The sequence below is a fragment of the Mangifera indica genome, chromosome 4, assembly GCF_011075055.1.
Source record: "Mangifera indica cultivar Alphonso chromosome 4, CATAS_Mindica_2.1, whole genome shotgun sequence".
Lineage (NCBI taxonomy): Eukaryota > Viridiplantae > Streptophyta > Magnoliopsida > Sapindales > Anacardiaceae > Mangifera > Mangifera indica.
In genome coordinates, this window is record NC_058140.1 from 4,446,185 (window position 1) to 4,590,363 (window position 144,179).

A 144,179-nucleotide genomic window follows, 5' to 3' on the forward strand; every position below is an offset into this window, starting at 1 on the left:
ATATTGGATGATCCAAAAATCCATATTCCCTCAACAAAAAAAACCAAAATGACAGAACTTCACCATATCTAAATAACCCTTCACGCTAAAGATCATTTCTTGTCGTCAACTCTACCAAAAGTTAGACTAACAATGGCAATTAAAACAAAGAAACTTTAGGCTTAACTCTAGTAACAAGTCAGGTTAAGCCAATTTTGAAAGAAAACAAGGCAAAGGGATAAAAAGCTCATTGAATTAGTGAAAAACATGCATATAAGGGAATCAGGACAATGTTTGCACTTGCATTAACAAATAAAATCCAATGAACCTGAATGCCTCTTATATCTTCCTTTCATATTTAACCTTTCAAGAAACCAATAAAGGACAATGTTTCAAAAGTTTACCTGAATACTTAATGCAATTCTCATCTATTTCAAACCAAAAAAAGGAACCAAGGAAAATTAAAGAATGTTTTTCCTGCTCTATATAACGGTGACTGATACATTAGAATATTTTCAAAACCATTTTTATGATTGATAACGTAACCTCCATCAGCAAAGTATTGATACAATCACTTCAAAGCTACCTCACGAGTTAACTGTAAGGATGGGGCCACGATTTTTTATATTTAGTGACTTTCAAATTCATAAACAAGCAATGGCTCAATAACAATGATATTCCATGTCACACGTACTATGGTTTTATGGGCTGGCTCACTGAAAATTTGAACATGATAGACAACTTGAGGCTCTCAACTGCAAAGAATCATCTGTCATAAATCAAGGATGATTTTGCATTGTGGAGCGGGCTTGTTCTCCCAAGAACAATAACCCTACTAGATTTGCTATCTGTTATTATATAAGTTTTTTTTTTTTTTATATTTTTGTTTTGGAATAAGTAGCACTTTTATGGCCCCATACTTAGTCTTAAATTACATTGTAATAAATCAGATACCTATGTTAATCAATTTTTTTAATGCAAGAGTGCATTAGCTTTCTGTGATGCCATCTTATGCTCCTAATGCCAAGTGACTAACTTTTCTTAAACAAAATAGTTTCCTACTATAGCCATTAGTAATAAGCAAAAGTTACAAACGTCTGAATCAGAAAAATATACAAAATGTGAACAAATTGTTAACAAGGAAGCTTTAGGACTGATTATCTCTGTTTACTCAGGTAGCAAAGATGCATAAACACTAAAAAGGTCCTAACTAGTGTTAAAAAAAGGGTATCCATGGAAACCCCAACCAAAAGTAGATACACTACCAAAATAGAAAAGTAGGCCTTATAATTAGAAAAGATATTAAGAATAATGTCACAGCCACTTCCGTTGCGGTCAATAAAAAGAAAGACACTTCTACAAACTTCAGAGAAATTGAGGCCTAAACAGAAGCTCAAAACTTGGCTCTGCTCTATAAAAAAGGATAACACTATCCTCTATAAGCATTAAATGAATTTTGTTTATCCCAATCCAAACGACTCATTGAACAACCAAGACAGTAATATAGCATAAAATTGAAAATTCCCTGTTCCCTTAATGATGGGTAATCTTTCAACCAAATGTGAGCAAAAAGAAAATAGCAGCACCAAAATGAGGTTAAAAACCTTGAAAAATGTACAAGAGGTGTAGAGAAATAGGGCAGTTGACAAAGACACAGACAATACTCCAGTATCTCCCTAACATGTTATGCATCACTTGGGAGATCTTGGAGATTTTTCTTTGCATAATATCATCAGTATGGATTTTTCTGGGTGCAATAGATCACCTAGATTACTTCTACCTCTACATGTTTTGTGATGGCTAATAGTAGGGAGAATTGAAAAAAAAATCTATGAAGAAGTATGAGAAGGATTGAACTTAGTACTTCAATTTTCTGGACCCAAATATCTTCCACTACCTAAACAACAGAGACCCTTTCAATCATCCCAAGAAGCTTGACTCACTTATTAGCATCTTACACATTAAGATTTCTACAGAATTTTTTGTCCCAAACCCACTTAGAAGATATTGTCAATAAAGCAATAGGAGAATCATAAGTAGTTGAATGCTCATAAACCATTCAAGTTACCCAACCTATCTCTCTTACCAAAGCCTTGTTCTTGCACTATTACCTAATAATTCATATGGGAAAGAAACATTGACCTCTTGCCATCTCATTAGAATTCCAACATTACTGTAAATGTACAGAATAAAGGAAAGACAATAATAGAAACCTTGTTTTCTTGGTTTCCATTATAACAGCTATGAAGCAGAAATATCTATTGTAAATGGAAATGGGATTCGTAGTGTTAAAAAGAAAAACAGGAAAACTTAATCTAAATGAACATATCTTTAGATTTTCATAACAAAACAAAGACCTGCCATTTGAACAAGTTTAAGAGTATGGACCAACCGATTATATGAGTCACTTAATTCAACAACATCAAAATATAGCAATTTACAACATTCCTATTTATGTTCTGTATAGAATACAAAAAACCACAAAAGGATATCCACTTTGATCAAACATCATTATAATCACCCTGACACTAACTTCAGCATTAATAACTAAATAAATAACTTTAAAAACCCCAAAGAAGAGTAACTAAAATTGAAATGTGACCAGATATGTATTCAATGATTGCAAAAAGTATCAATTCCAAATCCCATTTGCCAAAATTCAAGTTACCCATGAGTAGTATTATTTTTTAATGAGTGAATTCACAATTCCATAATCATTAACGGTAGTTTCTCTGAAAACTCAATATTTCAAACTTCAATAATGTAAAACCCAAATCTTTATGAACGCCAAACATTGAAAATGAAATGTTGGATATATAAACACTAAAAACTCCCTGAACAGCCTATATACTAATTATATGAAAAAAGAAATTACAAGTAGCGTCGAGCAAAAAACACCAACCCCACATCTTGCAGAAATCCAAATAATTCTATTAGATTTAAACTGAAAAAAGAATAAAGAAAAATGAAAATACCAAAATTAAAGGGAAAAAAATCCTAAACGATGAGCATGAAACCTTAGATTTAAGCGTAGGCAAAGAATTAAGACCACATAGATTGAAAAAAAAAAAATCACAAGATCAACCATAACAAACCCTAGATAAAGCTAAATAGCAAAATAAATCAACATAAAACTCACCATCACATAAAAAAGAAAAAAGAAATAGATTAGGAAGCAGTTTTGGGAATGAGAGGGATGGGGGCGCCCTTGGAAGTCTGGGCGTTCTTCAATTTGGCCTCCTCTTCACGGATCTTTTGCATCTGGAGCATACGTTCCATGACGAGTTCGTACTCGCACTTCTCGTAGATGTGGCGTTCGTTTTCGCACTTCCACGGCAAGTACAACTCGGCCTGTCTGCATTTGTTGAGAGGGATAAGCAAGTGGGCGCATTGGTCTCTGTACGGAATTGGGACTTTCGCCTCCACCATCTCTTCTTGTGTCGCTATCATCTTCTTCGATGAACCTGGAACTTCCATGATCGAGTTCGACCCTGATTGATTGAACGTTCTGGTTTGTTTGGCTACTGTTGTTATGAGTGCCGAGTCTGGATGGTGTCACAACCCGTTCGGGTGTTTTACAAATGGCCAAAACACTTACTCCCACCAAGCTATAGTAAAATCTCAAACTCCATCCTTTAATTTTTTTTAACTCAAACATCTATTTATAATTAGATTTTAGATAAAAAATTTAATTAAGATTAGAGATAAAATCATTATTTAATAAAAAAACTAAAGTTTCATCATATTTTCTTTTTCCATATTTAAAAACTTATATTTTCCCTCAATTCAAGGTTTGAAGAATGACAAAAACCCCTCTAAGCTTTGTTCTTCTTCCTCCGACATCGATTACTCCTTCTTTGACCTTTGATCGTCCTCCCTTCCCCTTTTATCTCTTCTTCAGTCTCTCTCTAGCCTTTCTAGTCGTCTTTGGTTAGAGACGAAGACGAGTGGTTTTTGTTTGAGAGGAAGACACATCGTCTTTATCTCTCTGACGAAGACCGATCATCTTCGTCTGAGGGACAAAAATGACGCGTCTTCATCCTGACAAAGACAATTAGTCTTTCGTCTCCAGTCGAAGAAAATCGAAGAGGCTAGACAGAGAGACCGGAGAAGAGATAAGGGGAGAAGAGAAGATGGTCGACAGCCAGGGAAAAAGAAATTGGCGCCAAAGGAAGAGGAACAAACCTTATAGGGTTTTTGTCACTTTTCAAACCTTGGGTTGGGGGAAAGTGTAAGTTTTTAGATATAGGAGAGGAAAATATGATAAAACTTTAATTTTTTTGCTAAATAACGGTTTTACCTCTAATCTTAACTGAAATTTTTAATAAAAATTTAGTTATGGGTGAGTGTTTGGGTTTTTGAAAGTTAGAGGGAGAGAGCTTGGGTTTTCACTATACCTTGAATGGGAATAAGTCTTTTGGCCTTTACAAATCGCTTTGCTTTCAACGGTGACGTTTTGATATTTTCCTGCTACCAATCATTCACCCAACTTCATTTAATGATAAGAGGCTGCAACGTACAAAATTTTCTGAATATAATTGCATACACAATTAGTGAAAGATAGGATAATTTTGCATTGATATACAATCAATAATATTATGTATATATGTTTTTATCTTATTTAATTTATAATATTAAAAAATATAAAATTTTATTTTACTTATTCACTTTAGTATTAAAAACTTATAATTTCTCTTTAATTTAAATTTTAAAATATTATATTTTTTTCATAAGATTTAGGGTTTTATTCTTTCCCTTTTCTAACCATTGAAACCTGACCAATAGGATGCTTTCTTCAACCTAGTCTCTCTCTCTCTCTTTCTGATCGATTGCATCTTTTGTCTTAACGAAGCCGCTACATCTTTCCCTCTTAAACTTTTCATCTTCATTGAGAATCGATTACATCTCCACAAACACAAAGACGAAGACCTCGACACAATAAAGTCTTTAAAGATTGGTCTTCTCTGAAGATAGCTCTCCAAAGATCTCTAACATTCGTCTTTGAAGAAGACTTTGATGCTACGTGATGAAGACATAGATTGATATGACATTTGAAAAAGGTTTGTTGTGACAAAGACAACTGATCTTTAGGAGAGAAAGTGCCAAGAGGGAGAGAGATTTGGAGGGAGACGACAACCTAAGATAGAGAAGCTGGGTGGAAAAAGGAAAGAAAAAAACCTAAACCCTAGAGAAAAATATAATTTTCCAAAACTTAGGTTGGAGAGGAATTGTAAGTTTTTAAAACTAAAATGGGGAAATGAGATAAAATTTTATTTATTTTTCAATATTACAGGTTAAATGATCATTATACTCTTAAATTTAATAAATTTTGTTAACTTTAACAACTAATGAATGAATATTTAGATTTTTAAAATTTAGTCGGTATGAGTTTGACAATAAACTAAACCTTGGGTGAGAATAGATCTTTTAGCCAATTATATACACAAACAATGAGTACAAACTTATGCACAAACAATGATATATCACCATACGATGAAGTTATTTTAATTTAGAGATGAAATAACATTCAATCACAAAATAATATGTAGTTGTTTATACATAAGTTTGTGTCTATTATTTGTCACATAGTAATACTCAAAATTTTGTGGCCAACATTATAGAGTAATGTTATATGTATATATTTTATAGTATATAATTAAATATACTGATGATGAATAATTATGTGTGATTATATAATTGTGTGTTAATTTATCTTTTAATTTAAAATCATTAAATTATACAATGATAAATTATCTATATATCCACTCAAAAGTGGATCTATATCCATTTTTTTGATAAGAAAATCTATATCCAATTTTATACTCAATCCGACAATATGCAACCATACCATTAAATATCACGAGTTTTCTTTTAATTAATGGCCAAAAGACTTATTCCCACCCAAAGTTTTCTCTCTTTCCAAGTTTTTATCTATTATCTTGTTAAAAAACTCAAATATTTACTTATATGTTAAATTTTATTGTTATTATCAAAGGTAAAATCGTCATTTTGAAATTTTATTGAAAGAAATAATAATTTATTCTTATCTTCCATCTTAGTTTTGAAAACTAATAATTTCTCTATTAACTTAATTTTAAAATATTATTTTTTTATCTTTATCATTTAAGGTTTCTAGGGTTAATATATTTTAAGGTTAATGATTATTTTCTCAAAGTTCAAAACATTACACTTACATCTTAAAAAAATTTATTTCCTTTTTTTAATAACTGTTTTTCTTGGTGATTTACTTTGATGCATCCTCGACCCTACAACCGGTAGCTCCTCTCCCTCTACAGTGGTTTTTGCATTGGAAAACCATCGATGAGGGCAAAGAAGGTGAGGAGATGCTAGTTGTAGGGTTAAAGAAGCGTCGACGTGAATCATTGAGAAAAATGATTACTAGAAAAAATAATAAAATTTTTGAAGTGTAAGTGTAATATCTTAAACTTTGAAGAGATTACTATTAACTCTAAAATATGAAAATCTTATGATTCCTAAATAACAGAGGTAAACAAATAGTTTTTTAAAATTAAATTACAAAAAAATTGTTAAACTTTCAAAATTAAAGTGAAAAATAGGAATAAATTATTATTTTTTAAATAAAATTTTAAAATAATAATTTTTTCTTTAATAATAATAATAATAATAATAAATTTAATAAAGAGATAAATATTTCAGCCTCTGAAAGACAATAGATGAAAAATTGATGAAAAAGGAAACTTTGAATGGGAATAAGTTGTTGGCCTTAATTTATTTATGAAAAAACAGAAAACAAAAACATAACCGAAACAGGAGCAAAGGCGTTTCCCTTACAAATTCCGAGGTTTGTTTGAAAGGGGAATTGAATCAGATGGTTGGAATGTTTGAGAACAATTAGTTATTCTAAATCAATACAGCGGATGGAGAGACTGAAGACTTTTCCAAACAAAAAATTTAACTTTAATGATAATGATAATGTGCTGATACAATTTCCTGCTCGAAGCAGTTTTATCTGCATCGCTTGCATTTTCAGCTCCTGTATACTTCTCTACAGCATTGCCGATTCGCTCCGGTTCCTCCCTGTCTCTGTCTCCAGTTCTTCCTCTGCTTTCCCTTCCATTTTCCCATCTGCCATCGACACCGATTCTCCTCTAGTAATTTTATTTTAACTCTTACTGGGTTTTTTTTATTTGTTATTTTATTTAAGTGGGTCGGTTCAGCTTCATTTGCTTTTTGCTATTATAGAGCTTACCTAATTTAGCCCCGAAAATTAATATGACTATGATCTTGTTTAGCTGAAAGTGCTTTTGAATTGTTTGGCTAAAATTACACAAATTTGGCTTTCGGTGAGAAAAAAGGTACTAGTAGACCAATTTGAAGATGCACTTGAGTGATGCGCTTTATGACTTGAAGTTGAGAAAACAGTTCATAGTTGATCTTTTACAAAGTAGTTTTAAGTGATCAAAGCACTTCTAGATTGATTTATGGTAATGTGGTGTGCTTGAATTTTGCAGAATATAATGATTAATTGCATAGTTTTGATTATTAATCTATTTTTATTTTTCTAATTAAAATTGTTGCAGGTTAGTGAGGAATATATGCTGGAAAAAGTTCTGAAGAATGCTGCTATGGAAGACAACACTGTGATATTAACAACTTTGAACGAAGCATGGGCGGCCCCTAATTCAGTCCTTGATCTTTTCCTTGAGAGCTTTAGAATCGGATATGGAACACGAAGACTTTTGAATCACTTGGTGATTATCGCTTTTGATCTAAAAGCATTTGAACGTTGTTTGGTTGTTCATAGGCACTGCTTTGCTCTTTTAACTGATGGAGTGGATTTTCATCATGAGGCATACTTTATGAGTGATGATTATTTGAAGATGATGTGGCGAAGGATTGATTTCCTACGCACTGTTCTTGAGATGGGCTTCAATTTTGTCTTCACGGTAACATTTTTCTCTCTCTGTTTGAAATTAAGAAGTGCACAATCCTAGTTTCATCAGTTTATAGAAATAAGTAGATTAACACTGTTTTCAGTTTGGAGATGAATGTGTAATATATATGAAATATTTATTAGAGGAGGCTTCTTATAAATCAATGCCTCGATGAATAAACAATATTTCTATGCTTTTAAATTGATGAAGAGGACTTTTCTTTTTAAGGCTGGTAAGGAATAGCAGTTTCTACTATTTCTCTTGGCATGCTTTTTAGGGTTCAAAGATTGTTTTTTCTCCTTTTTGAAATATCAGATTCCATGAAATGACCTGAGGTTCATGGATCTTTTGTTATTGACAATTTTATGAACATTCTTGACTTCAGAATAATTTCTGAATCTGAACCAATGTTTGAGACTGTTTTTTGTGAAACCTTAAGAAGTGTTATCTTTAGGTGATTAGAAAGTTTAATTGGATGATTGCATAAAGCATTTTTGTTTGCATTCACAAACTTAAAATGCAGTGCAGTATTAAACTTTGATCTGTTTTATCTTGTGTACAATGTTACTTTTTCTTTCTCTTGAAAGGGAAAGGCGAAAAAAAGGGAAAAAAATGAATGAAAGGATAATATACCCAGCAGAAATATATCAAGATTATGATTGAACCTTTTCATTATAATTTAGGAGTCATCAACCATTTCTCCAGTGCTAAGATCTTTTATAGGGGCTTTTGGTAAAATTGATTTGCGAACATTTTTGTTAGCTTGGGCCACGTCCCAATTTGATAGGATTTGTAAACCTGTCCCAAATTGCTTGAGTTTCTCCCGAGAGGAATATGCTTTGTTTTGATAATGGTTTGTACAATTGTCCATGAAATTCAGATCTGGATGCCTGTTACTAATCATAAGACTTTCCAATAATCTTAATTGCTGAATATTTTATTGTATTGATTTAAATATATGTATCTGATCTCTTGTTTCAATACCCTTACATGTCTTAGCCAAATTCAGTAAGCAGATGCTACTTCTTACAAAATATTCATTTTTTTGTGGTTAATTTCCTCCAACAGGATGCTGATGTCATGTGGTTCAGAAATCCATTTCCCCGATTTTATTCAGATGCAGATTTTCAGATTGCCTGCGACCACTTTCTGGGGACATCTGATGATCTACAAAACAGACCCAATGGTGGGTTTAAGCATGTAAAGTCCAATAATCGTTCAATAGAGTTTTACAAATTCTGGTACTCTTCGAGGGAAACTTATCCTGGATCTCATGACCAGGACGTCCTAAACAATATCAAGTTTGATCCTTCAGTTACCAATATTGGACTGAAGATCAAATTCTTGGATACCTCTTATTTTGGTGGACTATGTGAACCTAGTGATGATTTTAATGTAGTTTGTACAATGCATGCAAATTGCTGCTATGGTTTGGATAGCAAACTTCAAGATCTGAGAATTATGCTTCAGGATTGGAAGAGTTATTTATCGTTACCTCCTACTTTGAAAAGATCAGTGATTTTGTCCTGGAGAGTCCCAAACAGTTGCAAGTAAGATCCTCATTTTGACTTATGTTGCTTTATTTGTAGTTACTGTTAATAAGGTCTTATCCCTGAATTGGATTCTGTTTATGTTTCCATGCCAGTCTTGATTCTCTCCCTCGTTATGATTCACCAAATACGAGTCAACCAGAAGGGAAGAAATGATCAGACTGATTTGTATTTAAACACAAAATTCAGAATCAGGCAAGCAAAAGGGTAAGGTTTCTGCTAATGGAGCATCTCAATGATGACTTGCATTTGTTTACTCTGCATGTCACCTTAACTGCTTCTTTCCTTTGTTTCTTTCTTAAACAATGGAAATATAATCTGGGCCAAAAGGTTTATTCCCACTCAAAGTTTACTCTTTTCCCAAGTTCTCACCCATTATCTTTCAAAAATTCAAATACCCACTTATAAGCTGTTAAAGTTAACAAAATTTGTAAGTTTTAATGGTAAAATTATCATTTGACCAATGATATTTAAAAAAAAAAAAAACTTTATCTTGTTTTCTCTCATAAACCCTAAAAATGAACAATTTTCTCTAAACTTAGATTTTGAAAAGTTACATTTTTCCCTTATTAGGTTTAAGGTTTCTCCAACAACAAACTCTCTCCCTTCTCCGGTGACTTCTCCCTCTAGCGATGCACTCTCTCCCTTCTCCAACAACAAATGTCTTTGTTTGAGATGAAGACGTTGTCTCTTCTTCTCAAACAAAGACATTCATCATTAGAGAAATGAGAGAGTTTATCGTCGGAAAAACTCTAAACCTAGCAAGGGGGAAATGTAACTTTTTAAAATCATATGCTTGAGGGAAATTGTTAATTTTTAAGATTTAGGAGGAAAAATGAAATAAAATTTAAAAATTAACGGATTTGATTAATTTTAACAACCCATGTATGTGTATTTGAGTTTTTTAAAAATAATGGGTGGGAACTTGGAAAAAGAGTAAACTTTAGATGGGAATAAGTCCTTCGGCCTATTATCTGAAACTGTAATATTAAGGAAGGTGGTGAATACACTAGTTGTGATATATACTTTATCTGAAAAACAATTGTTTGAATTTCTTTTGAGAATAGTTGTACTGATTTTCCTTTGTTTCAACCTTTTAGTGAATTGGATTGGTTCTATGTTGCTTGGAAGGCATTGGCTGATACAATAAATTCAGAAAATTGTAGGCAAATCTTTGCATTATCATTCTGCTGAATCATTCCCAAAGTTGAATTTGGAGTTTTCATATGGTAGGTAATTGAAGATTTTATCAGCATTAATATAAAATCAATCATTTGAATGACTGAAATTTGGTAGATAACTCAAAAGAGAATATAATTGTCTAATATGTCGAATCAGTTGCTTCATTCACTGTAAAAACGTCATGCCATGGTCTGTTATGTCCTCAGAAATCAGAATAAACTCAAATTAACAGTCGCCTTTCTATGCACATGTGGGAGGGGCCATTGAGCATTGTTTTTGAATGTACCATTTTGGAATATTGGTGTAGGATCAAGATCAAACTTTGTAAAAACATAATGTAATATGGCTGTAATACGGTAATGTCAGAATTTCGGTGTCATGTATGTTGAGAATAGAATGTTGGAATGTATAAGATTCTTTAAAATGGCTTGGACCTTGCTCGTTTCATACCTGTGAGAGTTGATTTTATGTCATTGTCACCTAGTGAAGAGTTCTATGTAATCCCTTAATACATGGGATGAAATGTCTTTTAACAGTATGAAATGACACAATTTATGTTTGGTAATACCTTAAAGCCTCGCACCCCACTTCCCCAAGTTAATACTTTTGTATGGAAAGCATACCCTTGTTGTTCTGAAATTATCTTTTGATCTTCCATGTAGTTATTGTTATTACAATCTTCTTGTAATAGAAAAGATTTGCGGTTATTGAGCAAATCTCAAGAAAGCTAGCAACACAGGAGGTCATATATAGTTCCAATACTGGGGATGTATTTAACATAAATCAGGGTAGATTCTCAACATTTTCCGTGAGATAGTGAGCTCGTTTCCTTCTGTCACAAGGCTTCTATTGAGCATTTAGCTAAATTAAGTTGTAAATAAGAGAGGAAGTATATAAATACAAATTAAAATTGAAACTAAAACAATTAGCTAAATACAGACCACATATCTTCAACAAGTCAATGGATCCCAACCTCGGGAAAAATATATTAACCCAGAAGGTTGGATTAAATCCGAGCGCAAATTATAAATTGGTTCAAATGAGTTAAGTTTAAGTTCGAGTTAAAAATTTGATTCATTTTTATATGTAAGTCAATACAAACATTCAAGTTCGAGCTTTGCTTGGATCAAGTTCAAAGCAAATTGGTTCTGAATTGAGTTTGAGTTTCAATTTATTCAATTGAACGATCTTGAATTGAATTTTTTAGATTCAAATCAATCTTAAGAAGCTCCTTGTACAAGCTCAAATTAGATCAAATCCACTCTTACTAACTCATGTTTATTTATAACGAGGAAGAAACTCACTAAGCTTGAACTCATTATAATACAACACAAGTTACACCAAATTACATTAAACAAACTATGAACATTTAGAGAGACAGTAAATCGTATATAATATATTAATATGGAAAAAAATATGAGTTTAAAGCAATAATCTTACACAAGCATGAAAAAAATTGAACTAAAAAATAATTAATATTTTAACTTACGAAATTATTCAAAAATAAATAAATTTGGAAGATTATACTAAGTTGTAAAATTTATTAAACTATAAACATTTAGAGAAATAATAAAACGTATATAATATATTATTTTATACATAAAATTATGAAGGTAATATACTATAAAAATATATATGTTTTGCAAAAATGAATTAAATGATGTGTTATTATGTGATTGAGTATTAATTTACCTTTACCAATTACATAATAACCTATCATCTGAATATTCAAAATTAGATACACATAATTTTATTGTTTTGCTAACCGTAAAACCACGGTATTCTATTCATGTGTTTCATGAGTCTAAGCAAATATTGCACTCTTCTCCCCTCCTCAAGTTTCAGGTGGAGGATCCAATATGATTTGTGGCTTCTTTTCTATCTTTCTTCCAATAAAATCATTAGGGCAATCAATTATAATTTCATGGAATAAATTTTCCTATGTCTACTCAGATATGCTTCAAGCTTATTTGAGTAGAAAGCTAGAAGCATAATTCAAAACAGTATTGTATTGACTAAGAAGGTAATAATTAGACATTAATTTGAATGTCTAAGTCTATAAATTACAACAACCGAACCCTAGGCAAATATTAAAATCTACAACAGGGAGAGGAAAAAGTGACAGCAATTTTAATTCTTGATTAATTATACAATAAAATTATATGCACCCAATTTTAAATAACCAATTAGATACTAAGATGATGTGTCATATCATGTGATTGAGTGATTTTGAATTAAAGATAAAGTAATACCCAATAACATAATAATACACCATCTAAAAGGACTCACTCAAAATTGGATGCACATAACATTGCTGCTGTTAATTACATTCCTAACCTCTTAACTCCACATTCTGAGCAAAACTTGGAGGTTTCTCTAAGATATGGAGCTCCACATTCATAACAAAACTTTGCAGGGCCGGTTGGCTGAAATGTAGACCAATTTATGCAGTAAGTAAATAAAAAACAATCTAATTCAATGTACAATTTGAGTTCATATTTGAAAACAATGTAACTTGCGCATTTAAATTTATTAACTCACGAAACAACTCAGATATAAAGTTAATAACTCACCATTACATTCAAGCCCTCTCCAACATGACCTCCTGTGAGAGGCTGTAAGCATGCCATGTGTTGGGAAATTGTTGACGACTCGTGAGGATGAGCGATTTCAGGCAAGTGTCGATGATTTTGTGAATAGTGGGGTGCAGGTTGACCTTGATGATGAAACTGAGGCTGATGAGAGAGTGACTGCATGTGATGTTTTGTAGAAGTCTGCTGTTGATTTTGTGACTGAGGAAAAAATTGTGCATAAGTCCCATTAAAATTCAATTTAACAAAATTTCTCAGTAGCACATAAGCCAGACAACAGAACTGCAATTTAAATAAGAATCCGACAGTTCTTAAACCAGAAATTTAATTACGTCTGTCCAAATTCTGATTTAATCACAAAGAAAGATTTAGATAACATTACTAAAGCAATACTCTTCACTTACAGAGCGAAATCCATGTGCATTAGCCATTGCAGAAGAATTTTCTGCACCAGGGAATGCCTGAAAAATGATATAAGAATGAAAGTTATCTCTATGGTTGAGTTACTCGGTAACGTCTTTACTTAGGGCATGCTTAAGTATTAACAGAAATTTCTGCATCATTATATTCCATTACATTAACAAATCCAACATGTGAAGGTGCCAATGTAAAATATCAAAACCACCATCATAACTTAATTAACAATGAAAGTCTAAAATAATATCATGTCATGTTAGCCTAAAGCAAGTAATATAAGTTATTGAATATTCTGTGTCTACAGGAAACATCACAACCTAGAGCATTGATGAAAATGAAGCATGCCATTCTTGTAGGAGTAAAAAGAAATAAGCTTACAGGCAAACCAGGAATATTAGATACAGAGTTTGATGTAACACGCCTATACTTGTGCCTTGGGGAATAGAATTTATAATCTTGAGCAGAGATAACTACTTCATTTCGACCTGTTAATCTTTTAAACCTGTAGACATGTGCAGTCTCATCAGCACAAAGCAGATATGCTGCATTAATCAACTTAAATTAACCTTATCACTAGTTAAGAAAGAGATTCATAATCAATGTGACAAGCTTAAGATAAAAACTATGCCATTAAAAACATGACCTGCTTCTAAACATAATAAAACTAAATTCATGTCTCCCACATCAGATTTACTGTAGAGTGGAAAATCAGGGCAGAAGATTGGTTTTACTCTTGTTTGCAAAGTTGAAATATGTAGTGGAGACTTCAAGAAATCCAACTATCTGCACAAACTCAGGGAAGGAGGGTGAGGATGACGTTATATGCTCATTCCTAAGTCCATGTGTATATATCCGTTGAATTTAACTGAACATAAGGTCCAGCAACTTTTTCTGATAAATAAAAATTTAACAAGCAAGCCAGAAATTGTTTAGATTCTGTCCTCCAAGCTAAAAGAGAAATTGGATGAAGGGATGCCCACATTCTATGTATTTTCAGTCTTCATAAATGGGCTTCCAAGGGGCCTTTTTAGTGCTTCAAGAGGATTCAACAAAGGCCCTTCTCTTTAAATTTGCTGGGTGACAGATTGTTAGAGTAGGTGCCCTATAGCCAATTGAATTTAATATTTATAGATATAATTTTATATTAATAATTAATAAAGGATTTATTGTCATTCAATTCATATGTTGTCTATTTATATGATTGTGCAAATAATATATCTTTAGAATGGTAGAATTATGACAAGGGGATCATATGATTGATCGTGAAAACCCTATGTACACTTTTAGTAGTGATTCTAGAAATGTCCATAATCCCGACATTACAATAAATAAAGGGGCACATGTAATAATGATGAGATTATCATAGTATTGAATGACCCTACCACTTTTAGTGCAATATATGAGTGCATGTTGTGGATGAATTTATCGGAGTAACCTGACCAGAAGACGTCTCTATGAATGGTTGCTTTAGTATCAATGAAATAAATCTTCTGAACACCATAGGTGCATATAATCCTTTGACACGAGGTCATTAGATCGTCTTATGTAAGGATCGATATGGGTTGATGCTATTTAACGTGCTATCGTAATTGGGATAACTATAAAGGTAATAATTGGTCATATCGTGAGATATATGGAGGCTATGATTGATCGATGAAGGATTCGTCACTCCTAAGTACAGGAGTAAATATCTCACATGAGAATACGGAATGACATCTACGATATCTTGAATCTGTGGTCACAGTGAGATGAGATTGTAACCTAATTCATGTCAGTCATTGATGTATAGCAGTTTATATCAAGAAACTATTAAAATAGACATTTTTGTATGTCTTAGCCTCAAGAGATATTGATTGACAAAAAGATTAAATTACACGTAACTGTGATGTTGTAAAAGCTTAAGAGATGTCCGCTAACGCTCTATCGTTTGAGTGATCATACTGCTTTGTTAGAGGCCAATCTTGAATTCGGTTTAAATTCAAATACTGTCGGTTTGATAGAGAGCTTATGGGTCATACATATATAGGGGTTTATTTGAACCCAGAGACGAGGATTATTTGGTGATAATCACGGTGTTTAGGGAATGAGAGAATCCAATTGACCACGCTTTAACCAAGTTAGTACTATGCAAAATTATTAAAGCATTGTCTAGTCGTGAAATGGTTGAAATCATGCCGAGTAGCACACTTTTGGTCCCACCTATGCATGGTTTGAAAACTTGTCGGGCGGCACGTTGTGTGCCACCCATGCAAGTTGTAAAACATGTCAGTTGTGCATGTGTGTTAACAATGTCAAGGTTAGATGAAATTCCTACTACACTCAAATACCTGCATATATAAAAACGTGCGTTAGAAATAAAATAAAATAATAACACATATACAACAAAAACCTTAGTCGCAAGTCTTTGTTTTCTCTCCTTCCCGTGAACATAGATAATCCAATAAAAAAGCCTTGATAGCCTTCTCCTTGGACTGCCTCTCATGTGTTTGTGCTTCGTGTGGATACCAAGGCGCCGCTATAGTGTTCAATGTCAAGTCAAATGAAGATTTGAAGGAGCCACCAATGCAGGTATAAACCTAAAACACTTTATGAGTGTTTAACATGTTTATGATTATATGTTTTAAAACAGATATCCTAGTTAGGGTTTTTAGGATTATTTGTTTTTAAAATTTTTAATTTTGTTGCACTGCCGGTTACTAGCATCTTGAAAACCCTACACAAATAAGAGTAAGCAAATATGGTCAATGGTAACAAGGTTGGAAAGGATGATGTTCATCAATCTCAAGTTCAATTCATAGGTGATGCACTCTTTTCCCAATGTGTGAAATTGGTCAAGATAGTCAATTTGCTAAGAGTCATTAATGTTTTAACATTATTTTATGACTCAAACAATTTCACTGAGAGTCCTATTTCCAAAATCATTTATTAGCAGAAGAAATTCAAACTCTTGCTTGTAAATCTCAGATTTTATTATAGGAAACTGACTTCTTAATAATGGGTCATACACTTAGAGATAACTCAAGGTCATAAAGTTTTTTGAACTGAATAGTGAAGCAACTCAAAAATGGATCATGGGGTTGAAAAAAGGTCTATCCTTTCAAAAGGAGGGGAAATGAACTCTTCATAATGGATCTTTCCATATCTAAGGATTTTATATTTTATTAAGATTAGATTTCTTAAGCCCATAAATAAAGGCTTCTATCTTTATTATTGTTAACATACTTGATTAATGGATGAATAAAAACATTAGTTCACTCCCTATTGATTGTCTCTTTCTCTCTAAATTCTTCTAGAATTTCACCCCTTTCTTGTGATTCTCCCTAAACTCTCCTCTTATTCTCCTATCTCCAACTCTTTAACTAGTCCTACATCTGGTTCTCTTTCAAAAAGTAAATTCTATCAATGTGGTCCTCCTTCAGAAGTTAAGTCTACTTGCATAAAGAAAAATAAAGCTTGGAACGAATAACTTGATGACTAAAGATAGGGCTCTTTCGTCTAAGTGGCTATTGAGTTCTCCTTTGGAAACATCAAAATGATTGGGTTCTGAAGTTGTTAGTTTCAAAGCCAACATAAGTTCTTGTAAGCTATTTCCAAGGAGTGCCACTTCTTCAATAGCCATATTGAATTAGTTGTGGGTAATTGGATAATGATCTTTGGAAGTTTGTAGAGCTAGATCTTTCATGAGTAATTTAACATAAAAATATAAGAAAGCAGATTTTTGAAGAAAGATATGAAGAAGAAACTATTTTGTGGAGAAGAATTCGCTCATTAGCTTCTGTATTAGCTCTAATAACTAAAGACTTCCAAGATATTCCAAGATAGTTCTTTGTTTTTTATTCTTCATAACCGTGGGGGAAGCTTGATTTTGATTTTGTAAGAGCTAAGGTTTTTCTATCAATAGGAGTATGTCACTTTTCTTGTTCATAATGTGCAGATTATACTACATTGTATACCTTTTTGTCCCAATTTTCAAAAGGCGGCTGTCAGTGGACAGCTAGTCCATGCTTGTAACACTGTACTCTGATATTAACACACTATTTCTGAGTTCTCAATTAAATGATAAAAAGAATCTACCACTATATTTGAAATGAGGCTAAGGAGAATTAACATTTGCTTCTTATATATTAGCTTTAAACTGACTCTAAACTTCCAAAAATTTTCATTACATAGTCCCCTATATTCAATGTAAGGCCAAACATGAATGGTTTTACATGTTCAACAAGTATCATTGTACAAAAAAAATATAAAAATCCAAAAGAACCACCCATCTGAACTAATGTCCACTTTTCTTAAACCTATATTTTCCAAAAGAGCAATACTATGTGTACCCACTTTGGGTACACAAATGTATACACACTCATATGTGTCATCATATGATTGGTTATTGTTTTATTCTCAATTCAAAATCATCCAATCACATGATGACACATATAAATGTGTATACATTTGTGTACCCAAAGTGGGTACATATAGTTTTATTGTTTCCAAAAACAAGGAAAAAGAAAATCAGAATAGATTCAAAATATCATTCATAATCTCAGGATGAGAATTTCAACATTATATATGGTAAAATAACATGTGTTCCACTATTTGAGATCAAAATATCCTGGTACAATCACCATTCCATGCAATCATGCATTCCTTTTGTTTTCACTATGAAGTGCAAAAAGCAGAAAAAAGATGCAGGAATAACACTGATCATAGAGGATCAAAACTGTAAATAATTTGACAAAGCATTTTTTAAAATTTGATAAATAGGATGCTCTATGGTGATAGAGACATGCTAACATAAACTATGAACAATGAAGTACTTACCACTCAGCATCATCAATGGGCACATTATTTGGTTTCTCAACAATATCCAGACCATTCACTACTACAAAACGAACTCGCTTCTCTTCTTGTATTACTAATTCTGGAAATCTTGTCCTTGTTTCAAGGGAAGTTGCCAACTCTCTTCGTTTGTACATACAAGAACCTGTTAATAAGAAGATATGGCAAGTAAATTTATAATGGTTCCAGATTTTATGCCCAAAACTAACAAGAATGCTCTCATTATCATTTTCAGATATTTCTTTTGGCAATTGGCATTCAAAGAATAAATTGTCTTCAATTAACTTTTATAGGCAACGATTGGGTAAAAGAAAGATACTGAGTCAAAGAAAGAAATTTAAACTCAGGAATTTATTTCTCGGGGTGTTTAAAAGCCCTCAACAGGGGTTTAGGTACTTTTCCTCCATAAAACAAAAAAGAATTGAGGAAAAAGAAAAGGTAATACCTTTCTTTGGAAATTTCTTAGCCAGACTTCTGTACAAACCACCTGCCGCTTCAAGGGCCACCCCAATGGTCTTGTCACGAATACCATTCAAGGAAGCTAGCCTTAAGTTTACATCATTAACTAAGCTTTCGTACATATTAGCAACATACATCAAAGGCAGAGCGAACCTTGGATCACCTTCATATTGGACATCTCTTGTCTTCCTCTTGTTCAATTTATCTTGCCCTGAGTTAGAAGTATAATCAGCCTCAGAATCAGCCACTTCAATCACATGGTCAGAAATAAAATGATCGACAATAATTTGCAGAAGCCTTGCCCTTGCTTGTTCAATAGGGGAAACATCTGGTTCAAACCCATTTACATGAGTGGATCCATATGAGGCATTAATCGTCCATAAGATTTAAGACAAAGAACGCTGATATTTTGATAATAAGACAATTAATGAGAAAATTTAACTTTACCCTCAATAGTCAAAATATCATAAGCACCACTTGATGGACCAGTATTCTCCAAGTTAGAGCGATCTTCTTCCACTCCAACACCGTGAAGTGGTAAAGGGTTTCTATAAGAATCATGTATACAATCCTGAAAAAAATTACAAGGGGATTAACAACTTTCTCCACAGATTTTAATAAATATGATGTGCAATTCAGTTTGTCTTTATTTTTTCCAAAAGAAGAAAGAAATTTAAACACTTTCATCTCTCATCCAGTGTTTAGAATTCATCACTAACTACAATCAACTGAAACCAAATTTTCAGACAGATGACAATCTAGGCATCTCAATTTATTGGGTTTCAAGAGCAAAGTAATCAAAAAGAGATTCATACCTGTAAAAATTTGATATGATTACAGAAACAAAGGAAAATGTAATGCATACTTCTTTAATTCCTACTAAAGGAATGACAAAAGAAATACATATTCTCATAGCTCACACTAAAAATGAAAAAATAACACAAAATATAACAAAACAAAAGCAATAACCAACCTAACAGACAAGGCATGTTAAAGATTAAGAATAAAGTTTCAATAAGCAAAGAAGTAGAAGTCAACAGCTATAAGGAAGGAGTCCTCAAGAAAGTCATCTTGCAACATAAATAGAAGACTCAACTCCCTCAAAAGCAATATTATTCCTTCTCCTCCAGACAATCACAAATCAACACAAAGGAAACACTTTCTAAGCTATGTCTCCACTCAATCATTCCTCCCCGACAGTCTAGTTAGTAAATTTAGGCATCGCTGAAACAACTCCTAACTCCTATCAAAGTAACAAACAAACCGCAACACATCTCCGTTGAAGTGAATAATTGTCCACATTTGCTAATCTCCATTTCCACTTTTTGATGACATTTTGAATGTATCCTAAACAAGCAATTCACACAAAGAAAACTATCCTAGTCAGAACACCTACTCGTAAATTTTTTTATAAGGAAATATCATCCTGAAGAATCTTATATAGCCCTATAAGACATTAACTTCAAGCTCCCTGATAGTGCTAGGCCTTAACGAGATCACATCGCCATCAACATCAACCATAAAATGACTAACAAACCTAGAGTTGCAGTGCAATTATCACCAAATCATGACTTGAAAACATCAAACGTTGATCACTTGCCACGAGAAATAGTCGAATAGAGTACAAACACTGACATAAAAGTCGTATCACTTCATTAGCTCAAACACTTGGTCTTATATAAAACTAAAATTGAAGTGAAATTAGGGAATTGGTAAGTGAAATAGAAGAATAAAAAGTAAGAGTAAGAGAAAAAGGAAGACTCACGACAGAGTTGGAATCTTGGTGATTGTGAAGAGAAACTTGGCGAGGATCAACGTCAGCAATAGTATCAATGTCAGAGGGGCGAGAATCGACGGTGTTGAGATCATGCAAAGAGGTTCCGATGAAGGAATTGGCTGATGTCAAGTTGTAGTGCTGAACAGGAACCCTAGAACCCATTCTTTATATATAGTCCTGACGTAGAAGAAGACATTCAGGTGGTTTATTTCACAAGAGCAGACAAACTTTTTTTTTCCTATTTAATTTTTTAACGGCTATACAGACTGAAAGGAAAATGAGTGTGAGGATAATCCAAACCTGAAACCATACCTCAGCCTCCTTGCCTGTTCAAACTACGTTCCCGAAATCCGAACCTCACGTCACTAACACCAGCCTCCGGTCCCAAACCTATCTCTATTATATCCAGCCCACTAAGGTTAAAAGATTCGGCCTGCCAATAGTATATAAAGAGTGAAGCCAATTGATTCTTATAAATAGGTTGAAAAAATTAAAATGTCCTAATTTTACAGCCAATATCATGGGTATCAATATCACTTACAGATGAAAAATAATATATATCTTAATATATATTAAATTAATATAATATAATAAATATATAGTACGATATAAGACATAATATAAAATATGATATATATTATCGATACAAATAATATATTTTTTTAGAGAAAATAATGATATAGTAATTATGTATATGAGAAATTTTAAATTTTTAAAGGTGTTTATGATTTTTTTTAAATAATGACGTGTCAATTATTATTTTTTTATTTTTTAAAAAGCGTATCTCATGACATAATATGATGCATGATATATGTTACAATACTCAATTTGATTCTCATACTCTATATGATATTAATTAATACTCTAAAGATTATATGAATGCCGACGTTGATTGTTAACATTATGTAAACCCTTAGTTGCACGAAAGCCTGTTCATTTATAACTTGATCTAAAATTTATTTAAAATTCTAAGAAATCCGACAAAATTTCATCTAAGCAGTTCATTATGTTGTTTCTTTTTTCTTTTTCCCCTCAAAATTGCATCCAAAATTTAGAGATTTTTTTGGGATATGCATGATTTGCTCTTAGTATGAATAACCATAATTTTAAATTTTTTTCATCAATTTTTTATCATTATTGTTTATTTTGGTTGGGAGAATTTACTATGTTTGTTTTTGCTTGAAATTTATTGAAAATTTAATAAAATTGTGGGTAAAAGTGATGGTAAAAATGATGGTTAAAAGAATCTTATCATCGCTTATACCTTTTATTTTCACGTATATCCTATTTTTTTGTTAATTCTTAATAGTTATTATTAATCTTAGTTATAACTTGGATTGTTAACTTTATTTATATAATTTATAGTTAGATTTTTTGAAAATTATATAAAAATCTTAGGTAGAATTAAAGTATGAGTGATAAAAGTGATCAGTCATATCTTATTACTTTGTTAAATTTGATTATTTATAATTAATTTTAGTTTAAAAAATGCTAATTAACCATTTTATTTACTTCAAATCTATATTAATATAAAATATTGATTTGGTTTTGAATAATAATTTATGAAAATTAGAAGAAATTGAGGATAAGAACCTTTTGAGTATGGTAGGCGAGGTAGGCGCAACAGATGGGGTTGACACAATAAGGTTGTAAAGTAATTTTTTAAACATTTGGGGGGTGATGAAATATTAAAAAGTATAGAGAATTTTTTTGATACTTTACAAATTATGTATTAATAATTTAATATATATTTTTTAACATGTGGAATTTGCCCACTATCGATTGGACTGTAAAGCTACAATAAAACTCATCCTTCATTTTCTCACCCTCTATAGATGACTCAAACTTTGAACTTCTTTATTCCATTACATTTAGAAATACACCTTAACTGTTACTTGCTCAAAAAATATATAACACATTAGAATTTAAATAATCAAAAACTCTTAAAAGTTGAATAACTTACCATCTTATAACCAGTGATAATATTTCTTTGACTAAAAAGAAGATCAGACCTTCAAAAGACATATGAAGACCCACAACAAATACAAAAAAGAAGACTTGTGAGAGACGAGAGACTTAGGCCAATGTCCTTATTCTTTTATAGCCAAAATGAGAAAACAATGTGTACCTATCCTAACTACTCAATTCTACTCTCAAACACATGCTAAAACATCCTAAGTTGCAAGAGTGTACAACCAATCATGTTCCACAAGAAAGTGGAACGATGAGATTGATACGGAACTCATAATATACAATTATTATGACGATAACTTGCACATCTTTATTGATAAAGACATAACAATCTTCACATGACAATAATTTGCTCAAGGTAAAAAGTGATCAAAGTTCTTCTTGCACTTCAAAAACTAAAGAGCAATTGTTATACGGTATTCTTCAACTCATAAAATTTCTATATGAGAAACATCTCTTCCAAAAAGTGTACTTAAGTAACTACAACTAACAATCAAACATTAGACTAGTCAAGGGAAAATCTAAACCTTCTAGTTTGAAACTCTGAGAAGACCTCCACTTAGCATGAAATTTATTCATGATCTTCTCAAGGGTTTGCACGTAATTCTCTTCAGTAGTCTTATAAATATAAAAGACCACCCAAGAAAGAGGGAGATATAGAAAAAAATATATATATATAGAGATCAAACACCTTGAAGTTAAGTGTTAATCTTAAAACACATTAAACACATTATTAATTATCTATTGATTACACAGTAGATAACACTACACCATGGACATATATTACATATATTAATCATAATTTGGCTAATGTTACCTTTTGTAGTTCCAAAATCTATATTGTTAATATTCCATTAAATATGGGCCTATGATTATCCAATTCGATGAAACAAACTGAAACAATAATACTAGATAGAATCCCAAAATTCTCATAACATATAATGTGTAATCCTTTATGGTGTTGAGATATAACTTAGCCACAATTTGGTAAATGATCCACCTATGAAAGTGGATGTTAATACTGCTTCGTATTTTATATCACAAGATCTTTTTTATCTCTATACCATCCTTAATTTATAAGGTAATTACATTGTTAAATATCTTAAGCCTTAATACAATAGAACATGAATGTGCTTTTGTGACAACAGGAAGCTTAATTTGGCAGCTTCCACTCTTCTCGTTTTATTGGGTGAAAGTATTTCTATCTGTATTTTAGTTCAGTTTGTACATAGTTGGCAGAATTGATCGCTAATTATGTATGTTGATGCTTCTTAAATATTATTTGAGTGAATGGGGTTTGATTGTATAAATATATATATACACGGACTCACTTTTGTGTAAATTAATCATATAATCAAAAGGACAAATATGACAAATTTTACTTTTAATCAAAATTTAAACAAGAATCTTAAGCATTTAATCCATGTAAATATAATGTTAACCTTCTCGTGTTTCTTTCAATCCAGGTAAGAGGTGGATTTAAGTTAAACCGACTTAGATTTGGATAAGTTTTTAGCTCAAACAATTCGAGTGAGTTGCTAACAAATTCTTTTTTTTTTTTTTGTGATTTTCTTATCAATAACTAATTTTCTTCACTAACAATTATTTTTCTTTAACAATCCTTCTTTACTATCATCTCCAGCAAGGTTTTTAAAATCGGACCGGATCGACCGATCGAACCTGCCAAACCGTGCACCGGAACAGTAAACGGTTATTGTAGAAGGCAGGACCATTTTGAGTTTAAAATCGATTTGGGCCGCGATTGAACCATCGGTTCACACCTGAACCGCAGTCCAACCTGGTTTAGGTGGTTCCGGTTCAAGGCTTTATATAAAAAAAAAGTTTTATTTTTTTTCTTCTTCCTTGCTGTGCACGCAAGACTTGCAGGAGATGGTTTTCTCCAACTTCACAAGTTAAAACCGCCGTTGATTCATGTTGCAAGCTTTCACACCGTTGATTCAAGTTTAAATCTTGCATGCAGGACATCAATTGCTGCAGTTGCTGTAGGCTCCCAAGACAGCAGTGAGTAATAATAATAATAATATATTTGGTTTAAATTAAATGATTTGTTTTATATTATGTTTGTTTAAACGCTTACTGTATAGTATTTTTTAAATTTTTTTCTTCTGATAATTTGGTTAAATAGTGCACAACAAGTCAACATTGTAATTTTTAACATTTTAATTCAACAAGGTTTTGGCATTTGATGTTTGTTAATTTGTGTTATGATTTTTGGTGTTTAATAATAGGTTAACTTATTATTGTTAATTTGTAATTGACTTAGTATTTCTGTCAATTTAATATGTTATTGTTAATTTGTAATTTTATTATGTATCTGTATTGGATATCTGGACTGAATATATTTCATTCGTAATGTGGTTAGTTTCCAAAAATTTGGAAGTTAAATATCAATCTTCTATGATACCCTATTTATATATAATAAACCAATATATGACAATTTATAATGAATATTGTTATAAATAATGGATATTGAAATATTTGCGTAAATAATTGATTTTTAGAGTGAAAGAAAATAAAATATTCAACTATATATTTTGTAGATAATGCTATTAAAGATGATGTTTTATTTTGATGTAAAGTTAATGGTTATTACTTATTAAATTTATGTTCAATAATACATATATTTTGTTAATTATGAAAAGTATGTGTAACATAAAATTTAGTATGTAAAACATATGTAATTAGACATAATTTTTTTAAATTATTACATAAAACTATAGTTCCGATCGAACTAGCCGGTCTAAACGGTTCAACCGAAACCAATATTCAAAACGGTTTTTACTCCGGTCCGGTTTTAAAAACCTTGATCTCCAGTAACCTTTCTTTTTTGACACTTTCCAACAACTTTTTGAACGATTTCATTATTAACTTTTATAAACTCATGTTAAACATTCTAAATTCCACTCAAGTTGATTCAACTCTAATCCACCAATGTTTCTGATATGGTATTACAAACTTAATCACTTGAAAATTAATTTAATTTAAAAAATAATAAAACTTACGTTATGTGGCATGTCTCAAAGTCTATTCCTTTTTGCAACTTTACTCTTCATTTTCAGTTAGTTCATCTTCATTCAATATAAAATAGTAGGAAACAGGTGTGGAAAGGTGCCAAGTGAAAGAGAAATTTTGTTATTATTTTCTACCGTCTCTGTCATGCATCAAGCAACCACCATTATCTAGTGGCTCCAGCAAACCGCCTCAAAACATTGAGAAAATTCCTTATCCAATCAGTTATAAATACAATGAAAATGTTTCAATTCATACAAAGAACAAAACTTAATATCCCTACTCTTCTATAGATAAATTTCATAACATCATCTAACCAGTTGAATAAAATCCAACATTATCAACTTCAACGGTTCTCCAAAAACCACAAATAATACTAAAAACCAGATATGTCCTCCCACATTCTTCAAGAGAACATAACTCCTATCTTCTTAGCAAAGTCATCTCCATCTTCATCATCTAAATATTCATCTTCTGCCTCTGCATTTTCACCTTCTTCATAATTATATTCTCCTTCATCAACCTGCTCATATTCATATTCCCCATCCCTCTGACCATCGGCTTCAAGCTCATGATCTTCCATTGCTTCATCGCCAATCATCCCTTCTTGAGGCTCAAGCTCACTTCCTTTATTTAACTGGGGAGGCTCATCCTGGTTGGTTTCATTTTTCCCTTCAGTCACTCCAAAAGCATCAGCTTTTGAACATTTCAATTCATCCTTATTGTTGGCTACTTCTTTGAATACAGTGGAAACAACTTGCTTTGTTCCTGATACTGCAGTATTACTGGAGCTACCAACAATATTTTCCTTGCTTTCTTTCTGGTTATTGTCATCCTCAGTGATTGATGGCATTGTTCCACTGGAAGCTGTACCTTCAGCTTTTCTTTTTCTCTTCAGAATCTCACTTAGGGGCAGTGGCCCTTTAAATGAAAGCTCACCGTCAAATTGTTGATTATTCTCAAAGCTTTTTCGCTTTCCAAGAAATTGCTGTTCCTTGCTCTCCTCATTTTTCCCGGTTTTCAGCTCTGCAAGACTTTTTGGACCAGAAAAATCAGCATTATTATCATCCATTAGTTCTCTTCTCATTCGGGGACCCCGGAGATTTCTTCCTACATTATTGTAATCCTCTTCTAGCCTCCCTTTTATTCTGTCTCGGAGCCTCCCCTGATGGAGCTTACCAGGTGACACAGGGCCCCTATTCCTTCCCCTGTCCATTTCCCTTTCTGAGTGCAAACCATTGCTACCGACTGGAGATCTACTGGGAAGCTTTATTCTACCACGAAGGCGACTGCCAAGAGAGCTCTCATGAGTGGTTGAATGGAGTGAGTCCCTTTGAGAAGAATTCCGGTGACTTCGCTCTTCAACCTTGTTGTCAGGAGAATAATCAAGATTGACAACTGATCTTAATCCATTAACCCTCCTATGCTTTGACAAACGATACCTGAGATCTGATTCATCAATTTGATCAGGGCTCTCAGCCTTAGAGTAACTCCTTTCTAGATGAGATGAACCCACTAACACTCTATCTGACAAACCTCTGTGCTGGTCCCAAGCATACTGCCCCTGTGTGCGGTCAATGTCATAGCCCCAAGCATCATGAAATGTTTCCCTGTCAATGTCGGCCATTGAATTGTAATCAATGGAGTGACTCATCTCGTATTCATTTACAGAATTCAAGTTCCTTCCTTCATGACCTCTTGTTCGGCCATATTGATCTTCATCACGGTAATAATTAGAATCTCTGAGCTCGTCATCAACAAGAACATCAAACCCAGGAGAGGACTCCCTCAGAAACTCCTCAGTGTCCTTCCCATGCTGAAAAACTTGATCATCTGATGCATGAGCCTGATGCAAACGGCTAGAACGGCTCGAAGAGTTACCATTGATGAGAGAAGGTACATTTTTTGCTTTATAGCGAGGAAACTCAACATCACCAATCAAAGGCAGTGGTACATCCCTTTCAATTCCTACAGTGGTTCTAGGTAAGGCAATTTCAGTTTTTGGAGTAGGCTTCTTACCTTCAGGAGGTACTGCAATTGCCTTTGAGACATTTGCCAGTGCAACCTTCTGCTCCTGAGTGCTCTTTTGAAGGGCACTAAAAGCCTTCTTTGATGATGGAGGTTCAGCAACAGGGGCCGCTACTGGCTGCTGCGAGACTTTATTAGTTGTAGGAGTTGTTCCATGCATAAAAGCACATCTATCACCTTTTAGGCACAGCCCCTTCTGGTAGAAAATGCATGGGACTGTTTGTTTCCCTGGATTGTGAGAAGTGTGGGTCACAGGTGTTGCAGCCGTTGCAGAAGCTGCAGTTGAGTGCGCTGAAGGGAAAGTGGATCCAGTCGAGGGTGCCGTTTGTGTTCCTAACAAGCCATCAAGAGGCTGACAAAGAAAACATCAGGATTCCACATTCATGATGCAGTAGCGATGATTGGAACTTATATAAACAATCTAACAGAACTCCCAAATTTATTGTCCACCAGATGTCAAATCAATCAAATACCCTTCACTTCAATATCTATTTAACATTAAATCAATACAAAAATGTTAGTTCAGAAGGAGGATAAACTCACCGGATGCCGGAACCCACACTTGGGATTCAAGCAATTACCATGCAACCAGAAATAACAATCCCTGGGGTTAACTCGAGCATATTCGCTGTGGCGATACTCACATTCACTCCCCTGTTGACATGTAACAAAAACGAAAGCAATTCAGTAATCACTGATGTTGGAAGCCTAACAGACATGGATACAAATAAAATGCATAAAATATGTTGAATGTGGAAAAGAACTCCAAAAAGCACATCCTGCAATCCAAATTGACATATAATATCAAGCAAAAAAAAAAAAAAAAAAGAAAGGAACAATAAACCTTTATTCACACAAAAACCCTCAATTCCCTTATGAATTATCCACGTTAGAAACAAGGGAATATTATAAGACCCATCAAGCTTGGCAACCAATAAACTTGTGGGCTTTAAAATCTAAGTAGTTACAGAGATTTGAATGACCGAACTCTTGATTAGAAATCAAAGGTCTAAACCACTTAACTAATATTTGGGGCTTTAAAAGAGAAACAATAGTAATAGAAACAGATTAATCAATAATTACACCACATTCTACAACTTGAAAAAATTTCCAACTTCCATAAAAATATTCTTAATCTTATGTTAGGAGTTTATAAGAACACATAACTTAAATTAGATTCACGAAAAAGTTACCCAAATCAGTCATCTTTTGAGAGAATTGGTTCATCATTAATTAAAGGAAAAAAAAAAACTATTAAGATACAAAAAGAGAAATATAACCCTAGAATTGTCGGAACAAAATGACCATGAAATTCCAAGATTTCATCCAAGAAATCCAACAAGATCCAAAAGAAGAAACACAATTCCCAATTTCGAGATAAAACAAGGATTATAAATCTGAAACCCTAGTTAGATCTCAAAGATCTTAAAAAAAACTAAATAAAAGCTAAAGAAAGAAAAGTAAAGATACCTTTTTGCAGGTTAAAGGAGAAGCAAGAAAGTAAACGCAATCAGTGTTTCTCTTTAAGGCTTCTTCTTCAGGCGACACTTGCAGCTGCGATTGCTGCTGTTGTTGTTGTTGAGTTGCCGCGACCATGGCGGTGTGTCGATTCGTGGTTGAAAAAATCGTGATTGAAATCTCTAAAAAGATCCAAATAAAAATTTGGAAAAACAATCAGAAAATATAAGAAAGAAGAAGGAGAAGGGGAAGAGGAGGAGCCGCCAGTAGAGAGGAGAAGAGAAAAGAGAGAAGGTATAGGGAAGTGAACTTATAGTTACATTAATTTAATTGAAGGTGGAGAGTTGAGATAATGTTTTGCGTTGCGCTGTGATTGTGTTGTTGGGTTTGGGTTGGCCTTTGCCTTCCCTGTCCTGTTTGCCTTTCTCTACTGTATATTGACCAGGATGTAACAGGACATGTCTTAGGGCCGGCCGGGCCAGATCTACAAAAGACATGGCCCATGGGGCATAGCATCAATTTTTGTGGGCCATACCAAGCCCGTGGGTTATACAAGCTATACCAAAGGTCTTTGGATTCAATTCATGGGTTGATCTGATATAAATTATACAAAAATAAATTAATTAAAAATTTAAATAAATATATTATATAACAAGTCCGCTCGATAACACATGGACTGGTCACTAAAGGCCCCCGATGGACTGGCTCATGGGACCTTGCCTCGAGCTTTCCATGTTGTGGGCCAACACAACCTACCCTTTGGAAGCTATGGTTTGATATAAGGATGTACATAATTTAGTTAAGATTGTAAAATTAAATCGAACTGGCAAAAATTATAGTTTTGTTTAGTTTAATTTAGGTTGAAAATTTTTCAAATTATTTTTTTAAGTTGGGTTATGGTTTGGACAATTTTCAAACTGAATTAAACAGTAAATCGTATTTAATATATATATATATATATATATATTATATTTGACGTAATTTTTCAATAATCAATTAAGTATACAACTTGTTATTTTCATATTTATTTTGTCATTTTCTTTGCATATATATTGTATATATATTTCATATTTATTTTAAATATTTATATTATGTTTTTAAAAAATATAATTCAATTAATTTTATTAAATGATATATATATTTAGAAATTTATGATTTTAAAAAGTTCAAATCATAGTAGTTGAATCGTATATTGAAAAACCTAGTTTTTCATATCGTGTATTGTGTATCGTATCGTATAATACTCCTTTTAAAAAATTAAAATATTAATAAAATAATAAAAATTATAATTGATAATCTATATTTTTAAAAATATCACAAATACTTTTAATATTTAAAATTTTTTTATATACACCCTTATTATACCATCTTTTTCTTTAAAAAAGTATATTGATTTGTATTGGTAATAAATGTTAAATTGTAGAATATATATCGTATCGTATTAAAAAAGTGTATCGATTTTTTCAGTTTTGTTTGAAAAAACTCTCAAACTACACTAAACTGAACCATGCATACCACTACCCTGGCACGACGGGTTATACTAGATATGATCCAACATGGCCAACAATCGTGTTTATTTTTGTTAGGGTTTAATTTAAACTAGACACCAAATATTCAAAAGTGACAAATTTACCCTCTAATTTTATTTAAAAGATTAAGCTACCCTAATTATCATTTTTTAGTTTCTTACTTGAATTTGCTATATTCTATAGGGATATGATCATTGACTTAAATTTAAGAATGGCATAAATTACAATTTCTCACAAAAAAATCTAACTCTTTCCAAGAAAATGTATATTGACGTAGTATCAAAAAATTAAATTATCATATTATCTTAAAATTTTTTATTTTCAAAAAAGACTATATCACCTTAAAATTAACAAAATTTAAAAATACCCATATAGATATTTGATTTGTACAACACCCCACTCTTTCTATCTTTCTTTCACTTTTACTCTCTTCTTTGCAATCCACGTTTTCATTGTCTCAAAGCTACGATCAAATTGTGATTGATTGAACTCCTCCCCAAGTTAAATTGTTGACTTCATCAACAAATTAATCTGCGATTTCAACCCTAAGTCGTACCATCGTCTACAAAATCTCACAATGAAAACTATCATATATTAAATATTTAAATTTGCATACGTTAAGATTCATGTTTCTGTTTGATGATTAAAATGTGATGATGGATTTTATTTAGAAATTTGTGTAATATTAAAATTGGTGAGTAGTTTATATTAACTTCAATCATGTGAGACAACAATAGAATGAATTGAGTATGTATTCATAATAGGTGAAGTGGAAAGTTGGATATGTTAGAGAAATTATCTCTAACATAAATAGCTCCGATTTTAAATCGTGCAAAGCATTGATTAGTCATATTTATATAGTCTAGTCTCTCTTGGAAAATATGTGATACTGAAATCAACATTCCATTAATGGAAAATTTTCAATTGTATTAAAAAAAATCCATTTACTAGTGAAGGTAGTTGTTGAGAGTTGAGAGGACCATATATGTTTGAAGAGAATGGTCAAGGAATGAAAGCCGAGGCAGCATTACTAGTTTATGCAGTAAAATCGTTCTGGGTCTCAAATAAACATGTTCTTGAAGTATTCATGCCTCAGAGCTTGATCAACCGTGATTCTCTCGCTTGGATTCAGACGTAGCATTCTCTGCAAATCAAAAAAATATCTCCTAAATTAATTAATAAGACCACAAATTGGCTGCTATATCATAAAACCAATTAATATACCATAAGAAGATCAAAACCAGCTGGCTCAAGGTGACTGCGGAACACTGGTGAAAGATCCTACATTGCATTGGCATGGCATCACAAGTAAGTAGGGAGTAAAGGTAAAGAAGCACAGAGACATACAGTTGAAATATGATGTGGTTTACCTTAGGTTTACTTTTTGTAAAACAATGGAGAAATTCATATTCTGCAGTCACCCCAGGCATGGTTTCTTCATTTGGCAAACCCATTAACCTTTTCATATAAGAGAATAGATTGAACATAAGTAAAGCATGTCGGCAGATAGAAAGAAAATTAGTGGGAGTGTGCTATGTTTATAAGCAGCTAGCACCTGAAAATCTTGACTGTTTCATGAAATTCATCTGCACTGCCAAATAGAGGCTTCAGGAGGACCATCTCAGCAAATATACAACCAATGGACCATACATCAGCTGGAAAGGAGTAGTTTTTGAAACCGAGCAGAATTTCAGGTGCCTTGAAAGAGGGAGTAACAGCCTATTCACAATACATATGAACAAGTTTATCATACCACTTTTTGCACTAATTTTTATTATTCAGTCAGAGATCCGTATCCAATCTATCCTTGAGTGTAATACTGATCTCAAAGCATCTGAGTAACAAACTTCCTAAATTTTTTGAGAAAAAATAAAAAATAAAAAGCTTCTTTACCATTCCAACATGAATTACTTTCAATCTAGTGCTTTTAATATCACACTGCACATGGAAAGGAGTTAAGCATCCATGGAGAAAATTGTTGGAGTGATAATAAGAGATTCCAGTGAGAATCTGATGCATAAAGCTCTGCCAAAAAAAAAAAAAAGAGAGAGAGAGAGAAAGAAAAAACCAAAGTTAGAAAATTACATCAAGCAGAGTATCATACATTTGTATCAATACACATCTTGTAGAACCTAAATTATCCAACTGTTTTAAAATAATACTTGAAATGATCAAATGAAATCGTCAGACAAAAGAACCATGAGGCTTTCATCGAATCATATTATAAATGTGGATTGTAGATTTAATCAAATGAAATGGATGGCAGCCACTCACTTTTGTCAATTGTTGATTTCTGGTGGTCGCTGGAGATTTCTTCAAGAAATCTTTTAGAGTAGGACCTGCACTCTCAAAGACTAGAAACACGCGCCTGAGACTGATGCTGAAGAAAACTTCCTGCAATCTGTGATACCCAAAAAAAAAAAAACGTTTCCCTCCAATTATAATGGACGATGCTAAAATAACAATTGACAATTGATATCTAACTTAAGTAATTAAGAAATCTAGGCATAAAGAAGCATTCTTTGTTATGTTTATATTAAAAGGCTAAGCTTGAAAATTGCTTTCTGTTGACAATGTATCAAACATGTGAATTACAATTATCCAGCAAACAATCTCAAAATGGGTAAAAACATGATACTGCAAGATTAAAGGAGGGCAATTAATGCCTGGTAATTCTGGGATGATCCATCTGTTTGAGAAGGGAAATTTGGGCGATTAATGAGATTGGAACACCAGAACCAGGATCTTTAATGCAACAGACATTCACATAAACAGGCTTGCCATTATCATCATTGTCTGTACACCTGTTAAAAACACCACAATCATCTTCTCCAATCTTCTCCAGCACACTGAACTGCAAAATGACCCAAATTAATAGAAGAATCATGAGATGACATCAGTTAAAATCTAGATAGCTTTATACCCTTCCCATTTGAATCTTGTTAAAAGTCCTGCCACAAACGCATAAATGAGATACATCATAAGAAGTCTCTATCTGAGATTCTAAAAGTGAGAGAAAGAAAGACTTACTAAACTGAAACGTGTTCAGAAGAGTGATTGAATGACTTGAATGGTAAGAATTTGATGTTCATTAGAAGGAGACTGACTGGAATCTTGATTCGGTTATAATGTTCCCGCCCAAACTCTTTGGCCCGGTTACTGTTGTTATATTGACAAGCCCAGTTAGTAAATACCCATGTTATTAGTGTATTATTCACATTTCTGTATTATTGGCGTGTTAAACATGTTTAAAAGAATTTTTAATTTAAAATGTATTAAACATGAATTATATCTCATATTTTACATTTTGCCATATTTTGAATTTTTGGCTAAACTTAAAGTATAAAATTGTCTCTTCTATTTTCAATTATTTATAAAAATGTTATTACTATTTAAAAAACCCAACAATATTTCTTTTTTAATTCTCAGTCTTAATTTTAAGTTTTCCACCCTTATGGCCTATACAAAGATTTACTCTGATATGAAGTTTGAAATCTAAGGTGATTAATTTGTTATTTTTCCTAACTGACTAGTACGTTATTTGTTATACAAAGAATTTTGACTATGTATTATATTATATTAGGTTTAATAGTTAATTAAATATTTTACATTTAAATTGTTATATCGATTTTCAATAGGAGATTCGTGAAAAGCATGGTTTTAAAAATCAGACCGGACCGGCCGGTCGAACCGGTCGGTCCGTGAACTGGCACTGTAGTCGAGTACTGTTGAAGGGTAAACCATTTTAGTGTAAAAATCAGATTGGACCGCGGTTGAACCGCCGGGTCTTTCCTGAACCGCAGTCCAACCCGGTCCTATAGAATCCGGTTCAAAGCTACATATAAAAACACTGTTTTTTTTTCCTGTTCCTTGTAGTGCACGTAGATGCAATCTCAATTGCTGCAGCCGACGAATTTCACGGTTGAATTTCCTGTTCCTTCCTATTCCTTGCCGACGATGGTGGCTGACGACGCTGCCGCCGAGGTGTGTTGGTTTGCAGGCTCACAAGGCAACCGTTTCACGACTATATTTGCAATGTTTGATGACGACTTCTCCGGCTCAGACGGTGGCTGACGACGACGATTTTTTGTTGCTGTTGTGACCGACGACTTTTCAGGCAACGACGAGAAGCTGGTGTTTTGTAACGCTTTGAAAACTTTTGGATCAATTGCTTAATTAAGGCTGGGAAAACTTATTGAAATTTTTTCAAATTCAACTGCATGACATGAATTTATGTTTGTACAGTGAATGTATTTATTGTTTTCAAATTTAAAACAAAGCAGTGATCCTTGGTTTATATGAAATCATAGGTCAATTTATATAAACAAATATGAATTCTCAATTAGAAAATATTAGTTGATTTATTATTAATTTGTAATTTTATATTACGAATTTATAATTTTATTATATATTTGTATTAAATATCCAGATTGAATGTATTTCATTCGTAATGTGGTTAATTTCTAAGAATTTGAAAGTTGAATATCAGTCTTTCTATGATACCCTATTTACATATAATGAACCAATATATGACAATTTATAACAATTATTATTGCAAATAATGAATATTGAAATTCAAATTACGAATATATGAAGATATGTATTGTGATCAAATTACGAATATTGTTATTTAGAATGAATGTATGGAATTATGTATGTTGAAATTCCATAGTTGAATTAAATAATAAAAGTGATTATGAGTTTTCGAGTATTTGACTTTCACATAACAAATATTGATGATATTAAATTTTAAAATTAAAAGTTATATTTTAGGGTTAGGGTTTATAAAAGTTTTTATTTTTAATATTAAATGAATATATATATATATATATATATATATATATATATATATATATATATATATATATATATATTAATTGGTATTTTGATTTTATTGTTATTTTATATGCGACAAATAAACAAAGTGAAAGTATGTCCTTATTTGGATTTGGAGTTTCTTCAACACCATGTTGAGTGAAAGGTGATATTACTTGGGCACATGTTTCTGAGAGTATAGATGAGAATGAAAAGAAGATGTTAAAGTGTTTATATTGTGGTAAGACAATTAGAGGAGGTGGGATATATAGAATTAAGCAACATTTGGCCGGAAAAAAAGGGGATGTTGGTCCATGCACTAAAGTTCCTCATGATGTTAGATATCAAATGGTTAATGCATTAGATGAGATTGCAACGAAAAATAAAGAAAGACAAGAATTTCGTAGGCATGCAACTCCTTTTGGTACTACTATACCTCCATTTGAGGGTGATATTGCAGTTGAAGAATTTGAAGGGTTGTCTCCTCCTATGAACATGACTGAAGGTAATACTGGTATTGAGTCTTCTGGAAAACAAATTAGACTTACAAATGATTCAAAAAGAAAAAGACTGATTGGTGTTGGGGATTTTTTTGCTCCAAGGACTACTAGTGGGGTTCAACCTTCAATAAAGAGTGTTTTGGCTGGAAAAGAAGCCAAATGGAGAGACGATATGATTGTTGTGAGGTTTTTATATAATGTTTGTATCCTTCTGAATGCATTAAATTCTATTTATTTCCAACCTATGTTAGATGCCATTACTGTAATTGGGCCTGGATATTAGCAGCCGACATATCATGAAGCACGAGTGAATTTGTTGAATGATTCAAAGAAGAAAGTGCAATTACTTATTGATAGTTACAGAAAAAATTGAGAAGAAGTTGGTTGTACACTTATGGCTGATGGTTGGACAGATATTTCTAGTAGGTCGCTGATAAATTTTTTAGTATATTGTCCAAAAGGGATTTGTTTTATCAAATTAGTAGATGCATCTGATGTTGTAAAGAAGACGGACACATTATTTAGGTTGTTTGAGGAAATAGTATTATGGGTTGGGCTTAAGAGCATTGTCCATTTTGTGACTGATAATGGAGCTAATTATAAAGCAGCTGGAGGATTATTGTCTGAAAAATATACAAATATTACTTGGTCACCTTGTGTCGCACATTGTATCAATTTGATTTTGAAAGATATTGGTGAAATGGATCACATTATTAGAATTTCCAAATGTGCATCTCTTGTGACAAAGTTCATTTATAATCATACATTATTGATAGTTGGGTTGAGGAAGAGAGAAGGATGAAGAGAAATTATACGGCCTAGTGCAACCCGATTTGCTACGACTTTCATCGCATTGCAAAGTCTTTTTGAGCATAAGCATGACTTACAAGCGATGGTCACTGACAGGTTTTTTTATTGATTCTAGATATGCAAAGAGTAATCAAGTCAAAAAGGTTGTGATCATAATTCTGAATAATGATTTTTGGAAGGAAATGGGTATAATTGTAAAAGTTGTGGAACCATTGATGCGTTTGCTTCGTATTGTAGACGCAGATGAAAGACCTTCATTAGGATATGTCTATGATGGAATGTATAGAGCTAGATTGGGGATAAAGAAGTTGTTTAAGAATAAAGAGAAATTTTACAAGCCTTATACTCAAATAATCAAGTTGAGGTGGGATAAGACATTGCGTCGAGGTATTCATGCAGTTGCGTATTACTTGAATCCTGCATTTCAGTATGATCGTGAATCTTTCTGCACAAAACCAAAGGTATTACAGGGTTTTCTAGATGTTGTTGAGAGTAAAACATATATGTTTAATGTTAGTAAGGCGAAGTTAGTAGAAGAAAGCAGAATGTTTCGTGATTGTGAGGGGAGTTTCTCGCATCAGCTTGCTATTGAAACATGCAAAACCACATGACCTAGTATGAATTTAACTTATATGTTCCTTATGTCTCGATTCTTTTTCCAATTTATAAAATTCTATCACATAATTATTTACATGTTATTTTGTATTAGATGGATGGTAGAAAACATATGGGTACAGTACTCCCAATTTACAGAAGTTTACAATTAAAATTCTTAATCAAACTTCAACATCTTCAGGCTGTGAGCGTAATTGGAGTGTTTTTGAACGCATACATACTAAGAAGAGAAATAGATTAAAGCATCAACGTGTAAATGATTTTGTTTTTATTCATTATAACTTACGGTTGCAAAATAGGTAACACAATTATCAATTATGTTTCATTACATTTATAAATATTTTGATTTACACTATTTTATCATGTTTAAGGATTATTTCCAACTTTGCATGTACCCTATTTAATGCTCTTTAATTTTTACTTTTTATCATTTTGGCTATTTAGGTTATGTTACAAGAAATTAAATTTTGATCCAATTGATTATGAAAGTATCGATAAAACAGATTTCTGGATAGTAGACGAGGAAGAGGAGTTCAATGAACTTAATGCAGATGAATTGGATCAAATGCTTTATGGAAAGAGCTCTATTCCTATCAATAATGATTCAACAAATTATGATTTGTCACATAATTTCTCAGGTAAAAATATTTTTTTAGTACTTACACAAATATTTACACACTTATATAAATGATTGATTTTTTAGGCTGAAAGAAAATAAAATATTTAATTATAAATTTTGTAGATAATACTATTGAAGAAGATGGTGTAGAAGATGAACAATTGATAGATGGTGCAACAGAAGCGATGACAAGATCTTTTATCATTAGTGATAATGAAGGATGACTAATTATTCATTTATTAAACTTTATATTAAACAAATTATATTTTTGATATGTTTTGTTAAATGTTCAATTGAATATTATTTGTTTAATAATGGTTATGTTGATTGGTTGATTTTATATTTTATTTAATGCATATATTAGATTTCTGATTTGTTTTAGTGTTCAATAATTAATAGTGCATGTGTTTGCAGAATTGTATTTGTTTTATGTATATGTTTTGTTTTGATGCAAAGTTAATTGTTATTACTTATTATATTTATGTTCAATAATGTATATATTTTGTTAATTGTGAAAATTAAAAAGTATGCACAATATAAAATTTACTGTATAAAACATATATAATTACTAATTAAACATAATTTTTTTAGGTTTTTACATAAAACCGATCTAAACGGTCCAATCAACCGGTTCAAACGGTTCAACCGGTCTGACCGAAACCAGTACTTAAAACGGTTTTTATCCCAGTCTGGTTTTGAAAACCTTAGTGAAAAGTACTAAAATTATTATGATATTGTCGTATTTTTAGAAACGTATTATTGATGATGTACCATATTAAACCTGTATATACATATTTCGTATTTTTCTCATATAAAAATTTTAGAGGCGTTTCTTTATAAATGTATTTTTTATTATTTGTCATATTATCCATATAATTTACATATTATTTTTTTCTGTTCCCGTATTTACTAACTAGAGTCACAAGTTCAAATGTTGTATTATGCACCTAGGACATTTGGTCCGAATATTTAAAGATTAATAATTTATTTTTTATTATTACATTATTTTTTTGATGAAATAAAAATTTTTGATAATTCTTTATTATATTGATTTTATTATAATTTTATCTTTATTTATTAATTTTTTAGATTAAAAATAAACTTAATTTTAATTAATATAACAATTAACATAAAAAATATTTTAAAATAATTATATCCAAACACATTTTAAGTAAAATAATACATTAATATTATTTTATTACATCTAACTAAACATATTAATTATTTGTACATATCAATTTTTATCAAATATAGTAATAATATATATAATAATCTTTTAAGTAATCTAAGTAATTTATTTTTGTGATAATATTTTATTTATAGCTATACGATATTATCCGAACCAAACGCACCATGACTTAACAAAATCTTATATAGTTGTGCCACTAATATGTAGTAATACAATCTTTAATTTTAGTAAATATTAAGCAAAAGCTAATTTAGGAGAAATAATGTTAAGGAAAGTGAACCATTATACCTAAAATTTACCCACAGTTTTTTTCATTTAACAATGACACCCAAAATAGTGCAAAGTCCCTAAAATACCTTGATCTTATAATTTAAGAACACATACTCCAACCAACTTTTCACTACAAATTATGTAGCTGTTTTGCCAAAATTGAAGCACGATAGTAGAAATCATTCGTTAAATTCATCATAATTTAAGTAAGTATAGATCTAAACCCTTATAATTTTATTTATTTTGTTAGACATTTGACAACCCTTGAATTTTAAGTAGCATATACTTTGTGATTTAGTCAGGGAAATGATGATTTCCTGATAAATATTGTTGCTTGTTAGTTAAATTAGTTAGAATTTTCATATTTCAATGTTTTTATGGTCAAACTAAGAGAGAAAACGTAACTAGCGAAAAACATGGGGTAGGTGCCCCTGGCCTAAATATCCAAGTGCACACGTATTAAATTATTCTTTAAAATTGAAATTTTACTCTAAAATTATAATAAAATTTTCATTTGACGTATTAAATTGTTGTTTTATTGTATCGTAGCTTTTTTTTTTATGTTTCAAAATGGCTCAAGCTGTGTTTATGATTTAATTTGGGACGGGTGTTCAAAAAGGTTAACCAAACTAGTTTGCCCTTTTTTTGAGCAGAACCGGATTTCTAGTTTAGAGAAAATCATAAATCGAAACTAAACTAAATTAAAAATTAACTAATTTGAAATTGAACTAAAAATACAAATTAATCAAATTGAATTTTTGGTTAACTAGTTTTGAACATAATTTCAACAAATTATCTTATTTTATTATGTTTTCCAATTTCTTTTAAAATATGTTTAATATTTTATTGATTTCTTATTCAAATTTTTTAAAACTGGTTTAGTTCAATTAACTGGTTTTGAAAAATAGATGAATAGGTAGTTAAATAAAAAATCGTTTTTCCTATATTCTTAAACTGGTATCGAACTAATTCTTCAAATAACCTATATTTCAATTTAGTTTTTTGTTCAAAAATTGATTCGATTTGGTTATTGGATAATTTTGAACAATCTACGATTTTGAGGGTAGTAGGATATTGGAGATGACACTGTTATGAGATATGTTAATAGGATGAAAGAATGATATGTGTTAATGCAAGAGTCGATTTCAAGGGATTTGTTGAGAAAATCTACTCTCATCTTAGAATCAATTGAACTCAACCAAATGTCCACATATTTATGGACAATGAAGTCTCGTTAAGTGGAAAGCCTTATGAGATTCGGGATGATACTAATACTGAGTGTACGATATTGATGGTAGGAAAAATAATACTACCTACACAACTTTATGTTACAAAGAGTCATATCGAAGCAAGAGGCAACTCTAAGAAGAGCAAGTTGATAAAGAACAAAGGAAAGATTATCTGACAAACAACTAGGCATAACCATAGAGTTTTTAAAAGGATGATATGAATGATGATGATGATAGTGATAATGAGGATAATAAATATGATGTTGAGGGTAACGATAATAATGACGATAATGATCAATTCGTGAAGTTTGTGGAAGTTGACGAGATGTATGATGTACTGATTGAAGACCTTGAGTTGGAAGCAAGAGAAGATGTTAAAAGAAGGCTAACACTAATGTTCACAATGTTAAGGTCAAGTGTAGCGCAAGATGTCATGGTTCGATTAATCATGAAGCATGCACAAGAAATATTCTTATTCCTAATCCATTTTAGTGGGTTTCACATGTCACCATGGATGTTGAAAACGTAGGTATTGGTAATCGTGAAACACGACCTGATAAAAGTATGAAATAATGGGTTATTATAATTCTCTAAGAAAGAATTGCAAGAATAATTTGAAAGACATGCTTTAGAAATAGGTTTTCAATATAAAGTATCTCAATCTAACATGAAATAGTGGGAGATTAAGTGTTTAGGGGAGCAATGCAAATGGCAAGTATAGGCAACAAAGGATGATATCTTTGATGTATAGGTATTACGTCATATGGAAAAAAAGCATACTTGTCCATGGGATTAGTTATTGCCATATCATTAACAAGCTGGTGCTCAGTCTTTGGGGAAAATCCTTAAAGTAATGTTTGTGGTTGACCACATATATCGACCAAAAGAAATTATCTCTAATATGATGAATAGGTACATGATTGACATATCATATACATGAGTATGACGAGCCAAGATTTAGACATTAAATGCATTACAAAATCACCTGAAAAGTCTTTCATACTTTTACCTGAGTATTATCATAACCTAAAACAATAACACATATTGACAATAGGGATGATGGAAAGTTGTTAGTTCGTCACTCGTGTAGGGGAAAAAATGTGGAATTGAGGGCTTACCACTTATGCAAGGGGGGATTAGTGAGCTGAGGGAACCTTCATGAAATGACTAGTGACGAGTAATCCTCATGATGTGTCTAATTAACATCCTTATCATTAGATGATACAACAGGCTCCTCATCTAATGAGGTTGTAAGTGCCTCATTTTCCATGAAATCCAATGTCTCGATGCACCACTTTGTCTCCTACTCTATTTGTGTTGGATATAAGAAAAAAGTTACAACCTCTTGGAAAAAAAATGGAAATTTGTTAAAAATAATTAAGTTATATGAGTTTATCAACTAAAAATGTATCATCTTCCTACTTACAAGAAGAGCCTCTGATATTGCTAGTACATAATCCTATGTTGACAAGTTTATGGTCCTCCATTTTAGCAAGTGGGGACCCTATCACCTACTTCAAGATTGACAAAAGCCTCTAGATTTCCTAGGGTGTCACAAATCCAATACTTCATAATAATTAAAAAAAAAAAACAAGTTAATATTTACAATCGTATATAATATACCAAATTAAATTATATGTAACATGGTTACTTGAAAAGGCTATTGGGAACCTTATGAGTAGGTAACTGAGCATAGGGGGCAGGCTTGAGAAAAGTGGGTTATCATTGGAAGCTTTCTCGCACTTGTTATTTACGCCATACTTTATGGAGTCTACTGTTGCATTCCACACCACTAAACCCTAAGGATAGTGGTTGAATGCATTAAGAATGTTAACTAAAATTAATATTTGATCTTGAATCACTCTCTTATTATCCTCCTCTAACAACCCATGATTAAATAAAAATAAGACTATAAACTTAATGACATCTTTATCACTATTGCCTCAAATTTGTGATTTAGATGCCATTTATAGGTCTAAAAAATTTATTGATCTTACACATGGGAAGTACTATTGCCTTAATCAGAGGCATCTCAAAATATCTATATAAGATGACATGTCCTTATCATGACCTAAGATAAACCTTATGACCATCGTGAACTCTAGATGGTTGAAACAAATATTGATGCCATTTAATCTGAACCATAGTTCTCTTTTTGTGTCCTCATAGTTTATTAACAAAATAGTATCAAGTGTATAAGTGTTACGATCCCGATCGGTTGTGCGACCTTGACCCAAGTTCCTAGCTCATCCTCGTCGAGCTATCTTGAAAATGATTTGTGAATGAGAGACTAAAATAACTAATTGCTATGAGCAACGAGTCAGTATATTGGAATATTTTTGATGATCTTTATTGCCACTAACGAGTGGCTTAAATAGACTTACATATGGAAGAAAAACAGGAAAATGATAACGTTAAGGAGCTAAGATATCGTGCTAGCTAAAGTGTTGCAACTATCTTCCTAAAGACTAGGACGTATCTATCGTACAACTAGAGACTCGTTCTGGATGATTTATTGGAGCAACAAATAAGGAGCAACTTGAACCAAGTTGCTAAAACTAACAAACAAAACAATAAAGAGGTAATAAAATAATAAATTGATAAAGGGATAAAGAGTGTACATGGCCCTATGCATTCCATGCAACGTAACACTCTCTCACCTGTCAAACCATCTTTGGCCTCAAGGATTATGAAAGTTAGGAAAGTCTGCCTGGAACTTGGTTGCAGTAACCCAACTGGCTTCAGAAGATGGCGTGCCAGCCCACTGAACTAGATACTCCAGTCTTTGACCCCTACCATGTCTCTTCAAAATCGACTCAGGATGTTTGGAAACTTCTAGCTGGTCTTGCTCCAACTCGGGTAACGTGGAATTGATGTGATCAGCTGCGCCAACTTTCTTCTTTAATAGTGAGACGTGAAAAATTGGGTGTATACGGTGGAAGGAGGAAGCTCAAGTTTGTAGGTGACTTTGTCGACCTTGCCTATCACCTTGAAAAGATCGTAGAATCGAGCAGCAAGTTTATATGGGCTTCGTTTGGAGACCGTGACTTGTCGGTGCGATTAAAGTCGTAAATATACCCAATCGCTAACTTCAAACGATCGTTTTACATGGCTTCGATTATAGACTTGCTTCATTCGGTTTTGAGCATGTTGTAACCGTTTTCAGAGCTCTTTAATGACTTCATCTCGTTGTAGTAAAGTGTCTTCTATGACTTGCACTTTTGTTATACCTGGAATATACGAGAGCAAGGTAGGTGGTGTTCTACCATAGACAATCTCAAAATGAGTCTTTTAAGTGATTGAATGAACACTTGTATTATAACAGTATTTCGCCCAAGCAAGCCACTTGGTCCATTCTTTGGGTTTGGAGCTGGTGAAGCAATGCAAATACATTTCAATAGTTCGATTGACCACTTCCACTTGACTGTCGATTTGGGGGTGGTAGAATGAGCTAAAATTAAAATGTGTGTTTTGTAGATTAAACAATTCCTTCCAAAACGCATTGGTAAATGTAGGATCCTGATCACAAGCTATGGATTAAGGCAGTCCATGGAGCTTGACAATATTTTCAAAGAAGATGTGGGCGACTGATAGGGCGGTACACGGATGGGACATTGGAATGAAATGAGCATACTTGGAGAGGCAATCAACAACCACAAGAAGAGTTGTTTTTCCCTTAGAGGAAAGTAGGTCATTAACAAAGTCCATTAAGATGTCGGTCCATACTTGAGTAGGGATTGACAGCGGTTGTAAGAGTCCAGCGGGTCCTTGCAAGTCTATTTTGTGTCTTTGACAAATGTCGCATTCTCGAATGAATTGACAAATACTGTCTTTCATCTTTTTCTAGTAAAAGACGACCTTAAAGTGTTGTGAGGTTTTAAATAACTCTCGTGACTACTGCCATGCACTTCTAATAGGATGACTGGTATTAAGGTGGAGTCATTGGGCAGGAAAAATCTTTGTTTAAAGAAAAGAATCCCAAGTTGCATGAGCCAGGACCCTACTGCTTCATTTGTTTATACAAGCTGATAGAGCCTTTGAGGGTCACGGTGGTTTTGATTCTCCTCTTGTATGGGTTCAAGCCACTTTGGCATTGGTATAGAAAGGGTCATTGCTTCCAATGTTGGACTTCGTCGGGATAATGCATCGGCGACTATGTTGGTTTACCTTGTCGATACTCAATGGAAAAGTCATAACCAAGAAGCTTCACAAGCCATTTTTGTTGAGCTTCGATAGCAATGCATTGCTCCCATACGTACTTTAGACTTCGTTGATCAATTTTCACAATGAAGGGTCTTCCCAATAGATAAGGTTGCCATTTTTGGACTGCTAGCACCAAAGCCATTAATTCTTTCTCATAGGTGGAAAGGGAAAGATTTTTTCCTTAAAGGCAATACTAAAATATATAATAGGACGCTGATTCTGGGAAAGAACAACTCTTATGCCAACTCCGAATGTATCGCATTCGAAGATGAAAGGACTAGAAAAGTCAGGTAAGACAAGTATGAGAGCTTTGGTCATAGCCTCCTTAAGTTGGTTAAAGGCTTCGTTGGCTCCATTTGAAAGCGTTCTTCTTTAGCAAATTAGTGAGAGGTCAAGCAATAATCTCGTAAGTTGCTATAAAACTTTAGTAGTACCTGGTCAATTTAAGGAACCCTCTCAATTCCTTGATGGTCTTCGATTTGGGCCAACTTGTCATGGCAACAATTTTTTTTGGATCTGCCTTCACTTTCTGCTCATCAATAATATGCCCAAGGTAATGTACCTACCTTTAAGCAAATCTACATTTTTCCTTTTTTACAACCAACTAGTGCTTTCTCAAAATTGACAAAATATTTCGAACGTGTTTCAAATGATCAGCCCAACAATGACTATAAACCAATATATCGTCAAAAAATACTAAAGTAAATTTTCTCAAATAAGGTTGGAAAATGTCATTCATGAGCGATTGAAAGGTAGAAGGAGCATTAGACAGACCAAAAGACATTACCAGAAATTCAAAATGCCCATGGTGTGTGTGAAATACAGTCTTTAAGATGTCATTAGAGTGCATTCGTATATGATGATATCCCGATTGCAAGTCAAGCTTAGTAAACCATTTTGCTCCATTCAATTCATCTAAAAGTTCTTCGATCACCGATATAGGGAATTTATCTTTGATAGTTTGCTTGTTGAGTGCCCGATAATCCACACAAAATCACCACGTTCCATCACTCTTTTTTACTAGAAGAATAGGTGATAAAAAAGGGCTTCGACTGGGTCGAATGAATCCTTCATTGAGCATTTCAGACACCAATCTTTCGATCTCTTGCTTTTGGAAATGAGGATAACGGAATGGTCTAACACTTACTGGTCTGCTTCCTAGTTAGAGAGGAATTTGGTGATCATGCTTACGACTTGGTGAAAGACCTTCAAAAGGTTGGAAAACTTCAAAAAATTCTTGTTGAAGATGAGCCCACTCTTCCGGTTCATTGTGAGACTCAGGTACCTCACGAGCTGCATAAATTTAGAATAGTGCCCTTTTTCCATTACCATGTTGAAAGACTCGGTTAATAGCTTTTTCTTTTACCAATAAAGCTTTTGGAATGCCTTCCCCACTTAGCTTGATGATTTTCCCTTAATGAGAGAACTTCATCTCCATGGTTTTAAAATTCCATACGATGGGACCTAATGTTTGAAGCCATTGGACGCCTAGAACAACGTTGCAACCTTCAAGGGGTAATAAGAAAAAATCAATGCGGAAAGAGGAATTGTGAAGAAAAAGTTTGACCTGTTTACATAGTCCTTGGCTTTCTAGTTTTTCCCTATTTGCCAAAGTAACTCTCATCTTCGATCCTGGTTCAGTTGGAATTTTTCTAAAGTATGCAAACCTTTCCTAAAGGAAGTTGTGGGTGGACCCCGAATCTACCAAGACGTGGAGTCAAGTACCTCCTAATCGAGCTTGAATCCACATAGTTTGAGGTGTACGTACCCTAGCCAATGCATTAAGGGAAATTTCCAATGGTTATGGTTCGTTGTCATTATTGTCGACAAACTCTTCTTCGTCGACATTCGTTTCTTGCTCAAGCTCAATGAGAAATAGTTTTTTGTACTCATGGTTTGTTGTAAACTTCTCATTGCAGTGAAAACACAAACCTTTCTGATGTCATTGTTGAAGCTCGGCTTGAGAGAAACGCCTAACTACTGGAGTTGTACCTGCTGCAAATGGCATCCACGACTTGGAATCTTTCTTGGAGTTGTCAAAGGCATTTCTTCGTGGGCTTGGAGAAGTTGAATTAGTTTTAGTTTCACTAACTCGTGGGGCCCGACTTTCAAATACTTTAGCAAGTCCTATTGCATCATTAAGAGTGGCAGGTCTTTGAGCCTATACATCAGCTCTAAGGTTTTCTTTAAGGCTACTAAGGAAGCAACCCACATCTTGTGCATTTGTGAGCTTTCCAGACTTGGCCAGTAACTTATCAAATTGAGTTTGATAGTCTTGCACAGATTCGACTTGTTTAAGCTTACAAAGGTCAACAAAATGGTTTTCGAATCGGGAAGTGCCATACCTTTCTAGTAACCCTTGTTGTAGCTCTTCCCATGTCAAGTCGCAGTTCCGTTGCCTTTGTCTTTGGAACCAAAGTTGGGTGTCACCCTCCAAATGATACGTAACTAAGCACACTTGATCCTCTGGCAAGGTTTCTTGAAATTCAAAAAATTGCTCGACTCTACAAATCCATGTTGTCGGATTATCGAGACCGTTGTATCGAGGAAAGTCTAGCTTTGCTAGTTTGGGAGTAACTCCACGACTGGTTCCTTTGCCATCCAGACCTTTATGGGTTGATCGTGGTTTGTTAGTTGATGATTCTTCCTTGTTGTGCAAAGTCTGAAACATCTCTGCCAACTGTCGCATCATTCTTTCCTCCATGTGTCGCAACATCCGTTCCTGGCTAGAGCTTAAGCTTTCCATCTGTTGATAATGGCCTTCAAGTTGCTGTTCTATGCGTTGTATTTGTTGGTTGTCAGCCATCTCTGGCTCTGATACTAGAATGTTACGATCTTGATGGATTGTGCGACTTTGACCCAAGTTCTTGGCTTGTCCTCGTTGAGCTATTTTGAAAATGATTTGTGAATGATAAACTAAAATAACTAATTGCTATGAGCAACAAGTCAGTATATTGGAATATTTCTGATGATCTTTATTACCGCTAACGAGTGCCTTAAATAGGCTTACATATGGAGAAAAAACAAGACAATGATAACGTTAAGGAGTTAAGATATCGTGTCAGCTAAAGTGTTACAACTATCTTCCTAAATACCAGGACGTATCTATTGTGCAACTGGAGACTCGTTCTGGATGATTTATTGGAGTAACAAATAAGAAGCAACTTGAACCAAGTTGCTGAAACTAACAAACAAAACAATAAAGAGGTAATAAAATAATAAATAGATAAAGGGATAAGGAATGTGCATGGCCGCATGCACTCCATGCAACGTAACAATAAGTACAATGCTAAACAAGACATTTTCCAAGCCCAGGAAGTGAAGGTTTGGAAAGAAAATGGTCATGAAAAACATGCATGCATGTTCATAACATACATGTTATGGTTGTATGATTAAAACAAACATATACATATATATATATATATATATATATAGAAGAAGTTGGTGTAAAAATTACCTACTTCTTCGCTAATTTTGCTAGATTCTTTTAGTATGGATGAACTTAAGCCTTGAAATCATAAGACCTCTAAAAAAAGTCCACACCGTTGCTAATTAGAGAGACAATCCGAAATTTAAGAGGTTTTTCTCTTTATATGAGAGAAAGAATTTTGTTCAAGTAAAATTTGCATACTAAATGAGATAAAACTAACCCTTTTATACAAGGGATTTATGAAACAATTTCTAAATTGTTTACATGCCCCTTATGCAAAGTAATTATTATTCAAAAGCATTTGATATAAATCTTATTCACATCCTTGACTTATGTGTTATCTCATTTAATATTTCAACACCTTAAAATGTGATTGAATTGGCCTTTAATTAAGTTCATGTTTCCTGTAGATACTAATATGTCATCTCTTGAAGGTTGGATAGTATATTCTCTAGCCATGTAAAGAACAAAAGAGTCATCAAACGTAGGTATAAATTACATTAACATCATATGTGTGTTGATTGCATGTTCATGAACCATATGTTTAAAACGAGATTCTTGGCTTGGGTTTTTGGGATTGTTTGTTTTATAAATTTTTAAATTTCGTCATGTTGTTGGTTATCAGTGTCCTAAAAACCCAACAACATCTTTACAATCTTACAACGAATCATTGACTACATTTTTAATGTCCATGTGATTCATTACAATTAGTCATATTCGAAAAACAGTTCACTAATTGTTAATCCACATCAATGCCCTAATGATATGACTTTCATAGTCATCTACACTAATATCATCTCATGATAGTCAATTGAGACATTTCACATGCTTACTATACAATGTCATTGCCTAATTGACATCACGTATGTAGGGAATGTTTTAATGATTCAATCTTCTAAAGATCCATATCATTCGAATAATGCACTTGCATACAATATATTTAATGAATAAATAAATAAAGTAAAACATAATATATATGTGAAATACATAACACTTTTTTTTATTAATATAAGATGAAACACCCTAAACTAACAACATGATTGGTTCTTAGGGCATACATTAACGAAACTCTCACTTGCATTAAAGTTAATCGCTATGATATCTTATACTTATCTTTTCAAAATGACAATCCAACTGCTTTTGTGTCATTGTCTCAGTGAGTGGGTTAGGAATGTTTTCTGCTAAAGGTGTTTTCTGCACCAAAATCTCTTTAGCTCTAATGAACTTTTTCAAAATATGATACTTTTGCTAAATATATTTGGACCTTTTATGCACCTTTTGTTCTTTAGCCTTTGCAATAACACCATTATTATCATAGAAAAGAGTTATCAAATAAGTCATGTTCAAAACCACAATAAGTTCAATTATAAACTCATATATCCATACAACTACTTTTGCTACTTCTAAAGCGAAAAATATTCAACTTCTATAATGGAATTAACAGTAGTAGACTGTATAGAATTGTTCTAACTAATTGCCCTTCCATTATATATAAAAATAAACCCAGATGTAAACTTTTCATGATCTATATTTTATTAAAAATTAGAGTTAGAATATCCTTGAATGTTTAATTTTGAATATCCATAACTCAGAATCAAATCATTAATTAAGTACTCAAAGATTGTTTAACTATTATCTAGTGTTTCTCACTTATATTGGATTGATATCTTCTCGTAACACTTACAACAAATACAATATCATGTCTTTTACATAGCATAACATACATAAAATTACCCACTACTGAAGCATAGGGTATATTACGCGTTAGTTCGTACTCTTCATTGGTCTAAGATCCTATATCTTTAGAGAGACATAGTCGATGTCTATAGGGCAAGAAGCCCCTCTTAGAGAATTTTTTGTTGAACCATTTCAACATCGTCTCTATGTACATTATTTGGAATAAGCCTATTATTCCTTTTGCTTTATCTCTAAAAATTCAAATTCCTAGAATATAAGGTCTCTCTCCCAAATACTTCATTGATAAGGTTTTAGATAACCAAATTTTAACCTCAGTTATTATGCCAACATCATTTCCCATCAATAGTATGTCATCCATATACAATATAAGAAATATAATAACATGATCTTTAACCCATTTATAAATATAAGACTCATTTGGATTTTTTACAAAACCAAATGATTTGATTATATTATCGAATAAGATATTTAAACTTTTTGAAGCTTGTTTCAATACATAAATAGATCTATATAACTTGTACACTTTATGTCTTTTAGTAGTGGATACATGAATACAAAACCTACAAATTGTTGCATGTTGATATTTTCCTCCATGAATCTATTGAGGAACGTTATTTTGACATTCATCTGTAAAATTTCATAACCATAATGTGTAGTTATGGCTAGCATAATTCTGATAAACTTTATCATAACCAGTAATACAAACTTTTTTCCATAATTCAATCTTTGTTTCTCAATATAACCCTTTCCAACTAATCTAGCTTTATAGGTCTTCACCTTTCCATCTTTGTCAATCTTTCTTTTGAAGATCCATTTACATTTAATATAAACTATTTCTCTAGTGGATCAATAAGTGTCTATATTTGATTGACATATATGGACAACTACCATAATCGACATCTAATATCACTTATTCATAGTTTATAGGATCATTATCTTAATCGATTTCTTGTAACGCCTATAGGTACATCTCAAGGGTAAAATAATCTTTATATAGAATCTAATTATTATATGAATGAGTTAATGTGAATTGAAAGTCAAAGTAAGAATTTTGGTTGACATACGATCGTATATAATGATGTCATGTCTGTGTGTCAATGTCAGATCAACCAGATAAAATGATTTTCATGTAAATTTCAAATTAAATGATACACAGTCATGTGCCCTAGACATACGCCTGTATATGTTGAACAAGATTTTAGGTTTATATAAGACACATTCGTTGCCTTTTAGGGATTTTAATCCTAATCAAATGCACGACTTCTATCAGAGAGAGAAAGTGAGATGTTTGGCTCTAATATTTAGAGCTTACTTTGGTAGTTTCGACAACAAAATTTTGACAAGGAGACTATAGAGATTGTAATGAGCAAAAGAGTTTAACAGTGTCATTATATTTTTTATAGTGAAAACTCCAAGTAAGTTAGGATTCCTCTACTCTTCTCTTCTAGTAATATAGAGTAATGATTTGCCTTGATTCTTGGGTGTTTTTATCTATTAATTTTAAAGAAAAGATGAATGATCTACCATGATATTGATTGAGTAAGATTTGTGAATATGATCAATAAAATATATATATATATATATATATATATATATATATATATATATATATATATATATATATATATATATATATATATATTGATGTATGTTGTAGTAGTGATAAGTCTATTTTGGTTATATATTGTAAGTAATTGATATGTTTGGATCATAAGAAATACAATAAGATATGTAGGGTTTATGTGAAAAGATATGTATAAGTATATATATACATATGGATATGCTTCTTGATGATAATGGTTTAAGTTTAGTGTTGAATGAGTTGTTGATGGTTGCAATTCTTAGTACTTAATTAAGAAGGGTGAAGATAGGATGAACACTTCTTAATATTAAAGAATTGAATAGGTAAAGTTTAATTGCATAGAAACGAATTAGGGTTCAAATTCAGGCTCCTTGATCTACTTTATATGCTTGCCACACGACCTTGTAGTATGAGGCACAAATCCGTGTGTGCAAATTCTAAAATTTAGATTGTGTTTTATAGCTTTTTGATGACTGATGGACACTATTAACTAGTTAACGACCAATTAGGACATGTGAACTTCTCATGTATAGCAATAACATGATCGTGTGTAGGGTAAAATGACTAGAATACCTCTGGAAAATAGTATAATTAAGAAGAGAATAGAAAAAGTAAGTGAAATAATTATTTGAATGAGCACACACTCATGTACTTATAAGCAGTAACACATAGGTAGAAGCCATGAGGAATAATGGTTATGTGTGAGAAAAAGGGACACACTTTCATATGTCTATAAACACACACTCGTGTGTGTAGAGTAGATTAAAAAAAAAAGAGAAAAAGGGAATTAGGCTAAGGATATATGGGTTATCTTGAGCAACAGTACAAAGATCCTAGGTGCATAGTAGTACCTCACATGCCAAAGAAATTAGCTTACTAGGGTACAAAATATATATACTAAGGTGGAAGTTAAGACGAGCTGAGTTTAATTGAGGCTTAAGATGCATGAATGCTAAACATCATAGGATTGTTACAAGAGAGTACCATGAGTATACGTTCTTTACACTGTCCACAATAGGGCATGTCCATAATATGACAATGTATCTATAGTAGAGCCTAGTTTAGAGATATTTTGGTGTACTAGGATAGAGGACAATTCACATGGCTAAGGTGTCAAATCCTTTTATTTGGTTCAAATTGTTTAACCTAGTATACAATTTCTAGATTCAGATGCTTCTATTAAGTTCAATATGGTTATGCTAGATAATAAGTTGAAGAATGGTTCCTCAGTGACCAAGCATGACACAATTCAACCTAAAAGTTATGACATATAGCCTAGATATTCACCCTAGAGTATAGTATGAGCACAAAGTTGATATATAAGACCCACCATCATCAATAGGGGAGTCTAATGTCAACTCTGGATGACAAAGATAGTAAGGGTTGAGGCTAATGACATTTTGGGGATTTAAGAAAAAAATAACATGAAGTATCTTATCTATTGAGTGTTCTATCACTCATTTCACTATTTTCATATGTTCAGGTATAGGTGATTGTAACGGTTGCAGGATAAGAGGAGGTAAGTGGGCATAAGTGGTGAGGGCATTTTTGTCATCTCAACTTTCATGAGTTTTATTATTATTATGAGTTTAATTATGTATTTAACTACACATTGTCAGTTTTCAGTTATGTTTTAAGATATAGCATCTTTTATACACTTCTGATTATATTTTTGATTTAGGACCTTTTGGTCAATTTTAAAAAAAAATTAGCAATGCTCAAGTAATCAATTTAGTAACATTTTCCTCTAAAAGATAGTACTGTTAGAAAGTAGTATTATCAATTGGTATCAGAGTATAATTTTGGTACCTAAAAGATGTCCTAAAAGTATTCGTAGTCAAATATAGCATGAATGTAACTCTTTCACACCATGCTAACCATATTCGCAACTAATCACTATAAGTAAATTTTTATTATACTTATTAAGTTTTTATGGAGACTCATAGTTGTGCCCTTTTTAGGAAAAATGAGGAGAACCCCAAGTTCCCTAAGAAGGTTTGAAAGGAAAAAAGTGATGAAAAACATACATGCATTTTCATAAAAACACATGTTATGGTTGTACGATTAAAACAAACATATATATAGAAGAAGTTGGTGTAAAAATCATGTACTTCTTTGTTAATTTTGTTTGATTCTTTTAGTATGGATAAAGTTGAGCCTTGAAACCAACAGACCTCTAAAAGAAATCCACACCCTTGCTAATTAAAGAGAGAAATCAAATTTTAAAAGGTTCTTCTCTTTATGTGAGAGAAAGAGTTTTTTTCAAATGAAACTTGTTTACTAAATGAGATAAAACTTGTCATTTTATACAAGGGGTTTATAAAACAAATTCTAAATTGTTTACATGTCGCTTATCCAAAGTAATTATTATTCAAAAACCCTTGATATAAATCTTATTTATCAAACAATTAATCTAAGAGAAATCCAAACAATTACTCACCTTTCTTGCCATTGTCAAGACAAATACAATTGATACTTCAAAGAAGATTGAAAAATTGGGTCATAAGTCGTCAAAATTGTAATAGAGAAATGTCGTGCATGCGCAAGGAGAAGACATGTGTAGAAGGGTTTGGAAAATAAGACAAATGTAGAAGGATTTGGAAAAGTAAGAGTATTTTGAGGACTTTGCACTACTTTGGGTATATTTGTTAAACGAAAAAAATTGTGGGTAAATAGGTATAGGCTGGGTAAATTTTGGATATAATAATTAATTTTTCCAAATATTAATTTTATTCAATTTTGAGTGTTATTGTTAACTATCGTTTCTAGCTTAACTCAAAAACAAAATGGTTTGTTCGAGATCAAGCTTAACGTTTTTGAATTGTTAAATAAATGAAGTAAAATTTTTGGAGAAGAAGAAGAATTGTTCGAATTTAAAAGAACCATCAAAGAAAAAGCTAAAAAAGAAATCACTAGTAAAGCTAGTTTTGGTATGGTGACACAAAAAAGTTCAAGTTAAAATTTCTTTAGTTCGAACTCAAATTGTTTAAGCCTAACAATGATATGAGCCTGAGCCAATTCAAAACCAAACTTAGTTGTTGTTCCATATTTCACTGTTTGATTAGTCATGTTGTTTATTATGATTAGAATTTTAGAACTTGATTATAATATGGTATATCAGAATTCCTTTTTTCTTTCTCTCTTGATTCTAGAGCCACTAAACATGTTTGTAATTCTTTACAAAAACTTCAACTTCAGATACAACTAAACATTGTTTTTTTATGCATGAGGCTAGAGAATGACACACATTGATTCATTTATAACATTTCTATGATTTGAAGAACATTCAACTAATTACAATGTAAACAATGGTAAAGGATTGCCAATTTTATTGATATAAACATGATACATATACAAAATGTTACATTTACATCAAACAAATGATTGGCTTTAGAACACCAACTCTAACTTTCTCTTACTTGTACAATAACTTATCAGTCATCTGTCTAATCCTAAATGATGTTACATGTCTATCATACTTCTATTGTGACAAAGGTTTTTCAACAAGTCAGTTATGTTGTTATATATGTCAACTCTACAAATTTGCATATCACCATGCTGAACTATCTCTCTGATATGATGGAATTGCCTGAGTCTATTTTTAGATCGTTAGTGAGACCATAATTCCTTTGCCTAAGTTATTGTTCTATTATTGTCATAATAGAGCTCAATAAGATCAACAATACAGGGAACCACACAATGTATAGTGATGATGAACTTTTTTATCACAATTGCTTCCTAAGTTGCATCGGATAAGACAATATACTTTAATTACTCAATCGTAGAATCCATTATAGTGCTTTGTTTTGTGCTTTTCTAGCTAACTACAACTCCATTCAAATTAAAGAAATATCAAGATTTTGATCAAAATCATCTTTTTTGATTTGGAAACTCATATCACTGTATCCTCTTAAAATGAGCTCTTAATCTCCTCTATAAATAAAAAAAACATCCTTAGTCTTCATCATGTACTTAAAGATGTTCTTAATGGTTGTCTAGTGACATTTACCTAGATCTAATAGATATTTATACAAATTCTTAAGGTGTATGAGACACCAATATGATTGCATAACATGAGGTACATGATTGAACCAATAAAGGATGCATATGGAACTTGACACGTCTTGTGATTCTTTTTATGTTTGAGGAAACATGTCTTTTGAGAGATATATGTCATGTGACATAGGAAGAAATACCTTTTTGGATTCATTCATGCTAAATTTTTTTAACACCTTGTACAAGTAAACAATTTGACTTAGGCCAAGCAACCTTCGAGATCTATCATAATAGAACTTGATACCAAGCATATAGGTTATTTCTCCTACGTCTTTTATAGAGAAGCACTTGGTTAACCAAGTCTTTATCTAATGTGACACATTATCCATATTGTTCATTTGGCATGACATGAACAAACATTCGCCTTTCATGCAAAATCATTCAACAACCTTAATTTCATATTCTTTAACATAGCTGATTTTCACATTCATCAACATCAAAATTAACTCATATATTAATAAAAAGACAAAAGTAAGCTTATTATGCACCTATGAGTATTACGCGAGGCATGAGACCTCACATTAGTTGCTAGTTGGGGACTTTGCATCCTTGTTGGTGTTGTTGGACCAATGTTGTCTAGTCATTAGATAAGTGTTTGGATTGTACCCATCAAACAAACCATTTGAGCCACCTCCAGGGATAAGTGTAATTGCCCTGCAATTGTAGGGTCAGGTTAGTCTTTATTGGTGTATTTGATGTTAGTAAAAACCTGGTAATCCTCTTTCAATAAGATGCCATTGAAATGAAAATTCACATGTACTACAAAAAAAAAAAAATTGTGTTGTTAAGGAAACGAGAGAGATTATACCGAAATTCACATGTATTAGGAAAAAGGAATTATGTTGTTGGGAGCAACTAAAGTGAGGTCTTACGATTCGTGTCTGAATCTAAGTGAGAGAATCATGGATGACGAAGCTCTGAGGCATGAATACTTCAAGGATGTGTATATTTTAGACTTAGATTGACTTTATAGCATAAACTAGTAATGCTAGCACTACTTTTATTTCTTAACCATTCTCTACAAACATAAGTTGTTCTCTCAACTCTCAACAATTATTTACACTTGTAAATTGATTTTTTTTTCATTACATTGGAAGAATTTCTCATAATAAAATGTTGATGTCCTTGAGAGACTAGAGATATAACTAAATTTGAACTATCTTAAACTTATATAATCTTAACTCTCAATACTGTAAATACAAAATAGTGGGAAAAGGAAAATAAGATCTAATTTTTGTTCAAAGACACTTAATAGTACATTTATTTTTTGAATCATTTTGTAATCCTGCATTACTGAGATAATAACAATGTCATAGACATATGCTATTGATCTTTTTTGTCAAAATAAATAAAAAATTGTCTATCATGCGCTTATTTTATTGCATCGACTCATATTCTTACACTTGATTCTCTCAGATTTGGTGTGCATCTCATTAGTTCCCTATTAGCTCTCTCATTGTCGAGTCATTGGATAAGTGCTTGGATTGCACCTGTCAAACTAGCTATTTGAGTCGCCACCCTTAGGGGTATGTGTAATTACCCCAGAACTATAGGATTTGGGTCAGGTTGGTCTTCCATGAGTGTTGAAGGCAACAAATTATGACAAAGTCTATTCTCATTGGTCAATGTTGTCAAGTTACTAGATAAGTGCTTAGATTGTGTAAAGATTTTAAGACTTGTCTTCAATCCATAGGGTAATTTAGGGTAGTTTTATCATGAAAAAAAGGCCTTTAGTTTTCAAAAGGGAGAGAAAAAAATATATATTACGATTTAGATTTTAAGGGCAACCACTTTTGGCTGATTAAAGGAGGTCTCTGACACCTTAAATGATAGAAAAGTGGAAGATCTTAGACTCCTAGAATTGTTTGCAATGGGAGGCCCCGAACTCCTTAAATTATTCGGTTTGTCCTTGTAACCCGTCAATTAATGAAATAAAATTTTATTTTATTATGTTTTTTTGTTTTAATTTTCTATTTATTTGAATAAAGGTTGGGTTCCTATCATATTGCACTTGTCATATTAGTCTTTTTTTTGTCACCACCTCTATGAGTATGTGTAATTGCCTCACAACTGTAGGATCAAGGTCACGTTGGTCTTCCATAAGTGTTGGAGGCAGCAAAATATGACTAGGTTTATCTTCATTGGTGCATTTGATATTAGTCAAAAACCTGGTAATCCTTCTTTCATGAGATGCCATTGAAATGGAATTACTAGAAAAAAAGAATCGTGTTGTTTGGGAAACAAGAGAGCTGATGTTGGAATTCACGTGTACTAGGAAAAAGGAATTATGTTGTTGGGGAAATGAGGGAGCTTATGTTTAGGCTGTGTACTAATGAGATATACACCAAATCTGATAGACTCAGGTGTAAGAATATGAGTAGACATAGTAAAATAAGTACATGACATACAAATTTTTTACTTAGTTTGACAAAAAAAAATATCAATAGCTTACATCCATGACATTTTCATTATCTCGGTAATATGAGATTATACAGTGATCCAAAAAATAAGAGTACCACTAAGTGTCCTAAAACAAAAATTAGATATTACTTTCCTTTTCCCACTATTTTGTAGTTATAGTAGTGAGAGTTAAGATCATATAAGTTTATAATGCAAAAATTAGTTATATTTATATTGTCTAATATCTCTTTGAAATTAGCATTTTATTATTAGAAATTCTTCCGTTGCATTAGGAAAAAAAGAAACCATTAACTAGTGAAAGTAACTGTTGAGAGTTGAGAGGATCATCTATGTTTGAAGAGAATGGTCAAGAAATGAAAGTAGAGATAGCATTACTAGTTTATGCAGTAAAATCATTTTTGGTTTGGAATATACACATTCTGGAAGTATTCATGCCTCAAAGCTTCATCAACCGTGATTCTCTTCCTTGGATTCATACGTAGCATTCTCTGCAAACCAAAACCATATCTCCTTTATTAATTAATAAGACCACAGATTGACTGCTATTTTATAAGACCAAATATACCATAAGAAGATCAAAACCAGCTGGCTCAAGGTGGTCGCGGAAAATTGGTGAAAGATCCTGCATTGCATTTGCATGACATCACAATTAATTAAGTAGGGAGTTAAGGTAAAGAATTACAGACACATACAGTTGAAATATGATGTGGTTTACCTTAGGTTCATGTTTCGTAAAACAATGGAGATATTCATATGCTGCAGTCACTCCAGGCATGGTTTCTTCATTCGGTGTACCCATAAAGCTTTATATAACAGAAGAGATTAAACAAGTAAACTATGTAGGTAAAGTTACAGAAAATTAGTGGGTGTGTGCTACGTTTATAAGCAGCTAGCACCTGAATATCCTGCCTCTTTCATGAAATTCATCAGCACTGCCAAATAGAGGCTTGAGGAGGACCATCTCAGCAAATATGCAACCGATGGACCATACATCAGCAGGGAAAGAGTAGTTTTTGAAACCAAGCATAATTTCAGGTGCCTTGAAAGAGGGAGTAACAGCCTAAACGCAATGCATATGAACAAGTTTATCATACAACTTTTTGCAATAATTTTTAGCATTCAGTCAAAGAACTATCAATATCATTCAAAGTACTGTAGAACCGTATCCAAACTTTCTGTGTTTTGCAGAGAAAAATAAATGAATAAAAAGCTTCTTTACCATTCCAACATGAGCCACTTTCAATCTATTGTTTTTAATATCTATCAGCAGTTGGTAAGGAGTTAAGAATCCGTGGACAAAATTGTTCGAGTGATAATAATAGATTCCAGTGAGAATCTGATGCATAAAGCTCTGCAACAAATTTAAACAAAAGTTAGAAAACTGCATAAGGCAAAGTACCTTACATATTCAGCAATACACATCTAGCAGAACCTAAATTATCCAACTGCTTTTGAAATAGTACCTGAAATGATCAAATGAAATTATCAGAGAAAAGAACCCTGAGGCTTTCATTGAATCATATTGAATAAAGTAACCAGCTAAAGAGTATTCCATAAAGATTACAGTGAGATGTGTAAATTAAGCACATATTACTGATGCTATCACCACTCACTTCTGTTAATTGTCGATTTCTTGCATATTTTCCAATAGTTGTGTGTTTCAAGTTTTTGAGTATGCAGGTCCTAATCTAAATATGAGTTGGAAAATTCGCCAGAAATCGACAATTAACAAAAGTGAGTGGTGATAGTATCAGTAATATGTGTTAAATTTACACATCTCACTGTAATCTTTATGGAATACTCTTTAGCTGGTTACACATCTCAGGTCCTAGGCACATATTACGCACATCTTATAACAAAATACGCCAGAAATCAACAATTAACAAAATTGAGTGGTTATAATATCAGCAATATGTGCTTAATGTTTTTAATAACAATTAGCAATTGGTAAGGTGTTAAGAATCCGTGGACAGAATTGTTGGAATGACAATAAGAGATTCCAGTGAGAATCTGATGCATAAAGCTCTGCCACAAATAAAAAAATAATAATAATAAACGAAAGTTGGAAAATTGCATAAAGCAAAGTACCTTACATATTTAGCAATACACATCTTGCAGAACCTAAATTACAGTGAGATGCGTAAATTAAGCATATATTACTGATATTATCACCACTCACTTTTGTTAATTGTCGATTCCCGGCAGTCTCTTGAGAATTTTTCAAGAAATCTTTTAGATTAGGACCTGCATACTCAAAAACTTGATACACGCGACTGGCAGTGATGCTGATTAAAACTTCCTGCAGTCTGTCATCAAATTATCATTCAAGATGCCAAAAGAAGAATTCTTGACACAAAGAAGAATTCTTTGTAATGTTTATATTAGAACGCTAGGCTTGCGAATTGGTTTCTGTTGACAATCTATCAAACATGTGAATGCAACTTATCCACCACGGAGTCTCGAAATGGGTAAAAACTTGATACTGCTCTTCAATATATATAATGCAAGATTCAAGATTCAAGAAGGGCATTTAATACCTAGTAATTCTTGGATGATCCATCTGTTTGAGGAGGGAAATTTGGCAGATTAATGAGATTGGAACGCCTAAACCAACATCTTCAATGCGATATGACTTCACATAAACAGGCTTGCCATTATCTCCATTGTCTGTACACCGCTCAAACTTACCAAAAGAATCGCCTCCAATCTCCTCCTGCACATTGAACTGCAAAACTGACCCATATTAATTGAAGAAAAATGAGATGCCATCAATTAAACTCAAGATAGCTTTATACCCTTGCCATTTGAATCCTGCCACAATCACACAAATGAGAAACATCACAAGAAGCCTCTATCTGAGATTCTGAAATTGAGAGAAAGAAAGACTTACTAAACTTAAACTTGTTAAAGAAGACAGATTGAATGAGTTGAATAGTAAGATTTTGATGTTCATTAGAAAGAAGGAAAATTTATACAAAGGACAATGGACTTGGAATCTTGATTCAGTTATAAAGGTCCAACGCAAACTCTTTAGCACGTGACGGCTGTTATAGTCACGTGTTTGGATGTTGTATTGTAGAACCCTAAAAGTTTTATAGCTCAACAAAATCTTATGTAATTCTGCTAGTGATCTATAGTAATACAATCTTGAATTGTTCTAAATATTAAGTAAAACTCTTTCAAATTGTTTAATAGAAGAGGAGAAATTATTGGAGAAGAAGAAAATTGTTCGAAATCCAAAAAAATTGTCAAAGAAAAAGAAGAAGAAGAAATCACTAATGTGATCAACTCTAGTATGATGACGCGAGAGGGTTCGAGTTAAAATTTCTTCAACTCAAACTCAACTTATTCGAGCCTAACAAAGATATGAGCTCTATCAATTTGAATCTAAACTTAGTTATAATTTCATATTTTACTAATTGATTGGTTATTTATTATGATTAGAATTTTAGATTATATTATATTATATTCCATCAAAATTCTTTTTATCTTTTTATCTTGATTCTAGACCCACTAATTATGTTTGTAATTCTTTACATTAAACTTTGACTTGAGAGGCAACTAAGTCCTAGTCATTTATGTATGAGGCTAGAAAATGAAAGTTTTGTGTCCACTTCTACAATGGGAGGGTTACATTTGTTTTTTTTATAATTGTAAGAAACTTCTTTTAGACATATGTTATATATATAAAATTTTACTCAAATTAGTTCACAGATAGGTAAAGGAAAGAACTCAGGTCATAGAGTATTTTGAATTAGTTCACAGATATGTATATGAGCCCATTAGTGTAAGAGTGTCACACCCCCTCCAATTATGTACCGTTTAGGTAACCTCTTAGGACAAACTTAGAAAATTCATGTTTAGAAGGTGTGCAATGACATAAAACTTTATCTTTCTTAAAACAAGTAATTTGGAGTATCAAAATTAAATGGACGTTCATGATATATGTTCATCCATTCGTAGAGATGTTCGCTAAGTTTTTATGGATGTATAAGGTGCACAATAATATTGAACTATGCCAAGAATATGAACATAAGTTAGGGCATGAGTATGACATAAGTCTATGCACCTATGAGTATTACAAGAGGCATGGGACCTCACGATAATTGTTAGTTGGGGATTTGGTATCCTTATAAGTGTTGTCAAGTCACTAGACAAGTGTTTGGATTACACAAGCCAGATCAACTATTTGAGCCACCACCATGAGGGGCATGTGTAATTGCCTCGTAACCATAGGGTTAGGTTGGTCTTTCATAAGTGTTGGAGGCAACAAACTATGACTAGGTCTATCTTCATTGGTGCGGTTGATATTAGTAATAGACCTAGTAATCCTTCTTCTATGAGACGCCATTGAAATAGAAATTCACATGTGCTAGGAAAAAGGAATTGCGGTGTAAGGGAAACGGGAGAGCTTATGTTGGCAGTGTGCACTTATAAGAAAATACACCAAATTTAAGAAACTCGAATGCAAAAATATGAGTAGATGCAATAAAGTACAAGATTAACAATTTTTTTATATGGTTTGACCAAAAAAAATCAATAACATAAGTGCAAGACAATTTGTTATCTCAATAATATGGAATTACAGAGTGTTCAAAAAATATAAGTACCACTAACTGTCTTTGAAAAACAAAATATTGTATCTATTGTAATGACAACTAAGATTAAATAAGTTTAAGATAGTGCAATAGTTATGTGAATGATATGTTCCATCATAATGCTCATCTAATAGAAAAGTAATTGCACTTCAATTGAGATTGTCAAAATAGAGGAGGATGATTCTCTCACAATAAGAAACACTTATTTAATGTCATATGATTGTTTTGTCGATGACAAATTTTGTCCTAATTTCCTATTTCGTGGCTCTTAAAAGAAAAAACATCTTATTCAAAGTGTATCTTATACTTATTCAAATTTTGTCCATTGGAAATCGTATCCGTGAGTTAATCGAAGAGAAATTTTATCTTCTACATAATAGATGTCATGATGAGAAATTATCTTCTACATAAATGGAATATACACATTCCTGAAGTATTCATGCCTCAGAGCTTGATCAACCGTGATTCTCTGGCTTTGATTCATACGTAGCATTCTCTGCAAACCAAAAATAGATCTCCTTCATTAATTAATAAGACCAAAAATTGACTGCTATATCATAAAACCAATTAATATACCATAAGAAGATCAAACCCAGCTGGCTCAAGGTGATTGCGGAACATTGGTGAAAGATCCTGCATTGTGTTTGCATGGCATCACAATTAAGTTGGGAGTTAAAGGTAAATAATTACAGACACATACAGTTGAAATATGATGTGATTTACCATAGGTTCATATTTTGGTAAATAATGGAGATATTCATGTGTTGCAGTCACTCCAGGCACGGTTTCTTCATTCGGCGTACCCATATGGCTTCGTATAAGAGAAAAGATTGAACAAGTAAACTATGTAGGTAAATATACAGAAAAATAGTAGGTGTGTGCTATGTTTACAAGCAGCTAGCACCTGAAAATCCTGATTCTTTCATGAAGCTCATCTGCACCGTCAAAAAGAGGTTTGAGGAGGACCATCTCAGCAAATATACAACCAATGGACCATATATCAGCAGGAAAGGAGAAGTTATTCAAACGAAGCAAAATTTCAGGTGCCTTGCCAGAGGGATGAACAAGCTATACGCAATACATAGGAACAAGTTTATCATACCATACTCAGTCAAAGTAATATCAATAAATTCAAATTACTGTAGAAACTTTCTATATTTTTGCCTAGGAAAAAAATATATAAAAAGCTTCTTTACCATTCTAACAGGAACCAGTTTCAATCGACAGTTTGTAATATCTATCAGCACATGGTAAGGAGTTAAACATGCATGGAGTAAATTGTTGGAGTGATAATACGAGATTCCACTGAGAATCTGATGCACAAAGCTCTGCCACAAAAAAAAAAAGAAAAAAAATTAAACAAAAGTTAGAAAATTACATAAAGCAATGTATCATACATTTGCAGCAGCACACATCTTGCAACTGTTATTAAAATAGTACTTGAAATTGTCAGAGAAAAGAACCTTGAGGCTTTTACTGAATCATATTTGGCAAATGCAAATAGACTAATTCTATTCTAAAGGTTTTTGATGAGGACAAATAATGGTAAACAGAGAAATGTAGCATATATTAGATTAAGAGAGAAAAAGGAAATCCCAGATGATCTTGAAAAAGCTAACTGCTAACCAGCTAAAGAGTATTCCATAAAGATTGTAAATTTAGCACATTATCTCTAATAATATCACTACTCACTTTTATTAATTCTCCATTTCTGAAGATCTCTGGAGATTTCTGCAAGAAATCTTTTAGAGTAGGACCCGCATACTCAAAAACTTGAGACACGTCGCCGACATCGGAGTTGAAGAAAACTTCCTGCAATCTGTCATCCCCAGAAATTGGATTCCCCCAAGATGCTAAAATAACAATTGACAAAGCATTCTTTGAAATGTTTATATCAAATTTATGAATTCCAGTTATCCTCAAAATGGGTAAAAACATGATACTGCAAAATTAAAGGAGGGAATTTAATAATACTTGGTAATTCTGGGATGATCCATCTGTTTGACAAGGGAAATTTCGGTGATTAATGAGGTTGGAAGACCTGAAGCAACATCTTGAATGCGATGATACTTAATATAAACAGGTTTGCGATTATCTCCATTGTCTGTACACTTGAGAAACATATCAAAATCATTGCCTACAATCCTCTCCTCGTCACTGAACTGCAAAATTGACCTAAATTAATAGAAGAAAAAAGAGATGACATCAATTGAACTCAAGATAGCTTTATACCCTTGCCATTTGAATCTTGTTAAAAGCCCTGCCACAAACACACAAATGAGATACATCAAAATAAGCCTCTATCAGAGATTTTGAAATTGAGAGAAAGAAAGACTTACTAAACTGAAACGTGTTAAGAAGGGTGATTGAACGAGTTGAGTTGAAAAGAAAGAATACTTGTATAAAAGAGGACGGACTTGGAATCTTGATTCGGTTATAATGTTCCCGCCCAAACTCTTTAGCACGTGACCGTCGTTATATCACGTGTTTACATGATGTGTTGTTGAATCCCAAAGTTCTTTTTTTTATGGCACTACAAATTCTTACGTAATTCTGCCACTAATCTCAATTATGAGTGTTATTGTTAAGGGTCATCTCAAACTTAGTTCAAATTAAGAATGGTTAATTGGAGATCGAATTCAACTCTTTCAAATTTTAAATAAAAGAAAAAATTTATCAAAAAAAAAAAGAATTATTCAAATCTAGAAGAATAATCCAAGAAAAAAAAAAATCACTAGTGAAGATAACTCTAATATGATGACACGAGAGGGTTCAGACTTAAATATCTTTAACTCGTTCGAGCCTAACAATAATATGAGCTTAAGCCAATTTAAATCTAAACTTCGTTTTTCTTTCATATTTTACTATTTGATTTACCGTCTTATTAATTATAATTAGAGCTTTAAAACTTCATTATATTATGTTTTATCAAAATTCTTTTTATCTTTCTATCTTGACTCCAACGTCATTCCATCTTTTTAATTCTTGTAAGACTTCGGAGGGAGCTGAGTCTTGGTTATTTATGCATGAGAGGTTAGAGAACTGAAGTTTTGTGTCGAGTCTATCAACTTATACAATGGGAGAACTGCATTTGTTTGTTTGTTTTTTTTTTTTTTTTTTAACAATCGTAAAAATCTAGTTTTGGAGAAATGTTAAATAGGATACATAGGATGGTTAAGGATAGACCACCAAATCAATTAGAGGTCGAACCATTGCTTGCCTATGGATCTTTCCAACAAGGAAAGATGTCCAAGAGACCTTTTAAGGGTAAAGGATATCAGGTTATGATGAGAAATTATCTTCTACATAAATAGATCCAATATCAAATCATGTGAAGCATCAGTTAGTCATATTTATATTGTCTAGTCACTCTTGAAAATTATCTTCTACATATTTATATTATGAGAAATTCAATCAATGTATTACAAAAATCCATTAACCAGTGAAAGCAATTGTGAAAGCAGAGGTAGCATTGCTAGTTTATGCAGTAAAATCATTCTGGGTCTGGAATATACACATTCCTGAAGTATTCATGCCTCAGAGCTTCATCAACTGTGATTCTCTCGCTTGGATTCAGACGTAGCATTCTCTGCAACAGAAAATAAATCCCCTTTACTAATTAATAAGACCATATATTGACTGCTCTATCATAAAACCAATTAATATACCATAAGAAGATCAAAACCAGCGGGTTCAAGGTGATTGCGGAACATTGGTGAAAGATCCTGCATTATATTCGCATGGCATCACAAATAAGTAGGGGATTAGATTAAGATTTTCTAAAACAATGGAGATATTCATGTGCTGCAGTCACCTTAGGCATGGTTTCTTCATTCTGGGTACCCATTAACCTTCGTATAAGAGAAGAGATTGAACAATAAGTACGTAAATATACAGAAAATTAGTGGGTGTGTGCTATGTTTATAAGCAGCTAGCACCTGGAAATCTTGGCTGATTCATGAGCTTCATCTGCACTGCCAAATAGAGGCTTGAGGAGGACCATTTCAGCAAATATACAACCAATGGACCATACATCAGCAGGAAAGGAGTAGTTTCTTAAACCCTCCAAAATTTCCGGTGCCTTGCCAGAGGGACGAACAACCTATACTCAATACATATGAATAAGTTTATCATACCATATTTTGCTCTAATTTTTAGTATTCAGTCAAAGAACTATCATTAAAATTCAAAGTACTGTAGAACCTTTCTATATTTTTTCACAGGAAAATTATATATAAAAAGTTTCATTACCATTCCAACATGAACCAGTTTCAATCTAATGTCTTTAATATCTATCAGCACATGGTAAGGAGATAAGCATCCATGGACAAAATTGTTGGAGTGATAATAAGAGATTCCGGTAAGAATCTGATGCATAAAGCTCTGCCAAAAAAAATAAAATAAAATAAAAAATAAATGAAAGATAGAAAATTACATCAAGCAAGGTATCATACATTTGTAGCAATGCACATCTTGCAGAATCTAAATTATGCAACTGATTTTAAAATGGCACTTGAAATGATCAAATGAACTTGTCAGAGAAAAGAACCTTGGGGTTTTCATTGAATCATATTTGGCAAATAGACTAATTCTATTATAAAAGGTTTTGAAGATGTCAAATAGGAAAACTTTAACAACAAATATTTGGCTGCCACTCACTTTTGTCAATTGTCGATTCCTGATAGTTGCTGGAGATTTCTTCAAGAAATCTTTTAGAGTAGGACCTGGACTCTCAAAAACTTGAAACACGTGTCTGATAATGACGCTGCAGATAACTTCCTGCAATCTGTCATTCACAGAAAAAGACAGTTGAAGTTTATATTAAAAAAATCTACGCGCAAAGAAGCAATCTTTGTAATGTTTATATTAAAAGGCTAGACTTGAAAATTGCTTTCTATTGTTGACAATCTATTAAACATGTGAAATCCAATTATCCAGCAAACAATCTCAAAATGGGTAAAAACATGACACTGCAAGATTGAAGAAGGGCAATTCATTCCTCGTAATTCTGGGATGATCCATCTGTTTGAGAAAGGAAATCTGGGAGATTAATGAGATCGGAACGCCTAAACCAGCATCTTCAATGCGACATGACTTCAGATAAACAGGCTTGCCATTATCATTATTATCTAAAAGCCTCTGACAAGTGCCAAAATCATCTTCTCCAATCGTCTCCTGCTCACTGAACTGCAAAATTGACCCAAATTAATTTTTTAAAAAAAAATGCCGTCGATTAAACTCAAGATAGCTTTATACCCTTGCCATTTGAATCTTGTTAAATGTCCTGCCACAAACGCACGTGTTCAGAAGCCTCAATCTGAGATTCTGAAATTGAGAGAAAGTAAGACTTACTAAACTGAAACGTGTTCAGAAGAGTGATTGAATGAGTTGAATAGTAAGATTTTGATGTTCATTAGAAGGAAAGAAAATTTATACAAAAGAGGACGGACTGGAATCTTGATTCGGTTATAATGTTCCCGCCCAAACTCTTTGGCAAATTACAGTTGTTATAGTCACGTGTTTAGATGCTGTATTGTTGAGCCCAAGGCGGTCGATTAGGGTTAGGAGCATTAAAGAGTACTTTGGAGTTCTATATTTTATTACTTATATTATTTTGTTTGGTTTATAAATAATAAAATATTTTGATAATGTTCTATTACCAATGGTGATATAATAGGTAATATAAGAAGTAATTTGATTATCACTTTCATCTTTTAAGTATTAAAATATTACTAAGGTAATTTTTATTTTATTATAATTATATCCTTATTTATTAATTTTTTAGGGTAAAAATAATCATATTTTTAATTAATATAACAAATAATATAAAATAATAGTTTAAAATAATTATACTCAAGAGTATTTAAGTAAAATAATATATTAGTATTCTTTTATTACTCTTAACCAAACATAATAATTATTTATACCTATCAAATTTATCAAATTTTATCAAATATAGTAATAATTTATACCTAATAATTTTTAAAATAATTTTTCTTTAAGATAATCCTTTAATTTTAGTAATAAAACATTTATCAAACCAAATACCCCTAAAAGTTGTATGGGTCAACAAAATCTTATATAATTCTGCCACTAATATGTAGTAATGCAATCTTTAATTGTTCTAAATATTAAGCGAAAACTGATTTAGGAGAAATAATGTTAATTTTATAATTAGTTTTATTTCAGTTATGGATGTTATTTTTTAGGGTCATCTTAATTTAACTTAAATCAATGATGATCAGTGTAAGATCTAACTCAACCTTTTTGAATTGTTAAATAGAAGAAGAAAATTTGTTAGGGACAAAGAATAATCACTCAAATCTAGAAGAATTGTTAAAAAAAAAAAAAAATCACTTGGCTAAAATAATTACAATTAATTAATTTTAATTTTGATTATCATATATATATGAAGTATGTGCATGGTGTCTAGTATACAGTTACGAGCCCATGGATGCTTAATTTTATTTTGGGGATTGAATGCTTGTAATTTATTTTTGGTAAATTGTACCTACGTGTCAAACCTTTTCTGATTATACTTTTCTTCTCATCTAACCTCTCTTGAATATAATTTGATGTTTCTGATTCTAAATGTAAAATTAGAATTAAGTATTTTCATTTTTTTTTATTAGAGAATATGTAATTCGGAAATAAAGCGATGTATTTTTGAATAATGAAGACGAAGGAGAAGCATTAATCACCTAACTCATTATTTGCATGATCAAGCATAAATCAATTGGAAAACTTAATTCATAACCACACATATGCATGGATTTTTACTATAAAACACTCTAGGATCTCTTATCAACAAAAGACAATAGCATACATTTTAGCCAAAGAGAAGATTGCCTACTTACCTTTATCCGAGGATGCTAATTAAACCTTCAAGAAGCTTGAATAATCCTCCTGCGATTCCTTCTCGCACCTACGCATTCGAAGCACTCAAAACCCTTTTAGGCTCTCTGTTTTTGTGAAAGAAAATATGATCATAATGATCAATCAAACAAGTTTGCAATCTTTTATTTTTTTTTCCTAAAAATAACGACACACACGAGCGTGTACTTAAGGCATACGAGTGTGTATGTCGTAACACAATCAAGTCATATTTTGAAATCCCTATGCAATGTATCCCTATCCAATATTCAAATCATGTCACCGGATTTTCAATGCAAAGACAACTGCAACTAATTTCAGATCATAGGTAGGGTATTAAATCTCATAATCCTTGAGCTATTGGGAATAATAAGCTATCATTTTCCCTTTCTACATCAACATAGCTCATAAACCCTAGTGAGATGCATCTATATACAAATCATACTTCTCACCCTCAGTCAATAATGTCAAAACCGGTGTCGAAGTCAATCTCTCCTTTAATTCCAAGAAGCTCCTCTCATAAGCATCTGACTATTTGAAAGGAACATTGGTCAATATCTATTTAGTCAACGACCAAGCTAACTTAGCAAAGTCTTCTACAAACCATCTATAGTAAATTGTTAACCCTAGAAAATTCTACACCTCTTTATCTGTCTTAGGTCTTTACCACTCTAACATAATCTTAAATCTCACTCGAATTTATCAAGATACCATCAACCGATACCACATGTCCTAGAAAAGCCACCCGGTCCAACCAAAACTCACATTTCAAGAATTTGACATATAATTGTTCTCACACAATCTTTGTAATACAACTTCAAATGTTGGTTGTACTCCACATGAGTCTTGGAGTATATCAAGATATCATCAATAAACATCATAATAAATTTATCAAGATAGTTTTGGAACACTTTATTCATTAAATCCATAAAGATAGTAGGTGCATTAGTCAATCCGAAGGTCATCGCTACAAACTCATAATGCCCAAGCCTTATCTTGAAAGTAGTCTTTCTAATGTATCTTTTACCAACCTGAACTTGATGATACCAAATCTCAAATCAATTTTAGAAAATAGTAAAGCACCCTTAAACTAATCAAACAAATCATCAATTCATGTTTATGAATACTTATTCTTTATAGTCACCTTGTTTAGCTCTCGGTAGTCAATTCATATACTTATCGATCCATCATTCTGTTTCACAAAGAGAATCGATGTACCACAAGGTAAATGATTAGTTCTTATGAAACCGCCAGCTAGAAGCTTTTGCAATTGCTTCTTTAACTCATGGAGTTCAATCAAGATCATACAATATGAGGCTTTAAAAATGGGTATTGTCCAAGAATCCAACTCAATACTAAACTTAACCTTCTCTTGGGTGCTAATCTAGGCAGATCATCAGGAAACACATCTTGAAATTCAAATACAATGAGAGTATTTTTCAAGCTGGGGGTTGATTCATCAACTTTGTTTACCATATGCACTAGATATCTCATACATCCCTTACTTAGCATCTTTCTAGCTTTCACACTACTGATCATCATACTTAACACATGACCCTCTCCAAAGGTGAATTCCTCACCATAGTCTAGTTGAAACTAGACTTTCTTTTTTCAAGCCCTTTAAGATGCTTGCATGAGATCATTCTTCTGTACTAGTTTGATCGTCTCAAATTTTTTTTCGAGCCCTTTGAGATCATTCACTAAGTTGGAGAATCACTTATACATGTTGGTTATGTTTTCTCCAGACTTCATTTAGAATAACTCATATTCCTAGAAGAAAAGCTTAATTTTTGATTTTTTTTAACTTGGCTTGTCTCTTCATATGTGGTTTGGTTTGGAGTATGGTCCAAACTTTTTTAGTGGACTCACAAGTCGATACCTTATTAAATTCTGTACTGTGAAGAGCACAAAACAAGATGTTAATAGTTTTAGTATTTAAGCTTATCATTTTTTCATCCCCAACGTTAAACTCCATTTCATTTTTCCGTTCATTAGTTCTAGGGCCTATTGGCACTAAATCACCATGTTCAATAATTCTCCATAATTTAAGTTAATAGACCTAACATGAAGCCTTATTCTAATTTTTCCTTGGATATAATTTGTTCCATAAAACAAGGGAGATCTAATGATGCATTGCCTTTTAGCATAAATAGGAGTAGGTATATTAGTTATTAAAAAAAAAGATCATTTCTCTAAAAAATTGTTAGATTTTAATAAAACTAGAGTTTACACTCTGATACTAATTGTTAAATACTCTTGCAATAGGTAATATAAACCTAAAGAGGGTGAATAGGTTCTTGACAAAAAATTAAAAGATACACTTTAATAAATTCTAAAGCAAACTTTACAGAATACACAATAACAACAACAGGAATAAATTAACAAACAGATTATAATTTTACAAAAGAACAACAATAATAAATTTTATAGCAAAAATAAATAATAGCAACAACAATAAGTAACAATATCAATAACAACAGTAGCAGTAATAAATAACAGTAACAACAAATAAAATTCAAAGAGTTTGAGTTGTAGAAATGCTCAATTAGAATAGTTTTGGAGTTTTCTCTTGTAAGCCTCTTACGTCTACTTCTCTAAACAAACTGCCTTAGAGTTTCATTATCTCTTAAAAAATTTTTTATATATATTATATCTAGGATTACACCCATTACACTAATTGATACGGGATTGCACTCACAATGTTCAATTACAAAGAGATTAAAGTATTAATGTTTTTATAAGACTGTAAATACAAGTTGAGTGCACAAAACTCTCAATGAATAAAAATGGAAGCTTAGTGAGAGTGACAGAGAGAAATCAAAGTAATTTTGTTTTTCTTTTCCATTTTGAAGAATTTCTAACCTTTTGCTCTTCAATCCGAAACCAATTCATAGAGCTAGTTGCATTCTATTGGATTGAGTTGTCATCAAGAATCAACTGAAAAATTCAATGAAGAAAATGAACCTTAATCAGAGTTGCAATGGATAGCTTTAAATACTTCAACAAATAGCTTTAAATATATTTAGTACGGGCGATAGATCTATCTCACAAACAGCTTGCTTTATTTCAATGTTTGAAAAAATCTATAAGCTTGAACAAGTACATGCTAGCTTGTGCACGGTTGAATTATGAGTATGATTTTAAGAGGGGCATAACTGAGCCATGATTGGGATGTTTTGAAAAACTGAATAGATAGAAAGATTTTACACGTGTCACAATTTGATTGAATTTTATGTCATAACTAGGAGGTTTTCAAAAACTATACAAGAAGGACAAATTTTACATGTGTCACACCTAAACTGGATTCTATGTCATGGTTGGGATAATTTTTAGAGTCTCACGATTGGGACAAATAGTCTTTGGACACATGGCATCGATGCAGATTACTTGGACACATGGTAATGGCACATTGGACATAGCTTGGAAATGACACGTGGTAGCAATCCATGAAGAAAGAGTGTCATGGTTGAGACATTTTTTGAGTGTCACGGTTAAGACATTCTCAAGTGTCCCAGTTGGGACATTTAATGCAACTGGACACGGGGTGACAAGCAATAGATTAGTAGTTTCCTTGGACATGTGGTAGTGATTTGTGAAGAGAGATGTCATGGATGGGACATTTTTCAAGTGTCCCAACTAGAACCATTTTAGCACATATGACTTGAACACATGGCGGCAATGGATTAGCACTTCCTTGGACACATGGCGGTAAGACATTAGACACTTTATACATGCAATGAAACTCACGGTTGGAACAATTAAATCATCTTGGTTGTACTTTTCTCTTTTCAAGTAATTTTTATTTTCTGAAGACTGAACGGTTTAAACATGATTTCGTCACGAAAAAGGTATGATCAATATTTCTTTGCTTCAGATTTATCTGTAAATTTCACACTTTATCCATCTTGTAATGCATTCATGTATTCTTTGGACATGTTAATATATTAAACTTAAATTTTTACTATCATTAAAACATTAAAATACAACAATAGTGACTTAGGAAATCTGCACATAAGATGATGTCAAAATCTGGTATGTCAAACTCAATTAAGTCTATAACCATCTCGTGGCCTCTTAGAAATATTAACTCACCTACTAATATATGGTTGCTTAGTATTTTATCCTCATTGGGTATCTAGATGCTAATGTTAGCCACAAAGGTAGACATTAACCCTAACCTCTCAATGATCTTTCAAGTTATGAAACTGTGAGTAGCACCAGAATTAATCAATATATATAATGGACAAGACACGATTTCAGACTTTAGGAATAAGCATTCTTAAGCCGCCTCCGGAATAGGGAGAGGGAACGATGAAAAAACAACAAACTAGTCATTATAGATAGGTTGACCTCAGCATGAGTCTAGGTTGCTGCATAAACCTTAGTCTTTCTTCCCTCAATTGTCTATTCAATAGGGGTTGGTGTTATTATTGTGCACTCAAGGGCAAAATATCTTGGTTACTTGCATCGGAAGTAGACCTCATAAGCTATTATACACTCTCTAGGATGTCTGCGACCATATATGTGGTAGTTAAGGATCTTCTCTCACCTTGATGGCTCTTACCTTTTAATTCGCTCCTCACATATCGACTTTTTACTCCTCCAACCCTTTTTATAAACTCAAGGTTAAAAGTTTATCTTATGCTTTCACATGCCAAAATATGGCCTTACGTGTCTTCACTTGCGGAATCGATTTGTATGTGTTTCCACCCACAGAAGCAATAATCCACATGTCGATCAATGGTGATTGGTTAAGCTTTTACTGTTGACTAGTCAACTGACCCAAGTGGGCATTGACCGATTTAGGTGTAACCCGATCGACCACAGGTTGACTCGTTAACCAACCAGTCTAGTCAACCTATGGACTAAATAGGTTGGGCAATTAGGTTTTCCTAACCTAATTGTGACACAGATTTACGTGTGAACCCTAACAACTTTGGTCGCTTAATTGACCATCTTTTGGCTATTTTTTGATCACGGGACCATATGGCTTTTATAGCCAACTGGTTGATCATCCCTCTCAGACGATAACTTCCTCCAAAGTCATTAGATTCCAACAATAAGGTGGCTAGAAAAACACGCGTTTTTTGCCTCAAATTTGGCTCAAAATCCAACGATTCCAAAGTTATTTCAACTTAATTCTTAATTTAAAATATGTAAAACAATTCCAAGCAACTATCCAACATGTTTCTTATCACCAATTTCATGTAATTTTGGTTGAATTTACCCAAAACTCGAATTTAAACATAATTTCAATCACAAATTGAAATTCCATATTATATAAATCACATAATACAAAATTTAATTCACAGAAAATATGACATATATGTAACCTCTGCTCCGATACCAAAATTGGAAACAATTTAAATATGTCAAACATAACATTATGTGAATACTATAAATTCTATAAATATAAATACGTGTACCCCACTTTGAGTTTGCGATGAAATCCATTCAAACACAGTATGAGGTGTTGACGTGAGTCATTTCCACGACCTCATTTGACCATGTGCTACATTCCTTTTAGGAGACAAGAACTATTATCCAATTTTGGTTCTATGTATGAAGAAGAAGAGAAAACTTCTTCTAAAAAATATTATGTAAAAAATACCTTTGAGGCTTGACAGTTAAAGTAAACCAGATCAGATCGATCCATCATAGATAGACCCAAACCCAATACCATTTGAATCTTGTTAAAAGCACTGCTACAAAAAAATTACTAAAGATTTCAAATAATTAACCTAAAATCATACTAGAATTGCGTGAATTATCAATAATTGAAGGCAAATCACTGATAGTAGAAAATAAAGAATTAAGTCGAGTTGCCATCAAAAGTATAATAAAATGATTATACCTATAAGGTACATCATGATAAGCCTCTGTTTGGGATTCTAAAATTCAGAGAATTACCCAATTGAAGAAGTGATTGAATGAGTTGAAAACGAGGAGGAACTGGGAATTTTGATTCAATTAATGTTTCCGCTAAAATTCTTTTAATTTTAATTATAAGACAGGATGTGATACCCTTAGGCGAATCCCACATCGACAAAGCACGGGAGAGATGCTGGGTTTGTGTGTGCTCTGTCTATGGATCCCACATTGATTAGTGGTGGGAGAATTGGATTGGTTAAATAGCTTGTGAGCTCCTTAACTATTAAGACGCGTTTTGGGTTGCAAAGCCCAGAAGCAAACCCATGATAGACTGTGTGTCCAAAGTAGACAATATCTTAACAGTGGGCCGGGTTATTGGACCTAAGGTGTTACAAATGGTATCAGAGCAACTCCGCGTGTTCTCTTGAACGATGGTGGGGCAAACCTCAGCGAGGACGCTGAGTCCTATAAGGGGGGGGGGTGTATGTGATACCCTTAGGCGAATCCCACATTGACAAAGCACGAGAGAGATGTTGGGTCTGTGTGTGTTCTGTCTATGGATCCCACATTGGTTAGTGGTGAGAGAATTGGATTGGTTAAATAGCCTGTGAGCTCCTTAACTGTTAAGACGCGTTTTGGGTTGCAAAGCCCAGAAGCAAACCCATGATGGACTGTGTATCCAAAGTGAACAATATCTTAACAGTGGGCCGGGTTATTGGACCTGGGGTGTTACACAGGAGTGTAAAGGTGTGTATAATTTTGTTTAAATTGTAAAACTAATCTAAATCATTTAAAAAATTACAGTTTGGTGTGGTTTAATTTAGATTAAAAAATTTTCAAACTGTTTTTTTCAATTTATGTTGTGATTCAGGCAATTTTCAAACCGAATCAATCCGTAAATCATATTTCTTTAAAATATATATAAAATTATATTTGATAAAATTTTACAATAAACAATTAGATGTGTAACTTGTTTTTTAATATAAATATTTATTTTATATGTTTATATTATGTTTTAGAAAACTATAATTCAATTAATTTTATTAAATTTTATATATATATATATATATATATATATATATATATATATATATATATATATATATATATATATACAATTTTAAAAGGTTCAAATTATGATAGTTAAATTGTGTATTATATCTTATGATATAATTTTTTAAAAATAAATAATAAAAAAATTTTAATTGACACATCATTATTTTAGAAAATATTATAAATACCCTTAACATTTGAAAATTTTTTATAAACACCCATACTACACCGTCATTTTCTTTAAGAAAGTGTATCGATTCATATCAATAATATGTATCATATTATATAATATATTTACTATATAATATTAATTCAATACATTTTATGATACGTATATTTTTTCATCTGTATTGTATTGTATCGTATCGTAAGATAAATATCGTGTATTATAAGATATTGATAACTATAATTTAAATCATAATCTAAATCGTATTTTTTTAGTTTGGTTTGGTTTAAAACTTAAAATGGTTTGGTACGGTTTAAAAATTTTTTTTTTCAGTTTGGTTTAAAAAACTTTTAAATCGGATCATACATACCCTTAAAGGAGAGACCAAGAATCTTGATTCACTTATTGATTTTTTTTTTTTTGGTTACAATGTTTCGGCCAAAACTCTGTAGCACGTGACTATTATTTTAGTCACTTGCCCTAAAACTAATTAATAATATTATATTTATAAACAAATTATATAAAATAATTCATTCCTTATGTGATAGTATCTGAGTAAGTAATTTTAAAGTAAAAAAATAAAAAAATAACTTTATCACCCAATTATAAGTCGTTATCTTAGTTTATATAAATAATTTAACAAAACTTATTTACACTCATAATTTTATTTATCGCTAATATGACTCAACAAATTCTTATGTAATTTTGCTATTAATATGTAAAAATGCAATCTCTAATTTATTTAAAAACTAAGCAAAAGCTAATTCAAAGGAGAAATAAGATTAATTCATTATTAGTATATTTAGAGTTTTATTTCAATAATTATGAGTGTTATTGTTAGGATAAATTTAAATTAAATTAAACTCAAATAAGGATTAATTTTGAATCGTTCAAATTCAAAAGAATCACTAAAGAAAAGAAAAAAAATTGTTAAAAAAAATAATTATTATTTGAATATTAAATAACTGTCAAAGAAAAAGAAGAAAAATAATTATTAGGGGAAAAAAAGAAGAATTAATACTAAAACAATCTCCAATACAGTAACATGAGAGAATGTGAATCAAACCAAGTCACTCAAATAAAGTCAAACCTAGTTATCGTTTCATATTGGCCAAAGGACTATTTGCCACCCAAGGTTTGCTGTTTCCGCAAATATTCACCCTTTAACTATGAAAATACCAAAAACTCACCCATCAGTGGTTAATTTTAACACTTTCCATTAGAGAATGATTAAAATGACTGTTTTACCCTTTTCAATTGAAATGACAAAAATGTCTTATATGCCAAAAGACTATATTACCCTCTTTCAATAAAATGATGTAAATACCCTTAAATAAAAAGACCAAAATGCCCTTTAAATTAAATAACCAATTTTTTTATTCCAAATTACCATTAATAATAAGCAGTTCACCCTACAGAATTTAACTAGTAACAATGTGCATTTGGTAAGTTTATTTGTTCTTTTCTCTAGCCTGAAAACAATATAGTATTTGGGCTTGAATTCCAGATTTTCACATAGAATTGCCTTGGATTTTGATGGAATGAAATGCAAAGAGTTGTGTAATGCAAATGCCAATATTGGCCTACTTGGAAACCTAGAAATGCAAACCTAGAAAAGAAATGCAATACAATGCAGGTACTGGAAACTTGGAAATGCAATGCAATACAAATACTACAAACTTGGAAATGCAATGCAATGCAATGTAAGTACTGGAAACTTGGAAATGCAAAGCAATACAAGTACTGAAAACTTTGAAATGCAATGCAAGTACTGGAATGCATGTAATTATAGACAATTTAGATTCAAAAATGTTGAATGGAGAGTACAGAATACTTCACTAAGCAATAATCCAAAAAATTTATATACAAAGAATATTTCACTGAGCAATAATCCAAAAAATTTATATACCCCAACATATTTATCTAATGTAATTATCCACCTATCATATATTTCAAAATCCACATATTCATATATTCAACAAAACTTCAAGTAGTATTCATTGCATCTATGACTGTAGACGCTGTGAGATAATAAACAGTAGCATAAAGAAGAATCACATAAAAACAAAAGCAATACCCTTTTTTTTTTTGTCTTCCTACATTGTCTGGATTGTGATGGTAAGATCTTTTATTATGCCCCAATTCATGGTATTGACTACACCTAAGTGTAGACACGGGTTTTCTCTTTCTCCCTTCAGTGGGGTCTTTCCTTCTAGCTGTTTTGGGTCTGCCAAGTTTGGCATGCCTAACAGGTGGTTGCACCTTCTCTTCACAGTCCCCTCGCCAATTCTCTTATCTAAAATAGGATGAATAATTTCAACATATGTTCTCATATATGCTGAAATTTGTAACCTATCATTTACAAACTCATCAAAGGTGGGAAAATTCATGTGCAATATTGAGCAGACCACATATTGGCAAGGAATCCCAGACAGTCGCCACATCCCACAATCACACATTTTTTGTCCAAATTCAAGGTGTATGTTCTACTTGGAATACTATTCATATCAATCACCTCGAACTCTTTCAATCTAGCATATAAAATAGAGACATTTCATGTTGTCTTAATACTTTTATTTAAATTTTTAACAACCAGTGAGGGTAGTGTAGGAACCCATTCAATACCTGTCGTCAACCTACTTCAAAGTCTCTTCATTATTCTTCTTCGATACAACTTCAATAAGCTGAGAATAGGTAGCTCCCGATCTTCTCTAAGCGAATTATTAAATGTTTCAGACATATTATTTATGATGTGGTCAGATTTGGCTTTAATGTTAAAGCCAAATCTAGACCATTGATGTGGGTTATTGTTAATTACCCGTTTGTAAGCTATTTTACCGACTGTTTTCATTTTATTTAATGCCTCCTAAAAATCTATTTTATTTGATGATCGAGAAATAGCCTAAAACAGATTTCAAAGATGTACCCTAGAGAAAATTTTCATGAAATTCACATATACATGTCTTGCACAAAATCGACTTTTTGCATTATGCCACTGAGTTTGAAAAACATGTATTATTCCCTTTTGCTTATCACTCATGAAAGTGATAGGCAAGACATCATCCATGAATTCTTTCAACATTCCTAGAAAATACCTCAACTATTATTGTTTTCTATTTCACAAACATAGATTGCTAATGAAATATCCCACTGTTCGCATCAATCGTCATAGCAGACAACAGAACTTCCCCAAAATGCCCCTTTATATGGCATCCATAAACCCCTATAAAATGACGACATCCCTCTGAAAAACCCTTCTTCTGTGCAGCAAAACTAAGGAAAAACCAATGAAAATGTAGTGTTGAGGGAATTTCATCCCTAATTACATTTAGGACAGCTTTTGATCCTAAATTGATAATCAAGACAACATGACAATATTTAAACAACCAATAAAACGATTGTATGCTCCTTTGCTGACAAGCCAATGTCTATTTTCTTAGCCTTATACAACTTTTTATGATTTATCCTTAAAAAATGCTCCTGGTCCAACTAAGCAGTTGGAGGCTTAATGCTACTCCCTTGTTGTGACCTCATAAACCTATCAAATTTGTCTGTTATCAATGATGCACTCGCATCATGATTATTATGAACCTAAAGGCAAGTGTATGTATACTTGTACTAATGTATTTGGTAGGAATTACCATCTACCATCAGAGCTGCATAAAGATGGAATTGGCAACCTTCAGATCTACACACAACTTTTATCCTTTTCTTCTTATTGTATATCTTTCTTGTAGCAAACCCATGATCTATCCTATAATCTTTGAGCAAACTCCTGAAATGGTCAACACACTCAAAAACATGTCTAACCTAAAAATAAATCTTCCAATCTGCACATTTCTTAAAAGTCTTCCCCCTCATATGTCTAACTAATTTACTAGCACCATCCTCTTCTCTCTCATCACTTTCCCTGTCACCATTGTCAAATTCGTAATTAAGTCCTTGTGTCTTCTCATCATCCTTAACAGATTTAGATCCGATTTCAACTTCGACAAGGCTAACAATCTCATCTTCAAATGATACATCACTCTATTGTAAGTCATCATCATGTTGGGTAAATATTTCATTCTCATCATAACTTTCAGACAAGCTTGTTGCTATAGATACTGTAAAGGTGTTAGGTGAGTTGAATTCTGTTAGTTGGGTGTTGGGTTGACTTTTTGGGTGTAGTAGTGTGCAAGTGGGATATAATGTTTGTGTGTTAGGTTTAGATGGTTGGGTGTTGGGTTGATTGTTTGGAGGTGGTAGAGGTGGAAAAATTATGCTCTGTACTGGCATAAATTCAACATACATTTGAATAATCTGTTGACCTACTTTATAATACTCTGCAAACATATACATCATGTCTTCATCACTGTCAATGATGTAATTACCCTTTCCGTTAGCTAATCTAGCTTCTACTTTTATCTGCTCACCCAGATAAAGTTACATCTCTTCATTTTCATTTGCAATACAATGTTTCACATCTTTAATGAACATAATTAAGCTATACTCCTCTGGATCAACATTTCTTATTTCACATGGTATGCCACAAGCTTCAAATTTAAGAGAGAAAACATTGTAGAACTTATCCTATAGCACACAGAATTAGTTAAAACAATAACATTTAATCTAAGAATGAAAGTAGATTGATTTTGCTTAACAGTTAGAACAATAGCATTGCACTTTCGAGTTTCCCAACTTATGTAACAATGATGCAACTTACACAATGACACAACAACAACACCTCCTTAACAGAATTATGGTAGTATGAAATATTAAGAAATACTAAACATGTATGCAATACTACAGAAGAATATCATTAATGTAAAATTACTCTAAACAGTAGGCAAATGGACATTCACTTGAGCATTCATACATTGTTGCATTGTTGTTGAATTATTGTTGCAACTTGCAACACTGTTACAAACCTTATTACACCAGAGAGAACTAAGGTTTAAGGAAACCTTCTCTTTCACGTCAAAACATTGCACTCTTCAGTTTCCCAGCTTATGTAACAATGACACAACAACACTTTTTTAACAGAAACATGGTAGTATGCAATATTATGAGATATTAAGTATGTATGCAATATTACAGAAGAATATCATTAATGTAAAATTATTCTAAACAGTAGGGAAATGGGTATTCACTTGAGCATTCATGCATTGTTGCATTGTTGTTGAATTATTGTTGGAACTTACAACGCTATTACAAAGTCTTATTACACCAGAGAGAATTAAGGTTTAAGGAAACCATCTCTTTCGTGTCAATACCACTGCACTCTCAGGTTTCCCAATTTATGTAACAATGATGCAACTTACACAATGACACAACAACAACACCCCTTTAATAGAAACATGACAGTATGCAATATTAAGAGATACTAAGCATGTATGCAATTTTACAGAAGAATATCATTAACGTAAAATTACTCTAAATAGTAGGCAAATAGGCATTCACTTGAGCATTCATGGTAGTATGCTACATTATGAAACATAAATTGATACATAATACTCATACATAGAAACTAATCATGCCCTAACATCTAACTGTAACAAAAACTGATCATGCCCTAACATATAACTCATACATAGAATTGAACGCTAATGAAAATACGTATACACAAGCCAAACAAAAGCAGTTAATACTCATACACAGAACTGAACGCTCACAAAAAAATAAGTCAACCTTAAATAATATATAAACAATACACATGCAAAACCTTCATGTTAATTTTTTTTTTTTTGCCCTAAAATATACATATAATGTATAACTCTAACATAACACAGACTATTATAGTATTCAAATACCCTAATAAACCAAAAACCATTACAAACATTAACTTCATAATATGTTTTTACGTCACACAAATAATGCACTCAACAACATCAATAAACAAGGTAGCAGAAAGAATAAACCTCGACGGCACGAAATATTTTCTAAAGACCTCACTTGGAGCAAGCTTTGTTGTCGTTTCTACTTAACTCACCACGAAAAGCCACTACGCTTATCATCGGAATTGTTGGTGATCAAACAAGCCACACCTAACCAAACAGGTTGCACTTTCCTATCTTCATTAGTGCTAAACTACTTCGTTCACGCTTGGTTACATCAAACAATGTGTTGTCATGGTCGTCTTTTTTGTCACCATTAAAAGTTCATCGATGATCACACTCAAGTACAATTAAACAAAGTAGCCGAAAGAATAACGCAAATAGAATGTCAAATGAAAGAATGAAGGCCAAAGGGCATTGCCTTAGTTTTGTTCAAATTTGAATTCTGACGTCGGCTGGACATGTGTTCCTCATTCATTAGTGAGACAGAAAAATCTTTTTTTCAAATTGGAGTGAAATGACACAAAGCCCCCACGTGTCACATGTTCATTTGTTCACTTTCCCTAAACAAATCTATTGTCGTCGATTTGTGCCAAAAAATTCCCACCATTGATTTCAAAATAATTATGGTGCATTTAATACCTACTGCAGCATGTCCTTTGAGAGTAGAGTTTTTCGCGGTTGAGAATTTTTTTTGGCGTCAGATTTTCCTGTTTTCAACAGGTGTTTTCCCTTTCTACTGCCACGCCAACCACCAAAGATATGCAACCAGTAAATTGCCAAAAAATCATTATGCGTTTAAAATGACAATGCCACACGTCATCAATCCGTGCGTTGCACGTGCACGTGTCCCCTGCAGCATTAAATGGTTGCAGACTTTTATTTTTTGAAAATCGTTTATACTGTTTTTAAAATGGAGAAGCAAATTTTTCATATTACCCTTTTTCCTAACAAAAAGTGTTAAAATTAACCACTGATAAGTGAGTTTTTGATATTTTTATAGTTAAATGGTGGATACTTAGAAAAACAGCAAACCTTGAGTGGGAAATAATCCTTTAGCCTTTCATATATTTGCTATTTTATTGGTCATACGTTGAAACTTTATTATATTACATTTTATCTAAATTCTTTATATCTTCCTATCTTTAATTAATTCTCCCATTTTCTATCCTCCCTACGCAAGAAACATTTTGCCTTTTCGGTCTCTCAATTAAATAACAGTTTTTTTATTTAATTTATTTGTTTATATAATTCATTATTAGATATTAGTCTAAATAATATTATCTAGAGGTTTGACTCATTGAACTTTTAACATGCCCTGATTAAAACTTGCTGGTAAACTTTTAACAGAATTTTTTACAACCGTATGTTTTATTATTCATCATATTATACTCATGTAATTTATTAACCATTTGTTTCCATTTTCTTATTTACTAACTAGGAATAGGCAATGGTTGAATTTACTCATTTCTCCACAAAGGTTATCCAACATCTCGCGTAAAATGATCATATTCATGAGGCTATTTAAGGCAAAATATGTTACAAACAACCACTGTTGACAAGGCACAAAATACACGCTAAACCACATAACACACAATTGACAATGCCAAAAAAATTAACAAAACACAAACCGGTGGAGGGAAAACTGAATTATATTTCAAGAGCAGCAGCTCCAGCAGGAAAATGAGGAAGGAATGCGGCCAGTTCTGCGTATATATTCTGCTTGCTGCTCTGTTTTTGTTGCTTGCCGGTTTCTATTGGCCTCTGCCTCTGCTAGCTTCTCTTCAGCCTTATGTCTTGCAGCTCCCAGTTTGTTCATCAATCTATCTTGGGCTCGCCCTCTCATCCTTTCCACCTGTACCTGCAACCCGTGTCATTAAATTACTACTCAATCATTCAATTCCATGATAGTTCACTAAAGGTATTAAAAGTTTACAAACGATGTTTAAAGTAGATCAAACTCAAGCATGGCTTCCAACAAGTTAAAATTCTTCCTACAAAGCCACAAAGAGCAAGCTACAATGCCTCATACATGTCACACATCACATCCCATATCATAAACAAATAAAGCCTAAGTTCAATTCATAAGTCCCGGGTCCTCTCAACCAAGTAAAAGCATTTCGGGTGACAGATACTTGCCCAAAAGTAAATATGTGTGAATTGGTATCACAACACCTCACCATAGTACCATCATGATACTATCACCACTCCAATTCATATAAATGGACAACTGGACTAACGAAAAAGAAAAAAGTTAAAACATGGACTACACATAGAAAAGAAAATAATTATCTCATAAATGCAAAACTTGCATCAAAAATCTAATGTTCATCCCAGCAATATATCAACTACTTCAATTTTGTTTTCTTTTCTTCACAATATTCTTTTCCAGTAGGAACCAGAAAAAAGAGTTTGTAGCTTTATAGGAAGCACAAAACCCAGAAAAGGCTTAAAGTTGATACTTAAATTTTGAGCCACAAACCTCTCAGTTTGTTGGCCAAGACTATTTTCCTCCCTAAATTGTTTAATCATGTTGTTGTCTGGTATGGTATTTGGTGTTTTTGGCATTCTATTTGGATTTGAGGAAACAAAAAAAAAAGAACAATACTATGTGTACTCACTTTAAATACACAAATAGGTAAACACTTATGTGTCATCATGTGATTAGTTTTGTTTTATCTTTAATTTAAAATTATCAAATCATATGATGACACACATCAAATGCTTACTTAAAATTAGTACGTATAGTTTTATTAGGAAAAAAAAAAAAGCCAAGAGATTGAAAATGGTTATGAGATGGAAAGAGTTTTTAGAGAAACGATAAGTGAGAAAGATTGGGTATAAGTTAAATTTCAAAGAGAAGAACTAGAACTGGTTAACTGCACAAGGCATATTACAGCAGTAGCCTGCTGCATAATGTTTTTTATTTTTACTATCGACTTCCAGCTGTTGAATTTATCAGGTCCAGGTTTTGTTTAAATTCTGGAGCCCAGAGTTGAGACCCACTGAATAAATGACTGAATTCATAAAAGAAATATAGCAATTCCTAAAATAAAATAATAACTCTTAGGTGGAAGAACCTAATGTGGAGTTTATAAGATAATTTAATTTTAAATCATACCAACTCTAAAAACTAAATATGCATGTGTCCCTCTATCTTTAATTCAAAATTATCAAATCATATAATGACACACATCAAGTGTGTACTTATTTATTTACTCAAAGTTGGCACATATAGTTTTATTGAAAAAAAAAAAAAAGAGCCAAGAGATTGAAAATGGTAATGAGATGGAAAGAGTTTTCAGAGAAACGATAAGTGAGAAAGATTGAGTATAAGTTAACTTTCAAAAAGAAGAACTCAAACTGGTTAACTGCACAAGGCATATTACAGCAGTAGCCTGCTGCTGCATAACCTTTTTTATTTTCACTATCGACTTCCAGCTGTTGAATTTATCAGGTCCAGATTTTGTTTAAATTCTGGAGCCCAAAGTTGAGATCCACTGAATAAATGACTGAATTCATAAAAGAAATATAGCAATTCCTAAAATAAAATAATAACTCTTAGGTGGAAGAACCTAATGTGGAGTTTATAAGATAATTTAATTTTAAATCATACCAACTCTAAAAGCTAAATATGCATGTCAATTTCTAACACATCATTGCATCATTCAACAAATCCTTATGTGGACATAAATCTCACAGTTGACAGTATACAAATAAGACCTCTTTCTTACAAATGCATTTCTGTAAGCAAAAACCAATTATATAAACTTTTAATCATACGTTGGACTCACAAAACTTGACACTGATGCATATAGATACAGTAAAAACTGCTCCCAAGAGGAAAATCAATAATACACAGACACACATTAGACGGAATGCAAGTCAAATTATCTCATTCATTACACGTCAGGTAAGTATTTACTTTGTCTAAGTATCACTTTTTGCAATTTTTATTTCCAACAGAAGTAAAAGTGGTCCTATCAGCACCATTATTGGTTCACATTACATGCAAAATAATGTGAAACAAATTAAGTAAAGACTAGCAAATAAATAGCTTAATGTCGCAAACAGGTATGCAAAGGCATGCCCTAGAGTTTATATTAAACGTAACTATCTACTACCATGTCAACTCAATGCACTGAGTCTCCTGATGCTCTTTCTTACCATATATTATATTGCCTCAGTTTGTGTTTCTGTTAGGATCCCAGCCCATTATTCATCAAAACAGTTAAAAAAAAAAAACACAAATCGAAGTAACATACCGACAATTTTATCAGTAGAAAGGGTTACAAATGATAAAAGGAACAGTTCAATGAGTTTAGAGACTCTCATTTACCAGCTATTCAAGGCATCGGAGACCTTCCAAAATCAATCTTAAGGTTGCCCACATTCCATAATTTTTCTTCCCTTCCCTATTTGATAACCTAAGTATCGTTTTTATAATAAAGTCTAAACTATAGGATAAGGATAAGTGCCCCCCATCCTAACATTACCCTAACCTTGAAAGCTACCTTGTCCTCAAAGTGGGAAATTTTCGGTTTATATATATATATATTTGCTGGTTTTTTTATATAATACTTCTCTCTCTCTTTTTTTTCATCCCTCTGCCATTATCCAACTCCTAACACTTTTTATTTTTTAAACTTTTTTCACTTTCTTTTTTTCCTTCCGCCACATGTCCACTGTTTCTTTGTTTTAACCCTTTTTTCCTTCTAACAGCTATCCCACACGTTTTCTTTTATTCTTTTCCAACTACTCTTCGATTTTTACACCATTTTCCAATGTTGATCTATCTCTGCCATCGGATCTCACGGTTTTTATAACATTTTGTTAGGTTCCCGGCCCATCATTCATCCAAAACAGTAAATAAACACAAAACATAATATAATAACAACTATTTATTCATAGAAGGGATTACAACAATAAATTGGACAATTTGAGGAGTCTGGGGCCTTCTTTTTCTGGTCATTTGAGGCGTCAATAACCTCCCATAATCAGCCCTAAGACTATCCAAATTTCATAATTTTCTTCCCTTCCCCATTTGAAAACCCAATTACCCTTTTTATAATAAAATCTAACCTATAGGATAAGGACAAGTGTCCCCCTATCCTAACAATTTCGTAATTTATCTAACTATTTTTGTAAATAAATAAGCAAAGTTTTCAACATACTAAAAATAATTTGACTTTACCGGCATAAAATTATTCAACGATATAACAACCACTGCTAGAAAATTCAGTATATCCATGTGAAAAGTCAATTATGTATACTTTTGGTGTTCATGAACCTACAAACAGCATGTTCCTTTTTCCTTATATAACTGTTTCCATTTGTTGTTAAGAAGTTTATTTTGCATGTAAACAACAGGCTTTTGTAACTAATTGCTAACCCACCGGTACAACGGTGTTTGTGAGTATGTAAAGCATCTGTCACCATATATATGGATCTGTATATGCACAAGTGCATACTCATGCGTGCATGGAAGAGAGGGATTCTACAAGCAATAATTTCTATAGCAATAAAGTACAAATAACAGTATCAGAAAAACCTTCCTTGAGATCATCAACATAAGAATTTGAGTACAAATATGTATGGAGGGTAAGCCAATAATAGAATACAATGTTTCTTTGCCAATTTATGATTGTATATATATGTGATAGGAAGAAAATTAAAGAAAAAGAGCAATTTCAATAGTGAAGTCACTAGATACCTCGATTTTCCTCATCTCAGCTTCTATTTTTGCTTTTTGGTGATTCTCCCATGCCTGAATTTCCAACTCTTCACGTTTGAACCTAAGTAATTATAGTCATGCCATTAATTTCAGGAAAAGTAATTAAAATTAAGAATTAAAAACTACCAAACCCTAGTAGATGGTTATCTTCAAACAGGTTAATGAACCATAAAAAAATTGACAAATTCCAGCAACCTAATAGATTATGCAAGAATGTTACAGTATTCTCATCATTTGTCACTTGGAAGATCTGCTTTCTACACATGAGCATATACAATGGGCCGATCTAGATGTAAAACATAACACTACCTTATTTCTTAATGTCCAAACCATATAATTTATATACTTTTTACCAAGGGTAAAATGTATCATACCCAGATCACATCACATTATTTTTAGTAACCTATACCTTAATTTCAAGATGTTTACTCCAGAGCTGTTAATCATAAAATTGAATACAACTAGTTAAATCAACTTATTCATATTTAAGAAAAAAGAGACAAGCCCTAGAGTTAAATCACTGGAAATGTTCAGTGTGACAATGGCAGATGAGATATCAAGGATGAATTTGAAGTCCCTAAAAGAATAAACAAGGCCTCAGAATAGGGGCTTAGAAAATATACCTGGCCATATACTTAGCTTTCTCCGCTTCCTCCCATGCAGCTGCACGTGTTTCGTTGACACTTTTGGTTGGCTGTTCTACTGCTACAGTTTTTAGTGAAGTAGATGCATCCTTATCCTCCTCTTCTTTGCTAGCCCAGGCAGCAATGTTCATTTTACCAAGTTGAGCACCAAGAACCATTATTTCTCTTCTAGTTTTCATCTGTATCTCCTTCTCAGACAACTCATTATTCAGATCCAAATGATTATTAAGAGGATTTGTAGGAGATGGAGCTGGTGCAGTTCTACCAGGAGTTGACGGCCTAGATGAGGTTGGACTTCGCATTGGTGTACTGGCTCTCACAGGAGTTCCAGTTCGGGAAGGTTCATGGCTAGCAATAGGGGTCATTTCTGTTCCCATATCTCTCATTGATACAGATCTAGCTGTTGAAGGAGGTGGAATAAATGTAGTTGCACTCTGAATAGCTACAGATGAATCATGACGGCTAAGATTAACTACAATAAAGCAAAACGTGTTTATGATCAGAAAAAATAATCATCATTATGCACAAAATTGTTTTAATTTGAGTGACAACACAACGAACTGCTAAATCCAGTTTTTTATGATCTCTCAGGTTAATTTTTATTTGTTAAGTTTGTATGAAAATTTAGACCATCTTCTAGCAGTGCACCCAATCTTGAAAATAATAGCACAGGACAACCTATTACCAAACTTAGTAACCATTTCAGCAAGCATCTAATTTAAAATTGGTTTGTTCAAAAAGTTAATGAATTTTCTAGACCATACTATCTTAAGATCTACCCCCAAGTCACAAAATCTTACAGTCTGGAAAATGATTCTACCCATGATCTCTGCTTATCTATGAAGATCCTCATATTCTCCTTGGAAATGGAATTCAATGATATAAATCACCAGATCATAAAAACAACTGATAATGTCAAAATGCAAGAAAATAGTGAAGCAATTAGCACAATCCTTACCAGCTGATTGTGCTACAGAATTTTCAATCATAAGCACAGGGTTGGCATATGAATGGGCCTCAAAAGGAACAAAATTTCTTGGTTGATCAAGATGAAGATCAATCCGCTTTGTATGTGGCTCCTCAAGTAGAGTTTGATCCGTTTGACCTTCAAGAACTTTAGTGGAAGACTGACGGCTGACTCCACCCTTACGCACTCCAGTGACCTGATTTCTCGGCCTGTGCCAATTAGGGCTGGCTATCCACTTCTGTGCATCATCCCATTTAGATGGCGCCGGTTTAGAGAAAGGAGCAATCGGTAGTCTCTGTTGAGAATTTGATAACGTGGAACATTGTGGCTCAGGAACTACACTGACCACATCAACATCTTTACAGTTATCATTATCAGATTCAATCTCTTTCTCCTCTTCTTTTCTTTTCTTGTCCACTCCCATTCCTAAGAGCATATTCCTCAATTTCCCAGGCGATAATCCACCGCCATTAACGCCGCCTCCCTGTACACAACAAATCAAACTCACAATGTATTTAATTAGAAAATTAACCAAACAAATGAAGACTAAGTAGTAGATCAAATCAATGGCAATGGTAAAATACCAGAGGCTTTTCGATTCTTTCGTAATCCATTTCGATTTCAACCGAACAGAAACATTTCCGTCTCTCACCAAGTCCAATTCAAAATGTAATGAAATTTGCAACTCTTACTATCTCTTTCTCCGCTCCCAGCTCAGTTGACAGTACTAGCTAGATACTGGCTTCAGCTCCTATGAACGTAACCCTCCCCTATATCGTATCCTTTTTTAATTTTGATTTCAAAAGTTACAGTTTACGATGAGGGGGTGCCGTGGAGCCCAGCTGAGCCCAATAGTGAGCTCGAGTCTTGATCTCCGGGTATAGTATGAGTAATTTACTATAATTTAATTTGAGTTTAATTTAAAAAATTAAATAATATTTTAAATATATATATAATATATTATCATATGGTTTATTTTTTTTAATTTAAAATTATTTAATTATATAATAATATATTATTTGTATATTTATTTTATATACATAGTTTTATTAAAAAATTATTTAATAAAATTATATGTCATCACTTTCAATTCACAAAAGGGTATATATTTGATGTATACTATTAAATAATTGAAAATTTTTGAATTAAAAATCAAATAACATTTAATCGTATGATGATATATTATATATGTACTCATTTTAGTATTAAAAAAATATACACATAATATTGATTAAAATTATTTTAAACTCTTTTAAATTTAAAATTATATCATTTATATATTTATTAATAAATCTCTCGTATTTAAAATTAAAAATTAAAATTTTAGAAATATAAATATAATATTTAGAAATTTTTATGGTTTATTAATATTTTATTTGAATCAAATCTCAAACTTTCAAAATCATTGAACCAATCAATATCAAGTTTAAACTCAGTTTTAATAGAATCGAATTTAGTTTGAATCAAATCATAAATAACTCATGAGTGGTTTAGCTTATTTACACCCTTAATTTACAACAATTAAAAAGTTATTGATAAAATAATAATTAATTATAATAATTATTTTTAAGAGGTTATACAAAAATATTTTCCAACCCAATAATTATATCTTTATAGCTAATAGATTGTAGTTGGATGAAATTACTCTTTGACTCGGTATGATCTAATTCAAAACTCACCTACATTGGGTATATAGAGTTGTCGTCACAAATCTCATATCACTTATCTCATTGTACATCCAAATGATTCAAAAGAATTTTTACATACATAATGGGAAAGAAAAAGTTGGTACATTATTTATATCTTTTTTTTTTTTTTAGGGCGTTTGGTTAAAGGAATTAAAGATTATTCTGGTAATTTATTTTTTATTACTTATATTACTTTGTTTTATTATGAGTATATCCTTTTGTATTAATTTAAGGCAAAAATAATTTCATTTTTAATTAATATAACAAATAACATAAAAAATATATTTTATAATAATTATACTCAAAGTTATTTAAGTAAAATAATATATTAGTATTTTTTTATTACCTCTAGTCAAACACAATAATTATTTATATTTATCAAATTTTATCAACTATAATAATAATTTATACTTAATATTTTTCAAGGTAATTTTCTAATTTTAGTAATAAAATATTTTCCAAACCAACGCCCCCTCAAGGTGTAGAGATTAACTTATATTTATATTAAAAATGTAGATGTAATGAATATAAGTTTAAAACTACTCAATTTTAGGGTTTATTTGTGAAATATATTGAATTGATTGTTTTGTCGAAGAAATGTGTGAACATTATTATGATTGAATGGAGATAGAGTGGAGTAAAAGATGAAATTTTGTCATATGCAAATTGTAGTTATGTATAATGTGTATGGTAGCGGTAATTGAAATTTTGCATATATAGGGGGTAATTGAATTTGTTTCATGCGTTAATAATAAGTATGAAAATCACACATAGTAAGAATAACTAAAATTTTGTCACACGTGAATTAGAGATATGTGTGATACGTATAAGAAGGATCATTAAAATTTTGTACAAATAGAGACTAATTGAAATGTTGTCAAGCGATAATAGTGATTACATAAATTAGAGGGTAATTGAAATAATAATATATACACATAAGGGGCATAATTGAAATTTTGTTATTGTGGAGGTCATTAAAAATTGGTCAATGTTATAATTTAATGAATAATTTATATTTCTAATAGTAAAATGAAATTTAGAGTTTCATGAAATTGAAGACAAAACGAAGGAAGAAAAGGAGAGATGAAGATAACTGAAACTGAACACAAAGTGTGAGAATATTTACCTGTTATTTTTTTTGCTACCTATACAATAGAAATGATGGATTTATATAGCGAAATATCATCCCCCTTCAACCAATAAAATCATTCCACATTCAAGATTCATTGTCGAAGATATTATACATGTAGTCACCCATTCCTTCTCTTCATTGCATGCATTCCCACACAAATTTCCAATTTGTCTTTCATGTGTTGGAAAAATCCACCTTATGTAATACTTTCTTTTGGATTTTCATAACTTACATATAATTACATTAACTTTGCTAAAAAAAACTCAGTGGGATAAAAACTAAAGTAAAAAAACATAATTATTTAATATCTTATAATGTAGGGTTGGACGTGTTAAAATTGTTTCATTAAAAACTTTCCTAGGAAAATTCATTGGGACAAAATCTAGTGAAGGAAAAAAGAGTACAATATACATTTTGTCCAAAATGTGATCAACTAAAACAAAATTTGCTCCCCCTAATGAATGCACCCCTCTTTGAAGTGAGATTAATTTGGTTGCTTGTTGAGTCGTTGTATATCGATATTATGTACTAACTTTTTAAATGTTGATGTCAGTAATGTCTTGGTGAACAAATCTACAAGATTCTTACTGGGTCTTATTTGTTTAACATTAATCTTTCTACTCTGTCGGAGCTTATAAGTGTAAAAGAACTTCGGTGAAATATGTTTAGTTCTGTTTCATTTAATGTATCCACCTCTAATTTGGATGATACATAACACATTGTCTTCATATAATATGGAAGAAGTGTCTGTTGTAGAAAGAATATTGCATGTATTTCGAATATGATGGATGACAAATAGTAACCATATGCATTCTCGGTTAGCTTCATAGAGAGCTAAAATCTCTGAATGATTTGAAGACATTGTAACCAAAGTATGTTTGGTGGAGCATCATAATATTATTATGTCATTATAAGTGAAAACATATCTTGTTTGTGAGCAGGTCTTATAAGGGTTAGAAAGATAACCAGTATCTGCACACCTAATCAAATTAGGATTTTTAAGAGATTTGACATAATAGAATAATCCTAAATTTCTAGTCCCACATAGATAACGAAGTACATATTTGATTCCGTTCTAGTGGTAATAGGTTGGTGCAAAGCTAAATCAGATCAATAATTAACTATGAAAGATATATTCGGTCTAGTGTATTGGGTCAAATATAATAAAACTTCAATGACATTAAGATACGGTATTTCAAGATCGAATATCTTTTCATCTTCTTTTTTAGAATGAAATAGATCTTTTTTCGAATCGAGAAACTAAACAATCACTAGGGTGCTCAAAAGATGAGTTTTACGCATATTAAAGCGTTTTAATAATTTTTCAATATACGTTAATTAATGAATAAATATTCCATTTGAATTGTGTTTGATTTGGAGGTCAAGACAACATTTTGTTTCCCTCAAATCCTTCATCTCAAATTTTTTTTTCAGATATTCAACAGTTTTTTAAAGTTCTTCAGAAGTCCAATTAAATTCATATCATCAACATAAACTACTATAATGACAAATCTCGATTCTGACCATTTAATAAAGACACATGGATATATAAGGTCATTCACATAGCCTTCTTTTTTAAAATATTCACTGAGGCGATTGTACCATATTCGTCCAAATCATTTTAATCCATATAATGATTTTTGTAATTTAATTGAGTACATGCCTCTTAAGTTGACCCTTTTTGCTTCAAACAATTTATATCCTTAAGAGCGTTTCATATAAATTTCAGTATCTAAGTTTTCATACAAATAAGTAGTAACTACCTTTATTATATGCATATCCAATCCTTCAGAGACTGTTAAACTGATTAAAATTTAAATATGATTATATTCATCATAAGTGCATATGTTTCATCAAAGTCTATACTTGGCCGTTAGGAAAAGCCTTCTGTAATACCCTCAAGTATGTTTCAGGGGCATTTATGTCTTTTGACCCTGTTTTGGGATATTTTTAATTTTAAATATAGATATATATATTCACATGTATGTGTGTGTGTTTTTATATATATATCTATATAAATATATAAATATGCATAAAGAAATAAAAAATAAAAAAAAAAGAGAAAAAGAAAGAAAAGGAGATAAAGATTATATAAAGAGAAAGGAGATAAAGATTATGTAAAGAGAAAGGAGATAAAGATTATATAAAGAGAAAGGAGAAAAGACAAAAACAATAAAGCTTCAAGTTTTTCTAACATCTTCTTCTCCCGTAAAGCTCCAGCAGCCAGCCTCTTTCATGTTATTTTCTTTTGTTTTGTGAAGCCAAAGGAAGGAATTTAAGGGATTTTGGAAGATAAAATAAGAAGAAAAGAAAAGAAACACTTTGGAAGCTTTGGTAATCAAAAGATCTTTTCCTTTTCCGTTTACCTATATTTATATATGTATTGGATGCATGTTATATGAATATGTTAGTGTGTTTGGTGTTGATTTAAGGTGAGTTTGGTGCTCAAAGAAGGAAGACAAAAAAGAGGGAGCCAATTTAGCAAATATTGGCTTGAAATAAGGTAAGAGATATCATCTTTGATATCTTATATGTTTTAGGCTTTTGGTTCTTTGGATCTATATTATAAATGATGATTTTGAAGTTGAGAAATGTTGTTTTGCCAATTGGCGTGTCTATGTGTGTGATTTTGTTGATGGCAGAAAGTTGCATAATATTTACAGTTTTGCCACTGATTTCGTCCCACCTTTTGACTGCCTTATTGGATGAATTATGAGTGCTATTATAGCTTGTCAGAAAGCTCTTTGAATCCTCTTTCCAATGTTTATAGATTGTATGAATTAGAGATCATGTGGACTGTTAAATATTGTATGAACCAAGAGGACTGCTTTACCAAATAAACAAAGGAGGTAGTTTTTGCCACTGATTTCATCTCACGTTTTGGCTGCCTTATTGAATGAATTATGAGTGCTATTATAGCTTGTTGGAAAGCTATTTGAATCCTCTTTTCAATGATATATATCTTGTATGAGTTAGAAACCGTTTGGACTGTAAAATTGTATGAAAAAGAAGGTTGTCCTGTCAAATGAACAGGGTTGTGAACAGTATTTCACAGTTTTGGAAAGGAAAAGAAAGAAAAGAAAGGAAAGGAAAGGAAAGAAAAGAGAGAAAAAGAAAAGAAGAAGAAAAGAAAGAAAATGAATCCGGGGCTTAAGATTTAGGGGTTGTCCCAAGAGTATAGTCTAGTGAGTTATGAATAGATTTAGATGAAAGCAAAATTAGTAAGATATAAGGCCCGCATGCATACTATGAACTATGAGAGGACACTTTACACTACATCGCCCACAGTAGGGCACGTCCGTAATAGGACACGTCTGTAGTAGGACATAGACCCACAGTAAGGTCTACTTGTAGTAGAGCTCAATTTAGATTCAGAAATAGTGTAGTAAGAGAAAAGAAGAGAGGTCGAGCTTAGAAAAGTATCAAATCCCTATAGTCAACTTCCAAAAAGTATCAAATAGACACCAGATGGGACAAAGTATGACCCAAATAGTAAAACATGAACTAAATTATCCCTTCGATTTCTTATGGGGGTTATGAGTAAGGTTGAGTCCCGAGAGTGAGTTAGAACAGAAAATGGAATAGTTTACTTAATTCTTTCCTCTTACTGAGTGTTCTTATCACTCATTTCCTTTTCTTTCATGATTGCAGGTACAAGTGATCGAGGTAGCTGCAAGACAGGGTCAAGGTCAGCGTAGGTAGATCCGGTTAGAGCAGGTTATCTCTGGTTTATATTACATACATACGTGGCATGTTCTTGTCGACTTTTGACCTTTTTGAGATGATTGTATAGTTGTATATGATCACTCCCTGTTTTCGAACGCTTTTAGATGAGTTTTCATATGAGTATATACATCTTTTGTTCGCTTCTAGATTTTCTTTTTAAAATACTTTAAAATAAACGCATCATTAAAAGTGTTTAGAAAGTATTCCAAGAAAACTGAAAATCTAGAAGCGAACAAAAGATGTATATACTCATATGAAAACTCATCTAAAAATAGGGAGTAATCATATACAACTATACCATAATCTCAAAAAGTCAAAAGTTGACAAGAACATGCCACAGTATGCATGTAATATAAACCAGTGATAACGTGCTCTAATCGGATCTACCTACACTGACCTGACCCTGCCTCGTAGCTACCTCGATCACCTATACCTACAATCAGGAAAGAAAAGGAAGTGAGTGATAAGAATAATCAGTAAGGGGAAAGAATTAAGTAAACTATCTCTTTTCTTGTTCTAACTCACTCTTGGGACTCAACCTTACTCACAACCTCCATAAGAAATAGAAGGGATAATCTAGTTCATTCTTTACTATTTGGGTCATGTTTTCTCCTATCTAGTGTCTATTTGATATTTTCTATAAGCTAACTATAGGGATTTGACACTTTTTTAAGCTCGAGGTCTCTTTCTTTCTTTCACTATACCATACCAATTCTGAATCTGAATTGAACTCTACTGCGAGCATGCTCTACTGCGAGTAGACTCTACTGAGGGTCTATGTCCTACTGCGAACGTGCCCTACTGTGGGCAATGTAGTGTAAAAAACGCCCTCATGGTTTATAGCATGCAAGCAGGTCTTATATTTTACTAATTTTGTTTCTATCTAAATTTATTCATAACTCACCAGACATTACTCTTGGGACAACCCCTGAATCTGGAGCCCCAAATTCCTTTTCTTGCCTTTTCTTTTCTTTTCTTTTTCTCTCATTTATTTCTTTTCCTTTCTTTTCCTTTCTTTTCCTTTCCAAAACTATGAAATATTGTTCACAGCCCTGTTCATTTGACAGGGCAGCCTTCTGTTTCATACAATTTCATAGTCCAAATAGTTTCTAATTCATACAAGCTATATATAATTGAAAAGAGGATTCAAAGAGCTTTCCAACAAGCTATCATAGCACTCATAATTCATTAGCTAAGACAATCAAAACGTGGGATGAAATTAGTGGCAAAAACTCTCCCATGTTTATTTGGTAAAGTAGTCCTTTTGGTTCATATAATATTTAATAGTCTAAAAAGATCTCTAATTCATACAAGCTATATATCATTGGAAAGAGGATTCAAAGAGCTTTCCAACAAGATATAATAGCACTCATAATTCATTAGTTAAGGTAGCCAAAACGAGAGACGAAGTCAGTGGCAAAACTATAAATATTATGCAACTTTCTGCCATGAACAAAATCACACACATAAACATCCCAAATGGCAAAACAACATTTCTCAACTTCAAAATCATCATTTATAACATAGACCCAAGGAACCAAAAGCCTAAAACATGCAACATATCAAGGATGATACCCCTTACCTTGTTTCAAGTCAATCTTTGCAAGTTGGCTTCCTCTTTCTTGTCTTGTTTCCTTTATCACCAAAATCACCTTAAATCAACACCAAAACATACTAACATATTCATATAACATGCATTCAATATATATAAACATAGGAAGAGGGAAAACGAAAGAGATCTTTTGGTTACCAAGCTCCAAAAGTGTTTATTCTTCTTTTCTTTCCTTACTCTTCTTTCAAACTCTTCAAATCATCCACTTTCCTTCTAAAAATGAAGAAAACAAGTAGGTAAGGGCTGGCTGCTGGAGTTTTTACGGGAGAAGATGGAAAATCTTGAAGTTTCCTTGTTTTTTCTTTATATATATATATATATATATATATATATATATATATATATATATATATATATATATTTAAAATGAGAAATATCTCAAAACAGGGTCAAAAGATAGAAATACCCCTGAAATATACCTGAGAATATTACAACTCTTCCCCCCTCACAAGAATTTCATCCTCAGAATTCACAAAAACAACTCTGGATACTTCTCTTTCATGGTCTGCTCCATTTCCCAGGTGGCCTTCTCTACCATTTGGTTTCTCCATAAGACATTTACTAGAGGAATCTGTCAATTCCTTAGTTGCTTAATTCTCCTATCAAGTTATATATCATTGAAAATAGGATTCAAAGAGCTTTCTAACAAGCTATAATAGCACTCATAATTCATTCAATAAGGCAGTCAAAACGTGAGATGAAATTAGTGGCAAAAACTAACTCCTCTGTTTATTTGGTAAAGTAGTCATCATGGTTTATACAATATTTAACCATCCACATGATCTCTAATTCATACAAGCTATATTTCATTGGAAAGAGGATTCAAAGAGATTTCCAAAAAGCTATAATATCACTCATAAATCATTAGATAAGATAGTCAAAACGTGAGATGAAATCAGTGGCAAAAACTCTCCCCTGTTTATTTGGTAAAGCAGTCCTCTTGGTTCATACAATATTTAACTATCTAAATAATCTCTAATTCATACAAGCTATATATCATTGGAAAAAGGATTCAAAGAGCTTTCCAACAAGCTATAATAGCACTCATAATTTATCTAATAAGACAGTCAAAACGTGGGACGAAATCAATGGTAAAACTGTAAATATTATGCAACTTTCTGCCATCAACAAAATCACACACATAGACACCCCAATTGGCAAAACAACATTTCTCAACTTCAAAATCATCATTTATAACATATATCCAAGGAACCAAAAGCCTAAAATATGTAAGATATCAAGGATGATACCTTTTACCTTATTTCAAGCCAATCTTTGTTAAATTAGCTCCCTCCTTTTTGTCTTCCTTCTTTGAGCACCAAACTCACCTTAAATCAACACCAAACACACTAACATATTCATATAACATGCATCCAATACATATATAAACATAGGTAAAGGGAAAAGGAAGAGATCTTTTGATTACCAAAGCTTCCAAATTGTTTCTTTTCTTTTCTTCTTATTTTATCTTCCAAAATCACTTAAATTCCTTCCTTTGGCTTCACAAAACAAAAGAAAATTACATGAAGGAGGCTAGCTGCTGGAGCTTTACAAGAGAAGAAGATGCTAGAAAAACTTGAAGTTTTATTGTTTTTGTCTTTTCTCCTTTCTCTTTATATAATCTTTATCTCCTTTTCTTTCTTTTCCTCTTATTTTTTATTTTTTATTTCTTTATGCATATCTACATATTTATATAGATATATATATAAAAACACACACACATACATGTGAATATATATATCTATATTTAAAATTGAAAATATCCCAAAACAGGGTCAAAAGACATAAATGCCCCTGAAACATACCTGAGGATATTACAACTCTTCCCCCCTCACAAGAATTTCGTCCTTGGAATTCACAAAAACAACTCTAGATGCTTCTCCTTCATGGTTTGCTCCATTTCCCAGGTAGCCTCTTCTATCTTCTGGTTTTTCCATAAGACTTTTACCAGAGGAATTTGTCGGTTCTTTAGTTGTTTAATTCTTCTGTCAATTATCTAAATTGGTTTTTCTTCATAACTAAGGTCATTTGATAACTTAATATCATCTGTATTCATGACCTGAGAATGATCACCAAGGCATTTTCTCAACGATGAGAGATGAAATACATTATGAATCCGGTTCATATTCGCTGGTAAGACCAATCTGTAAGCCACTTTACCAACTCTCTTAATTGTCTGATATGAACCAATAAATCTGGGAGCTAGTTTTCCCTTCTTTTCGAATCTCATCAAATGCTTGAATGGAGCAACCTTTACAAATACAAATTCACCTACATTGAATTCCAAGTCTCGGTGTCGATGGTCTACATAACTTTTTTGTCGATCCTGGGCCTGTTTTATTCTCTACCTGATCAGTTGGACATCATCAATCATTTTCTGGGCCTGTCAATTCGAGCCCAAGGGATCTAAATAACACATCTCTCTCTCCTATCTCATCCTAGTGAAGAGGAGAACGATACCTCCTACCATATAAGGCCTCATAAGGTGTCATCTGAATAGTCGTCTGGTAGCTATTATTGTAAGCAAACTCCACTAAGGGCAACATTTCTACCTATGTAGCTTTATAATCCAGGCAACAAGCTCTCAACATGTTTTCCAAAATCTGATTAACCTTCTCCGTCTGACCATCTGTTTGAGGATGATAGGTTGTACTAAATGTCAAATTAGTACCCAAGGATCTTTGGAGACTCTTTTAGAAAGTTGATACAAATCTCGTATCACGATTAGATACTATGGTCTTAGGTACCCCATATAATCTAATAATCTCCCTAACATATAATTTCCCTAGTTGATCTGTGGTATTAGTAGCTTTGATGGGCAGGAAATGAGCTGACTTGGTTAATCTATCAATAATCACCCAGATAACATTACATCCATTCTGAGCTCTAGAGAGTCCACTGATGAAGTTCATGGAGATATGCTCTCATTTCCATTCTAGAATAGGCAGAGGCTGAAGCAACCCTGAAGGTTTATGGTGTTCGGCCTTAATTTGCTGACAGGTGAGACATCTAGTAACAAACTCACCTATATCCCTTCTCATGCCTGACCACCAATAATGTCTTTTTAAATCCTGATACATCTTTACACCCCTAGGGTGGACAGTGTAAAGAGAACTATAAGCCTCTGTAAGAATTCTCTGTCTCAATTCAGTCATCTGAGGAATATATACTCGATCTCTGAATTTGAGAATTTCATTCGATACTTGAAAATCTGTCTCGAGACCCTCTTCCACTTTCTAAATTTTCTGTTGACATGAGCCATCTCTTGTTTGAGCCTCTTGAATCTCATCTATGAGAGTGGGTTGAATCTCTAATCTAGCGAGGGCTCTAATCACAAGCTCAAGTTGCACTTGGTCTATATCTCTTTGAATTTCTCTCTGGACCGTCAGTTGTGATATCATCACATTTTTACTGAGGGCATCTGTAACCACATTGGCCTTGTCTAGATGGTACTTAATATCATAGTCATAGTCTTTTACTAACTCGAGCCATCGCCTATGCCTTATATTTAACTCTTTTTAAGTGAAAAATATCTGAGGCTCTTATGGTCAGTATAAATATTACATCTTACCCCATACAAATAGTGTCTCCAGATTTTCAAAGCAAAAATTACTGTTGCTAACTCCAAATCATGAGTGGGGTATCGGGTTTCGAATTCTTTCAATTGTCTTTAGGCATATGCTATCACATTGTCTCGCTACATCAACACTGCTCTTAAACCACCGTGTGAGGCATCAGTGTATAAATCATACTCAACTCTCTCCTCTAGAAATGCTAACACAGGAGCAATAGTCAATCTTCTTTTTAATTCTTGGAAGCTTGTCTCACAAGCATCTGACCACTGAAATGACATTGCTTTCTTTGTGAGGGTTGTAAGAGGTCTAGCTAATCTGGCAAATCCCTCCACAAACCTTCGGTAATACCCTGCCAAACCCAAGAAACTACGAACCTCCTTAATTGTCTTTGGTCTTTGTCACTCAACTATAGTCTTAATCTTACTGGGATCCACAGATATACCCTCTATTGAAATTACATGCCCCAAAAAGGTAACTCTATCTAGCCAAAATTCACATTTCGAGAATTTGGCATACAATTGGTTCTCTCTCAATCTCTAGAGGGTAAACCTTAAGTGTTGTTTATGTTCCTTTCGACCGCAAGAATACACTAAGATATCATTAATGAATACCACAATAAATTTATCCAGGCAGTTGTGGAATACACTGTTCATCAAATCTATAAATACTGTAAGGGCATTTGTCAATCCAAACAGCATTACTACAAACTTAAAGCATCTATACCATGTTCAGAAAGCTATCTTGGGTATATCCTTATCTGCCACTCTCACTTGGTGATAACCAGATCTCAAATCTATCTTGGAGAAGGTCATAGATCCCTTCAACTAATCAAATAAATCATCAATCCTGGTTAACGGGTATTTGTTCTTAATTGTGACTTTATTTAGCTCTTTGTAATCAATGTATATCCTCATAGACCCATCTTTCTTTTTCACATATAGGATGGGAGCTCCTCAAGGAGAATGGCTCGGTTTGATAAAACCATGATCTAGTAACTCTCGAAGTTGCTTTTTCAATTCTTGCAACTCGACAAGGGTCATTCGATAGGGTGCTCTTGAAATAGGTGTTATGCCCGATACCAGCTCTATACTAAACTTAACCTCTCGCTCGAGAGCTATTCCTAGCAGCTTACTTAGAAACACATCTGGAAACTCACATACCACTGGCATCTTATCAATAGTTAGGTCTGACTCAACCTTGCTCACTACATGAGCCAAATATCTTGTACACCTATTTTTCAACATTTTACTAGCTTTCATCATACTGATCATCAAACTCCGGATATGATCCTTACCGAACTCGAATTGATCTCCAGAGTACAGGTTAAATCTCATTTTCTTTTTTTTATAATCAATCTCAACTCTATATCTTTCCAAAAAGTTCATCCCTAAAATCATGCCAAAATTTGACATTTCAAACACAATCAGGTCCACCAGTAACTGTCGACCCCGAATCATAACACTCTGCCCTAGTAGCATCATCTCACTAATGATTGACCCCTTATCAAGCAACTCGATCATAATCCTCTAGGCTATTCTAATGGGTTGTACTTTTAGCCTCTCAAGCAAACTATTGCAACGAGTAGCCCCACAATCAACTGAAACATAAATAGGAGTATCAAGATAGAGAATCTGACCCGTGACTGCTAATAGGTTAGCCTCTGTTGGGCCCTGAGTGAGCATATAAACTCTGGTTGTAGACCCTCTGATAGGTTGCTACTACTCTACTCTTACTGGGGCAGCTGTATAAAAATAAGCAATATGTCTAGGCTGACGACATCTAAAACAAGCTATCTGGCTTGTCAAACACTCTCCCTTATGTTGTTTCCCACATTTCTGGCAAGTTGGTATCTCAGGTCCTCTTTGTCTCTTTCTATTCTTTCAGTTCTTTTTCATTCCTCTGAACTAGAGATGTCGTTTACCCTTCATGTCTCAGTCTGGAGGAGGGTATTTCTGTGCTGAAGCTAAACCACTGCTCATCGAAGGAACTGGCATGGCAGTAGGGGGTGTAACATTTTGCCCTGTGATTTGACCAAACCTCCTCCTCACAAAAACCTCTGCCCTTAAAACTCTATCGAGGGCCTCTGTATAAGTCTTGGGTGGTTGCGCCCCTGTCATAACATCTCGAGCTATCTCTGGATCTAGCCTGTACACGAACTTCTACATACGTTGTATTTCTATGCTAGCTATCTCAGGGGCATACTAGGACAATTAATTAAACTTCGTAGAATATTCTTTTACAGAATCTATCCCCTGCACTAAATTAATAAACTCTTGGGCCCTAACACAAGTAATATCGGCACCCTTGTACTCTGCCTCAAATCAGCGCCTTAACTCGGAGCATGTCATCTTTGAGACATTGACCGTCTCCCTGACTAAGTTCCACCATATTCTTACCCCTAACTTGAAAAGATAGGTGGCATATCTCACTCTTTCTTGGTAAGTTATGTCAAACAAGGTCATTGCACTCTCTATTAATTCCAACCACTCTTCAACTGCTATTGGGTCATTTGCACCATCAAAATTTTGAGGTTGGTGCATACTAGGGAGGTTGAAAATATGATGCAACTGAGTCCTTATTGGAGCTGTTGTAGATGCTGAAGTAACATCCCTCATATCATGTCCCTGGGTTGGTGGCATATGCACCGTCTTACTTCCCTGTGTAGGAGCACCTTTATGCTCTCTCATCATCTCTTTGAAAATCTCTCACACATCATGTGCACTACTCTTTTACTTTGGCTCCTCTGAGAGGGATCTACTAGTGTTCAACTCATAGGTCCTAAGAATGAACACATTAGTCCTATAAAACTCAACAGATATAAGTGAAAATTTAACTTACAGTGATTGGCTACGAGGGTGGTCAGCGTGGCTGGAGGGTATTCCATCTTTATGTTACTTTGGATTACTCCATTTTGTTTTAGAAAACATCTTTTGGGTTCCCAAAATCACGCTCTGATACCAACTGTAACATCCCTTCCCAAAAATACTACCCACCGAAGGAGAAATGTTATGAATTAATATCCGGAGTATCTTTGTTTTTTTAAATACTTTAAAATAAATGCATCACTAAAAGTGTTTAGAAAGTATTCCAAGAAAAATGAAAATCTGAAAGCGAACAAAAGATGTATAGACCTATATGAAAACTCATCTAAAAATGTTCGAAAATAGGGAGTAATCATATACAACTATACAATCATCTCAAAAAGGTCAAAAGTCGACAAGAACATGCCACTGTATACATGTAATATAAACCAGAGATAACATGCTCTAATCGGATCTACCTACACTGACCTGACCCTACCTCGCAGCTACCTCGATCACCTGTACTTGCAATCATGAAAGAAAAGGAAATGAGTGATAAGAACACTCAGTAAGGGGAAAGAATTAAGTAAACTATTTATTTTTCTGTTCTAACTCACTCTCGGGACTTAACCTCACTCATAACCCCCATAAGAAATCGAAGAGATAATTTAGTTCATGTTTTACTATTTGGGTCATACTTTGTCCCATCTGGTGTCTATTTGATACTTTTTGGAAGCTGACTATAGGGATTTGGTACTTTTCTAAGTTTGACCTCTCTTCTTTTCTCTCACTACACCATTTTTTAATTTGAATTAAGTTATACTGCGAGCAGACCTTATTGTAGGTCTATGTCCTGTTACGGACGTGTCCTACTACGGACATGCCAGTGTAGTGTAAAGTGTTCCCTCATAGTTCATAGCATGCATATGGGTCTTATATCTTATTAATTTTGCTTCCATCTAAATCTATTCATAACTTACCAGACCATACTCTTGGGATGACCCCTGAATCTTGAGTCCCGAATTCCTTTTCTTGCTTTTCTTGCTTTTCTTTTTTCTCTTTATATAATCTTTATCTCATTTTCTTTCTTTTTCTCTTTTTTTTTATTTCTTTATGCATATCTATATATTTATATAAATATATATATATATATATATATATATATATATATATATATATATATATATATATATATATATATATAAACACACACACATACATGTGAATATATATATCTATATTTAAAATTGAAAATATCCCAAAACAGGATCAAAAGACATAAATACCCCTGAAACATACCTGAGGGTATTACACTTTCGGCTACAAGCTTGGTTTTATATCTAGCAATCTCATTTTTCTCATTTCTTTTTCTCACAAATACTCATTTATATCTAATGGATTGTATATTCTTAGGTGTTAGAACTACAGGCCTAAACACTTGATGTTTTGCTAGATAAGTAAATTTTACTTGAATTGCTTCTTCTCATTTAGGTCAATTATGTTTTTGTCTGCACTTAGCTACAGTACGTGGTTCAAAATCATCATCATTCATAATTTTAGTAACTACAAATGAGAATATGTCATCAGTTGTAACTATTTCATGGTTCCATATATCTTGTGTATAAACATAATTTAAAGATATTTTGGTATTCTCATTTTCATATTCTTCAAGACTTTATACCACTTTAGAGGTTTATGCTACTTCAGGGGCTTGAGTCTCTTCATGGACTATAACCTTTTTATGGATAAATATTAGAGAGTGTGGATTTTTCTTTCATTTTAGGATCATCATGATTGATATCTATTTGATTATTTACGTTTCTTTTTTAAGGGACAATATTCTTCAGTCTAACAGGTCTACCACGCTTCTGGCATGTAGTAGATTGATCAATCACGGCTCGAATAAATTGTTCAATAGTCACATTAATTCTTGCTAGTGCGTTGGTAGTTGGTACATATGATCTCGTCACTTTTTCTATATCTATAAATGCATCAAACATTTTATTACAATAATTTGTAAACGCACTGTCCTCTGCACTTTAGTTTCATTTTGTGATGTGCTAAGATCTATATGAGACATGATAGGTACATACCAAGTAAGTTCATGTCTAACTTCAGGAGGCATTTTTTTCTCCAAAAGCTAGAAATGTTGTCTTATTAAAGTGACAATCTGTAAATCATGCAGTAAAAAGATTACTTATTAATGGTTTCAAATATCTGATAATAGATGATAAATTATATCTAACATATATTCTCAAACAATGTTGGAGTCCTATTTTTGTGTTTTGAAGAGATGCAATAGGGACATATACGACACAGTCAAATATTCTCAAATGAGATATATCAGGTTGGTAAAAGAGAATATTGATGATAAGAAAAAGGTTGCAAGCAAATTAACGTTGCAGCATGTAATATAACATGTTTTCATATAGAAGTTAGTAATTGAGTTCTTAGTAATAAAATACATATAATTACTTAAAGTCGTTTGATAAGAGACTCAGCTAATCCATTCTCGGTGTAAACATGCGAGACTGGATGTTCAACATCAATCTCCATAAATATGTAATAATCATCAAATGTCTTGGATGTAAATTCACCAACATTATCAAATCGTATTGACTTGATCGAATAATCTGTGAAATATATCTTTAATTTGATAATTTGTATTAACAGTTTAGCAAATACAGTATTTCGAATTGGTAATAAACAAATATGAGACCATCATGCAAATGCATTAATTACGATCATAAAATAATGAAATGACCCACTTGGTGGATGAATGGGTCCATATATGTCCTTTGAATCATTTGTAAGAATGATAGAGATTCAACCCAATTTTGGAGGGAGATAGTTTTATTGCTAATTTGCTTTAAAAACAGGCAGTGTAAAATTTTTCATTGGATAATAAAATCTTGTGATTACTTAATGTATGTCTATGTGAATTTTCAACAATTTTACGCATCATTGTAGATCTTGAATGACCTACACAATCATGCCAAAAAATAAATACTTTTGGATCAAAGAACTTCTAGTTCAATAATACGTAAGTTTCAATTACTTTTATGATTGTATAATATAATCCAGATGATAAAGCGAACAATTTTTTTAGCATAAGCCTTCTTTCGAAAGCATTACTGATTATACAAATGAATTCTATATCATTATCACTCATGATTTTAATGTGATAACTATTATTTCTTATGTCTTTAAAACTAAACAGATTTCTTTTGGATCTACTTAAATATAATGCATCATTGATGTTTAATTTAGTCTCATTTTTTCAACAAAATTGTGGCTCTTTTGGAACCTTCAATCAGATTTATTGATCTTGATATAGTATTTACTTTAGCCTTAATTAGTGATAAAGTTAAAAAGAATTTCTTTTCTTTCAGTATTGTGTGGATTGTTGCACTATCCACCAAACACATTTCCATCACTAGCTTTTGAAGTTAACGCTTCAATTTTAGAGTTTATTTCCTTTCCTTTTAAAATGTACATTAGTTATTACAAAATTTGAAAGGAAAAAATACATAGTACAACATAATACACATAATTTATTAATCTTGAAGAAATTCTGAAATATCAAAGTTCGCCAAATTGACAAGATCTTAATTATCAACATAATTTGATTTGATCTTCTTGTCTGTATTTTTTATAGATGTTTGGTATAAATCCACCAGATGTCTAGGTGTACGACAGATTCGCGAACAATGGCCTTTGACACCACATTTATAATATTTACTTTCATGATTTTGTGGTTTACTTTGGATTATTTTTCCTCTGTCTTGTTTTGCTTCATTTCGGATCCATTTATGGTGAAAAGATTTTCTATTATGATCACCTTCGAATCGAAATTTATTTTATCTAGGTCCTCGTCTGCGCCCACGATAACTATTACTAGTAGTTAGGGGTGTTCAAAAATTTCCAATAACCGAACCGAAATAGTAACCGAACCGGTATTCAGACCGAAAAATAGGTTATCCATAAAACCGGTTCGGTTACCGGGTCAAAATATTACAAAAACCAAAAATTCGATTCGGTTTTCGGTTTACTCAAATTAAAAAATCGGTTAACCGATAACCGGTTCAATTTTCAAATTTAAAAAATAATAAAAAATTTATCCTAAAAATTGAAATTTACCCTTTTTTATTAACATAAAAAGTCAAAGATTTATTTACAGAAAAAAGGTTATTTTCTTTTCCTTTGCTTCCGGCTTTTTCTGTAATTTTTCCTTCTTTGTCTATCTCCAGCCACCTAGCCAGCCAGCTACTGTGCAGAATTGTTGCAGTTGCAGAGCTATCCAAGAAGCAACCAACCAAGGCTCAACACGTCTCATCTCCTTTTCTCTTCTTTTTCATTCTCTCTTCTTCATTCTTGCTTGCATTGCAACAATCTTCACTGCCATATTTTTTTCTCCTCTCTATTCTTGCAGCAGATTTTTACCATTGATTTTGGGCTTGCAAAAACATATTGAAACCCACCACAAACCGCCACAGCTCTTATAGGTAAGTATTCAATTGTAAAATTCTTATTAAAAGCATGAAAGTTTGGTTTTCTTAGATTATTGCTTATATGTTTATGTAGATTTATATCCATAGCTCTTATAGGTGAGTATTCAATTGTTAGTGATTGGCTTATGACTCAGAGTATCTACTGGGTTTGTGATTTGTTAGTGACTGAAAATTGATTGATTAGGGTTCCTAGATAATAGGCTAAACCATGCTTAAAATTATTAATACCATAATTGCCGGCGAATATTCAAAAATTCTATGGTCCTGTATTATATTATTTGTGTAAGAGGAAATAAAGATTAATTCAGGAGATAAGTTGCATAGATTTCAAATCAAAAAATTGTATCTGGCTTTCTTAAAAACTATAATGAAGAATATATATCATTGACTAGAACTGCGAATCCGTGTTCCGTGTTTCATAATTTGAGCATGAGATTTGTTATCATGAAGATTATGAAGAAACTTAAAGCGAATATACCATAATTATTAATACCATGCTTAAAATAATTTATAGTTAACATGGACATAATTTTGTCATCAAGATTTTGTATGCCACTTAGACAGTGATTGTCTGGGAACCATGTGAACTTAGACAGAAGAAATGAAGATTAAATTAATGAAAGCTGAACATTTCTTCGAAACTGATGAACTCAGAATGTATATAAATATGCTTCTTTTTTGCAAATGTGATATCATCAGAATTTGGATTATTTTGTTTTTCTTTAACCCACAGTTCATACTTTTTTTAAATGCTTTATGTTAGCTTTTCTATCTACTGGGATGAGATTTGTTAGTTATTTGATGATTGATTAGGGTTAATGATTGAGTGATTATTAATGCCTATTAACATAATAATTGAGTGATTTGTTAGTTCTAGTTTTTCTTTAACCCACAGTTCATATGTTTGATGATTGAGTGATTATTAATGCCTATTATTAACATAATAATTTATTATTATTATAGATGTCGTCCATCGGTGATAACAGTGGGAATTCTGTAGCTCCATTACCAACTAAAGACCTCAAACATGTAAGTTCTATAAAAACTAGGAAAAATGCTTCTGATATGTGGGATCATTTTACAAAAAATGATTGTGAAAATAAAGATGATGTTACAGCTTCATGTAATTATTGTGGGGCTATCCTTGCATGTCCTAGCAAAAGTGGTACTAGTTCTTTACGCAATCATTTAAGTAGATGTAAAAAATATCCTTTGAATGTGGAGGAAAAGAGACAAAAGATTTTAATATTTCAAAAACACACACATGATCTCTCAAGTGGTGTTGAGGCTACTTCCACATATCCTTCACTTTACTCTTGGAAGTTTGATCAAGATTTAATAAGACATGCTATAGCAAAAATGATCATTAGAGATGAGTTACCTTTTAGGTTTGTGGAGCGAGAAGGGTTTCGTGAAATGATGAGTGTGGCACAACCTAGATTTCAAGTTCCCTCACGTATTACTGTGGCTAGAGATTGTTTTAAAATTTTTGTTGAGGAGAAAGAGAAGTTGAAGAATTTCTTTGTTAAGTTCCCTCATAGAGTTTGTCTCACCACTGATACATGGACATCTTGTCAGAACCTCAATTACATGTGTCTTACAGCTCATTTTATTGATGAGGATTGGAAACTAAATAAAAAAATTCTCAATTTTTGTCCTATTTCGAGTCATAAAGGTTTAACTATTGGCAAGGCAGTTGAGAGTTGTTTGCTTCAATGGAAAATTTCTAAGATACTCACCATAACTGTTGATAATGCAAGCTCTAATGATACGGGAATAAATTATCTTAAACAAAGGTTAGAACGTTGGAATAGTAGTGTATTGAATGGTGACTATCTTCATATGAGATGTTGTGCGCATATATTGAGTCTAACTATAAAAGAAGGGTTAAAAGATATGGATGACTCTATTTTTAGAATTCGTTCCGCCGTAAGGTATGTAAGGTCTTCTCCAATGAGATTGAAAAAGTTTAAAGATTGTGTAGAACAAGAAAAAATTGAAAGTAAAGGTTTGTTGGCTCTTGATGTTGAAACAAGATGGAACTCAACTTATTTGATGTTGGATGTGGCTATAAAATTTCAGAGAGCATTTGACTTGTTAGAGCTTCAAGATAGTAAGTATCGAGCTGAGCTTAATGGGGATAAGTATAAGGGTGTTCCTACGCCTACTGATTGGGAATATGCCCGTTATTTGTTGCCTTTTCTAAAAATTTTTTATGATGCAACTCTACGTGTGTCTGGTTCTCTTTATGTTACAGGAAATGCATATATGAGAGAAATATATGGCATTGGGTTGAAGATTTTGACATGGTGTAAAAGCAGTGATCATAAATTATGTCAAATGGCTAAAAAGATGAAGGGAAAACATGACAAATATTGGGGGAATATTGATAATATTAACCTAATGTTATTCATTGCAGTGGTATTGGATCCTAGGTACAAGTTAGAGTATGTGAATTGGGTTATTAATCATTCCTATGATGTTGTTGATGCTGATAAGTTGAAAACAAAAGTAAAAGAGACTTTGTATGCTTTATATGAAGAATACAGTTTGCTTAATATTTCTCATGGTATGCAATCAACTAAGGAATCTCAAGGTATGAGCAATGTTGATATTGGTGATGTAAATCTTGATCCTGAAGATTTCATGATGGTTATGTATAATGAAGAAAGGGTTGGACAACGAGCTATGCAACCTAAATCTGAGTTGGATAAATATCTAGCCGAAGACATTGATGATGATAGAGACAAGAAGTTTGATATCTTGAATTGGTGGAAAATGAACTCACCAAGATATCAAATTCTCTCTTTGGTAGCACGAGATGTTTTGGTTATGCCTGTTTCAACTGTTGCATCTGAGTCAGCTTTTAGTACTGGGGGTCGTGTATTAGATCCGTTTCGTAGCTCTCTTACTCCTAAGATGGTAGAGGCTCTTATTTGTGCACAAGATTGGATCCGAGGATCACGTGAACCATTTATAATTGAAGAAAGCTTGCAAGAGATAGCAAACATTGAATCAGGTAAAAAGTAAAATTATTCACAAACATGCATATATAATTTGTAAATTGTTTATGATACATGTTGTAAATATTATGATTGATTGTGATTTAAAAATATTTATATTAAATGATATAATCATGAAATGAGTTATTTATATCTTATGTATTATTTGTTTTTTATTTTTTGAAGAATTTTCACCCTCGCCAACGGAAACTACGACTATTTATTTGGAGGATGATTGATACAATCTCTCTAGTCTCAATGCCATTTTGTCATCTTCATGGTGAGTTATTCAATTCAATCTCATACTTTAGTCTCAAGTTTTTATTTCTCTATTTATTTTTTTATTTTGTGTGTTGTTCATTTAGTTACATAGTGATGGTTTAAAAAATTTATTGACTATATGTTCAACATCTTGGTATGTGAAATGAATGATATTGAATTTATATTTAGGTGTAAGAGAGTTTTCTAATGCTAGTTTTTTTTAACTTATTTTCTTGATTCATTAATTATTTACAGGTTGAAGATATTGACGTAAAGTGCGAAAAGAATATGTTACCGATCTACACTTCTTCAATTTTCTAATTTATACTTATTTTGTAAATTAATTTAATACTCAATTGAATCATATTTGTATTTATTTATATTAAATATGGAATCATTTAAAATTTACTTAACTTTAGTGTTTAGTGAAAGCTAAAATTAGAAAAGAAAACAATTTATATTAAAAACTTAATTGAAATATTAATTGTTAAAATTCGGTTCAAAATTGGGTAACCGAAAATCCGGATCGGTTATCCAATAATTTCGGTTCGGTTATAAATCGGTTAATGTATAAAACGGTTCGGTTTCGGTTCGTGATTTTTATAAAACCGAAAATTCGGTTCGGTTTGTAAAACCGGTTAACCGGTTTTGTTCACCCCTACTAGTAGTTGCTTTCACTTCAGAGAAAGGCGCAATGCCATAAGGTGTATCTGATGATTTCTCAATAACAATTCACTGTTTTGCTCAATCACCAACAAACAGAATATCAATTCAAAATTTTTTTTTTTAAATTTCTTTCCTTATATTACTCTTGTAGGAGCACATTTAAGGGATAAAATGTAGAGAAAGTTTTTTCCTAACATATTTTCTTCAATTTTTTTCCCACATAATCTCATTTGGGAGACTATTCTAAATATGACAAAGTTATATTCACTTACAGATTTAAAAATCTTATAAGCATAAATGAGTCCATTCATATTAGGTCATTGACAATGTTATTGACTTATGATGATCGAATCTTTTTTTCAGGTTTCTCCATAATTCTAGTGGGTCTATAATATTTATGTATTTTGCTTGTAACCCTTTGTAGATGTGGTGACAAAGAAAAATAATAGCTTTGGATTTGTCCTGCTATGATGTTTTATTTTTTTCTTTTATTGTTTCTCTAAGGCTCATAGATTCTAAATGGAGAACCGTGTCCAAGGTCCATTCAATGTAATTTTCTCCATCTAACCGAAGGGCAACATAGTAAAGTTTTACGAGGTTTGCCATTTTCACCAATTGTAGGTTGATAAAAGAATAAAAAATAGTGATATGATGAAGGAAAATTAGGTTAGAAATTCAAGTTTATATTTGTCTTATATTTGCAAAACTTCTGGTTTTATGATTAACATTCATAATATTATAGTATGTAAAACTTGAATAATTTTTAAACTTTTATTTCATTCTTTTCATAACTTATGCAAACTTTAGGTTGCAAATGAAATATAGTTATAATAAATACTTGGATAAAACTTCGGACTTCAGGCCCATGTATATATATTATCATAATTTTGTAAACTTCATGGTATAACTCATATACCATAAATATTTTAATGATATTTAAGACTTTAAGTTCATATTCATAATTTTTTAAACTTCATGTTACAAATCATATACCACAAACTAGAACTTCATGTTCAGATTCATGATTTTGCAATCTTCGGGTTACAAATATGATACCATTATAAATGAAAAATCAAATAGAAGAATAGCCAAAAGTTAAAATATCTATAATAATTGGGATAACAATATAATTGAAAGATTATAATGATATATCTAAGCGGATCATGTCGATAACATGTTATAATTTAATGAATAGTTTACACTCGTAATGGTAAAATGAAATTTAGAGTTTCATGAAACTAAAGATAAAAGGAAGAAAATGAGAAACGAAGATAACTGAAACATAACACAAAGTGGGAGAATATTTACTTGCTATTTTTTTACTACCTATACAATAGAAATGGTGGGTGTATATAGCCAAATCACATCACCCTTCAACCAATAAAATCATTCCACATTTATGGTTCATTGTCTAAGATGTTATACATGTAGCCACCTCTTCCTTCTCTTCATTGAATGCATTCCTACACAAATTTCCAATTTGTCTACCATGTGGTGGGAAAATCCACCTTATGTAATAGTCAAAAGACATGTTCCTAACCAAGGTTTGATATAATTTCAAATTTTCATCTGTCAACTTTTAAAAAATGAAAGTGTCAACTATGAGTCAAATTATGTTAAAATTTTTAGTTAGATATAAAAGTAAAATTGTCATTTTAATAATAATATTAAAAAATATATAATCTATTATATTTTTCTCCCTTAGGGTGCGTTTGGTTAAAGGTTTTTAAGATTACCTTGGTAATCTATCTTTTATTCTCTTGTTTGGTTTGTCAGTAATAAAATATTACAGTAATCTTCTATTACCAATATTGACGTAGCAGGTAATATAGTTAGTAATCTGATTACCACCTTCACCTTAGGTATTTAAAGATTAGTGGGGTAATCTTGAGTTTATTATAGAAAAATTATTATTTATTAATTTTTTGAGATAAAAATAAATTTATTTTTAATTAATATGACAAATAATATAAAAAATATTTAAAAATAATTATATTCAAGGGCATTTAAGTAAAATAATTTACTAGTAATCTTTTATTACCTTTAACCAAACACAATAATTATTTATACCTATCAAATTTTATCAAACATAGTAATCATTTATACCCAGTAATCTTCTAAGTAATCTATCTTCAAAGTAATCTTTCTATTTTAGTAATCAAACATTACCCAAACCAAATGCCCCCTTAAAGTTTTCTAGTTTTGAAAAATCACATTTCTCTCCCCCCCCCCCCCCCCCAAACCTAGAGATTCTTTTCTTCACGTCTCGCACCACCATCTCCATCTTTGGTGACCTCTCATTTCCACTGTCATCTCTGTCTCTTCACTTCTCTAGCCATGAAACTTGTAATCCAGATCTTAGATCTTAGTGTGTGAGACACTTTGACTTTGATGGATCTTAGCGTTGTCCAAAAGCATCTTCGTTGAATCAAAGCGTAATATCAGTGGTTGAGATCTGTTGCGTGACAAATCTAAACAAAGCGTGACGGATCTTTGACGACGCCACTTTCAATTGTTGCCTTTGTGGTCGTGTCTTCATCCTAGAGGCAAGAATGAGCTGTCAGCAGATGAGAGGTCGGGCAGAGAATGCTCGTTGGTGAAAGAAGAGGAAAGAATGAAATCCTAGAGGGAAAAAATAATTTTTCAAACTTTTGAGTAGAAAAAAATTGTTTATTTTTTTAAATTAAAGGAGATAAATGTGACAAAATTTTAGTTTTTTAATATTATTAGTTAAATAACGATTTTAATCTTATATTAATAGCAAGTTATAACAAAATTTGGCTTATAAGTAGGATTTTGAATTTTAAAAAATTGATAGGTGGGAGTTTGAAAATACTTCAAACCTTGGGTGAGAATAAGTTTTTTGGCTTGAAAAATTGTTCATATGTGACTAGACATGTCCATAGGCTGGGCTGGCCCTAGTTGGCTCATTAGGCCCATGTCTGGGTTGGGCTTTAAATCTATATAGTGATGAGCCTTCGCGGGGGTTGGGGGTGGACCCATGGAATTTTTAAAGCTCATAGTCTGACCTCATATATATATATATATATATATATAAACAATTTTTTAACAAAAAATTTAAAAATAAATTATTTTTCAATTATTAAAACCGAGAACAATATCTCAAATATTTTATTTATAAGGTCTCACTTGTGGTGGAAGAATATCATAGGTATATGATAAAAATATTATAACACAATACAAATAAATTAATTTACATATTATATAAGTATAAATAAAAATAAAAATATATATATATATATATCACATCATTTATCTAAATGGAATGAATTCATTTGATATTAGATTTATTTATAATATTTTTTAATAATAAAATTAAAATGAAAACGAAATTATAAACAAAGAGAATTATTATTTATAAATTCAAACAATTTTTAAAAAAGAGTTAACGAGAGAAAATAAGATTGAAAAAATAATAAAAGAATCGAAACTAAGAGATTTATAAATAAAATTGAAAAATGGAGAAGATTTGAATTGTTTATATAAAAAATTAAAAAAAATAAGTAAAACAACTTTTGCCACAAGACTTTTGCTTGCTGTAGAAACTAATTGTCATTTATTATTATTATTTAATTTTTTAAATTTTTTAATAGTGATAGATCAGATCGATCGATGGTCTAATATCTAGGTCTATAGTTCAATCTAAAAGGCTTATAGATCAAATTTGACATACTATATGTGATACCCTTAGGCGAATCCCACATCGACAAAGCACGGGAGAGATGCTGAGTCTGTGTGTGCTCTGTCTATGGATCCCACATTGGTTAGTGGTGGGAGAATTGGATTGGTTCAATAGCCTGTGAGCTCCTTAACTGTTAAGACACATTTTGGGTTGCAAAGCCCAAAAACAAACCCATGATGGACTGTGTGTCCAAAGTGGACAATATCTTAACAGTGGGCCGGGTTATTGGACCTGGGGTGTTACAAATGGTATCAGAGCAACTCCGCGTGTCCTCTTGATCGATGGTGGGGCAAACCTCAGCGAGGCCGCTGAGTCCCGTAAGGGGGGGTGTATGTGATACCCTTAGGCGAATCCCACATCGACAAAGCACGGGAGAGATGCTGAGTCTGTGTGTGCTCTGTCTATGGATCCCACATTGGTTAGTGGTGGGAGAATTGGATTGGTTCAATAGCCTGTGAGCTCCTTAACTGTTAAGACGCGTTTTGGGTTGCAAAGCCCAAAAGCAAACCCATGATGGACTGTGTGTCCAAAGTGGACAATATCTTAACAGTGGGCCGGGTTATTGGACCTGGGGTGTTACACTATAATATTGGATCATACCTAAATTTTGGGTTTTTGGTCAAGTTGGCGTGTTTATGTGTGACACTTATAATTGGTTATATATACTCCATACAGGATATGTGAAATATTGTGCTGACTGAATTTTTTTAATCCAAATATGCATAGTGGGTTGACTGAATTTTTCTTTTTTTGGTTGCGGGAAAACAGTATTCATGAAATTTTGGATCAGATAAATTTATTCCATATTTGTTTATATAGTTTTATTACGGGCAAATATAATCAAACTACCTATTTTGATCCGCCCGGCCTAGCCCGCCCATTTGCCATGTCTGATGGCACATCGACGTGTCATGGCTTCCATGTACAGATGCACGTGAAGCTGAGTTGTTTCTTTTTGGGAAATTTTAAAAACTAGGCAAAATTAAAGGGGTCTAAGCGAAATTGCCCAAAAAATTCAGGTTTAAGCAAAAATGCCCATATTTTGTGAAATGACGAAACTGCCCCCATATATAAACACAGCAAATTTTCACTGTGCAATTCAAAGAAAATTCGAATTTTTTCCACATCCCACGGCAATCCCACGGTGAACGTCATTTCCGTCGATTTTCTTGCTTTCCGACAACCGAAAATGGAAAATAATGTTATCACATCTCCCGTAATCTTGTTTGGATCAAGTTATTGCTCATATTATTGAGATTTGATTGAGATTTTTGGGTTTGAAATTTTAGGGTTTACGGTTTGAATAATGCTTAAAATGTTTCAATTTTTGGTTGTTTTTGTTGAATTGATTGAGGGGTATTATGTTATACAATATGTAGATTTGATTTATGAAAAAATCGGAGGTCGAAACGACCAAAAATTGGCCGAAATTGGCTGCCGAAAGGATCGGCAGTCTGCCGTGGGAACGAAGTTTCCCACGGCAAGACGAATTCTCCCACGGCAGTTGAATGGACAATGGGTTTGGGGGGGGGGGTAAACTGGCTTTTTTAACACATTGGGGTGTCGGGGAAATTCTTAGCCCACGTCAGGTTTTTTTGAAATTTCGCAGGTTGTCATGGGAAAAGCCAAATTACGAAACTGCCCCCTTTATAAACACACCAAAATTTCACGAAAATCCCACGGCAAGTTCTGTTTTTACTGTGCATTTCCACGAAAATTCCACAAGTTTTCCTCCTCCCACGTCAATCCCACGGCAAAGGTCATTTCCGTCGATTTTGAAGCTTTCCGGCAACCGTAAATGGCAAAGAAGGTTAGTATATCTCCCATAATCTTGTTTGGATCAATTTATTGCTGATATAATTGAGATTTGATTGAGAATTTTGGGTTTGAAAGTTTAGGGTTTACGCTTTGAATATTGGTTAAAATGTTTGGATTTTTGGTTGTTTTTGTTGAATTGATTGAGGGGTTTTATGTAATACAATGTGTAGAGTTGATTTATGTAAAAATCGGAGGTTGAAACGACCAAAAATGAAGCGAAATTGGCTGCCGAATGGATCGGCAGTCTGCCGTGGGAACGGAATTTCCCACGGCAGGACGAATTTTCCCACGGCAGCATCCTTTGCAAGTCTAGTTGGGGGGTAAAGTGGATATTTTAAAACCTTGGGGAGCCGGAAGACTCATTTCAAAAGAGGGGGTTTTATGGATATTGTTCTGTTTCCAGGCACCCACATTAATTGCATGCCAGTTTCCTGAAAAAGCAAATACTTTTTGACTTTTTTTTTTCTTTTTCAGCAGCTCAACATTAATTGCATGCCACATTAATTGCATGCCAGTTTCCTGAAAAAGCAAAATAATTATGTGTACAAAATCTTTATTTAAGTCCGATTAGGACCTAATAAATCATTAAAGAATTTTTACGAGGGGTTAAATTACGAATTTTCTTATCCACGGTTTCCGATCGTGTAGTTTTCGAATTTTATATCCGTTTTCAAATTTTAGTGCTTTTTGACACAATTTACGATGTAACGACCTTATTTCAACTTAATATTTCGATATTTTCATTTATAAGATATATCAAATCGATTTTTTCAATTTTTCAAATGATTTTTCGGTTAGCGACATTCATAAGTATTTCAACTGATAGAGTTCGAATTTTAGCTCTATTTTTTCGAATTTTACCATTTCAGGATATATCGAATCGTATTTTCATGATCTCCGAACGATTTTTCAATTATCGTCATTTTAAGGTATTTCAGCGTATAGAATTCGAATTTCAGTTACGTTTTTTGAATTTCACCATTTTAGGATATATCGATTCGTATTTTGACGATTTTCGAATGATTTTTCGAGTATGGTCACTTTAAGGTATTTCAACGTATAAAATTCGAATTTCAGTTCCGTTTTTTCGAATTTCATCATCTTAGGATATATGAATTCGTACTTTCATGAGTTTTGAACGATTTTTCGATTATCATAACTTTAAGGTATTTCAACGTATAGAATTCGAATTTCAACTCCATTTTTTTGAATTTCACCATTTCAGGATATATCGAATCGTATTTTCATGATCTCCAAATGATTTTTCAATTATTGTCACTTTAAGGTATTTCAGCGTATAGAATTCAAATTTCAGTTACATTTTTTCGAATTTCACCATTTTAGGATATATCGATTCGTATTTTAACGATTTCCGAATGATTTTCTGAGTATGGTCACTTTAAGGTGTTTCAACGTACAGAATTTGATTTCCAGTTTCGTTTTTCAAATTTTACCAATTTAGGATATATCGATTCGTATTTTCAAGATTTTTGAACCATTTTTCGATTATCGTGCCTTTTATGTATTTTAACGTATAGAATTCGCTTTTCATTTTCGTTTTTTCGAATTTCACTATTTTAGGATGTATAGATTCATATTTTCAAAATTTTCGAACAATTTTCTGATTATCGTCACTTCAAGGTATTTCAACCTACACAATTTGAATTTCAGTTTCGTTTTTTCTATTTTTCGTCATTTCATGATAACGTTTTAGATTGTTAACATTCTACGACAGTTGAACGTATAGAACTCGAATTTCAGTTCTTATTTGTTAAGTTTTGTCATTTCCTTTTTAATTATTTGGTATTTCTCATCTTTTTATGTTTTTTTCACTAATACATTTGTTTACATATTTATTTTTATGAATGTCTAACAAATTTTATGTGATTGTTACAGGATATTTCTCGCAAAAGAAGACGGGTTGACACAGAGCTGCGCATTCCTGACGAGTCCAGACACTTCCGGGCAGATGCGATATCTCGTGCACAGCGTACTGCATTATCCTGGATTTCTTCTACATTGACCCCTCGACAGCTACGACTATTTGAGAGGACATGTTTCGGGTCCTTCCTTCGTTTACGCGAAACCAAATTCTGCGGGATATTGATGTATATATTTAGCGTTATTCCTATGTTTAGATGTATATATTTATTGTATGTGCATATGTGTATGATATACTTTATTTGTGGTTATATATGAATGTGTATCGTATTTGATTTCATTTTTTAAATAATCTTATCATGAAAAAACAATAAAAACGTATGATTACTCAAACATTTACACAATTGAAACAATTAGAGAAAATAAAATAATACTGAAATAAAGTAACACTAAATTTATTACATCAAATGACAATACAATTACACATTTAAAACAATAATAAAAATATATCGGTTACATAAACCTGAAGTACAACAATGAAGAATCATATAAAAAACAAAATTGAGTATAAACATGTCAAGATCTCGTTCGAAAATCTGGAAAATACAAGTCCATATCTTGTAAAATGATGAAATTCAAAAAAATGAAATTGAAATTCGAATTGTAAAAATTGAAAAACCCTAGAATGGTAACAATCGAAAAATCCTTCAGAAATCTGAAAAATACGAGTCGATATCTCGTAAAACGGTGAAATCCGAAAAAACGGAACTGAAATTCAAATTCTAAAAGTTGAAAAACCCTAGAATGGCAACAAACGGAAAATCCTTCGAAAATCTGAAAAATACGAGTCGATATCTCGTCAAATGGTGAAATTCGAAAAAACTGAATTAAAATTCGAATTCTAAAAGTTGAAAAACCCTAGAATTGCAACAATAGAAAAATCCTTCAAAAATCTGAAAAATACGAGTCGATATCTCGTAAAACGGTGAAATCCAAAAAAACGAAACTGAAATTCAAATTCTAAAAGTTGAAAAACCATAGAATGGCAACAAACGGAAAATCCTTCGAAAATCTGAAAAATACGAGTCGATATCTCGTCAAACGGTGAAATTTGAAAAAACTGAATTAAAATTCGAATTGTAAAAGTTGAAAAACCCTAGAATGACAATAATCGAAAAATCCTTCAGAAATCTGAAAAATACGAGTCGATATCTCGTAAAATGGTGAAATCCGAAAAAATGAAACTGAAATTCAAATTCTAAAAGTTGAAAAACCCTAGAATGGCAACAAACGAAAAATCCTTCAGAGATCTGAAAAATACGAGTCGATATCTCGTCAAACGGTGAAATCTGAAAAAACGAAACTAAAATTCAAATTCTAAAAGTTGAAAAACCCTAGAATGGCAACAAACGGAAAATCCTTCAGAAATCTGAAAAATACGAGTGGATATCTCGTCAAACGGTGAAATTCGAAAAAACTGAACTAAAATTCGAATTCTAAAAGTTGAAAAACCCTAGAATGACAACAATCGAAAAATCCTTCAGAAATCTAAAAAATACGAGTCAATATCTCGTAAAACGGTGAAATCCAAAAAAACGAAACTGAAATTCGAATTCTAAAAGTTGAAAAACCCTAGAATGGCAACAAACGAAAAATCCTTCGGAAATCTGAAAAATACGAGTTGATATCTCGTAAAACGATGAAATCTGAAAAAACGGAACTGAAATTCAAATTGCCAAAGTTGAAAAACCCTAGAATGGCAACAAACGGAAAATCCTTCAGAAATCTGAAAAATACGAATCGATATATCGTAAAATGGTGAAATTAGAAAAAAACGGAACTGAAATTCGAATTCTAAAAGTTGAAAAATGAAAATGCCTTTACAATGTAAAATATCCAAAAACCCCTCATATTTATCTAAAATTATTTTAACCCCTATAATGAGTGAGGGGAGTTATATAAATGAAGAGAAGGGTAATTTTGACATTTTAGAAAAAGTTTGAAATAAATAAATAAATATCAAAATGCCTTTATAATGTAAAATATCTAAAAACCTCTCATCTTTATCTAAAATTATATTAAAACCCCATAGTAAGTGGGATAGTTATATAAATATGAGGGGAAGGGTAGTTTTCGTATTAAAAAAAGTTATGGGCATTTTTTTTTTGGAACAGTGATTTTGGGCATTTTGGCTTGAAAATAGTGATTTTGGGTATTTTTACTTAATGGGAGGGCATTTTGGCCATTTTTTAAAATTTCCCTTTCTTTTTCTTCATCTACTATCAGTTTCGGTTTATCTCCACTCCACTACGCGCGCCCTCACACTCCTCCGGTCGCCTGCCACACGTGATTGTGTAATGATTTATTCTTTAATGTGTGACAACGATCAGCCACTAGCGCATCTAAATCTAATTTACTTCGTAGGAATATAAAAATGAAAATAAAATTATAAATAGTTATTATGAGTAAATAAATAAATATATTTATATATTATTATATAATTAAATAATTTTAAATTAAAGATAAAATAATATTTAATTATATATTAATATATATATAAATATATATATATATATATTTATGTATTTAAAATAAGAATATATAGTATTATTCCAAAAATAATCTATGTTTTAAAAAGTTATTATTTTATGACATTTATCATATATATTATGGTTGAAAGACTATTTTCCACCCAATTTTTGATATATTCTCAAAGTTACACCTACAAGGTTTGAAAAACAAAAAATCTTATTCATGAACTAATTTTTATTTAAAATTTTAACTAGAGTAAGAGGTAAAACTATTATTTAACAAAAAAGTTTTAAAAACTAAAGTTTTATTACATTTGTCCTCCTCAATTTGAAAATCTTATAATTCCCTCCCTCCACTTAAAGTTTAAAAAATCAACATTTCCCTTTTAAAGTTTGCAAACCGTCGTCTGCCATTTTCAACCATGTTGGATTTCCCTCACGGTTTATCTCTTTTTACCTATCAAATCTCAACCACCAATGAAATCGATTTCCCCCAATGAAGATGAAATCCTCTTCATTAGAATGTCTTTATTTCGAGCAAAGATGATTTTCTCTTTGTCCCTAAACCCTAAACCCTAAACTCTATGAGTGTGATTTTGAAAACGCATTAAAACTTATGTGGGGAATAGTCCTTTGGCCTAGATATCATACATAATTGTTACAAGTTAAAGTTCTTTTTATCCAAACTTATAGGTTTTGATGCTCAAAAAATGATTATCTAACAATAAGTTATATGAATAACGATTAGATACATAATTTACCTTCAAACAAATCAGAATGCATATAAAAGTTAGAAAACCTCAACATTTAAGATGAGCAATACTTTATATACACACTTTAAGTATAAAAAATAGGTATATACATATTGTATTATCATACGATTGAGTATTACTTTATTCTCATATTAAAATTACATCATCACATAATAACAAATTATCTGTATATCTATTTTGTATACTCAAAATATGTATACAAATTTTTGGTTAAAAGATTATTTCTCTGTTCAATCTAATGTTTGAAAAAAAACCTATCATCTTATTTTAAATCAGCATAATGCAATTAATATGGTTACATAGTTAGAATAAATTAAGGGATATTAATTAAAATAGACAGTCGCATTTCCGCCTAAACCTTTTTCGGCAACAATTTTTATATTTTACCTTTTTAAGCAAACCGTTGTTTTCATTCCAAAAATACCCTTCGTCTAATTTCTTACTTTACCGTAGCATTTCCTCGATTATCTGCTTACCTTTCACGAAAAACATTAAGATTAAACTACCGTAATATTTATAAATTAAAAAACAGATTAATAATTTATTCTTATATATAAAAAATATTACGTTTTTCTCTAAATTATCTGTAATGAATAAATTTTATAAATTAAAAAATAGATTAATATTTTATAAAATAATTGATTGCTATATATCGAAAATGTTAAGTTTTTTTCTAAATTATCTGTAATGAATAAAATCTATAAATTGAAAAACATATTAATTTTTATAAAATAATTGATTCTTTTATATAGAAAACAATGCATATATCGAAAACGGTATGTTTTCTTTGAAATGGTGCGTTTTCTTGTGGAAAGGGGTGTGGGTGCTGTAGTCTTTGAAAAAGTGTCGCAATTGCGGAAAGGGTGCGTGGAACTGTGCGGCAACTCACTGCGTGGAAAATATATATTAATATATTATATATTAATACATATTATATTATATTATATTAATATATAATATTATATAATAATATAATATTATATATTAATATAATATAATATATTAATATATAATATAATATTAATATAATATTATAATATTAACATTATAATATTAATATTAATATTAAAAGGGTGCGGCATTTTTTGAAAGGGTGCGGGACTTTGGTAAGGGGTGCGTGTGCGTGCGAGCGGGCGTGCGCGTGCTGGAGCTGCATGCGGGTGCGGGAATGGGGGTGCGGGCGCGCGCGCGCGGGCTGGCGCCCCCGCACCCCATACTAAAATCCCGCACCCCGTTCCCGCACCCGCACGCAGCACCAGCGCGCACACACGCACGCAGCGCCAGCGCGCGCTCGCACGCCGCACCACCGCGCATGCACTTACCCGCACCCCCATTCCCGCACCCGCACGCACCAGCGCGCGCACACCAGCTCGCACGCACCCGCACCCCTTACCAAATTCTCACACCCTTTTAGAAAATGCCGCACCCTTTTATTATTAATATTAATATTAATATTATAATATTAATATATAATATATTAATATATATTCCACGCAGTGAGTTGCCGCATAGATCCACGCACCCTTTCAGAAAATGCCGCACCCTTTCATAAAATGCCACACCCTTTCAGAAATTTTTGCACCCTTTCAAAAATTGTCGCACCTTTTCAGAAAATGCCACACCCTTTCAGAAATTGCCGCACCCTTTCACGCACCCACCACGCTTGCCGCACCCTTTCAGCAAATCCCGCACCCTTTCAGAAGCTGCCGCACCCTTTCAGAAGTTGTCGCACCTTTTTCGCAATTGCCGCACTCTGTCAGAAACTGCCGCACCCTTTTCGCACCCTTTCAGAAACTGCCGCACCCTTTCCGTACCCTTTCAGAAGCTGTCGCACCCTTTCCGCAATTTCCACACACCCTTCACGGTTGGTGCACCCTTTCAGTAATTCCCGCACCCTTTCAGAAACTGCTACACCCTTTCAGCAATTCTCGCACCCTTTCAAAAATTGTTGCACCCTTTCCATAATTGCCGCACCCTTTCAGAAGCTACCACACCGTCCACGCACCATTTTTGAAATTCCCGCACCCGTTTCCATATTCCTGCACCCACACCCCTTTCCACAAGAAAACGCACCGTTTCAAGGAAAACATACCGTTTTCGATATATGCATTATTTTCTATATAAAAGAATCAATTATTTTATAAAAATTAATATGTTTTTCAATTTATAGATTTTATTCATTACAGATAATTTAGAAAAAAACTTAACATTTTCTATATATAACAATCAATTATTTTATAAAATATTAATCTATTTTTTAATTTATAAATTTTATTCATTACAGATAATTTAGAGAAAAACGTAATATTTTTTATATATAAGAATAAATTATTTTATAAAATATTAATCTGTTTTTTAATTTATAAATATTACGGTAGTTTAATCTTAATGTTTTTCGTGAAAGGTAAGCAGATAATCGGGAAAATGCTACAGTAAAGTGACAAATTAGACGAAGGGTATTTTTGGAATGAAAACAATAGTTTGCTTAAAAAGGTAAAATGTAAAAATTATTGTCGAAAAAGGTTTAGGCGGGAATGCGGCTGCCTATTTTAATTAATATCCCATAAATTAATCTCTATAACCATATTTAAATTATGAATATTTGGATACAATATTCACTTAAAACTTAACATCTTTGTCCACCTACATAAAGGTATAATATGGGCATCTAAGATTCATCAACCTTGGTTAGAAATCTTGATACACAATATTTTTTTATATTCAATACAAGAATTCTGTAAGAATATTTTTTCAATATCAATAACATAATTATGAACGTAAACTTTAAAGCAGCGTGTCAAACTAAGTTAATAAATATTTTCTCTTTCTTATTTAGTAATATAAAATCTCGTAAATATCTTACACAAAATAAATGTATAATGGATAACAAAAGCTAACTCACACACGAATTAGTGATCAACATTGTCCTGTGACTGACATGATTGAGAAGAAGGGTGATTGGGAGTGGTCAACCAATGAATTGGGGGAGTGTAAGCAAATGTGGAATGAATTTAGGGTTAACAAATATTTGAATTTTTAATTAAAGGAGTTATTTGGATAAGTGAGTAATACAATTCTAGAATTTGGTGTAAACTGTTGTTTTGCACCAACTTTGTTATTCTAAGTAGGCCAAAAGACTTATTTCTACCTAAGGTATAGTGAATTCCCAAATTCCCATTCATTAACTTTCAAAAACTTAAACATTCATCTATAATCAAATTTTCGTTAAAAATTTCAATTAACGTTAGAGGTAAAATCATTATTTAGCAAAAAATTAAAGTTTTATAACATTTATCTCCCCCATATTTAACAACTTATATTTTCCCCCTAACTCAATGTTTGAAAAGTAACAAAAACTCCCCTAGGATTTGTTCCTCTTCCTCCGGCGTCGATAGCCTCTCCGACCGTCTTCAATCGGAGACAAAGATGAAATAGTCTTTATTGAGACGAAGACACATCATCTTCGTCTCTTAGATGAAGTCTTTTGGCCTTCTAAATATAATGATTTTTAAACTGTTTAAGTTTGAAGCTTAAACAGTCCGATACTCAAAATAAAATTTTGAGAAGAATTTTTACAGTAAGCTAGTTTAGGTCTTAAATTTGTTCAATTTAAACCGTTTTTTTTTTAATTAATGATTTTAAGATTATTTAATCCAATGGATAATCTTACATAGAGAAAGGCAGATACAAAGAGAGGGGATAAAAATAAGATGGATAAGTCACTTTTTTAAGGCATAAGTTTTAAATCAGAGCGAAATGGTAATTTTTTTAATTATCAAATATCTGAAACTAAAGTTAAAATTGCGTAAAAGATTATCAGTTTTTCATTTTGTAGATGAAAATTTATGATTTTACCGAAGCTTACATGGGAAAAAGTTTTTACCATCATAAAATTAAGGCTTTTTGGAACACTGATGTGACAGCGCATAAGAAATATTAAGCAACGTGGAGATGGGAGAGCGCGTGGAATGCCAAAAGCGTCAAGGCGCGTGAAATTGCCGCCCCCACAAAGGCATTAAAATAACCGTATATGGGCCCGTGGGTTCGAGAAAAGCGTATACATATATTTAAAAAAAAAAATTGTAAGTAAAATTGATTCATCTCCAATCTCGTATCTGCGTCAAATTGTGATAAAAAAAGAGACGAAATTTGTTAGTTGGTTTGAGATAGATAAGCATAGAAGATTAAGTTTTAAATTGTTGATGGACTTCACGCCGGCCGTGGTAGCTCATACACTTAAAGACGCCTCCAATTGGTGGCAGGATGTTAATCAGTCACCGTTATGGCAGGATCGTATCTTCCATGTCCTCGCCGCCATCTACAGCTTAGTCGCCGCCGCAGCTCTGGTGAATTTACATTCTATGAAATTTAAACTCCATTTAAAGTTTTTAGGGTTTTATTATGATTTTTAGGATATTCCCTTTTATTATTAGTTTTATTTTAATTTACTATTGCGGTTAGGTTCAATTCATTCGAATACAGTTAAGAGTCCCTGAGTACGGCTGGACCACGCAGAAGGTCTTCCATTTTCTTAATTTTCTGGTGAATGGAGGTTCGTTCGTATTCTAATTTTAATTTTATTTTAAAGCACGTAGTTTTAAAGAAAAACATATATTAAAGTCTTTTTTTCTTCGGGTAAATTATCCTATACAAAATCCAAAGGAAAGGACGTCAAACTCATTATTAGTATGGTGTTTATTAACCATGGTGTTTTCTTTTTCTTTTTGCAGTCCGATGTTTAGTATTTATTTTTCGTCGGGATGTGCAGAAGTTACAGCCCCATGTTCGTATTTACCTTGGTTGTTTCTTGTACTCTGTTCTGTTGTTCATCTTCTATCTCAATTCTAGCTATGTTGATTGTTTCTTTTAGATTCTTCAACATATTCTGCTTGATATGCCAAGTCTTGGTTTCCTCACGACGTACACCCTTTTGGTTCTGTTTTGGGCTGAGATTTACTATCAGGTTAGATTGGATATCAGAGTTGTTTTAAATTTCCATGCTTTTGGTTTCCCTTGAAAACGTTGCTTAAACAATAACTTAGTCTTGCATGTTAAACAGGCACGTGCAGTATCTACTGATGGACTGAGGCTGAGTTTCTGTACTATTAATGCAGTAGTTTATGCTGTTCAGGTGAAACTTTTTGTTCATTATTTCAATTCCCAGCAACGCGGAAGATTTGAGTTGGCATTCCTTCTTCGTGGAAGCTAGTCATATTTCAAGAGAAAAAACATTATAATCTTATTTTGTTAATTTATTTATATATTAGCAGATTACTGTAGTAGTTATTTAGGTGATCAATAAGCAAGTTTTGATAAGTGAATTGCTATCTCTAAATAGTAATAATTATAAAATCAGGTCTATTAGTGAATTTGTGAACAGTTTTTAAAGACAATCTAACTGAACAGTTTATATTTTAATCATATCTTTATCCCAAGCTAGAAGAATCTGAAGTATTTAACTTGCTGATCTATATCCTTGTGATCTTTGAATCACGTAGAAATCAATTAAGTGGAAAAGTTTAGCTTTTTATACACTACCATCATCTCTTGGTGTTATTGATGGCCCCAAAGATGTTGGAAGTCATTCAAGGACTCGAGGGATTTTTCAGTTTTGATGTATAAGTTTTGGGCTATGGATTGGGCTTTAGACTTTGGTTTGACATTTGATAAATTAGAACTTCTCAATTGAGATGGGACCCGTCGAGAAGTTCTAATTGATCAAATACCTTTAATATTGATATACTATTTTATCAGCCTATTGTGAAGTTCTAATTTATGTTGGTGTTCGATTGGTAGTAATAAAAGAATATTGATATATTATTCTCCTTAAGGCCTTTAATATGTTAAACTAAATCAAGCTGTGAAGATAGGGGGGAAGTTGTAGCAAATCAAGGGTGGGGGGTTAGATGGAAATGGCAGGGGTAAACTATAATAAATAAAAGGTTACAGTTGAATGAGAGGCTGATGCTTCTCATTTTCTCATCTCGAGACGTCAACAACTTCTCATCTTGATTGACATCGGCAACTTCTTGTCTCATAATTGGTTGCTTATCATCACACAGGAACCATCTTTCAAATCCAACAAAATTGATGGATTTGATCTCATCTGTAATCTCAATGGTGGCTTATGTTTTTTTCATTGAGGATTTGATGTCTTTCACTCAAATATTTTGGCCCTAGCCATTTTTGTGACTTTGATGTCTTTCACTGAGAATTTCAATGCTTTTCACCGGATGATTTTAATGGTGGGTGGTGGTGGAAGGGTAATTTTAATTTAGAATTAGAGAGTATTTTTGTCTTAATAATTGTTAGGGTTACTTATAATTTTTATTAAAAATAATAATATTTTTGTTCTAAATATTTAATAAGGGTAAAATTATAACAAAATAAAGAATACCTCGATAATTTTTTTATGTCCAACGTGGTGGTGATAATTAAATTACCCCATATATTACAAGTAATGTTAGCTGGATAATAAAAAAATACTAGAATCTTTTAATGTTTGATGAGCCAAACAAAATAATGTCAGTAATAAAAGATACATTAATCGAATCAAATGCTCCCTTAGGTGTTTAGCTCTTTGATATTAGTCTGTCATGTTGCTGGGTTGCATTTTTCTTCTTCTTTTATCATGCCCAAGTGTTGCTTCTCATGCCTTAGTGGTTTATTAATTGTTTTTTTACTAACCTTTCTCCAAGTTTAGTTGGTGGAAAGGATATCATATGTCAATGATAAATATTAAATATCAGATCTTAGTTATAGTTTTCCTTGCTAGTGAATTACTTAATGAGATTAATTTAATGCTTTAATTATGAGATTAAGGTATCTAAAATAGTCTATGATGCAACTTTCTGACCCGCCAAATTGTGCCAAGTTATTAAGTACTCCTTTGTGAAAGTCTTCCATACTTGACATCTGGAGTAATATACTACACTTATTGATAAAGTGCGGCTGTAATTTTATATATCAAATGGCAGTTATGTCTGTCATCTCAATATTGGGTTGTGTTTTTTTGGTGCTGTTTTTGAAGTAAATTTTATGTAGCTGGATGCTTTTTGTTTTGTTGCTTACATTCTTCTACTTTGGTCACATTGTTTTCAGATAGCTTTGTGGTTGATCTTATGCTGGAAGCCTATCCATGTTGTGATAATCCTATCTAAGATGTTCTTTGCTGGTAAATTCTTCATTAGAAAGTTTTGCAAATTATATTCAATGAACTTGTTTTTATTTTTACATTGAGGAACTTCCCATCAATCTCTATATATATCTGCAGGAGTCTCCTTGTTTGCAGCTCTTGGGTTCTTACTCTATGGTGGAAGGTAATAAAACCGGCAATATTTGTATGTGCTATATATTTGGATGACACAAATGCACAGGTGGCTTAAATGTCTATGATGAATGAATTTTGTTATTTAAATAAAATTCTGAATGATTATCAATATATCTGCGGGCTTGATTTATTCCCATATCTTTGGATTGCAAACTATTCGCAATTTAGACATAATTATTCTCTCTGAAATAAATAGCAGTAATCTATTTCTGTATGTAAAAAAAATTCGTGTCCTGTTTATTGCTCCATGCTTCTAGTGCACAAATTACCTTCCAGTCACTCATATTTTAATAAGTCCACCTATGCAAACAAGATGCAAATAGCAATAAATAGAATGGTTCTTCATGTGTTCAAATAGGAAAGGATGCATTCCTACAGCAGTTAAAATATGATGGATACTAATTGCTAAGTAATAACTTGATCAAATGCTTAAGCTTATAAAGTAAGGGATCAGCACATTCTCTTATTTGTGTTTAGCACATAATTCATCATAACCTTTAGTCAACTATGACCCTAACAAGCTATTTACTTATTATTAATAGTTTAGGTTTTAAATATAAGACTTATTGATTAACCTTGCTCTAATATTATGTTAGGTGATATTTTGGATTTGGTCAAGCATGTTCAAGTTGCACTTTTAAAGTAGAGCTTATTGAAGTGAATCTACTCCAAATAGAGCTTATATGAAAAAGTTAGTTGTTTGGTTAGATTAATGTAAAAGAGTTATCTAGTTTAAGTTACCAAAAAGAGTTTTGATATATTGGGAATGATAAAGGAAATGATTAAAATAATATGGGGTTACTTTTGACATTTTAAAATCTAAGTAAGAATTTTGAGCTTCTACTTGTAGGTATAAAACAGAGTACTTAACTTACCTATGTGCTCTTTTTGAGTGGTAACTAACAACACAAACCTTGAACATTGCTTTTTCACACAAAAAAGAGCTGTTTTAATTGGTAGATAAGTCCAACTGAATGGATACTTAAAAGCTTAAGTTTATAGGCAAGGGCAAGAATAGTATTTGGGTTCATAGGTAATTTTGTGTCAATATTAACTTATACATAAACAACATGGCTATTTATAGTTAAAAAAGGGAAAATAGAGGTAAAAGGGTATTGGCTGATTATCCTTTTATAATTGATAATTGAACAGTCAAACTTCTTACAAAATATTTTTTATCAACTACAAATATACTTTTAAAATCAAATGACATACTTTGTGTCAAATAAGTGCTGGAAAAAATCTATTAATAATGAAATCAAATGACGTACTTTCTGTCAAATGACATACTTCTCTACCCTACATTGAATGACCGTTCCCTTTGATGGATTATGCAATTTCAGATGGGATTCTAAAGAATCTGTTGGGAATTTAGTAAAAGAATACTTTTTTGTATTAAAAATGAAATTTGAAATAAGAATAATAGAAAAACAAAAGAAGTAAGATTCAAACAAGAAAGAAAGCAGATTATCATATGTATGTTTCATGGAGAAAGATGCATAAGTTCGTTTATCTATCTCTATATTCCTTGCACTTATTCTATATACTGACTTAGATAGCATGTACAAATATTTAATTGAGGTACTTGTGCTATTACAAATCTCAACTTATCCTCTGTTTTTGTGCCATTAGTTGGCCTAGGATTTCTGGCAATTGTAAAGGCTTTCTTATCTCAACCTACAACTGCTCTAATTGACTAGCTGAGTATTGGCATATCGTCTGTTTATCTTACTTTTTTTGTCTTACTCCCTAGTTAGACCTTGTTTTTTGTCATGGGGCTGGGTGCTAGTCAACTATTTAAAACACTAACATACAGGTAACATTGCCTACCCCTCTTTATAAGTCTAGGAACTAGCCTGTTTCATGTTATTTTCAGATTTTCATTACCTAAATTACTGATCCTAACAAATTTCTATTTGGTGTTGATGAGCTTTGGAGGTTAAAGAATTGAATGTCCTGTTAAGAATAGATTCATGCTCAAATTGCGGTCTTTCATATTTAACTTTTGTTGACAATTACCAGGTGCTTGAGCATTATGCCAAGGCTAAAAAACTTCCATGCAGCTAGTTGCTTCATTTCCCTGAAGGAGTTGTGTATCCGATCCTTGATCATTTACATGTTTTCTTCCCTTCCCAATACTGAAATTCAGAAGCCTCTTTTCAGTAGGTTGCTTTTCTTGACACACCATGTAGCCCATGCTTCCTTTTTTCAGCTGACAAGAAAAAACCTGGCATGAATGGAATAAAGAAAGAGAAAGGTCTTTATTGTCTCTCAGAGTCTGCATTAAGACACTGGGTTTCATATGGTACTAATGTCCTATGGCAGTCCTATGATGCCCAAACCAAATTACCATCATTGAAAAATACTAATACAATGCTAACTCATTTAAATCAAGGTTTTGCCAAAATTTCAATATGGTACCAAACATGGTGTTGTATGTGTTCATTATTGAGATTTAATGAGTTACCTGTGGTTAATTTAACATTTTAACCGAGGTTCAATGTGGTATTATATTGCATACTACTTAGGGGGCGTTTGATTTGGGTAATGTTTTATTATTAAAATAGAAAGATTACCTTGAAGATAAATTACTTAGAAGATTACTGGGTATAAATGATTACTATGTTTGATAAAATTTGATAGGTATAAATAATTATTGTGTTTGGTTAAAGGTAATAAAAGATTACTAGTAAAATATTTTACTTAAATGCCTTTGAATATAATTATTTTTAAATATTTTTTATATTATTTATCATATTAATTAAAAATAAATTTATTTTTATCTCAAAAAATTAATAAATAATAATTTTTCTATAATAAACTCAAGATTACCCCAGTAATCTTTAAATACCTAAGGTGAAGGTGGTAATCAGATTACCACCTATATTACCTGTCACGTCAGCATTGGTAATAGAAGATTATTGTAATATTTTATTACTGACAAACCAAACAAGGGAATAAAAGATAGATTACCAAAGTAATCTTAAAAACCTTTAACCAAACGTACCCTTATTTCTTATGCATTTCTCTTAATTCCAATGCCTTCTAATGAAATCATTATTTAGTTCCAATGAAACAAGTATTCGTCCATGGATGTCGCATACAACTTGCATGTAACTTGCTGTTATGTTGAAGAGATGGGTAATGATTTGGTGTTATCATGATACAGGCTGTTCTTAATGTTGCAGCGATTCCCATTAGAATCAAAAGGTCGTCGCAAGAAGCTGCAAGAGGTAATCTTATGTTTTCAACTGGCAGTTTTTTCTTATCTATCCTTTTACATCATATGTTAATTTATTCTTTTTAAGTATTTTTTCTGACTACCTTGGACAGGTTGGCTATGCGACCACCATATGTTTCACATGTTTCCTTATTAGATTTGTAATGGTGAGTTCTTTGATGTGATCATTACTTTGTTAATGTTTAACATTTGGGGAGTTTGTTCCTTTTTTCACAAATTAAATTACAGTGCCACGAGGATGGTTAATTGCAACTTTATGGTGATTTTCTCTTTAATGCAAATATCAGCAATCGGAAACTTTTTCATCTAAGAAATTTGTGCTGATTGGTTCAGGCTGTTTAATTCGATTTTTTCTGCTTTTAGATTCTGTATAAGCACATATGAAGGTGATAGAATGGCAGACTCTGTTGGTTTTTAGTGTGTTTTATGCAAGCTAATCTATTTTTTTTTTCTTTTCTTCTTTTACAGATGTGCTTCAATGCATTTAACGAAGCTTCAAACCTTGATGTTTTGGATCATCCTGTCCTAAACTTCATATACTACCTGGTAAGTTCTGGTATACATGTGGTATAAAAATGTCAATAACATGCTTCTCTTTAGATATGTTGTTGTGCGAGTTTAGAACAGGAAGTTTTCCTTTTGTTCTTTCAGTTATACTATTGGAGATGTCAATGATGCCCATGAACATAATCAAATTTAGTTTAGAAGCTACATTATTTTAAAACTGTTCATATCTACTGGTCATTGAGCAATCTTGGTCTGCTAACTTTTCATCATTTATATAATTATTTTTAGAATGGTACACGATGGTAGTCTTTAATTTTATTGACTGCCAAATATTGATGAGTCAATTTATGTTCCTGTTTGTTACTTAAAAGTATCGGGTTCAGGTCACAACCTGAAATTGGGTTTTCATGTTCTAAGGCTTGCAAAGTAATGGTTGAGAATCTAGTAAAGTATTGTAGTTTTTGGTTTTGGTCATGTGCTGTAGTTTACTAAAGAATATTTTTGTAGTATTTATGGGTTTCTGATGATCCTAGTTCATGAGTGCAGTTAGTGGAGATTTTACCTTCTTCGTTGGTGCTTTTCATCCTGAGGAAGTTGCCTCCAAAACGTGGTACTACACAATATCATCCTATACGCTGAAGAGATTGGAAATTGAGATTTACCTGAAAGAGAAAGGGATTGATGCTTGTTTCAGTTTTGGATCTGATGAGAGCAAAGGCGTGTTATGGGGAGAGGTAAAATACACTCATCTTGTATTTGATGTTAAATGGTCTGTGGGGGCTTGATTGTAACTGTTAAAAATGATAGACATACCAAAGATTCTATCATATAAAAATGGTTAAATTTATTTCTCTTTTTTCCTTTTTAATGGAGTTTAATGTATGATTTGATCAGTGGAAATGAATTATTCAGACAGAATTTGAGTTGAACACATGCTAGATAAAATATCTGTAGAAAAATTGTGAATATGTAAAACTAAATATGCATACCGGCAAGCAAATTCTAGGAAGAAATTTGATGGATCTGAGGAGCTTACCCTTTAAAATATGAATAGCAGGTGGCTGGGTCTTCACTGGTTGTCAAAATCTTCTTGGGAGTCTGCTTGTATTAACATTGAGGAAGATAAACAAAAGCTCTAGGCGAAACCGTGGCTGTAGTGTGATTGGAAACAAAGATGGACTTAAGATAATAAGTTTAGTTGAGAAGGTTGACTGACTGACTGACTTGTTAGTTGATGGTCTACCATTCTGGTTCACCATTTTGAATGTTAGGTTTATGGTTATTTCAACTTCCATGAGATGACTGATATCTACTAGTCTCTTTATAGTTATTTCAACTTCCATGAGATGACTGATATCTATTAGTCTCTTTATATTAATAATAAAATTATATGTGCAGTTTTAAATACATATATAATGTGTTATCATATGATAAAATAATTTTGAATTAAAAATAACATAACAAGTTTTAAATACATATATGATGTATTATCATATGATTAAGTAATTTTGAATTGAAGATAATATAATACGCAATCATATAATAACATATCATTTGAGTACTTAATCATGTATTCAAAACTTGTGCAATCTTATATCAAACTTTTTCTTACAAAACATCCTTTTGAAATGCACAAATCTTAAACTCTCTCAATCCTAGATGCCACTGGCCTCTTTTAAAAGGGCAAAACAATAATACGGTTATTGTGAATTTTTAAGAAGAGTTGTTGCTATGATAAAGGTTAGATGTGATCTCAGCTGGTTCGGTTTCGAAAGTTAATTCAATTTGATTTAGCTTGGCATAAATTTGTGTGGTTCGAATTTGAATTGAACTTGAGTTGGAAGAGTAGACTCGTTTTTTTAATTTGAACTGAATTTGAGTTAAGGGGTGTTTGGTTCCGTTCGGCTCAAATTTGATTTGAATTTAAAACTCAAATCAATAGTTCAATTTGGTTCAATTTTAGTAGTTCAAATTGGCAGTTTGAATTCGTGATTTGGTTCAATTAGAATTCATGGCTTGAGTAAAAAATTTTAAATATTATTTGAGTAAAACAATGTTATTTTGTCAATAAACCATGAACTCGATCCATGAATCTGAGCCATACATTCGAATCGTCAATTCAAACTATTTATTTGAGTTGAATCAAGCTATGATTTGAATAATTGATTCGAACTATAAAATCGAGTCAAACTCAAACTCAACCAAACTGAGTCATTTTTCATCCTAATTGAATTCAAATTGGATTTAATTTTGGCTCGATGAACTTGAGCCAGACCATTTTCCATTCTAATCAAATTCGAGCTAAGAGATGTTCGAACTTGGTTTGACCCAAACCCAACACTAGTTATATATTTGTAGTTGGTGATCAATAATATAATATTGAAATTTTGTTAATTTTATGGTTAAGAAAATTAAAAATTGTTTGCCAAATTAGGATGGCGATATTTTTATCTTAATACTAATTTGTGAAAAGTGGTAGTAAGAAATAAAGGCCAAGAGACTTATTCTCACCCAATGTTTAGGATCTTAAGTGTAAAGTATGAGACTTACGTCCCGCATTAGAAAGTATAGATAACTAGTATGAGTTTACATGGTCTTGAGTTCTCTCATCTTAATAGTTAGCTTTGAAAATATAGTTATCATAAAGTTCATATAATTTGGTATCAGAGTAATCCTCACAACTCCCAATTGCAATTATGCAGTGCAGGTGATGACATCGACGTTATAGTGTTTGCATGGGTGGTGATGTCGACATTATAGTGTTTGCGTGGGTGGTGATGTCGACATTATAGTGTTTGTCTAGGGGTAATAAGGAGCTAGTGCACAATTAACTTGTATAGGTGCCAAAGCTATGTAACGTGATGGTATGTTAGAATCCCAAGACAATTAGTATGAGATTTATATAGTTTTGGGTTATCTCATCTCAAATATCTATTTTTTTTGTTAAAATTTTTTTTTTACGGTTAGCAGCAATAGAGAATTTTAATAAAATGATAAATATTTAAGTTTTTGAAACTTTACAGGTGAGGTTTGAGATTACAGCAAACCTTGGGTGGGAATAAGTCTTTTGGCCAGGAATAAATAACAAAAGTGAAGATTATGAGATGTCCTTATCCTTAATCTTTCAACATTTTACAAAATGCTAACTTCCCTGATTTAACTTTCATTTTGAACAGTCAATAAAAACCATTGATATCAAGCAAGAAAATTAATTGAACTAAGGCAAAAAGATGAATATTTGCTCTTTTTTAAAATTTGTTTGAATGATTGACATCATTTTTAATGGGGAATTGTGACGAAATTAGTAAACTTAGAAGAAAACTTGAGAAGGCATGATGAACTCTGCAGGCAAATTCATGCAGACTGGGCAAAAATGTTCTTATTCCTTGTTTTGTAATTAGGGGTATTATGACATTTCATGTGAGCCTACTGACTGGGTCTATTCAACCAGGGCTGATTTGTTCAAGTCTAAGTCTGAAAAAAATTTTGAATTTGGGCTTGTGGTCTATTCATTTGGATCTTAGAATTTTATTCAGACCTATTTTATTAAATTAAATCAGACTACGAATGTCTTTTGGGTCTGTCCATAGAAATTTAATAAATTATAAAAAAAATCCATACAATTTTCAAAACATCACCCACTTAATAAAAAATAATCAAACAATCACTATAATTTATATCTAATCTCCATGTAAACAAAAATAAAAACATTAATTTCAGATAATTAAACTCTAAAATATATAAAAGTTCATCTTAAAATTAAAAATTTTAGTTTAAGTTACAAACATTTAAATTTATTTCATTTCAAATATAAAACAAATTAACAAACACTATTTAAAGAGAAATTAATTAATATAGGCAAATAGTTGTCGTTTATACTTTTTTAGGTCAACTTTTGTACCTTTTACTTTTTTAAGTAAACCCATATTTTTGTTCTAATAATACCCCTTTTCACTTCACTTAACTAATTTTTTTTTCACCATTTTCATCTTATTTTTACTATTCCTTCTTTTCTCAATACTTCGACGACAACACATTCCAATTGTTTTCTTTGTCATTCATCATCATTATATACCAAGTAAACTTATTTTATATAAATTAAAACTTTTATTCAAAAAATTGTAAATTGAAAAACTTTTTTGGGAATAAAAAGTCAAAAGTTTTAATGATGATTTGTGAAAGAGGTTGAGTTTTTTAGTTAAACACTTACATTATTTGTACATTCAATATTTGTTGTATTTGTAAAAGTGTACAAGCTTTGGTGCCCAGATCTAAGGAAAATTGAAACAATTGTTTTTTCTAGTAAATTGTAGGTTTGGCTGGTTTGGGATTGTGGGGTTTGCAGAGTTTGTAGGGTTTGTATGAGCGTAGTTTGAGTTTGCATGGTTTTGCATTTCTATTTCTGTCTTTTCTTTTAAGTTTTTATTTCTGTTTTTGTCTATTCTATTTTTGAGTTAATTAAAATTTTGTGTGTCTAGGAAAATAGATGTGGTGGATATTGGGTTAATGGAAGTGATAACAGTTTGAAATACATTGGTGGGGTTTAGGCATTTGTATTAATTAATAGAAAAATAAATTACAATGGATTTGTAGAAGCAATGTGTTATCGTTTGTGCATTGACCGAAGTTCTAATATTGTAAAAATTTATATGCAAAACTCGACCACCTTCAATGATTTACCATATTTGTTAAAGGATAACTTTGATATTCGGATTATGATGAGGTTATCTAGTTCACATAAAAGAGATTTGTTATTTCTTATAATATTTACAAGGCCTACAGAAGTTAGAACCAACATGCAACAACAACAAATTGAACCACAAGTAGAGGTTCAATCATTTGCAGCCATGGATGATAAGGTTAACTCTTTGGATAGCATATATAGTGAGACACAACCGGAAAGTATGCCCAAAGGTGATGGTGTTAAGGTGTAACATCCCTCCCTAGAAGTACTATCCACCGAAGAAGAAATGTTACGAATTAATATCCGGAGCTTCCATTTTTTTTCTTTTAAAAATATTTTAAAATGAACGCATCACTAAAAGTATTTAGAAAGTATTCTAAGAAAACTGAAAATCTGGAAGTGAACAAAAGATGTATATACTCATATGAAAAACTCATCTAAAAACATTTGAAAACATAGAGTAATCATATACAATTATACAATCATCCCAAAAAAGTCCAAAAGCAACAAAAACATGCGACTGTATGCATGTAATATAAACCAGAGATAACCTACTCTAGCCGGATCTACCTAGGGCTGGATTCGAGTCGAGCCGGGCTCAGCTCGGCTCGATCAAGCTCGAGCCGAGCCCGAGCTGGCTTGGGTTGGCTCGGTATATTTTTTTTAAAATTTTTTATACAAAACGACGTGGTTTTGATCCATATATATATACAAAACGAGCCGAGCCGAGCCGTTACCGAGCCGAGCTGAAAACGAGCCGAACTCGAGCCGAGCCAAATTCGGCTCGAGTCAAGCTCGAGTCGAACTCGAGTCGGCCATTAAAAAGCCGAGTCGAGCCCGAGCTGGCTGCGAGCCGAGCTCGGCTCGATTCGAATCCAGCCTTAGATCTACCTACGCTGACATAACCCTACTTCACAGCTACCTCGATCACCTATACTTGCAATCATGAAAGAAAAGGAAGTGAGTGTTAAGAACACTTAGTAAGGGGAAAGAATTAAGTAAACTATCTCCTTTCTTGTTCTAACTCACTCTCGGGACTCAACCTCACTCACAACCCCTATAAGAAATCGATGGGATAATCTAGTTCATTCTTTACTATTTGGGTCATACTTTGTCTCATATGATGTCTATTTGATACTTCTGGAAGCTAACTATAGGGATTTGACATTTTTCTAAGCTCGAGCTATCTTTCTTTCTTTCACTACACCATTTCTGAATCTGAATTGAGCTCTACTGCGAGCAAACTCTACTGGGGGTCTATGTCCTACTACGGACGTGTCCTACTGCAGACGTGCCCTACTACGGGCGGTATAGTGTAAAGTGCCCTCTCATAGTTCATAACATGCATGCATGTTTTATATCTTCCTAATCTTGCTTCCATCTAAATCTATTCATAATTCACCAGACCATATTCTTGGGACGACCCCTGAATCTTGAGCCCCAAATTCCTTTTCTTGTTTTTTTTTCTTTTTCTCTCCTTTCTTTCCTTTCCTTTCCTTTCCTTTCTTTTCTTTCTTTTCCTTTCCAAAACTGTGAAATACTGTTCACAGCCATGTTCATTTGACAGGGCAACCTTCTGTTCCATACAATTTCATAGTCCAAACAGTTTCTAATTCATACAAGCTATATATCATTGAAAAGAAGATTCAAAGAGCTTTCCAACAAGCTATAATAGCACTCATAATTCATGAGATAAGACAATCAAAACGTGAAATGAATTCAGTGGTAAAAAAACGGACTCCTCTATTTATTTGGTAAAGCAGCCCTTGTGGTTCATACAATATTTAACAATCCAAATAATCCCCAATTTATACAAGCTATATATCATTGAAAAGATAATTTATAGCGCTTTCCAGCAAGCTATAATAGCACTCATAATTCATTAGATACGACAGTCAAAACGTGAGATGAAATTAGTGGCAAAAACTTTCCCCTGTTTATTTGGTAAAGCAGTCCTTTTGGTTCATACAATATTTAACAGTCCAAATGATCTCTAATTCATACAAGCTATATATAATTGGAAAGAGGATTCAAATATCGTTCCAACAAGATATAATAGAACTCATAATTCATCAGGTAAGACAGCCAAAACTAGGGACGAAATCAATGGCAAAACTGTAAATTTTATGCAACTTTCTGCCATGAACAAAATCCCACACATAGACATCTCAAATGGCAAAACAACATTTCTCAACTTCAAAATCATCATTTATAACATATATCTAAGGAACCAAAAGCCTAAAACATGCAACATATCAATGATGATACCCCTTACCTTGTTTCAAACCAATCTTTGTAAGTTGGCTCCATTCTCTTTGTTTTGCTTTCTTTATCACCAAAATCACCTTAAATCAACACCAAAACATACTAACATATTCATATAACATGCATCCAATATATATATACATAGGTAAAGGGAAAAAGGAGAGATATTTTGGTTACCAAGGCTCCCAAAGTGCTTCCTCTTATTTTCCTTCCTTATTTATCTTCCAAAACCCTCCCAAAATCACTCATTGTTCTTAGAAAATGCAGCAAAGAAAGGAAGAAGACTGCCTTCTTCTGGAAGAGACGAGAGAATGATGGAAAAAGCAAAAGGTGAAGGTTTCCTTTATTGACTTTTCTCTCCAAACATATATATTTACATACTTTTTCAATATATTATTATATATATGTGTGTGTGTGTGTTTATATATATATATATATATATATATATATATATATATATATATATATATATATATATATATATATATATATATATATATATATACACACACATACAATTAGAAATATCTCCAAACATGGTCAAAAGATGTAATTACCCCTGAAACATACCTGAGGGTATTACATAGGGTTAGGGTACATGATGAAATAACAAGACAACAAGAACCTTTGTGGGCTACATCGGAGAGATGTAATGAGATGGACGATATTCTAATAGATAATTTTCAATCGAATAAAGAAGAATATGATAATTGTGATGATTGGGGTGATGATGTTGGCAATGATGGGGGTGATGTTGGTAATGGTAATGATGATGGTGGTGATGACGAGTGTGATGATATTGGTAATGATGATGGTGATAGTAGGGGTGGTGATGAAGCAGGGGTTGGTCTAAGTGATTTAGTTGGGGGAAGTTCATTTCATAACACTCCAACAATGCATGATTGACCCATTTTTATTAATGTATAAGTTCCAAATCCATTTTTTAGTAGTCTAGAGCCTTATAGGGATGTGAAAAACTAGGGTATTGCATTACATTAAGCTCCACCATGAGATGAGAGATTCAAAGTGAATGATCAATTTACATGTAAACAAATGTTGATAGATATGATGTACAAGGATGTCTTGGAAATGGGTTATTAGTTCAAAGTGATAAGTTTAAACAAACAAATATGAGATATCAAATGTGCATATGCTCAATGTAAATGGAAAGCACAAGGGTAAAATTACAAAACACTAACATTTTTGTGTTGTGAAAATTGAAAATTCACACTTGCCTCTGAGATGTCATGACACACTTGCCATTGGGATGTCATAATGTTTTACCATAGACAAATAGACAAACAAGCTCTTGAAAAATATTGCAGTATGTGTTTACGACAGCTGAACGTGTTTATTAAGCTGAAAGACATCATAATGGACGTTGCATTTAGGTAAAAATTGTTATCTCCTATACTCAAGCTTGACGTGCTAAGAATTAGATATTAAATGAGATTAAAGGTTCCCCTAAGGAGTCGTTCAGACAATTACTGATATATGGTTACAACTTAAAACGAAGAACCCTTAATATTGTTACACATATTGACACTAATGTTGATAATCGGCTCCATTTTCTCTTTATGACTTTAAGGTACTCTATTAGAGCATTTTGGGAGTACTGTCATCTTATTATTTGTATTGATGAATCATTTTTAGAAGGATGATATTAGGGTGCACTATTGTTATGGGCAAGAATGAAAATAACTAGATTTATCGTTTGACATTTTGTATAGGGGAAAAGGAAAAAAACGATGACTTGGACCCCATTTGCAGTGGTGGCTAGGTTCTAGAACCTTTTTGACTATTATCAATGGGTGAATAAGTACTATTCAATCAAGTATTAGAATAAGGTATACACAGAAAGTGTTGAACCATTAGGAGATCCTTATGAATGGGAACATTCAAAGGAACTTCCCATGGTCCTTGCACCCTCAATGCAACATCAATGTTTAGATTGACCATCAAAACATAACAAGAGTCCCTTGCAAGGGGAGGAAGCACGCCAACCAGTTTATAGTTGGTGTCATGAGCATGGACGTTGTAAAATATTATTTAAATAGGATAGATGTTATTATAGGAAAAGATTTAAATTTTTAGGGGATAAGGTAAGTTTAAATTTTAAAAATATTTATTGGTTAAAAGCAAGATAAGAGTCAAATTTGCCATAAAGAGAGGCGATATTTTTATTTGTCATTAAATTAAAGATAAATGTGGTTTTATTTTAAAGCTTTAATTTAAAAAAAAAATGGAGTGAGATGATATTTTCTTTCAAAGAAAAAAAGGAAGATTTTGGGTATTGGTTTTTGAAAGAGAAGAATAGTTGAGAAGGAGACTAAAATAGTAAAGCAGTGTTATTGATATAATTTCTTGTATTAAGGTATGTCTCAGCATTTTTATTTATTTGAGTATATAAATGTCTTATGATTTGAGGATTAAGGTTTTTTTTAGAATTTCAATTCAATTGTGCTATTGTAAAGTAAAATATGTCCTACTTTGCATTGTACATTATTTGTTCCACGATAGTAGTATATTAGTTTGTAAAATAAACAAAAGAAAATATATATTATCATTGATAATATTTATGTTACCCTTCAAT

General features: G+C 32.3%; 9 protein-coding genes and 2 long non-coding RNA genes across 23 annotated transcripts; 2 read left to right on the plus strand and 9 right to left on the minus strand.

Annotated features, from left to right (window-relative positions):
- Positions 1-3,118: 3,118 nt before the first annotated feature.
- On the minus strand, positions 3,119-3,621 carry LOC123213847 (NADH dehydrogenase [ubiquinone] 1 beta subcomplex subunit 7). The gene has a single exon (XM_044633463.1). It carries the CDS (start codon positions 3,454-3,456, stop codon positions 3,148-3,150), a length of 309 nt encoding a protein of 102 aa, XP_044489398.1. The 5' UTR covers positions 3,457-3,621; the 3' UTR covers positions 3,119-3,147.
- Positions 3,622-6,708: 3,087 nt separating this feature from the next.
- Positions 6,709-11,060, plus strand: LOC123213846 (uncharacterized protein At4g15970). 2 transcript variants are annotated; one of them, XR_006501763.1, is made up of 5 exons: positions 6,709-7,112; positions 7,542-7,907; positions 8,964-9,445; positions 9,541-9,652; positions 10,546-11,060. XR_006501763.1 is itself a non-coding variant. In XM_044633462.1 (4 exons), the coding sequence occupies exons 1-4, from the start codon at positions 6,879-6,881 to the stop codon at positions 9,599-9,601; spliced, it is 1,143 nt and encodes a 380-aa protein (XP_044489397.1). In that variant the 5' UTR covers positions 6,709-6,878; the 3' UTR covers positions 9,602-10,613. The 2 variants fall into 2 exon arrangements, 1 of the variants encoding a protein (XP_044489397.1); XM_044633462.1 differs by having other exon boundaries at positions 9,541-10,613.
- A 1,558-nt stretch (positions 11,061-12,618) lies between these two features.
- Positions 12,619-21,136, minus strand: LOC123212989 (uncharacterized protein At2g02148). 3 transcript variants are annotated; one of them, XM_044632283.1, is made up of 9 exons: positions 21,017-21,136; positions 20,693-20,881; positions 19,375-19,498; positions 18,914-19,255; positions 18,451-18,613; positions 14,014-14,137; positions 13,623-13,679; positions 13,201-13,419; positions 12,619-13,053 (listed from the first exon to the last, which is right to left on the minus strand). In XM_044632283.1, exons 2-9 carry the CDS (start codon positions 20,864-20,866, stop codon positions 12,952-12,954), a joined length of 1,305 nt encoding a protein of 434 aa, XP_044488218.1. In that variant the 5' UTR covers positions 20,867-20,881; positions 21,017-21,136; the 3' UTR covers positions 12,619-12,951. The 3 variants fall into 3 exon arrangements, with proteins under 3 accessions (XP_044488218.1, XP_044488217.1, XP_044488219.1); XM_044632282.1 differs by having other exon boundaries at positions 21,005-21,130; XM_044632284.1 differs by lacking the exon at positions 21,017-21,136 and having other exon boundaries at positions 18,914-19,138; positions 20,693-20,990.
- A 4,769-nt stretch (positions 21,137-25,905) lies between these two features.
- On the minus strand, positions 25,906-29,496 carry LOC123214121 (zinc finger CCCH domain-containing protein 17). The gene is made up of 3 exons (XM_044633856.1): positions 29,204-29,496; positions 28,277-28,387; positions 25,906-28,085 (listed from the first exon to the last, which is right to left on the minus strand). Exons 1-3 carry the CDS (start codon positions 29,327-29,329, stop codon positions 26,112-26,114), a joined length of 2,211 nt encoding a protein of 736 aa, XP_044489791.1. The 5' UTR covers positions 29,330-29,496; the 3' UTR covers positions 25,906-26,111.
- A 2,111-nt stretch (positions 29,497-31,607) lies between these two features.
- Positions 31,608-33,806, minus strand: LOC123213075 (cell division control protein 2 homolog). Of its 3 annotated transcripts, XM_044632421.1 has the most exons (9): positions 33,751-33,806; positions 33,644-33,671; positions 33,387-33,574; positions 32,995-33,121; positions 32,614-32,745; positions 32,276-32,439; positions 32,091-32,178; positions 31,945-32,001; positions 31,608-31,864 (listed from the first exon to the last, which is right to left on the minus strand). In XM_044632421.1, the coding sequence occupies exons 2-9, from the start codon at positions 33,650-33,652 to the stop codon at positions 31,781-31,783; spliced, it is 849 nt and encodes a 282-aa protein (XP_044488356.1). In that variant the 5' UTR covers positions 33,653-33,671; positions 33,751-33,806; the 3' UTR covers positions 31,608-31,780. The 3 variants fall into 3 exon arrangements, with proteins under 3 accessions (XP_044488356.1, XP_044488354.1, XP_044488357.1); XM_044632419.1 differs by lacking the exons at positions 33,644-33,671; positions 33,751-33,806 and having other exon boundaries at positions 33,387-33,636; XM_044632422.1 differs by lacking the exons at positions 31,945-32,001; positions 33,644-33,671; positions 33,751-33,806 and having other exon boundaries at positions 33,387-33,636.
- A 22,279-nt stretch (positions 33,807-56,085) lies between these two features.
- LOC123213076 (cyclin-dependent kinase A-1-like) lies at positions 56,086-65,012 on the minus strand. 5 transcript variants are annotated; one of them, XM_044632425.1, is made up of 9 exons: positions 61,048-61,126; positions 60,953-60,968; positions 60,695-60,882; positions 60,337-60,463; positions 59,377-59,508; positions 59,054-59,217; positions 58,873-58,960; positions 58,723-58,779; positions 58,501-58,645 (listed from the first exon to the last, which is right to left on the minus strand). In XM_044632425.1, exons 2-9 carry the CDS (start codon positions 60,959-60,961, stop codon positions 58,550-58,552), a joined length of 861 nt encoding a protein of 286 aa, XP_044488360.1. In that variant the 5' UTR covers positions 60,962-60,968; positions 61,048-61,126; the 3' UTR covers positions 58,501-58,549. The 5 variants fall into 5 exon arrangements, with proteins under 5 accessions (XP_044488362.1, XP_044488360.1, XP_044488361.1 ...); XM_044632427.1 differs by lacking the exons at positions 58,501-58,645; positions 60,953-60,968 and adding an exon at positions 56,086-56,495 and having other exon boundaries at positions 61,048-61,118; XM_044632426.1 differs by lacking the exons at positions 60,953-60,968; positions 61,048-61,126 and adding an exon at positions 64,988-65,012.
- Positions 63,100-63,781, minus strand: LOC123213077 (cell division control protein 2 homolog). Its single transcript, XM_044632428.1, has 3 exons — positions 63,479-63,781; positions 63,332-63,388; positions 63,100-63,251 (listed from the first exon to the last, which is right to left on the minus strand). Exons 1-3 carry the CDS (start codon positions 63,560-63,562, stop codon positions 63,159-63,161), a joined length of 234 nt encoding a protein of 77 aa, XP_044488363.1. The 5' UTR covers positions 63,563-63,781; the 3' UTR covers positions 63,100-63,158.
- A 1,115-nt stretch (positions 65,013-66,127) lies between the features above and the next one.
- On the minus strand, positions 66,128-67,131 carry LOC123212873. The gene is made up of 3 exons (XR_006501626.1): positions 67,007-67,131; positions 66,424-66,857; positions 66,128-66,344 (listed from the first exon to the last, which is right to left on the minus strand). It is a non-coding gene; the product is annotated as an uncharacterized LOC123212873 (long non-coding RNA).
- A 16,847-nt stretch (positions 67,132-83,978) lies between these two features.
- LOC123215059 lies at positions 83,979-90,712 on the minus strand. Its single transcript, XM_044635113.1, has 5 exons — positions 90,464-90,712; positions 89,871-90,363; positions 88,892-89,384; positions 88,248-88,329; positions 83,979-84,395 (listed from the first exon to the last, which is right to left on the minus strand). Exons 1-5 carry the CDS (start codon positions 90,491-90,493, stop codon positions 84,192-84,194), a joined length of 1,302 nt encoding a protein of 433 aa, XP_044491048.1. The 5' UTR covers positions 90,494-90,712; the 3' UTR covers positions 83,979-84,191.
- Positions 90,713-127,619: 36,907 nt separating this feature from the next.
- On the plus strand, positions 127,620-135,488 carry LOC123213370 (protein TOM THREE HOMOLOG 1). Its single transcript, XM_044632797.1, has 11 exons — positions 127,620-127,905; positions 128,021-128,111; positions 128,290-128,342; positions 128,430-128,522; positions 128,619-128,690; positions 130,661-130,733; positions 130,833-130,878; positions 134,059-134,122; positions 134,223-134,276; positions 134,599-134,676; positions 135,184-135,488. Exons 1-11 carry the CDS (start codon positions 127,762-127,764, stop codon positions 135,274-135,276), a joined length of 861 nt encoding a protein of 286 aa, XP_044488732.1. The 5' UTR covers positions 127,620-127,761; the 3' UTR covers positions 135,277-135,488.
- LOC123213371 lies at positions 130,989-135,830 on the minus strand. Of its 4 annotated transcripts, none has more exons than XR_006501694.1 (4): positions 135,674-135,830; positions 135,200-135,299; positions 132,909-133,116; positions 130,989-131,189 (listed from the first exon to the last, which is right to left on the minus strand). It is a non-coding gene; the product is annotated as an uncharacterized LOC123213371 (long non-coding RNA). The 4 variants fall into 4 exon arrangements; XR_006501695.1 differs by having other exon boundaries at positions 131,104-132,249; XR_006501693.1 differs by lacking the exon at positions 130,989-131,189 and having other exon boundaries at positions 132,829-133,101.
- Between the last annotated feature and the right edge of the window lie 8,349 nt (positions 135,831-144,179).

Coding starts and splice junctions, on each gene's coding strand:
- LOC123213847 (XM_044633463.1), bottom strand. CDS start 3,456: ATGGAAGTTCCAGGTTCATCGAAGAAGATGATAGCGACACAAGAAGAG.
- LOC123213846 (XM_044633462.1), top strand. CDS start 6,879: ATGGAGAGACTGAAGACTTTTCCAAACAAAAAATTTAACTTTAATGAT. Junction 7,113..7,541: donor TCGACACCGATTCTCCTCTA/GTAATTTTATTT, acceptor AAATTGTTGCAG/GTTAGTGAGGAATATATGCT. Junction 9,446..9,540: donor AGAGTCCCAAACAGTTGCAA/GTAAGATCCTCA, acceptor TTTCCATGCCAG/TCTTGATTCTCTCCCTCGTT.
- LOC123215059 (XM_044635113.1), bottom strand. CDS start 90,493: ATGGATTACGAAAGAATCGAAAAGCCTCTG. Junction 90,364..90,463: donor AAAGAATCGAAAAGCCTCTG/GTATTTTACCAT, acceptor TGTTGTGTACAG/GGAGGCGGCGTTAATGGCGG. Junction 84,396..88,247: donor CTGAGATGAGGAAAATCGAG/GTATCTAGTGAC, acceptor CACGGGTTGCAG/GTACAGGTGGAAAGGATGAG.
- LOC123213370 (XM_044632797.1), top strand. CDS start 127,762: ATGGACTTCACGCCGGCCGTGGTAGCTCATACACTTAAAGACGCCTCC. Junction 130,879..134,058: donor TTCTTACTCTATGGTGGAAG/GTAATAAAACCG, acceptor ATCATGATACAG/GCTGTTCTTAATGTTGCAGC. Junction 134,277..134,598: donor TCCTTATTAGATTTGTAATG/GTGAGTTCTTTG, acceptor CTTCTTTTACAG/ATGTGCTTCAATGCATTTAA.
- LOC123213076 (XM_044632423.1), bottom strand. CDS start 61,110: ATGAACATCAAAATCTTACTATTCAACTCATTCAATCTGTCTTCTTTA. Junction 60,883..61,047: donor CTTTAACAAGTTTAAGTTTA/GTAAGTCTTTCT, acceptor TCAGTTTTGCAG/TTCAATGTGCAGGAGGAGAT. Junction 58,961..59,053: donor GAAAGAGGCAGGATATTCAG/GTGCTAGCTGCT, acceptor TGTTATATAAAG/CTTTATGGGTACACCGAATG.
- LOC123213075 (XM_044632419.1), bottom strand. CDS start 33,607: ATGATTCTTCTATTAATTTGGGTCATTTTGCAGTTCAGTGTGCTGGAG. Junction 32,179..32,275: donor GAAACAGTCAAGATTTTCAG/GTGCTAGCTGCT, acceptor TTATATGAAAAG/GTTAATGGGTTTGCCAAATG. Junction 31,865..31,944: donor CTGGTTTTGATCTTCTTATG/GTATATTAATTG, acceptor TTTGATTTGCAG/AGAATGCTACGTCTGAATCC.
- LOC123213077 (XM_044632428.1), bottom strand. CDS start 63,562: ATGGGTACGCCGAATGAAGAAACCGTGCCTGGAGTGACTGCAACACAT. Junction 63,389..63,478: donor TACCAAAATATGAACCTATG/GTAAATCACATC, acceptor AACACAATGCAG/GATCTTTCACCAATGTTCCG. Junction 63,252..63,331: donor CTGGGTTTGATCTTCTTATG/GTATATTAATTG, acceptor TTTGGTTTGCAG/AGAATGCTACGTATGAATCA.
- LOC123212989 (XM_044632283.1), bottom strand. CDS start 20,866: ATGGGTTCTAGGGTTCCTGTTCAGCACTACAACTTGACATCAGCCAAT. Junction 19,256..19,374: donor TGATATTTTGACTATTGAGG/GTAAAGTTAAAT, acceptor GGTTTGAACCAG/ATGTTTCCCCTATTGAACAA. Junction 13,420..13,622: donor ATGCACATGGATTTCGCTCT/GTAAGTGAAGAG, acceptor TTTTTTCCTCAG/TCACAAAATCAACAGCAGAC.
- LOC123214121 (XM_044633856.1), bottom strand. CDS start 29,329: ATGGTCGCGGCAACTCAACAACAACAACAGCAGCAATCGCAGCTGCAA. Junction 28,388..29,203: donor CTCCTTTAACCTGCAAAAAG/GTATCTTTACTT, acceptor ACATGTCAACAG/GGGAGTGAATGTGAGTATCG. Junction 28,086..28,276: donor AGTGTGGGTTCCGGCATCCG/GTGAGTTTATCC, acceptor TTTCTTTGTCAG/CCTCTTGATGGCTTGTTAGG.